Source organism: Choristoneura fumiferana, chromosome 17, assembly GCF_025370935.1.
Source record: "Choristoneura fumiferana chromosome 17, NRCan_CFum_1, whole genome shotgun sequence".
NCBI lineage: Eukaryota > Metazoa > Arthropoda > Insecta > Lepidoptera > Tortricidae > Choristoneura > Choristoneura fumiferana.
Genome location: NC_133488.1, coordinates 9,567,983 through 9,712,161, shown reverse-complemented (window position 1 = coordinate 9,712,161; position 144,179 = coordinate 9,567,983). Strand labels below are relative to the sequence as shown.

At 37.4% G+C, this 144,179-nt stretch overlaps 4 protein-coding genes across 4 annotated transcripts; 1 reads left to right on the top strand and 3 right to left on the bottom strand.

Moving 5' to 3' along the window:
• Positions 1–15,699: 15,699 nt before the first annotated feature.
• Positions 15,700–18,565, bottom strand: LOC141436913 (uncharacterized). Its single transcript, XM_074100033.1, has one exon. It carries the CDS (start codon positions 18,446–18,448, stop codon positions 16,421–16,423), a length of 2,028 nt encoding a protein of 675 aa, XP_073956134.1. The 5' UTR covers positions 18,449–18,565; the 3' UTR covers positions 15,700–16,420.
• A 3,021-nt stretch (positions 18,566–21,586) lies between these two features.
• LOC141437265 (uncharacterized) lies at positions 21,587–22,831 on the bottom strand. Its single transcript, XM_074100528.1, has one exon. The coding sequence runs from the start codon at positions 22,722–22,724 to the stop codon at positions 22,311–22,313; it is 414 nt and encodes a 137-aa protein (XP_073956629.1). The 5' UTR covers positions 22,725–22,831; the 3' UTR covers positions 21,587–22,310.
• A 3,989-nt stretch (positions 22,832–26,820) lies between these two features.
• swi2 (Protein singed wings 2) lies at positions 26,821–130,181 on the bottom strand. The gene is made up of 9 exons (XM_074100571.1): positions 130,019–130,181; positions 101,893–102,088; positions 89,783–89,942; positions 83,451–83,613; positions 65,212–65,369; positions 54,871–55,044; positions 47,758–47,916; positions 39,947–40,147; positions 26,821–33,392 (listed from the first exon to the last, which is right to left on the bottom strand). The coding sequence occupies exons 1-9, from the start codon at positions 130,023–130,025 to the stop codon at positions 33,210–33,212; spliced, it is 1,401 nt and encodes a 466-aa protein (XP_073956672.1). The 5' UTR covers positions 130,026–130,181; the 3' UTR covers positions 26,821–33,209.
• Positions 74,323–79,835, top strand: LOC141437140 (uncharacterized). Its single transcript, XM_074100402.1, is given in 4 exon segments — positions 74,323–74,768; positions 75,307–75,725; positions 75,727–76,218; positions 78,024–79,835. Coding segments are annotated over 4 exon segments (2,085 nt in total). The 5' UTR covers positions 74,323–74,605; the 3' UTR covers positions 79,035–79,835.
• Positions 130,182–144,179: the final 13,998 nt, after the last annotated feature.

Below are 144,179 nucleotides of genomic sequence, written 5' to 3'. Positions count from 1 at the left end.
TTGATAATCCCTGAGCAAAGCCGCGGACGGACGGACAGACAGACAGACAGACAGACATGACGAAACTATAGGGTTCCGTTTTTGCCATTTTGGCTCCGGAACCCTAAAAAGCAGCTGGTCTAAGTAGAGACTGGTCTAAGTGGCAAATGGCTTAAGAAGCAACTGGTCTAAGTAGAAAGTGGTCTTAAAAGCTTGAAAAAACATAGGTAGGTTAAGGTAGCGTAGGTAAGGTAGCGTTAAGGTGCGAAGCGCCTCAGCCACGCAGAATAGGAGGTCCGCGAAGCGGAGCTCCGTCGACTTTGAGTCAAAGAATACGACCACTTGATACTTATACAAGTTGCTACTTAGACCAGTTGCGTCTTAGACCACTTGCTACTTAGACCAATTGCTAATTTGCTACGTAGACCAGCTGCTTTTTAGACGACCATGCCATTTCAATATGAGTATCATTTGGTACATCTCTAAGTAAACTTGCTTCCAAGCAGCGTTCCTCGTCAACTCTATGCAAACTGCTCTGAGATTCGTACAGGATAAGATAAAACATCGTTTTACTTGTCCATTTTAATGAAAACTACACAAAAACAATTTAATAGGCACCGCTTTATTGACAGACAATTTCATTTGAATTTTGATACAAAAAATACCTCAGAAAAAGACTGACAGAAGTTATTAATCATCATTGTAAATACTTCAAATCTAGTGGCTACCACTTAAATGGAAAAGGTTAGGCCTAATTTTTCAACCGACTGCCCCAAGGAGGGTTATTCGCGAATATTTCCGAACCGGTAGCACCTATTTTCTATTCAGTTCTGAACCTATATTCTGAGGAAGGAGTAGGCATGTTTTTAAAAACGTCCCTACTCCTTCCTCATAGAGCCAAAGGGCCGGCAAAGCAACCGCAAATTCTATTATGTTATTGGTGTCCCTGGGCGGCGGTGATAGCTTTCCATCAGATCACAGTTCGTATACACGTTATCTTATAAAAAATATCAACTATTTAGTTCTTATTTAATACGAATTTTATTGTCATGCATTTGATAATTCCGTTTAAGATTCCGCATTCAAATTCAATTCAATTTCTTCCTTAATTCATTTCCGTGAATTTAATTCATTTAGCGAAACTCTTTCGGAGTGTTTTTAAACTAATTAAACCTTTTCCATTTTTTTATGTTTCCGTGCAGATTTTAATAACACGGAACTTTCTTCTTTTATTGCTGCTAAGCTCAGTTTCAACACCCCTTTTCCCGGAACTTTTTATTATTAAAGCTTTGTTTCACCTTTAGTACCTACCTTTTTTAAATTAGAAAAATCTTGACCTAGTATCACGTCACTGTACGAAAATATTCTGCATTTTTTCAACAAAAGAATCAAAACTACGTTCTCTTCATAAAGGTATTGTTTTCATTGTCTCTCGTCATTTGAAAACGTCAAGTCATTAAGCAACCACATCTACCTTATCTAAAATAACTGCATGATCTCAGTAATTTCCGAAATACCTGCTAGCTGCCTCTTGTTAAAAAACTTGTTGGTTAATTTTAAATTTTAGCATTACTTCTTATCTACGACATTACGATACTTTTACTAGCATTTCCTTTCCCTTAGCTTTCCCTTCACCTATAATATAAAAAATCCAACCAGATTCTGTATCGCGTAGCACCCAAAAAACCGAGCGCAAATTTTACTATCAGGCTTATGAGTTATCTCTACATGTCATACGCGTTCGGTGGTAGTCGGGATTATGGCCTGTAAGCCCATTGGGCTGTTAGGCCTGATAGGACCAGCCTGTCGGCGGTAGTTTAGCGCTTAAGTACCCACGTCTTTCTGAGGCTCCTGATAGGGCTGATTCGGCAGAAAATGGAAAAACACAAGTATGATGCCGGGTTTTTAAAAAAAGGAAAGTAACTTGGAGGAAATTGGAAATGTGATACTTTCTTCTTAAAGTCAAAGGAAGAATTTATCGTTTGATTTATTGGCCTTATTATTATTGTATGTTTTATTTAGCAGTTCAATTAAAATTACGGAATTTTGTATATCCAATAGGCGTCCCCAAGAATTACACCGTAGTTTTCCTTTACATTTTGTATGCAACTAAAACTAACAATTGAGATTTCGCGTTTTCATCATACTACAAACTACAGGGAAAAAAGGAATTCTTTGATCAAGATTATTCATAGTCTCAGGAATATTGTTTAAATCAAAGTAATTATTTTCTTTAAGTTAGATAATAGTTTTAACCCAAGACAATATTGGTCGTAATCCAATACAATATGGCGTCCGGCTACATATACACACGAAATATTATTGTCTTGACCAAGGGTATATTGTCTTAGTCTAAGACATCTTTTTTTTCGTGTAACTATATAGTAGTCTTGGAATAGATTAAAATACTGCAAAGTACTCGTAGTTTGTCAGTTTAATTAAAATTATTCTATAGATTGTTATTATTTGCCGGTGTAGTTTATCTTAGATTTCTTTTACATACACTAAATATCAATATAGGTTTCTACGAGTATGAGTTTCCTGTAAGGTTTCCGTTTTTTAACATTTGAGGTACAGAAACGTAACCCATAAAATAAACTAACTACTACTACTGTCTGCTAAGATCTTATTTATCGTTATCCCATAATAGGAGTTATCCAATTTTCTTCTCAAATTCAGATTATAAACTTCGCTGTACCTTACCTATGTACAGCACATACCTATGCACACACATCGATAAGGTATGATCAACAATTTATTTACAACAAACACTTCACCTTGCTGTACCCAATACTCTGAATTACTCTTCCAACTGAAAATACTAACCATGCGCAAAATGTCGTTGCAGAATAATTATTGGAACAGAAATTCTCAGCCCGACTTTAAGGGAGGGGCAGTTTCTCGAAGCTACCAAGGTAAGTGTACACTGAACAGAAGCAGGCACTCCAGACTAACTGCATACGTGTAAGCCGATACAGGCAATGCATCCGATATGACCTCTCGGAGGCTTTAAGGGTTACTCGCGTTTCCTATAAACGCTTTAAGTCTAGCTTGGCGTATATAAAAGTAAAATGGAATTATTCAAAACGGAGGTTTGAAGAATTAAAGTGATAAGTTAAGTAGTTGTACACGATTACTGTAGGTACTGGCGTTACTTTACTTTAGTCTCTATCAATATTTAAATTGAATCTCCTTGCTTCTCCTCTCGTTTGAAGATGAATAGATAACATACTTATTTTGCATACATGCTGCTGTCTTCCATACAGAAATGCCAAATTAGCAAGGTATTTAACGAGATAGTTTTTGAACGCTTCTCAAGACGGTAAATTTTAATACGAGCGATTTTTGACACCATATCACTCGAAAATACCATTCTAATGTGGCAAATAAAATAACTACAGCCACAACTGACATAAACTTTGGATTTATTGAATTAGAGTTAAGTATAAACTTCTTTTAAATACTCTACTTACCTCTTTTTCAAAACCGGATCAATATTAAATTTCTTTACTTTTGAATAATTTTCTCCAACACAGTTCTCGAATGACGGTGATTTTTTTTACGGAATAGAGGGCAAACAAGCAAACGGATCGCCTGACGGTAAGCGATTACCGTCGCCCCATGGACACCTGCAACACCAGAAGAGCCACAAGTGCGTTGCCGGCCTTTTAGGTAGGAGTACGTTCTTTCAAAAATCGATTCTCAGTGGATAGTTAAGTGATGGCGTTGCTGCATGCACATTTTTAGCGGCATATCATAAAAAGCTGACAAAACAGTCTCGCAAAAGACTTTACACCATCGCATATATATCCGTTGCAAAAGTAAACATGCTAACATTGCGTAATGGAGCTATTATTACTCGCTGAATGCGTCGATATCGGCATCACGTTCCACGAAGTACGGATTCGAAAAATGCTTCATCAATTTATCCGTTCCCGCTCGCTGCGTTGATCGATGACAGCGGACTGATATTTGTCAACGGCACGACAAGTAAAATACGGTGAAGTATTCCTGTTTGAGTTTCATGCGATACGAATAAACACCGAACACAAAATTATGTAGCAATACTGATAGATATGTATGAGTAGCTTGCTTGCAAGCGTGAAGTACATCATGCTACACTACGATTATTACCACTTTGACAATTAGGATGTCTCGGCTTAAATCGTAAAGGTTAATTACACACAAATTACGTAAAATTACTATTTGTTTTGTTTTTTACTATCAAGCTTTTTACCTTGTCTAATGTATAAAGCTGGATTAAACGCTGTAGCGGCCATGGCCAAATCTTGATTTCAATCATTGTAAAATTGCCGAGTGTCAAAGTGGAGCAATAATCGTACTGTACTATAGCAGCTATAAGTCTATAACCAATTTGAAATCAGCCGTCAAATCAAAAGAAACCAAGGACTATTTTGACATCGATCGGTTATATATAGGTGTATACCTCGATAAATTAGTTTACTTTGTTCGAAACTTGAAACAAAAGATCGGGTTTCTTTTCTTTCTCCTTTTAATCTTCAGCAACATTATTAACGTTTTAGTTTTACTTTGTAGTAACTTGGTGCAACTAACGCTAAATCAATCGAATCTAGAATTTGTTTACAATACTGCTTCAATAATACTTCCTTAAAAGTATTTACAGCGATATGTTGTTTTTGAGATATAGACTGTATGACCAGTGTTTTTGGCAGCTCAAAATTATCGTGTAATATCTACAATAACCTCTTCCTTCGGCTCCTTTATATCTTTCTGAGCGATTCAGCTACTTAGCTGAAGGCAGCCAACATCGTTTGCGGTCAAGTGCCAATCTCCTTCTAGCATCTCCTTCTACCTCATCCAAGATCTACTCCAAATATTTTTCTGTGCATGCGGCTAGGTTGTGGATCCGGTTGCGGATCACCGTCCGACAATCTTCCTCCGTATACTCGTTCAGGGAGACATTGAAGATTTGGTTCACACTATAGTTCCTTGATTATTTAGTAAGTAATTATCCTTTATACTTGTGTCATTTATGTATTGTATGTAAATGTGTGTATTTATGTATTTTATTTTATATTTAGATATAGATATATTAATGTGTTATATATTTATTATATATATTTAGGTATTTGAGGTTTACATATGCATTTATATTTATTCAAATGTTTTGCTCTAATTGTCGATCCTTGTTTTTGATTGCTCCTCTACCACTCAAATGTTGACTGGCAGAGATCCCTGCAGGGATAAGTCCGCCTTTGTACTTAACACTTTACTTTTATTTATGTAACCTTTTTGTTTTTCCTTTTTGTACAATAAAGAGTATAAACAAATAAACAAACAATAACCTTCACACATCTACATGACATCCACTCAAAAAATTTCCCTGGTCAGGCCGCCTGCATGTAGTTTCTTCAAAATATCGGAAGTTCAATAAAAGTAATAGGTCTACATCCCGAAGAAAAGAATATCTTATTCAAACAACTGACTGTTATTTTAAACTGTTTTCGTCATTTCTCTTATCATATAACATTATTATTAGTTGTGATGACTGTATAGCCGTCTTGTAGTTGAAGCTTAGTTAAAGTGAGAAAAGTTTTTCTATGTCAAAGTCCTTATTTGGCCTGTGTAAAACGCTTTTCACTACATGTATACCTGAATGAAACGTCAATTTTTGAGATATCAAGTATATTTGCAGGGAAAACGATTCTAAAAAAAGAAGAGCAGACTAACGTACGCAAATTTGTAACACAGAAGTACCTACACGAGTCGAATATTGCAAATTGTAGTTAACTTTGTTTCAAAGTTCCTAACTATAACTTCAATTTCCTCTGCGGGGCACAATAGCACGAATTATCGTAGCCAACTGATTTAATGCAGACAAACTGAATTTATACAACAAGCTACATAGTTTTCATCTATAAAGCGCGTGTTATAATTAAACTAATCTATTGGACGCGTGTACCAACCCTCCAATGTAACTTCATCCCTAAGTATCCTCATCTTTGAAGCAAATAAGGTGCATTTAAGACAGTGGCGCAGGTCTTCGTACGTTGGATATGTGTAGTTGCTTGTCTGATCTCGTAGAAACGCCTTCTTGTGATGGCAGGCTCCTTTAATTAATGTCTCTGAAACATTAGACGGAGCGTATCCATTATTCTAAAACACGGCGAAAATTGCATATTCAAGTTATATGAATATATCAAAGGTAACTTTGGTGATTGGCTCCTCTGGCCAGCGCTAATTGGGATCGATTTAATTCAGTCCGATGAGTCAGAGGGCAAAGTTGGACTCATTTGCGAAGTCGGGGTCAGCCATTTGACTACTGCACTGCAATCAGACAATCAGCCCGAACTTACGTTGCAAACGTGTTATGTATTTTGGGACTTGCACGTTCGAGTTTTATCACCAGTTGACTACTTACTTATTTATACTCGTTATGTTTGTCACATCGTTGAAATTATTAGATATAATGTATACTATAACAAACGCTTATTAAATGGACCTTAAAGTAACACAACTGTCGGCTCGTGGCTCTGAGAAAAAAAAATGTTTGTTTACAAATTATAATGCACAACGTACAAACAATTGGAAGTATAAACTATTAAAAGTGCAAGCACTTTACCGCCTTTAGTCGCTCTTTATTACACCCACGGGAAGAGATGGGTCCATCCTAGTTTAAAACCAGACATTGCACGTATAGGCCTATAATGTGTAAGAAAAATGCTACGAGCATCATCCGATCGATTACTGAAGTCTGGTAGCATGATGAACGGCTATGTTGCTATAAAAATTAGCTCTGGTTGAGTTCGAACCGCGACAATGTAGTGCGGTGGTGGTGATACATGAGTTTGTGTGTATTCGTACATTGTAAAGGTGGAGGAACTGCATAAACACACAATTTTCTTGCATAAACGTACTTATTATAAGGTCGTGGGTGAGTAAAATAATTGTTTTAGTTCATTGATACGTATGTACCTCAACAAAGTAACGCCTGATTAAATAAATCACGCGATCTAATACATACTAATATTCTAAAACTACGTTTGCAACTTACAAGTATGTAGAGTAGAGGCATACACAATACATTAAACTTTTAGTAAATAAAGCATTATAACTCTTTATAAGACAAAATTAAAACGAAATTAAAACGCACGCTTGTACATAAGACGGACTTGCGCGTTGCTCGGGGATAAATGTCGCTTACACGTGCTACTTTTGCGCTAATAAGCATCGTGTATGGGGTTTCTGATTAGAAATTTGGATGAGAGGACACAATCAAAAACTATCTGCTAAGCTAAATAAATAAACAATAACATTGCTTTAACCTTGATCGCAGCTTCCCGAAACTTGGGATTATAATATTTAACAAAATTACAGCCCCTGTTCGTCGGCCGGTCATAAATCTGTCATTGCCAAGGACAATCCTGATTGATGGCTGATACGACATTACCTGTGTCCTGCTACACTATCAATCATCCAATGCCTCAAGAAAATAAGTAAAAATATACTGAGAGTATACCAGAAAATCGAAATTTTCATAGTTATTTGCTGACAGTATTATGAACTTTGTAGTTTATAGTTCATAACAAAATAGAACATCTATCAGTTGTTCAATAACCTTATTCTGGTTTTTCTGGATGTATAAATGGATGTGTCTATTATGGACTACTTATGGTGTTATGGCATACATTCTTAGTAGACAAGTGGTATCTAAGTAACTAAATATATATGATAGCTAGCATTGTGCGCAACAAGCTCTTTATTTTGGTAATACAGTCTGGTACAAATCAATACAGTTTTAACCATAATTAATATCAAACGTGGCACAAATGGCATCGAGCAACATTCATATATCTTAAGTGAGTTATAACTATCGCTCAAGATATCTACATTATTTAATTATACAACCATTACCTAAAGTGTAAAACGTCCGGAGATTTCATCAAGCTTTCTAGACCTCGTGGTTAATAAAGTTACAACTGAACCACTTCTTAAATCAATCTCAAATATTTTACATCTCATAGGTACGTGATAGCAGAGTTTATGACAGGTCTTCATTATACTATACCTCAGCAGAAGCACGTCCGCTACCGAAACGAACCTCGAAAAACTTACTACCATCACGTAGAATAGGTGTTTGAACAAAGAACTCCGTGAAAACTTCTCCATATTTCTAAAGTTAACTGAAAGTGCATTATAACTTCCACCTGAGCGCTTGAAGGAAGGCTTAAATAAAGACACACCTGAAAGCTTTTCAATCTCTTTAAAATGTATATCTATGTAAATTTAAAAAAGGACAAATGAAAACGTCTGCCAAAGTTGCCACAAACAAAAGATCAGTAGGTAACTTACAGAAACTATATTATTATAATCATGCCATGACCACAGAATAGACAATAGTACAAGTAAGTACTGTCACGATGCACACAGGCGATCGCTGACATCTTAGTTAGCTTAGTGTAAGCTAGATGGCGCTTTCCTCAATTAGGGATCTCTGAGCGGAATGATGGACGAACTCTAGAGGTCGCCACCGTAGTTTTCCCTTGACTCATTTATTTACGTAATAATATGTATTTAATATTTATTTATTATTTACTTATTTATTTTATAAAAGTAGGCATTTTATTACACTCATTTACTACACGAGTTTGTACGACTAAATATATCTATAACCAACTCACCCTTGACCGTTTTTGTCGGCCAAGGGGGGTGTTGTCGATCAGCTGTGACCGGGGGAATTCTAACTGTAATATTCTCACCCTTAAAAGCTGAAGCACAGCTGTAAAATACACATTCAACAGCTCACCCTACACTAAACAGCTCTCTCGAAAGCTCCATACGCCCAAGACTTGGGCAGCTCCGTACGGCTACAACCTTCAAAGATCCATACGGCTACAGCTTTCAAAGCTCCGTTCGGCTACAACTCTCACGGCTCAGGCGGCTCCTTTACGCCCTAACCTGACACTAAGCCCTGACGGCCTTAACTTCCGGAGCTCTGCATATCCTTCCTGGCTCGTCCAAGACCCTGATCGTTCCGGCGTGGAACACTGTCCAGGCTGCTCGTCCTGCCGCCCTAAGGCCCCTTTTGATCTCGGCACCGCCGACCACTCAGCTGGACCAGGCCCCCCTGCTGTGGCCAGCCCTCTTCGCTCCGGGTTCTTCTCTCTGACTCCAGGGAAGTGTAGGCCAGGTAGACCGAATAATCAGAACCGACATCTCAATAAAATCGCTTAAACTTACGACCTGAGATTCTCGTAATACTTTTACTTTTAATTTTGTCAAACTAGGCCTGTTATTTTTTGTGTTCAATTTTTTAATTAAAAAATTGTTAAAACGTCTTATTGTTTTACTCAAAGAGTAACCTATTAGGCCTCCCTTAAGGTCAAACCTCCCCTCAAGAGGTCTGCCCTTGACAGTACCTACAAAAGAGCAAACCTGATAAAGAAGTTAAAAGGAGTAACTTTAAATTTTGGTTTGCCAACAATGATAACTGTGACGATGGTCGTAGACAAACTGTAGCAGTAAAATATTTCGCTTTTAATTTTATATTCTGATAGATATCGCTGTAGGTACTGAAAATAAAACGATGCTGAATAAAGCTAGGTTTTTCCATGCCGGTATTAAAATAATTTGTTGAATTTGATTCAATGGAGAATGTCAATTTTTGATTTAATAAAATATTCATCCGAGATTGGTATCAGATACATTATATTAGTGCCATGATCGGGTCTTTCGAGTTGAGTTTGTGCTTAACCGTGCTTTGAATGTGAATCGAGGCGCGGTTCCTTGAAGGAACTTGGTTAATGTAGGTACGAGTATCTAATGCCAATCTGGGATTTATATTTTATTACCTAAATCAAACCAGAGGCCGTTTTTGTATGCGAAATCTGTCATTTGATTGCGATCGCGAGCTTCAGAAACGTTATGCAATACGGCCTCAGTATTTTGTGACAAACAATCGTGTTCTCTACTTCTAAATATGGGTTGCACTCTATGCTGTAAAACGCAAAGGCGATAGCGTAATTGGAAATTTGTGCGACACGCAGTCATATCGTTTTCTTATTTTAGTCGTCTAGTAAGTATATAAGTTTTTTTAGGGTCCGTAGCCAAATGGCAAAAAACGGAACCCTTATGGATTCGTCATGTCTGTCTGTCCGTCCGTATGTCACACCCACTTTTTTCCGAAACTAAACGAACTATACTGTTGAAACTTAGTAAGTATTAAGATTTTCACACATAAATAGAAAAAAAAACAATACATTTTGGGGGTTCCCCATACTTAGAACTGAAACTCGATTTTTTTTTTGCGTCAAACCCATACGTGTGGGGTATCTATGGATAGGTCTTTAAAAATTATATTGAGGTTTCTAATAACATTTTTTTCTAAACTGAATAGTTTGCGACTTCCAAAGTGGTAAAATGTGTCCCCCCCCCCCTCTGTAACTTCTAAAATAAGAGAATGATAAAACTAAAAAAAATATAATTATGATGTACATTACCATGCAAACTTCCACCGAAAATTGGTTTGAACGAGATCTAGTAAGTAGTTTTTTTTAACACGTCATAAATCGTAAAGTAAAGGAAACTTTTATATTATGGTACTTGCTGCTACGGAACGAAAAAATACACGTGTGTTGCACTGGCATGTCTTGCACGTCTGTCCGCAGAAAGGAAAGATAACTGAGTTCTAGTTCATTGACCGCATACTGTCTATAATATACTTATGTTATCCATCTATATTATAGAGGTCGACTGATCAGTTACCTACGCATAAGGTGGGGGACCTGATATAATTCCATTATGATGGCACGGCTATCAGATTAGATGAATTATTGGGATTGGTCGCAAATCGATACTATTAGCGTTCGTGAACATTATTAACTGAAACATTGATTGATTGTAATGGTTACTGGCGTAATAGTTTGAACATTCATTTAGCCTAGTTTATGGAGAACGATGATGTAACCTCGTTTGCCTTCCTCTCATAACATAATAAAAAATGTTGGTGAAAACATACGAGTATGAATTTTAATACAGTTTATTCTTCGCTTAGTGCAATTACATAAAAACCGGCGTAGTGTTTAGCAGACCTCACACAGTTCAATGATAAGTTTCGATCGATGTTTGGATGTTCTCTTCTAAATTTGTAATTTATTATACAACTAAGTTACAGGGTTTTTTTATGTGTCCAAAACAAAACAACCTCTGCCCCTGAATAATTTGCGCTGATAAATGTCCATAAATAGGAAACTTAGTTCTTGTAAAGCTTTCACCAGAACACAAGACAAGAGGGCAATATTTTTCGCAGATAACTTCTTGGGAATAATTAAATTTAATGTCACCATTACTAGGGGTCTAGGGTCGATCCCAGATTATTATCCTTCGGGCTGTCTTTCCTTTGTTAGACGGAGGTAACCTCGCCCTTGTCGGTTTCACTAAGAAAAATTACACCCTTTTATGCGGGCCTGTTTTCAAGATAAGTGCTTTAAAAGCTGCTTTATACAAACAATAAATAAAATTGCGCGCGGCTTCTTGAATCTCACTTTAAGGTGTTGGGTTGTGTATTTTTCATTTGCAATGCTTTCGTTAGCTTCTTGCGTAGGTAATTTCAGAAAAGCGCGTGTTTAAGATTCAATAAGCAGTGTGGAAATCGTCGTGTGAGTTAGGTTTTGCATTACATTGCTATGGTCTATGAATAGACTGTTAATACAATAGCTCTTTGGTACTGCAATGTAGTTCAACTCGCCCTCGTCCTATGAATAACCACTAGGAATTTGCCAGACGTTGTTGGGGTACACAGAGTACTTTATAATATGTTGGGGTACGAGTTGTGGCGCATGTCACTTCTCATACCCTGACAGCATTTCGATAGCATGGACACTATCATATTGGTAGCTACACTATGGACACCATTGGAACCATTGGAATTGTACATTGGGTAATGAAATATAGTGAAAATTTCCTGTACAAACTGACCGTAACCTCGTAACAACAACAAACGTGATTTTTTCCCCGTTTTTTCGTCGATACCTATTAATAACGGCAACAGATAGACGCTTGAAATATTCATTGAATATTTAGTCATATAGGTATTTACTTTAAAAATACATAAATAAATTTAAATAAAATAAATATTTAAGGGCTAATATCTAATGTTATATCGATAATGGTGCGGAACATGCGCGATTCCGACTGGCGCTTGGCCGATTTTTTACTCCTCGGCAGCGAAGCTTACGCCTAGAACAAAGAGCTAATAATAATAAAAAAAGATTTTGCATCATCATCATCCCAGCCTATATACGTCCCACTGCTGGGCACAGGCCTCCTCTCAGAACAAGAGGGCTTGGGCCATAGTTCCCACGCGGGCCCAGTGCGGATTGGGAACTTCGCACGCACCATTGAATCGCTTCGCAGGTTTGTGCAGGTTTCCTCACGATGTTTTCCTTCACCGCAAAGCTCGTGGTAAATTTCAAATGTAATTCCGCACATAAATTTCGAAAAACTCAGAGGTGCGAGCCGGGGTTCGAACCCACGACCCTCTGCTTGAGAGGCGATAGGTCAAACCACTAGGCGACCAACCCAACTAGGTTGCTTGTAGCTTCTAACATAGCGCAAATTAAAAAAGCAGCCGTCAAGCTGCCATCGTCCTATTTCCATTAGCAGGCAGACAGTGAGCACAATGGTAAGCAAGCTGTTAGGGCATAATGAAGGCATTGTGCTGCCGCCGCAGTACAGGCGGACACAGCAGCTCTGTCTAGACAAACAAGGATCCTTTTTGTTTCTATTTTCTGTTAAACACGTAAATTAGGAAGACCCCTGCTTCCTCTTGTTTTTGCCAATAATATGTCGTCACCCTATACAGAAATAAAATCTTTTTTCTGACTGTACTTGCATTGTCACCCAAACTACATTTGCATACTAAATTTCAAGTCGATGCCATTAACCGTTGCAGAGTTTCGTCCTGCGGAGACGATCCTGGCCGGACTACCAGGATGTCACTACCAGATTATTGTATTGTCACACAATTCCAATTAAGTATGCCAAATTTCAAGTCAGTCGGACTACTGTAAGTTGCAAGATTTGACTGCAGACAACGGGACAGGTGCAACTAAATAAAAGCTTGTAAAAATAAGACACGTACTCGTAATGACGCCAAATATAAAGATCAAGCCTTCTTAGAGAGTGTTAAAAAGGCGCTTGGCTTCATTTTTTAAATGCGCTAAGAAATTAAATCCGCTCTCATCGTATTTTGTTTCAGATAAAGTATAATAAGTTATAAGTAAAATTAGTAGGTAGGTACGAGTATAAAAATCTAGTACCTGGGCGACCGAGCTTTGCTCGGGGTAAAACTCGATAATAAGCGTTTTCCCAGAGATAAGACCAAGCTAGATCGATTTGTCATCCCCGAAAACCCTTACATAACAAATTTCATCGAAATCGTTGGAGTCGTTATAAGAGTTGCTCGTTGTATTACATTCAGGTTCAAAGAGAATTAGACTGTTGCTGAACCAGTGAACTAAATATATCTTCGGACCCATCTGCACTTACCACAAGACAAAAGGCCTTATTGTCGAATGCATTCGGAATCACATCGTCTTCACTACTTCTTTCTGTTACAAGGTATATTAGGTATACTATGAGGGTAGAAGGAGATGATGAATGCGTGCACGAGTGCTCGGGTATTAGACAACGGCCACAGGTGAGATAGATCTGAAGACAATCGCAGTTCAGGTTTAAACAAAAGGAATGGTAGTATAGAATTGGTTGCACATTCGTAGGTACACACGAGTAGCATAACTGGCTAAATTTCTGGCGGCAGTTGAGTAAAAAGCAGTGTTGCTTCCGACTTTCCAAAAAAAATATTTTATCAGTTTCTAATCTGATATGTTGGCAGCCAACCTACTGTTCTCTCGTCCGCGCCACCGTCGTCGGTCGTAGATTGACGTCATTATCTGCAACCTCTCGCCGACTCAGCCGCGGCCCTGTCGCTCGCTGATATATCGCTTAGAGCACCCGATTTATTGGCTCTGCGTGCTCGATTGTAATCGCATCGACTTAAATTTCGATTAGTCAGTGCGGATATGAAAGAATTCTGTCGGTCTCAGCCATCGATGGATTAAGGTAAATGTGGAACGGATGCCTGCGTGTAGGCTTTTGTTTTATTGTGAAAGTCATGCCTTGCTTCCTGTGAATAAATTGGGATTGTTGAAAATCTATGGTGTTTTTTTTTAAGGTTCCGTACCTCAGATAGCAAAAACGGGAACCCTTATAGGCACTTTGTTCAAGACCCTTTTTGTCAGGAACGCGGGAAGGTATCAAGTTGAAATTAATAATAATATCACTACTCAAGTCTGCTACCTCTTGAGGGAGTGAAAAAAATAAATTTCTAAGTCAACACAATCAAAAGATACAGTCATTATAAAAAGTGTTTCCAAACAAATTGCAGCTTGCTAGCACAACATTTACTTACTCAAAATACGATATTTGACAACTTCTGAATTTGCCATATCATATATATTATTCTGAATATATAGGTAAGTATACAGAGTGTTTAGCGAAGAGAAAACTTAAATTGGATGTAAATTGGATTTATAGTGATTTTTTGAAAAATCGATATACCTGTATCTTTCTCACTCTTTTCTCTATGCAGCAAGTATGGCACTACTTGCATGTGACGTCACATGCAAGTATATCTTTCTCTGTCCAATCTTGAATTTCAAACGTTTATAACTTTGTTATTTGTAAAGGTAGCTTAAAATTGTTTCTCTAATTGATAACAGGCAAAGTGAATTAAATTTATAATTATAATACATATTAAAATAGTCAAATACCCGACCCGACCAAATAAAATACCTATAGTTTTCGTAGAAACTAGAAGCACAACCAATAAGAAAAGTAACTACTTAGGTAAGTACCTGATAAAATATGGTGGTTCCCCCATGCCTTCCACGCCGCAGTGCTGGAGTGCAGAGTTCGTAGTTGACAATAGAGAGCGCCACTGCTTACTCTCACATTAGGCTCCTAAGTTACCTTTTACGACACCAACGGGAAGAAAAGGAGCCTATTCAAAACCACACATGGCACGGACGCTTCAGATACTAGTTATAGCTCATGATATCATTGGCGTCTGATGTCATGGAGGAAACAAGTAACAAACCGGCGGGAATGGAGTTGTGCGGCACTATGTCACTGATAGATACTCAAGCACAAAATCTCGAGCCTTCGATTCACACGTACTTCATGAAATTCATGCTAACAGTACCTTCCTAGCGCCCATACTGCTGAGACGTTGGCATGGCCGCATAAATCACCAGCAGTACAATTTATAGGATCTCTAGCTTATTCAATTACAATCGAGTGTTTGTGATTTAAACCTTGTTTCGTATGACTAATAATTGATGGTTGATCAATCAAGGATTGACTCTTGCTTCCTAATGTCTTTGTAAACGTAAAACAAACTTTCTTAGTAAAATCAAACAAAATTCTTATCAGGATCATGTAGTTATGGTCAGTTGCAAAGAAAATTCCAAAGGTGTGGTAACTGCCGCTACAAGGGAGTCGATACTATTTACCTACAGGAAAACCTAAGTCCTCTATATTTAATCTTAAGTAACACATCATCATCATTACAGCTGAAGATAGTTGTACCCAAACGTCTCAGTTATCGGTTCTACGCCGCCATTATTTATCGGTCTCATGCATCTTGCATCAGGTCGTCATCAGAGCCCAGATCGTCCCATGCGACGAATAAAGTCACTTCTGCAAAATTGCTACTTTTCACTACGGGCATTTGAATTTTCTCTTAGTTTAATTTGATTATAACTTTGTAAGTAAAAGAAGTACGTCAATGCTATTTAGTATAGTTCTTACTAGAGTAGTGAAGATTACTTTTGAGTAGCAATCTATTTTAAATGTTAAGGCTTTCAAGGAATTCTGGGTCTTAATGTAATATGTAACTATTTACTTGGGAACGCACAGTTAAAAATTCGGTGTTATGAGAATATAGAACTATGTTTATCGAAGTTTGACTTTGAGAGCCGAGGTCTATAGGCATATGAAACTTTATTCCTCGGATATTTTGATATTTTTTTCTACAACATGTGACCAAAGGACTCTTACCACGCGTGGTTAGAGAGGGTCATTTTTTGTTGTGGCAATGAACCTTAACATTCTAAGGCGGCTTAATAGTAAATAAGGTACGTGATTATTCGCAGCGACGAAATAAAAAATATTAATGCTTAAATATTAGTGTGAGATCTTTATTAAAAAGTATATCTATCAAAGTTATAAAAAAACAACAACATCAAAGGCCTGCACCGAAGCCAGTAGCAATACTTACATAAATAAATAAAAAACGTCTCTTCACAAATTAAAAATCACAACATGCTCATGCAACGAAATAATTATAAAAATAACATACTTTTATCAAAAATAAACTCAATCATACAAATAAATCAAATTACTCAGTCTCAGTAATAGTCCCGTTTCGGTAACAATGAGGAATATTCTTGAAATAGTCATGATGTGCTCTAGGAATAATATCTGAGTCGCATAAAGACATAAGGTCTTTATACTTATCGAAAGGAATCTGTAAAGGATCATTGTAACATTTTTTCAAATTGGCATTGTTATTAGAGTTTCTCGTGGTGCTTCCTACTGCAATAGTGTCATAGTGCTCTGCACTTAAATCATATTTGTAGCAAAGCTTGTTTGGATCAGTGGCGGCAACATGCACTTCTTTGATTGAATTCCACTTAACTTTTTGACCCCTAATATTCTTGCTCCACAATTTATCAGACACTCTGTCCTTGAAATCATAAAAGTCATCCTTCGTCATGTCCCTGACTTCATAAGGACATTCGGTACTATTTTTTGCCCATCTGACCAAAAGCTGCCACTCCTTTGGAGTGTAAATTTTTTTTGTTCTCGCAGCATTTTCTATTGCTGAATGCACGCTGTCGCCCTCGTTTTGCGTGTGCCCCTTTTCCATGAATCTATGTGTAATCGAAACATGGAATTGATTAGCTGCATGAACGTATGACGAGTATACAAAGCGGTTACGGTTCTGCCCTGGGCAATTATCTGACCAAAACAAAAAAAATCTAACACCGTCTCGAGCATTAGCCTCTATAAAGTCGAGCAAGCAACTGCTGACCTCATTTGCCCCCCGTTTCGCAACTGTCTCATCCCACATGTAACATACAGCACGTTTCCGACCCATATCAAACAGAGTAAAATTAAAGCAGGACAATTTCTTCTTATAATAAAAAATACTAACCTGTCCAAAAGGACAAGTCAACACTTTTTCGAAATCGAAAACAGCACTAACAGTAGCACCATCTGACTCCTGAGACGTTATTTTGTCATTCTTCTTCAAGTCTCTAGCTAATTTTTTCCTAGCCTGATGTTGCTCAAACGCATCTATCTGTTCTTGAGAAGGGTTTGCGATATTACGGTACGTATGACACTGATCACACTGATCCTTTTTTGGGCAAAAGAAGCCCAAGTTAAAATTCTCATTTACGATGTCGCGGTATTGTCTCTCAGTTTTAGCCTGAATAGGATATTTTTCGCTATCAACCCAATCTTTGTACATTGTGAACATACGAGAAATACTAAGACTCCCATCTAAATACAGCTTTGTAGTCTTTTCTCTGAGATAATGTGACTCAATAGGTTCGAAAGCTTTCACGTGATCACATACACTCGTTTTCATCTCGTCAACAATAATTCTCTTGTGCTTTTGATGCCGACCTCTTTGATCCTCCGCCATAACAGCACCACCATCATATTTTTCCCATGCAGTTTTGATTATTTTACCACTCATTCCAATAGTATTTAAAAACATGGTCTTGCATACTTTAATTTTATCAGTAGATCCGACATTATCTGACAATATCAGCGGTAAGAAATATGTTATAGTAAATTGCCTGTTATTAGGCCCTTCTCGATTAAGGCAACGCGTTTTTTTCTGTTTCGTGGAATTGTTGACTACAAATAACCACTGTTTTTCTTTACTCGATATAGCCCAAAACTTTGAAAAAATTTGCTGTCTATTTGCTGGTGTCAATTTTTCGAAACATTTGTAGCGACAAATGCAAGGTGGCCCCAGTACCTTCTGCTCGACGACGTTACCGGCCCTGTTGATGAAAGCTTTACCCTTATTTTTGAGTACTTTTCGTTTTACATCAGACCAATTTGACACATTCCTTTTGCGTTTCTTTGATTGTCGTGGTTTACTGGAAGCCTCATCAACAGTGTTCTGCCATATCTCATGTGCCACGCAGAATGCATCGTTACATTTCTGATCTGAATGCTTATTTAGAGGTGAAGGCATGGGTGTGAGTACATTTACATTTAAACAATTTATCACGTCGTTAGTAGACATGGATGGCATTGGTGAATTTTCAAAACTGGCAGTAATCTCTACATTAAAAGGCGACGGCTCCATTATAGATAGCGGTTCATTTATAGGCGTCAGTTCCATTATAGATAGCGGGTCAATTATAGGCGTCTGTTCCTTTGTAGGCGATGCTTCTAATATTGGTGATGTGCCTACAGAAAAAGTGACGGGTTGAACGGCGACACTACTTTCTCTACCCAGATTTTCCGTCGCATCTCGCTCTAGGTCAATAGGCGATGATTCCATGCTGTGCGATGGATGTATATTTGCAGAAGATGTGACTGGGTTAACGACACTACTTGCCTTAATTTCATCTTCCGTCACTACTCGGTCTTGAAGTACGTCTCGTAAGTCTTGATATACTTGTTCAGCTCCTTCTGGCAATGGAGAAGAAAATAAATCATCCCGTTTCTCTGAAATAACAAAGTTAAATTTATTAGAATAATGGAACCAGAAATACTCCACTATATATACATTATATTATACATAAGACAGAATGAATGAAAAAAAGTTGTGTAAGCAAATTTACAAGGAAAGTGTGCTAGGGCAAGTTTGTCGGTCTAGGGCGTCCTCGAAATACGTAAACCGACCTAAACCATTGAGCATGTATGAGGAAAGTGATGAATGTGGATGAAGCGAGAGAAGTTTGTCAGAATAGAAGCGTATGGCGCTCTATTATCTCTGGCTGTCTTGCATGGAATAAGGCGTGACGTATTGTATGTATGTATGTTATTTTATTCCATAAAAATAAATAGAAAAGAAAATATGAGACGTAAATGGTATTAACTTAAATGATTTCCGTAGAAAAAGGTGACATATGAACAAGTGAACTAAACAACGCGTGTCTGTTCCGGCGTAAATGGTTGCAAGTGCTCTTACAACTCTGAAATTCTTTCTAGTTTCCATCGATTAATGGTACACAACTATATAAGTCGTGCCTATTAAAACTTTTTCTAAGTATGAAATCTATATAAAACTTGTATTGCTAAGATCGTAATAACGTTACGAATACATTTTTCCGATTTATATTGATTTACTATAAAAAAAGTTCTAAGAGGCAATATGCAACTTTTTACTTGGGAGTCTAATGGTAGAAGCACTTGAATCATAAAAACATAAAAAAAACACTCTATTATTTTATAAATAGAAGAAAAAGGTACTTACGTGTCTGTGAATCATGATAAATATCCTCTGTTGGACCATTTGCAATGCTATCATTAATTTCACTTGTACTTTGTTGGTTCAGTGCTAAGTTTATAAGTCGCCTAGAGCGACGATTCATTTTTATTAGGGGTTAGATTCGTGCGCTATAAAATTAACTTAAAATTATAAAGAAGCTCACACCAAAGCAAAACAGAAAACGTGCCAAAATAACATAAAAATAACAAAGCGTGCCGTCTCCCGCGAAGACCGGTGACGACTGACTATAGAACGGCACGCGCGCCCCTCCGCGGGGGGAGGCGTCCGGCGTGTAAAGTTCTATCGAGATGTACAACTTTATACGTCGAGTTCATATCACATGTAACTTTTTTAGGGGTTGAAATCTCAAAAAGTACTTGGATTTGAGAAATAATTTATATACAGAAATGAAGCTGGAGAATAGCTTAATAAAACAAAACAATAAAATCAATTTAGTCATTTGTTATCATACGACCTTTTTCGTCGCATGGGACGAGATCATTTTCACGGCATTTTTTATTAGTGACTTCTCACTTATAGACTCTACCTAAATGATATCTGTAATAATATTATCGTAAAAAAAATGCAATATCTTTTATAATAAGGACACTAATGGAACACTTATTAGCACTACTACAGACTATGAATATGAAATTGAATTATTAAATTAGAAATTGTTAACTATTCATTGTTTTCATTGAATAATACATATTTTATTTTTTTATCTATTTTACATTTTCTGATCTAAATTTAATTGGAAAATATCACTCTTTAACGATAAAACGGTCTATTGTTGACCTCTACTTTTAATCTTTTTGAACATGTTGTGTATTGAATGTCGGAAGTCGATAAGTGAGAAGTCACTATGACAGATCGAAAATTGCGCGAAAATTCCGGGCTCTGGTCATCAGTCTACCACATGAGGAATTTAACCACTCTGAATCTTCAGGTACGTACGAGCACGTTCGGCATCAGAAGTAGCTATACACTTTTGTACTTTGTTGCTTTAGGCTGTGTTCAGACACGGCGAAAATCACGCGGTTTTAGCGCATCGTCTCTTTTCAGAGTATTGCCTGAGAAAGAGACGGTGAACGCAGTCTTACAGCCACGTACGTAACGCCATGCAATTGTGACAAATGTTTTAATGCGACAGAGTAAAAAAAATATCCGCTACTTTGATGCTGACTGTACGTAGCTGCCACATCACAGCACATCATAAAACAAAGAGTGTTAATGTAATCGGCTTTTTCAACATTAGCCGGACACACTGTTGCATGTCTTGATCAGAATTGTGGTGCAAACAGAAACCAACAATGGCTACAAGGCATCATGCTGAGTTAGGACCATTTTGTGTTAACCTGTTTGTTTCTGTGTTTATCTTTATTACACTTACAAATGTCACCAGTATTTTTTCCCTTTTTTCCTTTCCTTTATAAAAAAGCTTCAAAGGCGACCAATTACGTTGTAATTATAAGAAACTCAATATCGAATCGGAACGCTTGCGGATTGGTTGAAATACACAAGGCAGTCCCATTAACATACTCTATTAAAGCAAACAGAATGTAGAATAATATGTGGAAATATATGGCTTTATTTACTGTAACCTCGGAGTCAGCACTCGTCGAGCGGCTGCCACCCACGGAGATTTATTAGCTGGGACATATATCTCTACTTAATTGGGTTAATCTATTTCAACCCCGCTCACCTTCAAACGATATCTAATCAAAACTAGGCCTCCACCACCTTTAATGCAATCCAGGGGATTCTTCAGTAAGTCATTAATTAATTAAATGCAGAGATAATGTGGAAAAACAAGAGATTGTCATTGGTGTACGTCTTTGTAGAGATAAAGAAAGATAAAGAAAAGCGATAAAATAAGTAGATAAATAACGTGCTAATAAATTAAGTACCTATACATACTTTAAACTTTAAAGTTTAAAGGACGTAGTTTTAAAAATATTGCTAATTAGCACTTTATACAACAAAAAAAATGTATAAGTACAGTAAAACAATAACAAAGCATGAAAAAAAATTTTTACTGCGTTCTAAATATAAATTCAACATTCATTCACTCTAAATATAAATAATTATTTCGAATTACTTCGTAATTTTTGAGGCATTAATTTATTCCAAGTGCAGTGATATGGCACAAAAGTCAAATCAATGGACTGAAATATTACAAAAATTTTCACAAAATACCATACGAAAGTGTTAAAAACTGTGTACCTATTGTATTTTGACAAATTAATGATGGCAGTAATTTTCTAATTCTACTCTTATTTAAAATTTAGCACAATTTTTGGCCACTTTCAAATGGCATTTTCGAGTGATATGTATTGTATACGATGGACTGGACGATGATAATTTTTCAAAACTATATTACATTCTCAATTAAAAAAAACATTAGGTACAATAAAACTCTCAATAACAACCGAAAAGTTAACTACCGGCAACTACAGACACATTGCTTGTAGAAAAGCTATAATTTGATACATTTCATAAGACTCGGCATAAAATGGACAATGTAGCTGTTCACATAAATTCGGTCCGTATCGGATGTTCGGATGTAGGAAATGACTGGACTCAAATGACGGAAACGGGTTCAGCTTATTTTGTTCCCGGTCCGGATACTCTTTAGAGATATCCGCAACCAACTACACTTAAAATTTATTTACTATCGTAGATGTATTTCATGTCAACGAATTTGGCATTTATTGGATAAAAGGTACACTAGGTTTGCGTGATCAGTATTTTGTACCAACTAGGACTAGGGTACTTTGGTGGATGGAGTAGCTGATACAACATGCGGTGGTAGATTTTGCATAATTTTCTCGTACATTTTCTGGTATCTACCAATGTCTATATTAAAGGATTTCATTGTTGATTCAACTTTGTCTACGAATTTATTTGTCGTGATCTCGAGGGCTTTAGCTTGCTCCACAGCGTTCACTAGCTGAGTGAACTGCAAGTTGCTCTTATCGTCCGCTCGTTCAAATTCCGCGCGCATATCTTCAATTTTCTTCCTTAGCGTTTGTTTAGCTATATCTTTTACGATTTCACTGCAGCGAGGATGAAGCTTCATTGTTTCTGTGTAAACTGAGGCTTCTTTTGGTAGTTTTCTTCTTTGGAAAACTACGTTTAGCGTTTTGTCGATTACTGGTTTATCGGACTTGTTAGCCATGTTTGTTCCGTTGATATTTGTTCAAAATGTTTGAATTTGCATGTCTTGGAAAACAATTATTTAGAAAAGGAAAGTTTTTGACGACATATATTTGCGGTAGGTGTGGATTGACGTCGAAACTTCATTGAATTTTTCTTAAGTCCATAGAGTAATTAAGTAATTAATCATTTAGCCTCTTTTCCTATACTAAAAGGATAGAAAGATATTAGTGCTCATAAAGAAGAAATTAGTGCTCAGCAAAATTTTGTTTGGTTTTGTTTTCATTTTCTAATATTTCAATGAACTGCTACCTTGATTCATACCTTGCTAGATTGTTCAGAAATTTTAGTGATTCATATTTTCAACGCCATCTATAATACAAGGGGTGAACTTTCATCTTTGTGCGTTCAAATCGTGTTCCTTTATAGAATCTCACTCGTATTCGTACGCAGGGGGTGTATTTAGTTTGAATAAATAAAGACAGATGGCGTTAGCACCTAAGTTCTACTTAGTGGTTGATAGATGTAGCTAGCAACCACTCGATTTTCATCTGATTTTATTTTCCAACTAGCCTGTTGCCCGCGACTCCATCCGCATAGAATTCGTTTATCGCTATCCCGCGGGAACCATGCAATATTCCGGGATAAGAACTATCCTATGTCTTTCCCCGGAACTCTTAACTTCTAACTATCTGTACCTATACCGGATTTAATCTAAATCGGTTTTGCGGCTTGGACGCGATGAGGTAACAAACAAAGAAACAGACTTAGAATTAGGACTTAGATTAAGGTAAAATAAAAAAGGTTTATTATTTTTTTGTTTTCAACTTTTTTGGTGGTTAATTTTTTTTGTTAATAAGTTTTTTTTCCCACCCTTAGGGTAGGATTTTTTTTCCATATGGGATCAACTTCAAGGTAAACCCTTTCCAATAAAGAAATAATTATGAAAATCGGACTACTCCGTAAAAAGTTATGCGTGGTAATACATAAAATATATATATATAATAGCCTTTAAAAATCTCCCCGATACAAGCTCTTTTGTTATTGTTCAACACCATCCCATTAAAAGTTGTAAACTCTTTAATGGCGCCGCTTGATGATAATGAAACATGTTTATTTATATACTAGCTCTTGCTTTCCGATTTGTCTGGCAGTGTTGCTATCAAGGTTTCGTACCCTAATGGCATGGCTCTCTTACTAGAAAATACTAGATTTAAAAGATCAGCCTATTTTAAGCTGTGTTTCCACCAGAGACATGTAAGACGTTAACGTGTTGTGAGAAATGTGTGTTTCATGAACCAATAGAAACGCTTCATTGATCTATCCTCGCTCCACTCAACTATTTCCACTAGAACTGTGCTATGCGAGGATAGGTAAATGAAGCTTTTCTATTGGTTCATGAAAAAAATAATCCTCCCACATCTCTGATGGAAACGCAGCCTGTAGCTTGACAGGTATATACATTTAATCCCCTCGCCAGAAACATATTGTTCATAACATAAACAAATAATTTAAACAGTCATCTCATCTCATTCATCTTTTTCTATTTTTTTTCTCCAAAAATGTAGGTATAATTTTTAGACACCATTCAAAAGATATACTACTGGAATATTTATTTCAACAATCGAGGCCCGTGTGGAATCGAATTCCTATTAGAGAGACAGAATAACTTTTCTCATCTGTGTGGAGTTGATGTATTTTAGTTTGTTTGTGACCTCAGAACTCCTTTGAACCGATTTGAAAATATTTTTGTTTCGTTGGAATGGGAATACTTCCAATTAGGTCTTATTGTGACCAAGTCAGGATCTAATTAATGGATCATAGGGATATTGACCAATCTGGATTCACTACACGAAAAAGCAAGACTGAAAATATTTACCTGCAGCTAAAATTAAACAATTTAACCGACTCTAAAAAAAACATGAAAATAATTTTCTATCAGTTTGAAGTCGGTGACACAGCACGAGCCCATCATCTTCGTAGTCCCCTACCCATCTACACACTACTCTATCTATTCGGCTTCTATCATTCCTACTGAAGCATCGACTTCATTCATGTTTTCTGAGTTAATCAACTTTTTATTTATTACTAGCTTGCCCGCGGCTTCGCCCAAGTGGAATTCAGTTATTGCGCGCTGTTCCCTCGGGAACTGTGCATTTTTCGGGATAAAAAGTAGCCTAAACTATCTTTATGCCAATAATCAAGTCGATCCGTCGCTCCGTTACTTACAAACACACATTTTCGCATTTATGATATTAGTTTGGATTAACGACACAGTTTGTATAGTCAACCAATTTGATTCCTAGACCACCACAGAACTTTGTCGTACCTAATGACATTATAAGTCATTCGCTAAACAGTGTTACAGAGAATTGAAATTATTTACTATGATAAGGTTCCATCGTCGCCCAAGAATTAAATCGGTTGACGGTACCAACTTTAGTAAGTTGAAGCAGCAGTATCAAGCCACATCGCTCGTAGAACGGATAACACTTGGGGGAGAAAAAATCTCGACTAGTGACCTCGAACTGGAAGACACAGTATTTACTGGTAAGCCTCCCATTAGGTGGATCGACGACATTACGAAAGTTGCGGGCAGCCGGTGGATGTGAGAGGCAAGTTGTCGTTAATAGTGGCATACTAAAGCAGAGGTTATACAGTATTCGTCATTGTGACTGATGATGAAATTTTGGTTAATCCTTTGATAACTTGGGTAAACTTCCCACGGCATTTTAATCAAAAAATAATAAACGTATCTGGCACAGTCTGGTTGGATAAGCCTAAGAAGCTTACATCAAACGTTAATAGCTTATTGCATGCGATCAAGTGGAAATGACAAGCGTGTGGCAACCCAGAAAATTGGGAGTTGTCTTCATTCAATTTTCGGCCTGACTAGAACCACTAACCACTTTATCTAACATCGTCCCACGATATTGTGTTCGCCACTTGGTGGTTAGGTAGTACAAATACCTACACTAGCTGTTATCCGCATCTTCTTCTGCATCTGCGTTGGGGGGTAACTAGTATATGCGACCGAATCCAAAACCGAAAATTTATTTAAGAGGAGTTCTAATGTAAATTTTATTACGAGCTTTTATTTATCTTGCAATGTAGGTAAGTATGTATGGAAATCTTGCAAGTAATATTTGGCGCACTTCCAGTGGTTGGATTGACTTGAAATTTGGTATGTACCTATACTTATGTAAACCTGATGAGATGACAATACAATAATCTGAGGCTGTATTGCCTAACGTTTCCGGCGCTCGCGATCGCAATCAAATGACAGTATGTATGTATGTAAACTCTTTATTGTACAAAAAAATAAACAAAACAAAATCAATCAAAAATGCAAAATCTGTCATTTGATTGCGATTGCGAGCGTCAGAAACTTTAGGCATGATACGGCCTCGGTGGTCTGGCGGAATCGTTTCAGCAAGACGGTTTATGGCATCAACTTGAAATTTGGTACGGAAATAAGTACATAGTTTGGAAGACAATGCAAGTACAGTCGACAAGAAGTTCAATCAGCAAAAAAAGCTTGTATTAAAAATGAAATTTTAACTCTCGATAATAATTAATTGATAGGCAACCCTGAGGGCGAGCGGGTGTCTCGTCTTGCTAAGAGCTAAAAGCATCGCTTTATTGAAGCCTGTATAGGTAGAGCTTGGAAGCAACTACGTTAGTGCTACTTAACATAATGCAAGGTCAATGAAACTGAATCACGTACCAGTGTGCTACTACTTTCATGTTGATATCCCATACATCTGCCTAAGAAATCATAGTGACATTGGTTATGAAAAGGTTCTACCCTGGTACGTGATTCAGTTTCCTTGACTGTACTTAACTTTATCTTAAGTCAGTCTGATTCTCAGTTGGCTATAATTTGCCATAAGGTGTACAGTGCTATATAATTTTCCTTCATTTTTATTTAAGGTAATGAGTCAGCTGTTAAATGTAAAAATATAAGCAGTTTTTTGTACTTACCTACTGGATTTGAGTTATCTATAGCCACATTTTCGAGCAGTGCCGTGAAAAAAGTTATTTCACACAAACACCGAAATTCCAGTTTGGGTTAATGCGTTCTTGGGTAACATGAGGTTCTGATAAGAAAAACACAATTGGTTTTTATAAGATTTATATTTACCAAATTCCATACCAAAACTTGATCGAAATTTCGAAATCAGGAAAAAATCTTATATTTTCAAAATGTTCTTGGGCAAAAGGAAATTCCGGAAAATTCAATTTCATTACGAATGGAAAGCGTAAAAATTTGACTGCTCGTTATCTTCCGTTAAAAATATTTTCATGAGACGTTTGCCTGGAATATTATTAAAGTCTACCTAAATAGTGCTGAGTCATTTGACGCACAGCAGCATAGTAAACATAGTAGGTATAGTTTTCTTCAAATTGCATCAACCAATAATGAAGATATGAAAAATACTTTATGTTTGGAAAATTTATCATATTCTTCCAAGGTTTTGTAGTGACCAATCGAAGAACATTCTTACTGGGTCTTGTATTGTCTTCTATAGTGCTGGTCTCCGATCACGGGCCTTTGGAGACCCGGTCATTCGAAAGGCACTCATGAGTGAGGCCGAAGCCAACATGAAGAGGCCTTTGGTACCACATAATTATATATGTGATATGAGTGCAGCTACGGAGAATTATCCCCTAATATTACTATTGAAGAACTCAAGAGTTGCCAAACTATTGCCAAATAGAAAGCGATATAGACTGGGCTCTGAGGTTGGGATGCTGATAAATTACCTGGCTATAGGGTAAAATAACGAACACCTAATGTTTACTATTTAAATATCTCGAAAAATCTTCTAAGTAGGTGATAACTCACCGTCCACTGAATCAAACCTCACCCAAGCCGCCCCAAACCAAACCGTCAAACCGTTGCCCAGGTGTATACGGTTAATGGTAGAAAATATAATAAATAAATAAATAATAATAAATATCACGGGACAATTCACACCAATTGACCTAGTCCTAAAGTAAGCTTAGCAAAGCTTGTGTTATGGGTACTAAGCAACTGATAAATATAATGGAACGGATAAATGTATAATACATACTCAATACATATTAAACACCCAAGACCCGAGAGCAAACATTTTTATTTTTCATACAAATATCAGCCCCGACAAAGGGAATCGAAACCGGGACCTCAGGTTCTCTAACCTCTAGACCATCTGGTCGTCTAAAAAAAGTGTTCATGGACTGCCAAGTTGCTTAACTAACCGCCGCCTAACTTTGCCTAAAAGTTCATTGCCACGACTTGTACCACAAAAACTATAAAGGTATAATTCCAATAATTGAATAGGCACTAGCGTTAAGCTATTCGAACACAATCCGAAAGTAACGTAAAGGCGTCGCATAAAAAATTTATCTCAAAAATGCGTCAAAACTGAGTATTAAGTAATGAACTTTTAGGCAGATTTATATGGCGCGTGGTATATACTTACGGCAACGGTGTTCCCTTCTTTCACAGACAGAAATTTCATAGAATTTCGTTTCGCAGAAAATGTTTCTTATAATATTTATTAGTCTTTGTATTTTTACTTCGAATATTATGGTTTCAATTACTATTTACTTGAATGAAATATATTTAATAGAAAAATCATTATTAACAATTTAATTTTTTTATATTTTTTGTTCGGTGTATTTATTCGCGATATTTTTTTCAACGAAAATGTAAAAATAAACGTTTTGTTGTCCATAATTTAATAAAAATTAACACATTTTAATATAGTAATTTTACGCAGGTTAGATTTGGTTAGATTAGAGCTGACCCCACCAGAAAGCGAATCGCTACCAGAAAAGTAGGTTAGGTTAGGTTAGAACTGTGACCCCACCAGAAAGCAAATCGCTACCGGAAAAGTAGGTTACCCCGTGACACTGGCGCCCCACGTTGGTGGTGTCCGGGGAAGTTGTTCGGATGAAGGAAGAAGACAGGAATAGGGCAGACAGTGATATTTATTTACGATAATAATAAAAGGGCACGTTTCCGTGCCCAGTTCTTTATTTATATAAATCAATGGCACTGAAGTCCAGTAGTATTATTATCTAATGATCGTATGAAACTTCACAAATGCACAGTACAATTATAAAACTTCGTATAGGAGTAGTAAATTATGAGCTTTTTATGGAGCTTTAAGAGATTTATAGGATCTAGGATATAGAAAGGTAAGTGTTCAGCTCGGAGGCTCTGAATAGAATGGCTACTTGACGTAAATTGAACAGGTGTGGAATTTAGAAAAGGAAATTTGAATTTAAATGTTATTTTTTCGAATATGTGTTAAACCAGACAGTACAAAGAGTTAGGATGAAACGAGCTGTATGACACCTCGTTACAAGGTTAGGTAAGAACTGTGACCCCACCAGAAAGTGAATCGCTACCAGAAATACTTTTCAAACCTAATCTACTGGTCAGGTTAAGTTAGAACTGTGACCCCACCAGAAAACGAATCTCTAACAGAAAAGTAGGTTAGGTTAGGTTAGAACAGTGACCTCACCATAAAGCGAATCGCTACCATAAAAGTAGGCTAGGTTAAAAAACTGGCCCCACCAGAAAGTGAATCGCTACCGTTATAGGAGGGTATGCATTTTGTCACAGGTATGAATTAAAACGTTTAGAAACTACCACCATATGAAATGTTTCCTTAAGAATATTTGATTTGTTATTCTTTGAAATGAATACCTAAATAATGAGTTTTATTTGTAACAAAAATCAATGATACAGTTTCTTCAAAGTAAGTGTTCCATGTATTGATTATTCTATGAAACAATAATATGAGAAAAAAAATTGTTAAACGAAATTCTATTAAAATGTTATCTGCGAAACAACGTACAACCTTACGGCAACACATCCATTATTCCAGCATCTCTTTCGTTCCACTCTATGTAGGCGGCTAACTAACGGGGTGGGTGTGTAGCTGTGTGTGAGTGTGTGTAAGAGCGGATATGTATGTGAACCCCCAGAGTTCTCAGGTTCGTAGTGCCACTGCGTACGGTCAAAGACTTTAATTCATGAGCCACCATGGAACCTTTTCAAAGGAAAAGTCATAACGATTTTCCTTGTTAATTAATGCGTTATCACTATGACGTTTACTGTGAAATGTTTCCATTTTGGCTCATTAATTAAGGTCCTTGACCGTACCAACAGCTCGCCACGAGCCGTCCTGAAATGTAATGACTGGCTGGACTGGTGACACCGCACAACACCAGCGGGCGATGAGGTTGTAACTCCCTCATCATCCCAGCACATAATGGTACATCTAACTGCTGGGCACAGGCCTCCTCTCAGAATGAGAGGGCTTGGGCTGCAGTTCCCACGCGAGCCCAGTGCGGATTGTTCCGAATGTATATTTCAAATGTAATTTCGCACATGCGTTTCGAAAAACTCAGGGGTGCGAGCCGGGGTTTGAACCCACGATCCTCTGCTTGAGAAGCCATAGGTCAAACCACTAGGCCACCACAGCCTGTTACATCCCTATGCCTATTTATTATTATTCTGGAAGGTTCTTGCTTAATCATCAATCATCTATTCCATTCAATAGCTTCCTAGGCACTTTGCAAAACCTTGCCGTAATACAGAAATTTTGGTAATACCGAAGCAAATAACAACTAATTGGAAAGTTCGGGAGGCGTACACGTTTTCGCTTGGCAGCGCAGCCCCGGGTCTGTTTCCGACATTATATTGGACGAGCCCGTTTACAAATAATAGTTGCATAAACAAAACTAGTTCTTTGAAGAAGTTCCGGTGTTTTAATTATTCGATATAATTACAAAATTACGATTATATCCTCACACATTTCGTGACGTTTTCCTCACGTCAATAAATTTGTATGTTTTATGATCTCGTCCTTAGTGTTAATAATTTCTTGATAAACTGATTTCTTGTCAGTTTCATAGCCGGACAACTTTTTGAGAAATACTCATTTTGTCAACAAATTTTCGTAAGTAGGTATTCAATACCGATGGGGTCAAAAGATTCTCGAATGGCGTCCGCGGACCGGGAGACGAGCTGTCGGTAGGCCTCCAACAAGATGGAGCGACGACCTGGTTAAGATCGCGGGATCGCGGTGGATGCGAAAAGCACAAGACCGGTCTGAGTGGAGAGCCTTGGGGGAGGCCTATGTCCAGCAGTGGACGTCTTTCGGCTGACATGATGATGATGATGATGAGGTATTCAATACAAGTTAACGAAGAAGAAAAGCTTGGGTGGAATAAAATAATAATATAATTAACTTTATTGAATGGTTCATCGGTATTATGTTGTCCGTTTAAATGAATAATTACGTTTACTTAAAGAAGTTATGTAATTTGCTTTAACACTGCCGGTCACGCCGAATGTTCGCAAATACAAGTAAACGTGATCATGCGAAATACAATTTGAGTGGAATTACCACCCAGACCATTCGGTGTACTCGACAGTACGGGAGGTAACGTAATATTTTTTTAGAATTTTACTAACACCAGCTTTCCAAAAATTTTCACAAAATTTCATTTCATTTCATGAAAAACGTTTCAACTAAATAATATTTTTGGATGTATGACCTACAGCGAGGTTTTGCGAGATTTACTAAAATTATCTTATACCTTTAAACGAGCAATTCTTGTACATAATTTATATTTTTTATTTATTATTTATATAATTTATATTATCACGGAAACGTCTCCAACGATTTCGATCAAATTTGGTATGTGGGGGTTTTCGGGGATGACAAATCGATCTAGCTCGGTCTTATCTCTGGGAAATCGCTTATTATCGAGTTTTTGCCCGAGCGAACCCCGGTCGTCCAGGTACTAATTTATAAACATTCAGACACGTTCAATTGTATTTCAATTATTCAAAATGGGTATGATTTTATTGATCACCTAATAAATGCGTTTTCGGCGACCTAATAAATAATATTTGTTCCTAAAATAGTAGATCTGTCACCTAAATTGAATCACCAAATAATATTAAAACGGTTACCTAAATATTATTTAAAAATTACTCGGAAATAATATTGATCATAGGTATATTGGGTTCCAAAATAATAAATGTGTCACTAAAACTGAATCACCAAACAATATAGAAATGGCTTTCTAAAAATTAATTATAATCACTGGAAAATAATATTGATCATCAAATAATTGAACTGAAATTTGTCAATAATGATATACAATGAATGAAATAATAATAATAATATCTTCTCACAAATTACACCAATTGACCCAGCCCCAAACTATGCAAAGTTTGTTTTATGAGTGCTAAACAACGGGTAGACATACATACATATTATACTTAAATACATACAAACATCCAAGACATAAGTGACAGAAAATAGTTTCCATTCAAAATTACGTTACGTTACAAATTTACAAAAATAAAACTTTGTGAAAGTTTGACCCCAAAACATTTTAACCCCTGACGCAAAAAGAGGGGTGTTATAAGTTTGACCGCTATGTGTGTCTGTGTCTGTCTGTGGCACCGTAGCTCTTAAAGGGGTGGACCGATTTGAATGCGTTTTTTTTTATTTGAAAGCTTGTTTTCTAGCGATGGTTCTTAGACATGTTTTATCAAAATCGGTTCAGTTGTTTCAAGATCATCAGCTCTTCTGTTCGCTGCGGTAGGAATTTTAGACGCATAATGGGTATTTATTTACTTTACTTTTTTTTAAACATATTATTTGGGACCTAAAATTTTAAACACCCATGTATGCTATATAAAGGTAAAGCTATGTAACGGTTTAAAAAATACAACATGTGTACTTTAGTTTCCTCTTAATCTTAGCGGTCCCCTGACACCGACGGCGCTTAGATAAAAAAAATACTACTAGGTACTTATACTAAATTAACTTAGGCTCATTTTGCGGAAAATCAGCGTAGTCCCCACGGGATAGGGATAAACGAATTCTTCGCAGATGAAGTCGCGGGCAACAGCTAGGTAGTGCATAATTATTTTTTTACTTTTTAGTTGTCTTTTTTGGCGGCGTTTTTTTGTCGGCGTTTTTTTTCGGGAGTTTTTTTATTTTTGCTGGAGTTTTTTTTAATCACTGAGTGCCTGACAATAATCAATATTAAGTCTGTATAATGTGCGAAATAAACCCGTCCACACTTACAATTTTTTTCTAAACTTATTTCAATTACATTTTATACCTTTAAACGAGCAATATATATCCCCGAAATATATATATTTCGGGGATCTCGGAAACGGCTCCAACGATTTCGATGAAATTTGGTATGTGGGGGTTTTCGGGGATGACAAATCCATCTAGCTTGGTCTTATCTCTGGGAAAACGCTTATTATATAGTTTAGCTCGGTCGCCCAGGTACTGATGTTTCTAACTGTCAACTTATAAAAATTAAGACAAACATACAAACATCTAAAACCCATTGAAATTGTTCTTTTGCAAAATCGTACAATTTTATTTTCCGCTGATATTCGAAAATTCGTCGAAGCTCACATTCACAAACTATAGCGTATAATGTTCAATTAACCTAATTAACATCATTCTCAAGGCAATATAGAGGATATCCAAGGTAGTTTCCCCGTGTTCTTGAAACTGTGCCAGTCGTATAGAAATCTGCCTATGACTAGAAAGAGTATTGTAGCTAGAGTTAGGTTAACAATGTTAATGGGGCTTATTGGCATCTCAACGCCGCTTGTGCAAACGTTCCCCAGCGGCAGCGTACTGATCTGAAACAAATGAACACAGTTGAGTGAGAACAACACAGCTTAATTAATACGAGAAGCCCGATTCACGTATTCATTCACTCATAATATATGTAAGATAGTAAAATTGTCTTGGATAACCGATATTATCAGCTACAAGTTTAAAAGCTGTACTACGAGCGCACACTGTGATTACTAAATTGCCGACTTACAATCAGTTACTGACAAAACGTGGATTTAGAGCTCCCTTACCAAGGACCAGATCCGCTTTCGCAAAGCGATTCCCTGCCTACATAATCGTTTAAATAGCATAGTGCACTCGAAGGCCCCAAGATACAGGCTCTGCCTAGTTTGGGGTCTGACAGATATTACTTTGTATGGTGCTGATGTGTATGATTTTTTGGAAATAAATTATTATTATTATTATTTATTATTATAAGTCGGGCTCGCAATTATCCAATATACTAATATGTCTATCATCCTGTATCTTTCATTAATTATATTATAACTGAGTCTAATGAATGGTAGACTTTTACTTTTAAAAAGCTTGTTTAAAAATAATGGATCTATCCTATTCATAGTCATATATATTATTTACTGGCGTTTACCCGCGGCTTCGCATGCCTTAATTATTAGATACAGTATAGTTTGATTGAAATTCCGGGATTTTATTATCTTATTCTCGTGGGAATTCCCTGAAATTACATCGTGGTTTTCATTGACGTTAAATTAAAACACCCAGCCAAATTTCATGACTCTAAACCCAGTGGTAATATCGGGATAAAAAGTAGCCTATGTATGATATTTTTGAGCAGTGTCGTGAAAAATTTGTTTGTTTGCTTATACAACAAGCTTTCCCCACATTCCGTTGCTTATGTTCACGTAATTATCCTAAATGAGGAGGTAAATGTGGTATTTAAATTAAATATAACAAGCTCGTACCTTTATATAAATGTCATAAATACAGCAAGAAAACCGGGATAATTCGATCAATCACGTTTAAAAAATAAATTTATTCTGTATAAAATTTCAAAAGCGTGGACGTACTCGTACCTAGGTACCCGTAGGTAGGTAAGTACTCGTATTTTTAACTTTCCCCCTACGGTATTTTTAGGACATGGCCAAACATTTTGCTAAAGCCGGTTTTTTTCAATCACCAAATTTATAATATAAAGACGTCTTCGCTGAAGTCAAATTTGTTAATTCTATGTAAAATATCAGAAAAAAATACAAAATTCTAAATACCTACGTGTCTACTTACTAAGCTGTCTATTGACACTAAATATCGATTTCTTCAACAATAAACGTCTTCACAAAAGAATCTCAGACACGACAGGTGCTTTATTTACGCATAGCGTTCAGCGTCAATGGAAGTAGCTTTTCAAACATTTATCTTTTATATTTTCTTATTACCATGAGATTTTCTTATAATAGAATTTACTTTGATAAAATATGAGGGAGTTCAGTTTTAATTAAGAGAACTATTCGATTTGATATTCGCGCCTCATTTTACTATTCGTCGAATCATGAATAAAACTGTGTCATTTTTAAGGTTCCGTAGCCAAAATGACAAAAAAGGAACCCTTATAGTTTCGCCATGTCTGTCTGTCCGTCCGCGGCTTTGCTCAGAGACTATTAGTGCTAGAAAGCTGTAATTTGACACGGATATATGAAACAACTATGCCGACAATATACCTAGTAAAAATCCCTAAATAACTTTTTTTTTGTTTTAATGTCTTTTTTGTTTTTATTTTTGTAAGTATAATTTGAATTTTACAGCGCATTGGTTTTACTGTAACGCTATATTTTTTATTGACAAATAAATAAATAAATAGTAGGAAAAAAAAATTGACAGTCTCGAGGTGAAAACTCTATTTTTCACTTCGATTGCGAGAAAATTTATTTTAATCGTTTATGATTTACGCTCTACAACAATTTCAAAGTTTTCTCGGTAAGTATTTTTTTCCAACCGGACAGATGGATATAACAAAATCGCATCGGCAAAATGATCCATACACAAACTGGAATAAATAGAATGGTGCCACCGTCTATGCGGAAAACGCATAGAACTAAGACCACGTAAACTAAGCAAGTACTGGCTGTTTGAGTTTATCTAAGTCACTCGAAGTAAATTAAAAAATTAATTACTTTTACTCCCTAGGGACTAAAGTACTCACTTAACTCGCGCCTCGTAAGGCTATATTGACCTACTTTTAGAGCATGAAAAGTGAAAATATATTTAAAAAATATTTATTAGGCAAACTCTATGCGATATACTCGTATTTAGAAACACACTCTCCTTGATATAAAATAGTTTTTATTTGGTAAATAGTTGTGTGAAGGTCGTTCTAAGGTGGGATCTTACTACGAAGTGCAAAACTCGAACTTCGTATCTTGCCGTCCCGCTGATGCTAGTATTATTTCATACAAGAGTGAGAGGGACGGTACTACGATACTTCGAATTTCGTAGAAGCCCCCTGTTGTGGTGCGTCTTTATATAAGCAACACTGATATCACACTTGCGCTCACTCCTAAAGTCTACCTTTTAAGTAACTTGCGGCATTAACTCAAGCGAATACTGTTTTCTCCTTGGGAATCCTAACAGAGTTTGTATCCAAAAATATTGTGTAGGTAAGCTACGAGGAAATTTCACGCAAGGCTTAAAGGGATGAGGAAGAATATTAGGATTAAATCTTCATTTTGACGTTAGTCAGAATAAGAAAATCTCATTGCTTACACGTTAATTATACATTAAAGGACGTTTTTGCACCCTTCTCGTTTTATATTGTTACGAATTAAAAGCGCGGAGGTACGAGTATATACATATTAAGTTTATGGTATATATATACACATCGCAAACTATAAGTGCAACATAACTTCGTATCGAAAGTAAATAAAATATTGATAAATTTGGTTTTGCGATGTAAAAATATAATGCAATGAGTTTAAAAAAATTAAATAATTAGTTTCCTAAGACTTTTTTACAACCCCGAATTAACTCGCATAGGCTCACACAAGGTTTACAATTAAACTCTAAATAATTACCCCTAAGAGAAAAGAATGAAGCCTTTCAGACGGGCTCAAACAAATTTTGCCTGAAATCTAACCGTACACCACCTTAGTCTTTAATTTTTTTAGTACAATGTTACAAAGAACTTTAAGCAGAGACTCGAGTCTTCTAAATAGTATAGTTAGCAGCAGAAATGCGTGAGCAATTGAGGTCCTCATAATGATATACAAATTCTCTGATCACTACAGAAATAAAGTCCTCCACTTATATTGCTGATTTTTCCAGCCTATCAAAACAAAACAAAAACAACCAAAGTTATTTAAAAAACTTCCTTTTATTCATGTTAAACCACAATTCGCACATATAATTTAAAGGTCTAAGTTCATTTCATGTATTTTTTGCGGTAATACTTAAGTACCTAAGTTTATATGGAATAACTGACAGTTTCAGTCCTACTCTCATCAGCTCATCACGGTCTAACAGCAAGTCTTTTTTATGCTTATTAAGACAAGTATTGTCCCCTTAAAACAATTGAACATTTTTTTCGTTACGGCTACAAGATATATCTCCGTACTGAACTTCCTATATTAAATCGTTTCGGTAGTGATTTTATACCTACAAGAAAGAAAATCTCCCACGGAAATTGCTTGGAGTTCATCTACGTGATCAAATTAGAAATGAGGAAATTCGTAAGGGAACCAATGTCACTAAAAAATAAGGTTACGTATCCACTACAGCAGCGTACAAGCCGCGGCAAATAAGTGTTGACCGTTGATTTTTACAAATGTGTGTTACAGTCGCGCACGCCAATAGGCGCTTACGATCGCTAACTCAGCCCGCCCTGCTCATCGCTCAGTCCCCTGCGGTACCTTATGTTGTATTTCTGCGTAATACGCCATTAATCCTTTCGGCGTGCGTGATGCCCTGTGCCACGTGGTATTGTAGGCTTTCGCGCTTGCACGATGTTCATGATACTCATTTGCTACATTACAAAAATCTATGAAAACAATAGTTATTTGTGTCACAGGGGAGCAAAATGGTGTATTTACTGCGAGGGCGTACATTGAATCCAGAATGTAGCGAAGGATTCTACAAAAGAATCCTGAGCGCAGCCGGGATTCTAAAGTAGAATCCTGAGCGTAATAAGGGGTTTCAAGTGTTAACGCCCAAGACGAAAATAATTTTGCTCCCGAGTGGCTAATACAACTTTTCACACCGAGCTTTTCACACCGTATCTTAATACTTGAAAAAAAAAACTAAATATTATTAAAGAACAACCAGCATAGAAAATGGCGTGGTTTTAGAATTATCGACTTCAAAAAATGGTATTTACAATAAAACACTTAGAAAAGCCTTGAACAGAAAAGTTGCACTTTGCTCCCTCTCGTCAAGGAGGAAAAGTTACTTTTCTGAAAGAGAGGTGTGAAATTGAATTATTATTAAAAGTATTTTGTTTAATACAGTCACCGCTAGACTTGCGTGCTGCGGGCTATAAGGTGGCGAAGCGGTGCAAAGATACGTAGTAAGCTGTGAAACTCTGGACGTTTACGCGTTTCGATCAAAGACTGCAACGATACTGAAGGCAAGGTTGCTCAAGACGACAGGTGCAAGGATGCACAGTGACACTGCGTAGATGCATTTATGCGATGATGCATGGTGAAACTATGCAGATGAACTATGCGATAATGCATAGCGAACTATTTTCAATAAGAAAAGGTACGCTATGGCGACAAAAGATGGAGGAAAAGCACCCATACACGCATCCCTGTAACGTTTTACTCGCTTTTTAAGGCCTGTCTGTGGGTGGTTACCGTGGTTACACTGTTTGTTAAGTTTCTGTTGTTTTATGCGACATAATTAGTAATTTCGTCTGTATTTATTTTGTTCCATTAAACAGAGATCTTAGGCCTCATCGTTAAGTTGCTGGGCGGTGGTGATCTCTTACCATGACCCACTTGCTTGTTTGCCATCCAGTCGTATAAAAAAACTCTTACAGTTCCATTAAACAGAGATGGCATCTTAAGTCTGTCATGTAAGATAAGAAAACTTTACAGAGAATGGTGAAACAAGGGATTACGGTACAAAAGCCTTACGGCGCTAAGCCTATCGCTTAGCTACTGCGCACTGTGCTCAGGATACGCAACCTTATTCCTAAGGCAGCAGATTGATATGGAAATGAACTGTGAGAAAAACGGTATTTAAACCAACTGTAGCTTGTTCGCAGAAAATTGATAAAAAAATATAAAAATCAGGAGTTCTTAACTCATTACAAATACGCCCCGTTAGTTAAAAATCACATAAAACAGAAAACAATATGTGAACATACACCCAACCGACACATTTCAAGCCCAATCTAAAACGAAATGGAATATGGCCGCCGCGTCCGCTCACTGAACGCGGCAGCGCGTTTGACGAGAACTGAATGCTTGGTACCACGAAACTCAGTTCACCCGGTTATAAGGGACACACGTCTGTGTGACGTAAGTAATCTTTCTTTAAATTTTCATTACGCCTTCAAAATTACTAATAGGTATTGTAATTAAATAATTTATTGAATCAGGCGTTACTTTGCGGAGGTCCATATCAATGAACTAAAAGAATTTCATTGCTCACCCGCGACCATGATAGCTATTATGCAAAATAGGCGTGCTCATGCAGTTCTTGCACCTCCACACTGTAAGAACACACGCAAATCACACAAACCCATCTATCACCACCATCACACTGCACTGACGCGTTTCGAACTCAACCAGAGCTCATCTTCAGAGGAACACAACCGTACACCATCTGGTAGCGTGGTGTACGGTTGTGTTGCTCTGAAGATGAGCTCTGGTTGAGTTCGAAACGCATCAGTGTAGTGTAGTGGTGATAGATGGGTTTATGTGATTTGTCTGTGTTCTTACAGTGTGGAGGAGGAGGAACTGCATGAACACGCACACACACACACAAACATCAGGCCTGTATTCCCAATGGGGCAGGCAGAGCACACGAAATGTTAACTACCGCTTCGGAGCCACTTTTAGCAATTTTAGGTTTTTAGTTTGACAAAAACGGTACAACAGTGACAGGTTGCTAGCCTGTCGCCTACGGTATACCTTAACCTATATCCTCAGTCGCCTCTTGCAAGAAGAAATGGAGGAGTTGTTATTCTAACCCGACACCACACGGGTAACACGCATATTTTGCATAAACATTACTATCATAAGGTCGCAGTGAGCAAAGAAATTATTTTAATTATACTTTGGGACTGATTTTGGGGGGAAATTTACAAAATAATCGCCAAAAACGGGAAAACCCCATGGGGTATCCCATCTTAGGCCTCTAGGTTGGCAACGCATCTGCAATACCCCTGGTGTTGCAGATGTTTATTGGCGGTGGTGATCTTTTACCATCAGGAAACCCACTTGCTCGTTTGCCATCCAGTCGAATAAAAAAAAAATCTTCGATAATCTTCGAGAGTCATCGAGAGGGTAAGTTTGTACGGAATAGATGCGCGAGTCCGGCTCGTACTTGACCGGTTTTTTCACAAAACTTATTTACCTAACTAGTATTACAGTGTAATGGTTACCTGCACCAGTGATATGGTTTTGTCTTGGGACTTGGAGCAGCGTATATCTGTCAGGTCTCGTATGACGCGCTTGTACTTCAACAGCAGCGCCTGGAAGCGTGGTATGAAGTGGCAGTCGCAACGCCACGGATTGTGCCCCAGGAACACATGCATTATGTTGTTGTTGCTCTGGAAGGCTTTGTCGAACGCGTACACTGGGATCTGTAATAGTACATTGTGTCTTAAGGGCGGTAAATAAGGAATTACGAACGAGAGTCTATTAGAAGCCCGAATTCGAAGACTGAGGGCTTTAATGAGTCGATGTTCGTAATTCTAGTACCGCCCGTGCGACATACAATGTTTTTCATCACATTTGCGAGTAAAATTTTATATTTCTAAAAGAAAAAATATAATTGTTCCAAATATTGGCGATACCTTAGGCTGCGCTCTTGGTGCTCCCGCAGCATGCGCCGCAACGTGCGTGTGCGTGTGGTCCTACAGCAGCGCGCGCAGCAGTATCAGTACGCACATTGACTCATTTACCGACCTTGGGCTTCATGACAAGAAAATTTGTACGCGCAATGACTCATTTACCGACCACGGGTTTCATGACAAGCACATTAAGGTCGAGGGTTTTATTTGGGGGGTTGCAAGCAAGGTAGCCTGCATGTTTAGATACTGTTTACGAGCAAGTGTGATGAAAAAAATATGGGGGGGAATAGTTAAAATACTGTAAAGCTTGATGTTCCATACCACAGTGTAAGTACAGTCGTCATCATAAACATAAGAACGGTGTAGGGGCGCATAAACATCTAAAACGACCATATTTTCAGTCTCGTCAATGCTCGTTCTGTTTGTTTGACCACCTAGTTCGGACATAACGAAGAATACCACATTAGTTCACAAACCCAAATTCTACTGAACTTCATTTTTTCGTGCGACGTCGCGTGGGATGGGGAGGGACTAGCATCTATCAACCAGCGAAAGAGGATATTTTTTTTTTAAATGTTGGTTTTGAACATGAAACTACCGTGAGACTCACTCATATTAAATGATATTGACCCGGATAACTCACGTCTTAACTCGAGTGTAGCTCGACTGTTTCGGGCTAATCCGTAGCCCTTTTTCTTAGTGTCAAGTGAGTGCGCAAGTTGCAGCTGCCGCAGAGTCGCGTTGCTCCTAAGAAGAAGGGCTACAGATTAGCCTTAAACATGTAGAGCTAAACTCGATTTAAGTTGCAAGTTATCCGGGTCAATCAAAGTCAAAGTCAAAATATCTTTATTCAATTTAGGCTATAACAAGCACTTATGAATGTCAAAAAAAATCTACCACCGGTTCGGAAAAACCTCTGTTGAGAAGAATCCGGCAGGAAACTCAACGAGTTCTCTGTCTGCCTTTTGTTTGACATTGTCAATACTAAAACTCCAAGCTCTTCAAAGAGTTATCTTGGTCGGGGGATTCGATTTATAGCATTCGAACTTGGCGGATGTAGACAATATCTAATTTTGCTATTTCTGTTTCTTTGGCTAGTTGAAGTATAATTTTGATAGTGTTTTATGCGGCGATTAACCTTTACAGTGAACAGTGATCACAAAATTCTATATTTTTCTCGTGTCTGACATTTTTTAATGCGCAAGTGGTCTCCACGTGGTTTCTGGAATTTTACTATCAAGTTGCAAAAACTACAACCACCGTACAACGTGCCTCTCAAAGAGAGTTTACTTTGACACTGGCGAAATTGTCCTATTAATTAGGACATAAAAGCCATATTTTAAAAGAGAAGAAGAAGAACTTGGTCGGGGCAGAGAAGGCTCTGTGACGTAAGGCCCTCTCGTGCGGTTGTATTGGCAATGCCTTCTCATGGGTCGACCGCGTTTAGGGGAAGTTTTAGATATTCAGCCACAAAGTGTTGGAATAATATACCTCCGCCGCTTCGTGAACTCAAGTCATAAAAATCTTTTAAAACAAAATATCGCTTGCATTTATTAAATTAACAAAAGAGTCAACAGCCTTAAAATGTTCCCTTACTTATTAATCGCTGGCCTGTTGCCTGCGACTCCGTCTGCGCGGAAGTCGTTTATCGATATCCCGCGGGTGTTGTGGAGTTTTCTAGGATAAAAACTATCTTATCCTTCCCCGGGACTCAAAATATCTGTATACCGAATTTCATCTAAACCGGTTCAGTGGTTTGGACGTGATGCCGTAATAAACAAACTGACTTACAAACTTTCGCATTTATTTTTGGGATTATACAATTAAATTTCATTGCAGTAAGTGCATTGTTAATTCAGTACTTTATTTGTTAGTTTTTGATCTATTTTTTTATTCACTTTATCTATTTTTTGGAAGCTTTTATACTTTGGCATATAAACCATTTCTACAGATCTCTCGCTAAGGTTCTGGCAGAATACCAGGGCTGCGGTCACTCGCAGTTTTATGCTGAGTCAGCGCCTTTTTTTCCATAGCACATGGTATCCACTAAAGCACATGTTTTAAGATTTTTGTTTTATTTTGTTTTTTAGTTTTAGCTAACCCTATTAGGTTAGTCTTAACTTTATTAATACCTATCTATGTATAGTTCGATATTGTGTTTTTTGTGTTATGGTGAAAATAAAGTTTTAATCAATCAATCAACGAGGTATATTTTTTTAAACAGATTTACAATATTATTAAATGATATCTATACATCACAAGTATTTAACACAACTTTATTTTTAACACAGTAGGTTCGCTATTTGAAGGGATCGCTAATGCGGATCGGAATTACTTACAAATATCCCTGTCCATGATATAATCATTAACTTATAATACGCCTTAGATATTGTATATATTTGACGGATATTTTTATGTTCTTATGTATGTATGTAAACACTTTATTGTACAGAAAACACAAAATAATACAAAAAGAAAACAACAAAACCAAAAGAGTACAAAGGCGAACTTATCCTTAAAAGGGATATTTTCAAGCTAACCTAAATGTTCTTCATTTACAACCCTTAAGCTTTATTCTTCATTCCTGGAAGCCTTTTCTTTAATAAGGATTATAAGTTTTATTCTGTATCCTTTTTAGCGTACGAAGCTATTTACCGCTTTGCGCATTTTCTCTCAAAATATACAAAAATAATGTTAAGGTAAATTTAAAGCAGAATTACCTTATGCCCCTTAGCTGTAAATAGATTAAGGGGATTCAGAGTCCCAAAAGTACTTAGTATCGGCTTCAAAAATTATTATAAGTGAATGATGGACCCACTGGACTCGCGCTTTTAAGAGAAATTAACGAAGATACCCTTATATTGTGAGATTCATTGCAGAATTAATACAAGCTTGTAAATTATATTTTGGTTTTATTCAAATTGCCTTTAAATATCTATTAATAAATGCCTTTAAATTTTAATACTCCTCGTAAACAGGCAACCAACATGATTAGATAAGGCAAGTTTTAATATGTATTGAAAGTGTAATACCTAATAAAACTTTGGCTTATCTCCTAAATTTATCAGGCTGCCTTTGTAATCACAATCACTAATCAATTTGAAACTTAAGGAACAATGTCTGACGTAATTGTTATTTCATTAGCTGAGGAGTAGATACAGTTTCTTCCTTGGACAAAATAAATATTTCCTACTATCTATGAGTCCCTCTAGTAGCATTATAGCGTAGGATGACCTATAACGTCTCAAGCAGAGGATCGTGGGTTCGTGCCTCCGAGTTTTTCGGATATAATGATTTATCATGATCATTACTATGAACGAAATCATCATGAAAAAACTTACGCACACCTACAAAGAAATGCAAAACCCGCACCACACCGGGCCCACGTGTGAACTACGGCCATGCCATGCCCTTCCATTCTGAGAAGAGGCCTATACCCTATAGCGGGACGTATATGGGCCGAGATGATCTACTTCTTTTGATATATGCACAATGCATATGGGTGTAATCGTTAAGTGTAGCCAGCGATTATTCTGCAAATATAATAGAATGATACAATGTAGTGATATCGATCTATTTTTTTTTTTAATTTTCGCTATTTTGGACATCGACAATGACGCCTCTTCAATGTTTCTAATTGAACTTTTCTTAGAATTTGAATATAATTGATTGATATGGATAAGTGGATAAAATATTAAATGCCATAACAGAGTACATGTTGGCTAACAGCGACTTGCGAGCCAGAAAAGTAGATTAGGTTAACTCTGAGACCCCAACAGTGACGAACCGGTACCAGAAAAGTAAGTTAGGTTACGTTAGAACTGCGACTCCTACAGAAACGAACCGCAGTCAGAAAAGTAGGTTAGGTTAGGTTAGAACTGCGACCCCTACAGAAACGAACCGCAGCTAGAAAAGTAGGTTAGGTTAGAATTGCGACCCCTACAAAAACGAACAGCAGTCAGAAAAATATTTTATTTAGAATTATTCATAAAAATTGAGTTTACGGTGAGAGAAAACATCGTGAGGAAACCTGCACATACCTGCGAAGAAATTCAACGGTGTGCGTGAAGTTCCCAAACCAGTTTAGTACAAAAGTGATTATGTTATTGCTACATTGCGTCAAATTCAACCACAACTAAATAGAAACGTCACTGTGAATACGTCACATTATAATATTTTAAGCTTTGTCCCTATTTTAGGTTGAACTACTAAACACCGTTGTTATACTAGATACCCCGCGTATTTTCAGCCGTGGCACGATAATAGAAATTCAAGTTTACCACAGGCCCTTTTAGTTGGATTATGCCCGGGATTACGTTCGGGAGCAAAGGTGTAAACTATTATCCCAGAATTTAATGAGCGAATAACGGACATAGTGCTGGTAATGGCATGATGTGGGCGTATATAGTTTCGTCGCGGCCAAAAGAGGGACTAACCGATTATTAGAAAATTCTAATTATGTACACGCAGATAGAAGGACTAACCCAACAGATGTATGGATGAAAATAAAAATTAATGATAGATATCCTGAAACGACCAGAAAAAAAATATATGGAACAACCGTGCCTTTGCTTTGCTCGACTTGGCGGGGTACTACCGTCCCCCATATATGCTTGTCCGAATTGATAAAAAAATATTAATTAGTTTTGTTGGAATATTGTTCCTGCTGTTGTTGAATTGAACTAATTCCGAATTATAATTCCAGAAATGGTTTTCCCTTGAGAAGTATTCGACTAATGTTTTGATTTCAGAATTGGATAGGTATTAGTGCGTATCGAGGCATCTAGTCCCTTCCAATCTGCTGAACAGAATTAACTTAAGGCAGTTTCTGGGCGACCGAACTTTGTATATTTTTCTAAGGATTTCGTATTTTATACGGAATCTTCCAAGTTTAGGTATATTTTATACCTTAGGCTGCTATTTAAGAGTAAAACTACTAATAGTTCTCAAGCAAACTTAGCCCTTAGAGTTTTCCTTGAAAGTTTGATATACTTACTACCATCCTGATTTTTTTTAAAATTTTCCACCTACCGGTTTAGATTTTAGAGGGGGGGGCACTCGATTTTAATGAAAATTTGCACTTTAACGTTGAATATTTCGCAAAAAGATCAATGAATCGAAAATCGTCCTAGCATACCCCTAATGGTTTTAAAATACCTATCCAACGATACCCCACACTATAGGGTTGGATGAGAAAAAAAAATCACCCCCACTTTACGTCTATGGGAGGTAAAATAAAAAAAATATTTTTTAGTTTTTTATTGTACCATTTTGTCGGCATAGTTTACATATTATCCGTGCAAAATTACAGCTTTCTAGCTTTGCTAGTCCCTGAGCAAAGCCGCGGACGGACGGACAGACAGACAGACAGACATGGCGAAACTATAAGGGTTCCGTTTTTGCCATTTTGGCTCCGGAACCCTAAAAAAACACAGATTTCGTTCCTCACACGACAACCGAGCACATTGAAAATGAATCTACGTAATTCAAAATAATATTGTCGCTGAGCGACGAGAAAATCATGATAAGGAAAAGGTTACAAAATAAAACTACAACGTTGAATGATAATATTTTTCACTTCTACAGAACTCGAAGTGGTCCGCGAAGCCATCAACAACGAATTGGCAAAACGACGCGCCAGTCAAGTAGCGGTCGCAACCGTTCATTCATTTATTTTTACCGTACTACGAATATTACCTTCAAACAGTTGGTGATCAAAATAAATGGATCATTCCTAACTAAAAGGTTAAGAACCGCTGGTCTAAAACCAAGGCAATCATCAGGTGTAAACAGCCACAAACAAAGAAGTTTCTACATAATTTTTAATTTATTTAAAACTAAAAAATCAATCATATCAATCAAAATAGACCAATAAAACTAAAAAATTATAATTATCATAGTAATGTGTGAACAATAAAAGGTACATAGTAAGTGAACAATTTTATTGTTTCCACTGTTGCTATTTCATGTCCTAGCCATCGAAGTGAAAAGCAGAGTGTAAAAGTCGAGTATTAAACCCATTTTCCCCTCGACTTAAGTATCTATCGGCTATATGAACGTCTCGGGATTTATGCTCTTGTTGTACAATCTACTATTATTCTTAGATTAACATAAGTATCCTCGACATAACGCCTGTGAACAAACAAATTGCAAAACTTACACACACGTATCGAAGTTTGAGTGGCGTATAAGTATACATATTTCATTTTTTCAAAAAGGTTAGGCTACAGGGCATACCCTTAACCCGATCGTCTTTGTTTTAAGCTCAAATTGTAGCTGGCTAAATAGTCCAGAGAAGTTTTTCGCGAGCGCCTAAATCAAAAATTCGGAAAAAAATATTTTTTTTTCCACTATATCGGCCATTACTTTTTTCGTTTGTGACTTTCTCGAAAAAATATTTTGGCACCTTACAGCTCTCGTGAATACGCGTCTTTTGAGCCTTTTAAAGGTTCCGTAGCCAAAATGGCAAAAACGGAACCCTTATAGTTTCGCCATGTCTGTCTGTCTGTCCGTCGGCGACTTTGCTCAGAGGCTAAGGCTGAACCTAACCTATCCAAGTCGCTTCTGCCCAGTCTCTCGCCGCCACATAATTTAACATCACTCATAATATGTGTGTGTGTGTATGTGTGTGTGTGTGTGTGTGTGTGTGTGTGTGTGTGTGTGTGTGTGTGTAATATGTGTAAACATATTATGAGTGATATATTATTATAATGTACTTATGTTATGTTATACAAAAAAAATGACCATATAAATCTTATAGAGAATGATGTTACATAAAAAGGGTATAATTTTATCGATCACCTAATAAATGCATTTTTGGTCACCTACAAAATAATATTCGTTCCTAAAAGAGTAGATCTGTCACCTAAATTGAATCACCAAATAAGTAATATTAAAACGGTTGCCTAAATATTAATTAAAAATTACTTTGAAATAATATCGATCATCAAATAATTATATTGGGTTTCAAAATAATGTGTCATTAAAACTAAATCACCAAACAATATAAAAATGTTTGCCTAAAAAGTAATTTTTAATCACTGCAAAATAAAAGTCATGAAGTTGTCCCTTTCTCTGGCCTTACGTTTCGTATTAGTATGATGTTGATGATGATCATTGATGGTGATGATGATTACGATGGTGATGATTATGATGGTGATGGTGATTGATGATTATGAGGTTAATGCTGATGATGATGGTGATGATTCTACCATAAGGTGATGACTGATGGTTATGGTGATTGATGATGATGAGGTTAAATTAAAAATAACGAATATTAGCAAAAATGCTCTGTTCTGGCAGTCTAGTGTCTCGATCGGCAGTCAGGCGTAACTACAATTCCCTCCTGCTTAATGCCTAAAGTTTTTCTTTAAGATTACTAGTAATAAAATTAGCATTACCTGTTTAAGCATGTTCCCTCTTAAACTGAGGACCCTGAACGTGTTGAACCATTCGGATCCCTCCAACTCTTTCACGGTCGAAATGCTGTTGTTGTCCAAATGGAGATCAGCCAGCTTCTTATAGTGAGGGTTTTGTATCATCATTCTTATTGAGTCAATCTGCACAGAACAAAATAATGGTAATTACGATGCAGTGAAATTTACGATTTAGTGATTTAAGCCGTGGTGGCCTAGTGATTTGACTTATCGCCTCTCAAGCAGAAGGTCGTGGGCACAACTTCAAACCCCGGCTCGCACCTCTGAGTTTTTCAAAGTTCATGTGCGGAATTACATTTGAAATTTACCACGAGCTTTGCGGAAACCTGCACAAACCTGCGAAGCAATTCAATGGTGCGTGTGAAGTTCCCAATCCGCACTGGGCCCGCGTGGGAACTATGGCTTGATCTTGTTCTGAGAGGAGGCCTGTGCCCAGCAGTGGGACATATATAGGCTGGGATGGGGGATGGGAAATTTACGAACAGAAGCCGTATTGTCTAACGAGCGGACGTTCGCTATCACATTTATTATCTCTTACTATCCTCATCCTACACAGTTAGATAGAAAAAAGAAAGCAGTGAAAGTGATTCTGATTCCAAGTTAGAAACGTTAGACAATATGGACACACATTTCCATCGAATACAAATAAACTGGCAACCCGTCGACTTCGCACACTCACGGCCAAAATAAAAATAAAACCGGCCAAGTGCGAGTCGGACTTCCGTACCTATACAACATTTTTGCTAATGTCTACATTGTCGTACGGGAGCCCCCCTTAAATATTTATTCTATTTCAATTTAATTGATTATTTTTGAAGTGAATTAAAATACAAATTAATATTCTGTGAATATTTCAAGCAACTAACTACCATCTTAATTGCAAGATTTTTCAAAAATGGCATTGTTCATATTTTACTAATGTACCCTGATTCGAAAACCTTTTCGAGGGATAGGGTTCCTGAACAATTTTGTCCTATTCTGATCCAAAAATACTTAAGAGTTACGAATATATAGGCAAAAATATGTTTGACCTTAGTTTGGCCTTCGTATTTTCATTAAGGGATGAATCCCTTTACCTGAAAAGTAAATCCATAAGTATCTAGGTTTATCTAATCTATGGTATCTGTCTTGCAGGGTCCGTTTTACGAAGTGAAAAATTCGAACTTCATAACTTGCCGTCTCGCTGACGTTTATATTATTTAATACGAGAGTGAGAGGGACGGAACGACACGAACATCGATTTTCGAATTTTGTAGTAGCCCCGCAGGCCGCGGGCAGACATTGATGTCAGTCAGTTGTCCCATTAGCCAAAGAGTATGTATAAAAAACAGAATGTACTGTAGCAATTTTCTGCCTAATAAGTAATTAATTGGAAAAAAAAAACTTTAAAACATAATATTATACCTATTCAATAAATGAAAGAGATGTCATTATGATATGAACCGGAAGAGATTAAGTCCCTACTCGCGCCTATTACAACTACCGACGTAGAAAGATCGTTTAGTTCGTTGAAATGCATGTTTAATGAAAGACGCTGTAGCTTAACTGTTCCAAATATACATGAGTTAAAATAAAATTGATGTGACACGGACAGTTAGCATGTATTTGACATTGACAACTAGCTCGTTTTTTTTTAAATATTATGTTACTTGGCCTTTCACTTGGTTTCAGCCGCCATGTGTAATTTACGAGACATCGTATCAGATATTTTCAAAAAATTATTTAAATTTAACTATGCCATTTTATGCCAAGATATTCAAATTAGTATCTTGAAATTATCTAAATTTTAAGAAAATAAGATAAAAAAGAGTAGTAAAAAAAAGTGATCAATGCCAATTCCCACGTGATAAAAAATTAAGAGTAATTACTTAACAATAGGTAATTAGAAAAGGATTTCTCAAAGTTCCAGTGGGGTAGGTAAGGTATAAAAAGAGTTGTGTTTGTACATATCTGATATAGGAATCACATACTTCTTATAGGATTATTGAGGTAGGTCCCGTAAAACAGAGGTGGACGTTATTTCACGTAACCGTATACAGTAACTGGTGACGTGCTGAATAACCAAATCACTGGTTTCACGTCAAGCGACAAGTAATGATTTTCGTAACGAGCTATTTTTGTGGTGATGCGATTTTCGCCTCAACCTTACAGACGTCACGAGTAGCACAGAGTAAAAATTATAACCTTAACTTTATACAACGTCAAAGAAACGATTCTTGTATTATGAAGTTATTGACATTACACCGAAAAACGATGCTTGTGATAAATACGTCATAGCTCAATAGCCTGTAACAAATTACGTTAAATACTAGATTCATTTCTAATTCAGTTACAGTGACCGTCACAGAACGCGTCACTGCAGGCAGTGAAAGAAACTGGTTACTAAAATCACTGGTTTTAGTAACCAGTGACATTATTCTTGTCACCAGTTTCGTTTCGTTTCGCTCAAATCACGTAACGACCCACACCTACTGTAAAAATATTTGGAATTCACGCGAACGAAGTTCACGAGCAAATGCTTTGTTTAATAAGGTGTATTATTTACCATGCACAGTAAAACTCCACTTTTGTTTGGTATTTATAATTCGGTATTTTTTCGTATAACTCTTCTTTTCGGTATTTATAAGCACGATTCGAAAATTACTACATTACAAACAATACAATTAAGAACTAATAATAAAGCTCCTTGTCATCTCTCAATAAACAAAACCTCATTCATTGTTAAGCTAACAGCTTAGCTTAAGCTCGATAAGGCCCTTCTTTATTTTCTCCTGATGCGCTATCACCTGGTTTCTCAAAATTGGGCATCGTGTACGATGGTATTCACGACACAGATACCTCTCTTTAGCAATTAATAACTTAAGCGGCAATGGTAGCTCATCTGGACGTTGTGGTACGCATTGCTCTGTTTGGAGAGGTGCTGTTGACGACGTTGAAGCACAAATATTCGACCTGTCGTCAATTTTAACCACACATTCCTTGGATGCTGTAGAATTCTGCGTAGCCATGTCACGGCGTGGTTGGCTTGGTCCAGGCTCAGATGGCAATGGCAATACTGAAGATGCGGATGTACTGAAATCTTCGGCGAGTTCAAATTCATCCTCTGATTTCACAGGACTGGGTGCACTGTTACGTTGCTGGCTTGAACTGGATACGATATCGAACGTTTCTGACGATGAGCATGTGCTGAAGTCATCAGCAAGACAAAACACGTCCTCTGTGGATCCCATTGGAAAGTTTTGTTTCAGTTTTCAACGTGATTAACTCCGGTTGATAATGTATACTTAACAGCGTTACGATTATTTGTGTAGCGATTGATATTTCTTACGAAAATTAACACTCACTGTTTCACTAAAGTATTTTCTTTACTGACTAAAGGCAGGATTGTGATAGTTTTACTGTATTGTATTATATTATATTGTATTGTAAAACTCTTTATTGTACGTAAAACACATGAAAATAACAGAACACAGGATAGTAAGATGTACTGTTTAAGTTAACTAACAAAATGCAAGCTCTTTACTTTACTTCGACACAAATACGAATGCAGTTTGACTTGCTCTCACCCTTAATCAGCCAAAGGGACAGCTGACAAAAAACGCACCCAACAATGAACCATTAAAATCCATTTTATTTTGTAACTTCAATCCATGCGCGTAAAGTTGTGATCACAACGCAAAATGAATGTCGAAGTTGATATCTGTAAAATAGATACCTAACTGTATTTGCTTAGTGGTGAGAATTCAAAAGAGCGTCGTTTTTTCTATCTTTGTTTAACATAGTTCTCTGTCCCTGTTCAACGCCTGTACCACTACCATTAGTTTACAGTGACCGTACTCGATAGCGGCGGCGTAAATTATTTGTATGGAGAATTGTACAGCGCCTCTAGCGGTCACTTATGGAAGTAAAGATCACTAGTATAAGTACAACGGTAAATTACCTATCGAAAACCAAGCGCTAGCGACTAAGGTTTTGTAGGTAGCTTAGCTGTCGCCATAGAACATCGGTACCATGAGTCACAAATTTGACAGACGTGATCAAAAAATACCGTATCGACTGTAGTTAACTCTCACCAGCAAATTGTAGGGTGAAACTTATCGGAGCCATTGTTTAATAAATTATTTCAATTATTAGTTATCCAAATTATCGACTACGCATTATTTAGCGTGGAATATGTTAGCGAAGGCTGCATAATGAAGACGAACGACGAGAACAGGGAAAATTTCAAACTGATAAACTGATAGAGTTTATGCGACTCATGGTACGAGTTTGGTTGAAAACGATTCGTTTACTCGCTATCCACTGTAGTACAGTAATGTAAGTTTTCGATAGCAACTCATGGTAGTGGTACTGTTACTGATTACCTGAGCTGCTATTGTATAAATCGCGGGCGCTCGAAAACGGAGTCTTTGCTACAGCTAGCCCGGACTAAACTGTTTAGTCGATGCTATAGTTGTATTTATTTATGCAATCGGAGCCCATCGACAATAAAAGCTCTAAATATAAAATTTTACTTGCAAATGTGATGAAAAACATTGTATGTCGCACGGGCGGTACTAGAATTACGAACATCGACTCATTAAATCCCTCAGTCTTCGACTTCGGGCTTCTAATAGACTCTCGTTCGTAATTCCTTATTTACCGCCCTTAAGACACAATGTACTATTATGTCTCGATGCTTTGTATAGATACAGTGGCGACAAAGTGGTGATAAGCGTAAAAGATTACTAAGTTTAAAATTCCCTTTGTTGAGCAGTCCGTGTCTGGCGGCTTTTCCCTCTCTCCGTAGCTTATCAGATAGGTACTAATATGTAGTAACAATCCGTTTAAAAAAAGATGTGTATGTTGTTGCTCTTTTGGTTGGTGGAGGTAACAAAGAAGTTGGAACTTGAGTTTAAGGAAAACCATCCATAGTAAAAGAATTCCTATCAAAGAGTGAATGTAGATACAATAAATATTGAATAATTGAATACAATTTCTTTATTTAAGTTAAGCTTCAACTCGACTCCCCATCGTTTCAATTGTTTGTCTGTAGCCAAAACTCTCTTTATTCTAAGTTTTGTAAACCTGACAACTGTAATGCTTATAATTTAAATTATTACTATTGTTATTGTTCAAAATTGTATCTTATTATTGTAAAATTGACGTGTAATACCTAAATATAATTATGACTGTGGATAATTCACTGTGTACATAAATGTTAAATTCGCGCGCCGGTTTCCGGTAGAAGATGCTAGATACTAAGTACTGTTATATTATATTCCAAATCAAAATCAAATCATTTATTTTTGCTAAAACATATATACAATACGCCACCACCACCTGTTCCACCATTCCACTTGTTGTAACCATATTCATCGAATAAATTATTATCATTCATTCATTCAAGTAATAAGCGTGGACATAAAAATGTAAGTTATGGACACTAATGACAAAAATGAAAAAAATAGAAAATGAGAAAATAAAAAAATATTTATTGTTGTTAATTAAGACATCTTAGAAGAACAAGGGTCATCGACATAAGCCAAGCGAATTAGCTCGTTAAAGTGGCAATGGGCGGGCCATATAGCACGGAGAGCGGATGGCCGTTGGGGCCGAAAAGTTCTCGAGTGGAGACCGCTTATCGGCAAGCGCAGCGTAGTAGGACGTCCACCTACAAGATGGACGGATGACCCGGTTAAAGCTGCGGGTTCACGGTGGATGCAGGCCGCTGCCAACCGAAGCAACTGGAGGTCTGTGGGGGAGGCCTATGTCCAACAGTGGACGTCCTACGGCTGAGATGATAATGATGATGAAGACATCTTATGTACTAACATGTGAGATCTCCTATTAAATTTACAAAGAAACCTGTGCCAGGAGATCCCGCTCCTCCCCAGTCAGACCTTTTAATTTTTATTTATTATGGAATACATAATTTAAGTTGTTAATAAGTTAATATATTACTTTTATAATGACAATTTAACGATAAATAAAACATTATTTATATTAAATCTGCTATTTAGTTACTCTAACTATTCCAAGAATTGTCAAAAACGGTCATAAAATTATTAGTTTACGATTTGATCTGTTTTTATAACAGGTCAAGAATGCGTAGCTGCTTAAAGCTTATGTCCGGGTATTCAAAGTATAACAAGCTTGGCTATGGCGTCGTACGATATCATAACATTTATCATATTTTTTTAACAAGTGGCATGACAGTAAAAAGCCCTTATTGCAAGTTCGTAACGTGTTTCGCGCGATAGACTCTGGCCAGCGAAAGCTGTCCACGCATTTTTTACGAAACTTTAATTTGGTATCGTTCTTGAGACTGTCAAAATTATCATATTGTCATTCTAGCCCGGCTTAGATAACTTTGATACTTCTGCTATAAGAAATTAATAAATTATTTTCTGTTTAGTTCAACCTCCTACCATCCTCAAAATGCAAATGTTAAGTAAATATAAAATTGTTATAATTTTAATTCTAATGTTATATGTTAGATAGAAGATACATTCAATGCCAATCTGGTCAGAAAGGTCCAAATTTTTTTGCGTCTGGACTGTTACGTAAATGGGCACTGACAAAGGTCATAAAATTTACCAAGGGACTCCTAAAGTCCATCATCAACTTTCACACTTTACTACCTACATGAATTTTGATGCAGCTTGAAGAGTCCCGAGTATAATATTTAATATCTGGAAATTTTAAATAATATCTAAGTATCAACATCGTTTAATCAGTGTACAGCAAGTGTTGTCAGCCTCAATTTTTTAAATTTGCCGCGGTTTCTCGTGGACAGCTTTCGCTGGCCAGAGTCAAACAGCGGATGCCCTGCATTACTAGAACGATTACGCCGCGCTGCAACCGGCTTATAATATGAGACTTTGAATTACGCGACCATCGCGAGTTTGTCGCAAGACTGGCGCTGCTAAAGTCACCTAAATGAAATTAAAAAGAATGAGTTCACGCTCAAACATGCGGTTCGTTACTAACTAAAGTAAGCAGTAATATGATGGAAATGTAGAATAAAATCAAGTCTGAGAAACTACGATTGTTGTTTTAATAACTGTCAACATCAGAAACATCGTACCGTGTTACCTTGTTGCCCTCAAGCCTGACGGTGGTGGTGCTCGGCGGAAGCGTCTCCGGTGGTGCAATGAGGCTTCGCGCGGCGCAGTCGGCGGTGATGAGTGGGATGAGCGCGCCTTGCGGGTCCGATACCACGTGTGTCATTGCGCATGAGCACGGCTCTGGGCAGGTGTGACGCACCGTCTAGACACAATAACATAACACATGAGTGCGGTGCAGGCAGTTGGCGGTGATGAGCGGGATGAGCGCGCCTTGCGGGTCCGATACCACGTGTCATTGCGCATGAGCACGGCTCTGGGCAGGTGTGACGCACCGTCTAGACACAATAACATAACACATGAGTTCGGTGCAGGCAGTTGGCGGTGATAAGTGGGATGAGCACGCCTTGCGGGTCCGATACCACGTGTCATTGCGCATGAGCACGGCTCTGGGCAGGTGTGACGCACCGTCTAGACACAATAACATAACAGCATGCAGGCAGGTTGGCGGTGATGAGTGGGATGAGCGCGCCGTCATCACCCTTTGTTCCTCACAGATAACCAAGTTAGCTAACCAGTAGCATAGAAGAAAAATAAAAAAAAAATTTAACAAAAAAGTAAAACCGACTCAAAAAAAATTAAAAAATAACAAAAAATGGAACCGACTACAAAACCCTTGAAAATATTTTTCTAGGTAAGTAGGTACGTACTAGCTCGAAGTCGGTGCCTCAGCACGAGCCAGCAGGAGTGGGACAATTCACAATAGTCGTCTACTTCACCTACATACTATGGGTTTCAATCCCTCCTGCTGGGTCGTGCTGAGTCACCGACTTCGAGCTAGTACGTACCTACTTACCTAGAAAAATATTTTCAAGGGTTTTGTAGTCGGTTCCATTTTTTGTTATTTTTTAATTTTTTTTGAGTCGGTTTTACTTTTTTGTTAATTTTTTTTTTATTTCTCACTTTTTAGTGATTCGTAGCCAAAGAACATCTCACAACTATTCCATTAAGCCCAAACACGACTTAGTTACGTTGTTTTATAACAGAGTTCCGTCGCCTGCCTTCTGGCTTCAGCATCAGATCAGTTCGAAAGAATCATTAACTTAAAGCTTCTTCTTAGTCGCTTATCTAGGTAAGTATATTAATCATGATAATTTAAATTTAACCCGTGAAATACTTGTTATTGATAGTAGTAGTTCCGTTGGTCAAATCTGGTCTTCATCCTCAGTTCCACTTCACCAAATTATGATTTGCAAGAGCAAATGCACGAGTTACTGCTAAATATATCCAAATTACCATAGGTGTCCCTACAATATTTGAAGAGTTCCCTCGATTTCCTTAAGATCCGATCATCAGATCCTAATTTGCTGCTTATGGGACCTAATTGAAAGCATTCCAAGACGAACTCAAAAAAAATTTTGAAATCGGTTCATAAATGACGGAGTTCTGAGGTAACAAACATTAAAAAAAAAAAAAAAAAAAATACAACCGAATTGATAACCTCCTCCTTTTTTTGAAGTCGGTTAAAAAACAGATAACTGGTTATTTAACAGGAAGGATTTGTTCCTGTTACAAAACCAGCTCAGATGCGGTTGTTTACGAAGAATAAATATTTCTTCCCAGATAACTTTTTAACAGGGAACATTTCTTTTTAACAGGATGATAACAAAGGCTTTGCAGGTGGTAAGACCTTGTACAAGGTCCGCCCGGATTGCTACCACCATCTTGCTCGCTAATCCTGCCGTAAATCAGCAGTGCTTGCACTGTTGTGTTTCGGCGTGGAGAGTAAGACAGCTGGTGAAATTACTGGCACTTGAGGTATCCCATCTTAGGCCTCTAGGTTGGCAACGCATCTGCAATACCCCTGGTGTTGCAGATGTTTATGGGCAGTGGTGATCTCTTACCATCAGGAGACCCACTTGCTCGTTTGCCATCCAGTCGAATAAAAAAGTAAATAATAATAATAAAGGTTTTATACCAGGAAGATTTTCTTCTTCGCGCACGAGAACAGCTTTGAACAGGTGTAATAAATTGTCTAGACACAACAATGTAGCACATGATTGGAACGCAGCACAGCTTGAGATAGGTGTGACGCCCCGTCTGGACACAACCGTCTACTTACAATTACAGTCAAGTCAAGGGCATAAATATCTATACAGCCATAGTGTCAAAAATATGTACGTATGTAAAAATATGTATGTATGTATGTGTAGACAGCTGTGAGAGCGTTCGACAGTAGGTTAGAAATCAAATGGTTCGAAATGTACACCGTGGAGCTGCCACTATTTCGATGCAGTTGCGTTCATCATGCATTATCGATCACGGATAGACAATTAAAGGTAGATTAAACACTATATCTTACATCTCATAACAAAGATATCTAGACATCATAAAAACCACATTTACTCCACAATACCTTAAGCGATAAAGATAAAGGATACAGATTATTCTCGTACATGGGAATAAGAAAGATATATAATATATAATACATGGGAATAAGAAGGATAATAAGAATTTTGACGACCAGATGGCCTAGTGGTTAGAGAACCTGACTACGAAGCTTGAGGTCCCGGGTTCGATTCCCGTGTCGGGGCAGATATTTGTATGAAAAATACGAATGTTTGTTCTCGGGTCTTGGGTGTTTAATATGTATTTAAGTATGTATCTATCCATATAATTATATTTATCCGTTGCTTAGTACCCATAACACAAGCTTTGCTAAGCTTACTTTGGGACTAGGTCAATTGGTGTGAATTGTCTCGTGATATTTATTTATTTATTTATTTATTAAGAATAAATACCTGTATAAAAATATGATCAAAGTAAGGGCAAGATTAGCTTTGTACGAGTATTTAGTAAAGCCTTAGCGGGAAATGAGTTACGGATGACATTAAGCATGATATTACATAGTATAAATAAATAAATAGCTCGAGAAATGTATTGAACTTTGCCCTTTTTACAATCAAAAGGCGAGACTCCGACATTTTAGTTAGCGGGTTTCTGCCTTCATCACAAATCTCATATTTTATAGCACTGGCCCGTGAGTGGGTAGAGCAAGAGAAGGGGTCACTCTAGGCGCTAGATGCCAAGGGGCGCCATTTTTCTTATTCCAGTGCAAAATAAAATTGTGATGGAGCCTTTTGAGAGGAAGAGATGTAGACAATCTTGTTCTACCTTGATCAAGGGCTAGAACTGGCGCTGATCTCATGGTAACTATCAAATATGGAAAATGGTTTTGTATATAAGTATGGAAAATTAGCTTTCGGCAATACAGTTTGACATGCAGACACTAATTAGTATAAGATTGTTCGAAAGTAGTGTCATCTCCTAGATAGTCTTAAATTATCTAAGCGTCACCTATCCCATTTATTTAAAAATGCTTTTTTATGCTCTAGTGCATAAAATACAATCTTCGTCTAAGACCAAGGTAATCAGGTGTCAACAGCCACAAACAAAAAAGTTTCTATATATTTTTTAATAATTTTTACTTCAGGTATATAAAAACTATAAAAACCCCCGACACAACAAAAAAACGCCAGCAAAAACGTAAAAAACGCCAGAAAAAAACGCCGCCGAAAAGACAACTAATAAGTAAAAAAATAATTATGCACTACCTAGCTGTTGCCCGTGACTTCTGCTAAGTTCGTCTGCGAAGAATTCGTTTATCCCTATCCCGCGGGGACTATGCCGATTTCCCGCAAAATTAGCCTAAGTTGATTTAGTATAAGTACCTAGTAATATTTTTTTTATCTAAGCATCGTCGGTGTCGGAGGACCGCTAAGGTTAACAGGAAACTAAAGTACATACTCGTATGTTGTATTTTTTAAAGTATTAACCTTAGCAGTCCCCCGACACCACCGATGCTTAGATAAAAAAAAGAAAATAAAGAAAACACCCATAATGCGTCTAAGATTCATACCGCAGCGAACAAAAGAGCTGATGATCTTGAAACGGCTGAACCGATTTTGATAAAACATGTCTAAGAACCATCGCTAGAAAAACTGCTTTCAAATAAAAAAACCACATTGAAATCGGTATTCCCGTTTAAGAGCTACGGTGCCACAGACAGACACACAAACACACAGACATACAGACACACACAGACATACAAACTTATAACACCCCTCTTTTTGCGTCGGGGGTTAAAAAATAATCAAATCAATCAAAATAAATGAATAAAACTAAAAATGTATAAATGTATAATGTGTAAATGTATAATAATATAGCAATGCATAAAAAATAAAGTTACCTACCTAGTAAGTGAACAATTTTTTCCACTGCTGCTATTTAATTTCCTCTCAATCAAAATGAAAAGCAGAGTATAAAGCTCGAGCATCAGGCAGTTGCCTAAAACCCATTTTCCCCTCGACGTGACTAACCATCCTCGCCGTACCGACTCGGGTGGCTATATAAACGCCTCGGGTAAAATGGTTCGTTTTATGCTCTTGTAACAATCTACTATTTATGCTCTAGTCTGCATAAACTAAAATCTTCGTCTAAGACGAAGGTAATCAGGTGTCAACAGCCACATACAAAAAAGTTTCTATATATTAATTTCTTTGATAATTTTTATTTTATGTTTAAGTGAAAATCAATCAAAATAAATCAATAAAACTGAGAAAATATAATTATATAGCAATGGATGAAAAATAAAAGGTAGGTACCTAGTAAGTGCACAATTGTTTCCACTGTTGCTATTTAATTTTCTCTCAATCGAAGTGAAAAGCAGAGTGTAAAACTCGAGCATTAAACCTATTTTCCCCTCGACGTGTCTATCCTCTCTCGCCGTACCGGCTCGGATGGCTATATGAATGCCTCGGGTACAATGGCTCGTTTTATGCTCTTAGCTGCCACATAGACGTTTGCCTACACTACACACACAAAATATATTAATTGTTGGTTAGTAACTTTTGATGGAAAAGGGGGTAATCTATTTATTTTATGTGATCTATTAAAATATTCAAATAGGGTGTATGTTTCACACATTAAAATGTAATAACTAGATCTGAATACAAACAGAAACACGAAAACACTGTCTATATTTCAATGCACTTTTATAAAATAGGTACTTCATTTCAAACCGGCTTAGTCTTTTTATCTGGAATTAAATAATTTATAGATAACTTCGTTTTCAGTTGCGTATTTTTGAAAGTATGTAGGTACCATCAACCAAATATGTGGTCTACCATCCTAAAGTTGATAATCGTTTGCATGTCATAAAACAATAATGCCAAAATAGACGTGTCTGTCAACTTGAAAGTTCGACTTTAGCGACATATTCATTTGATAGGAACTTGACTAAAAATTGATAGACCACTTATTTGGCTGATGGTACCTATCTCGTAGAAATTATATTCCTGTTTTATCAGCTAGAAATATCAGAAAGAATTTGCCACGACCGATTCCAGGATAAATTCAACCACTCATGAGATCATACGCAAATATAGTAATCTTTGTTGTTTTTTCATATCAATGAAGTGCCTAAAAATAGTACGATACATTGAAGAAACCGCCTCGGAAAACATAGACTTTGAAGGTGTAGAGACATTTACTTAGTAAATAACTACATAGTAAATAACTACTTAGTAAATAAAGTAGAATTCGTAAATTTAAAAATTACTCGTAGATCAGGCTTGCTTTAAATTATTTTTTCTTAAGTTTTACATATTTTTGTATTTCAGTACATACATTTTTGTACACAAAGAATATTATATTTTACTAGGTAGCATCAGCCAAATATGTGGTCTACCACCCTAAAGCTGATAATCGTTTGCATGTCATAAAACAATAATGCCAATAGACGTGTCTGTCAACTTGTAAGTTCGACTTTAGCGACATATTCATTTGATACGAACTTGTTGAAAAATTGGTAGATCACTTATTTGGCTGATGGTACCTAGGTATGTTTAGTTCTTAATTGAGCAATTTCCATTCATTTCAAGTGTTGTTTGAAATAAAAGTACCTATTAAAAGTGATCGTGCCGTGCCACTTGCAAGTTAAGGTGAATAAATAAAAACTGGCCAAGTGCGAGTCGGACTCGCGCACCGAGGGTTCCGTATAAATATTTTTATTATATGATGTAACTTAAAATTTACGGTTTTCGCTATTTTTCCTTTATCTGTGCTATAAGACGTTGCTTCGTACCAAATTTCAAGATTCTGAGTTCACGGGAAGTACCCTGTAGGTTTTGATTCCCTTGCGAGTTTCAAAAATTTACGGAAATTTGCAACATAAACGGCTGTATCTTTTGATTACGTTTGCTTAGAAGTTTGATTTTTTCACAGCTCCAAGGGAGAATAGACCTGAGTATTTGATATAAATTTTTCACGCCACGCGTTCCTGAGAAAAAGGGTCTTGACAGACGGACGGACGGACGGACAACAAAGTGATCCTATAAGGGTTCCTTCTTTTCCTTTCGAGGTACGGAACCCTAAAAACTAACCATAAACGAAATATTATGTTAAATTTAATTCTCGGAATTAGCGGCAAACGTAATTCGCTTCATTCATACTTCATTTCATACCGTGTTGAATCTGTCAGATGTGTGTAGAAATGGAAGTCTTTAGCCTGATAATGATGATTTAAAAGTAGCCATAGACAAATTATTGTATACAACGTTGCATAACTTGGTCTTAAAAGGCTCGTGGCGTCTTTCATAGTTCCTACGCTAAAATACTCGTCAATTCTACCGTATTTCTAAACCTATGTATATAGCGATTAAAAGATAAAACGAGCGTGGTGTTTACATTGAGTAGGTACACAAGTCAATAGACAAAGTCGACAGTACATTAACACCACACCTATTAAAAAGATTATGGCTATTTAAGTTCATTACAGCCATTCTGAAAATGACCAGTTAGAGACTCATTAAACGCAAAGACGTTTAAAAGGCAATTCTTATTTCACAATTATCATAAATAGTTCTAGCCTCGTGAGTCCTCGTAATTTACAAAGAACAAATTAACACTAAAAATAACGGTTGAATGTCCTTTAAAAAATACAAGGCATGAATAAAGGATTTTTAAAAATGTTGAAATAATATCAAAAAGAACAAAGCCGGTGACCCACGTCTAGGTCTCAGGTTAGAACTCACGACGCTAGCTGGAACTGAGTGGAGTGTAAACTTTAGTTTTAATTGCTTTCCGTTTAGCGACAACGAAAAGTACAAGAAGAAGCCAGTTCCCAATTTTCTAGAAAATTTATTCCTAGACAGCAATTTGTTTGAAAACCAACTCAAAGGAGAAAAACGTTAAAGAGGTTTCCTGGGAGGAAGCTTTTTTATGTTTTCAGTACAGCGTGTTTTACTGTTCTTACTAATATTACAAATTCAGAAGAGAGGATGTAAAAGATGTTTTCTCCATAACCGCACTATATACCCAGCACCAGGCGGGACTTTTCTGCTCTAGAGCAGAAATAATGTATGAAAATCATTTATTGCAATTGTTTAAGATTTTTTTTTAATTGCACCACCAAAGAGGTAACACAAATATTTTTGCTATAAAATTAGCCTGCATAGTGTAAAAAAATCTAGTGTTAGGTTGGTCAACCTGACGGTCTTATGAAATTAGACAGATTGCATAAAAAAAATTGTTGCTACCAAATCCTATCAAAAATAGTAAGTAGAAGTTTTTACAAACAAAAACTTTGTGTTTTTGGTTGGCTAACCTGGCGCCCATCTGACAGATCGCGGGTAAAAATATCTGCTACTAACACTGCCATAAACAAACCTTGCGATTTTCAAAATATAGTAAAAGATTGCAATTAAAAGAAGATCTCCGAAATGAATGTTTATTTTCGCTTTTTCACAAGAGAATTGTTTTTTTTTTTTAAACGCCGCCGCTGTCATCTGTCACGCGTTCAGAAAGCAACTTCACTCAACATTTTTCAACTTTATAAAACTTATTTTGAATTAATATTCTAATATCTAACAATAGCAATCAAAATATAGGTACCAACAGTTATTAAAAAAAGGTGTTTCCATACAAATTGCCAAAATGTCCGCACACTCCGCAAGGTACCATCAGCCAAATAAGTGGTCTATCAATTATTAAACAAATTCCTATCAAATGAATACCTATGTCGCTAAAGTCGAACTTTTAAGTTGACAGACACGACTATTGGCATTATTGCTTTATGACATGCAAACGATTATCAACTTTAGGGTGGAAGACCACATATTTGGCTGATGGTACATTTTGCTTAGGATAGGGCTCTACTAACAATGGATATTCATACTCATAGATATTAATAACAACTCATATTAGAACCCTCGATATGCAAGTCCGGGTCGCACTTGACCGTTTTTTTTTAAGTATACACTAGTCGCTATTATAAGAAGCAGAAATGTAGAGTCAGTTTAGTTGACAATCACTTTCTGCTAACTTGCACTGTTCAAAATGCTAACAAAGTAGAATGTAACAATTAGGTCATGTTATTCATTGCTTGTTGATTAAATTTGCAAGCCAGCCCACTCATTCTGTCTTATATTTCCTGGAAGGTCTGATAAGGACCACTATATATATTAAAATGACTCGTGTGTTTTGCAGTGTCATCTTACAGTATTAGATTAGGTATTATGCTAACAATAGTGGAATATGATCTGGACAAAAATAACGTCATTAGAGACTAGGTTACTAAGCAAACCTGCTTATACATTATATGTCAACATTTCGCTAACATGGATAAAATGCAAAGCACGTGCCCTCATGTATGGTTTTAAAACAGAAGTTTGCTAGTAATTGTAATTAGATTTTCAAAACGATATATCTAAATAAAACATTGATATTAGGGCAGTTACAGTCAAGCTATTAGTTTGCGCGCAGAAGCTCGTTTTTGGAAGCGCGTGAAGCGCATTATAAGCTCGTACTCGTATGTGTCAGCGCGAGCGAGAACATGTCCTTTAAACCAAACACGAGAGCAAAGACGCAGGAATGAGTGCGTATGTGCACGCGTGCTCGATTTAATGTAGCGCGCGTGCAAGCACGTATGCCAAAAATGCTAGTCTGAAACCGCTCTTAGGTCAGTTTCAGACTACCTTTTAGCTTGCGCGCACAAGCTCGTTTTTGAAAGCGCGTGTACGCGCGTTCAGGTGCGGTTTTTAATTCGTAAAAGAATTGTTCAACTAAATAATATCGTCTTATTTTTTACCACGATATATCTCTAAGTTAAACCGTTCATTGATTTTTAGGGTTCCGGAGCCAAAATGGCAAAAACGGAACCCTTATAGTTTCGTCAAGTCCGTCTGCCTGTTTGTCTGTCTGTCTGTCTGTCCGTCCGTCCGTATGTCACAGGCATTTTACTCGAAAACTACAAGATTTATATCAATGAAATTTGGAGTACAGATGTCTTGTCAAAGCCGCTATCTAGTTTCGTAGTTAAATTACAAATATGAATATTTATAGGGGAGACTCCATACACGTACTTAACAGAAATTGAAAAAAAAATTTTTTTAACTCGCATCAACGTGTGGCACATAGTTCGACAGCTCTTTTGAAAAGATAGTAAGGTTTCTCAAAAACTTTTTTGATTAAGTGAAGATTTCCGGAAATAATCGCACCCAAAGTAGCAAAAATTGTGTCCCTCCCCCCTCTATCTTGTAAACCGTTTGTCCAAAAAATATGCAAAAAAATATGGAAAGGAAACGCTTAATAAAATAAATACTTTCAACGAAAATTGGTTTCATCATGATCGGATATACCGTCTTTAGTTATTGCCGAAAAACTGCGCTTCTCAACAAAAGGACGTAAGTACCGTGAAGATACGCTCTTTTTCTGGTAATAGATTTTAAGACTTTAGGAAGTGTTTTAATGAGGGCTATCGCGTATGAATTCGCCGCTAGAGGCGCTAGTGTAGCGTGAGGTCTCCGAAATGTCAAATCTCATAATTTTTGGGTGAGCTACGCGGGTTTATTTATAATTAGAATAATTTTGTGAATATTTTGCAATATCTGAAATTAATTATGGCAAATATGCGTTCCGGGGCAATGAATGTCTGTCTTTTGAGACAGTTTTGTCTTTCGGAAACCTTTGTCCTCCCTTTTTACCGAACAAAAGGGGACTATGCAACACCGTGGCATGCTCGATATTTTTATGGTACGGTTTTAAGGTGTATTAAATATGATTTTAATCTCAACTTTGTTTTCACACCCGTAATAACAGACTTTGAAAACCATACTTAAAAACCTCACGCAACAGTGCGCCATCTAGTGAGACAAAAAACGATAGCCCTCATTGTGTTATAACGCACATAATATAACTTGATTTTTTTCGTAATGGCTACGGAACCCTATCTTGGGCGTGTCCGACACGCTCTTGGCCGGTTTTTTATTTGTATGTGTTATCTTATCATTGTATGTTGGTATGTTATACTTACCCTAATTATGTCCATTACTTTATGCAGCGGCTTTCCTCTATACAGTTGCTGGTGACACACGAGCTTGTAGTAATCTACTATCCTTCTCTTCATCGTACCGTTGTCTCTTTCCATCGCCAGCCAGTCGAGACCACCATCGCTACAGTCCCATTTGTTATCTGCAACAATTGTTTTTTAGTTATTAGTTACTTAGGGCTTAACACTGCAGTTGTGAATAAAAAATTAATAACTACTAAGCTATGCGGGTAGCCTAGGTAACATTGAAACTGGAGTTTTAGGTTTCGAATATTTATATTCATCATAAAAATGTTTGTATCCATAATTACAAACACTTCTATGGTGAATATAAATATTTGTGCCCGAGTCATGGATTTATGTATTTATAGATATTTATGAACGTTAATACGTTGTCTAGTATATAGATACCTTAGGCTCTGCTTAGTTTAGGCCAATAACGATTGGTGTACTTAATGTTTGTTAATTTAGTGTATTAATATCTTACACCGTTTTATTATTTTTTATGTTTTATACATATAATATAGTAGTTCTTTTATTCGGCTTATTTTTTTAATTGTATTTATAGGAAAGAGGCATTATTTTCCTTTCTCCTTCGCTAAGGAGAAAGGAAAATAATACCTCTTTCCTATAAATACAATTAAAAAAACCTACCTACCCTTAGGTACCTATGTACATTACTAGAAACAAAGATAAATCTAATAAGTATGTCTTTTTAATGCTGCTACATTCATGGACTAAAAAATTACAAGTTACCTACTAGGAGATCTATTAAGAATATCCACACAAGAAATATATTATAATTGGCTCACGAACACTGCAAAGTACAAAACATTGTTTTTTGAGACAATTTAATTCAGAAAACCGGCCAATAGCGTGTCGGACATGCCCAAAATAGAGTTCCGTAGCCATTACGAAAAAATTAAGTAATATTTTTCGAAGGATTTCGTATTTTATACGGAATCTTCCAAGTTTAGGTATATCTCATCCCAATAACCTGATATGTATGCATAGGAAAAATGCGTGTCTAGATTCTTGTCCAGCAGTGATGTAGGGGTTATAGCACGCAGCACGGATTGCTGAGGACCTGGGTTCGATTCCTAGTGCTGGCCCCTTTTTCTGGTTTTTCTGTGCATCCATGCCTCAGTTTGTATTTTCGATATAAGGGTTCCGTTTTTGCCATTTTGGCTCCGGAAATGTCAAATTAAATGTCAAATACTCGTTCCTCGTATACTCTCGCTTACGTAAACGAGTTATTTCATTATCTTACAATGATTATTATTATTATAAACAATATTATATATTAGCATTATTCATTAGAAACTATTTGAATAATCAACAATTAAATTACTATTATTCCTCTTCTCGCTTAATTATTTCGAAAACGGTGAAACTTTTAGACCCTCAAATAGAATGTTTATATTCAGCCTATTTCTACTTTAGATAAACGTTAGCTCGCACCCGCGGTCTACTTACGGAACTCCTTATCCCGAAGTAATAACGTATAAAATATATCCATATTCCTTAGCTAGCAAAAAATTCTGTAGAGTAGTTACTAATCAGATCTCGTGGCACTAAGTTCTCCCTAAATCAGTTTGTGGATCCAAACTTGCTTTAAGGGATATTATTTAGATATTCTATTGTTATCGCAAATACATTATTCTAAGGACAAAGATTCAAGACGACAGTGTTATCTTTGTAAACAATTCTACATCGTTTTGGAATTTCAGATGGAATTTCAGAGCCTATTCGACATCAATAGTTTTTGTATTTGCGTTTGACAACCAAGCTAAAGATTTTTTATGTAGATATTTTTATATTTGAATACCTATGCTCGGTAAATATAGTCAATCTTTTGAAGAATGATTAAAACTTCCGGCGGTCTTAATTTTTATATTTAGAGCGGTTTCACACTACATCCAATCCGAATCCAAACCAAACCCGTGAAAATACGTTCCGAAGTAGGCGTAGAACTATTTGTATAGTTCCGTCAACCATACAAAATAGTTCTACGACTACTCCGGTCCGTATTTTCATTGACTCGGATCGGATTCCGATTGGACGTAGTGCAAACTGCCCATAAGATAAAATTGACAACTGTGTGAAGAGAAGAGGTGCCTCTGAATGAATGTTCGCAGACGCAACTTCAGCTTTTATACGCTACATTGTACGTGTCGTTTCCTTAGGTACCTACTCACAACTTCTACTAATTGGCGTAACCATTTCAAGAACACGTAAACTATAAATGTCGTCGTAAAAATATTAAGTTATAGCAGTTACGTGATCCGTGAATGGGCCCATTCTTGGCTTGAGATTAGTCAAATGAGGTGGTACTAATTATAAAATGATTCAGAGTAAACAATATTGCGACAGATTAGGGTTCCTTAGCTATTATAGGTTCCGACAAAACATCACCGCTGTGGCAGCAATGCCGCAGCAAATGCTGATTTGCCGCCTTTTCCGATTGGACTCGGGCAATTGAATGTATTTGTAGTGTTTGTTTCTCTCTAATTTTTGTGTCATGCTTCTCGAATATAATAGATTCATACATTGTTATTTTTCTTATAACTTATTAGAATTGTCTAGTTTTATTACAAGAGTGTTCGTGGCAGTTGGCACCTGATTGTCTTGGTCTTACACGAAAATTTACCTTTATGCACCAGAGCACAAAAAGTCATATCGTGCATAAATAACAAAGTTAACGAGCAGGAGAAGTAAAATGTTTTAACTATTTATCCTTACAGTTTGGATATAAAAACTCGCTTGAATACCGCCACTACATCATTTAGTAGGCGTCAAATAATAGAGTAGTTTCTCAGTTCAAAAGCGGGAGCGAAATAGTAGCATCATGTTAGAGTGAAATTTAAGTGGTGTGAATGAGTACTCTACACAACACATCAAATTACTAAAAGCGTGTGTCACGTGTGTATAGAGGAAAGCCACTGCATAAAGCTATAAATTATAATTACACACAAGTAGGGCGAGAATACCTTTAACATACCTAACCTAAATAAAATAATAAGTGTCTGTAAATTCATTTTTAATACAAGCTTTTTTTGGTCACTGTACTTTTTGTTAGCTGTACTTGCATTGTCATCCAAACTGCATTTCCGTAACACATTTCAAGTCGATACCATTAACCGTTGATAAGTTCCGTTCTGCGAAGACACGGATCCTGGCCGAACTACCAAGATGTTACTAAGAGATTATTATATAGTCACCAGATTTATTTATTGCCAAATTTCAGGTCATTAGACTACATGAAGTGGGTCAAATTTAGCTTCCAAGATTTGACCCAAACAAATAAATAATTAAACAGGCCAAGTTAAATAAAAGCTTGTTATAAAAATCTTTCATTCAGATCACAAAGAATCCATAGTTTAAAACACTACAACCTAAACACTGTGTCTAAAAAGTTATACGCAATATTTCTGCTGATAATTTCACTAAACACCTCTCTAAATGTTATTCAGGATTTTTAATTTGGATTGTCTAAAAAACATTTTATTTTTTTGTTTTTGGGTAGAAAAGTCAATTACTTATTTCAGTTAAACAGTTGATTTCGGATTAATATTAATAATTATAATTTGTATTTATATTTGTAAGACACCTAGTATCCAAAAACAACTTCGTACTTACATAAAGACAGAAATGTATCTTTTTAAGAGTAAATCGGTCTTGTCAGCTAGATCAGCGAGCCACAAGAATTTCGTTTCTCAATTTTAACAAATTGAACCATTTGCGCTCGATCTCATTAATCAGCCCCAAACCACAGAATAAATAATAGTACTACGTCCCGAGCCCTAAGGAATCAATGATTGGATTCACCTAAGGCTTAGGTAAATAACAGGTAAATGTTATGGAATCAGTACCTATTTTACTAAAGCTAGCTTTTACACCATGTGGGAGTAAATAGCAGCAGAGATTAAAATGTTAGGCTTATTTATTATATATGTACAATATATACATGTGTATAATTATTTCCCGGTATATGAACATATACGGGCTTGCTTGTACGCAAAATGCCTTCGGCAAAATTCACAATACGTGAAAGTAATAGTTTTACACAACTATTAATCAACTAATAATTCCTCGCAATTATCTAAATCCGCAGTAAATCAATATTAGTAGACCGGTAAATTTCGATCTACCAATGGCTAAGTCGAATCATCATCATCATCAGCCTACAGCAGTCCACTGCTGGACATAGGCCTCTTCCATGGCGCGCCACAACACTCTCCCCTCGCATCCATCCGCCGCCAGCGATCCTCATAAGGTCAACCGTCCACCGTGCCTCAGGACACCGAGGAGGAAGACGGAGGTCGTGGCTAAGTCGCATAGGTGTGCTAAAATATGGCGATATTATTGGTCAATCGATTTCGCGGCAAAATCAAATTAGGCCTTCCATCCTCACCCTGGTGCCATCTAACCCTACGAGTTTCTTCTAGGTACTTCAGTTGACGCTTGGATTTCACGTGGAACGTACGTTACTTTTAGTCCTAAACTTCACATCGTGGCATATAAAAATAGTTTTACAGAAAATCGTATGATGACTTCGTTAAAACAAGGACGACCTTTAAACACCTTATTATTAATACCAATTAGACTACGTATACAAATAGTCAACAATCCAAAAACAAGTCCATTTCGATTTTGATATCTAAATTCTGTAGAAACAGAAAAGAAGTTAAACAATATATGTTTTGCGGATAGGTTCCTGATTGCATAACTACGTCCAATTGGTCGTCATTATCCTCAATTGATTCAATTAAGAGTAATGCAGATGACGATATGCACTAACTGATCGAATGAATTCTACATCTTTATTAATATTGTAAGTATTTTTTTTATTAATAAATCATTTTTCTTTATTCTGTTCTGTCGCATGAAGCAGAAGCAGTATCATGGCTCTCGATTTAGTGGATGTGAATATAGAACTGAGTGAACCCCGATCTCATAGGTATTATGAACATCGGAATGGAGTGATAAAAGACTAACAGCCTTATTCATAAAAAGTTAGAGCCTCCTTGAAGGCTCCTTGAAGGCCCGATGCTAAAAAACATGATTCATAAACGTCTGTTAGCGCTAATCAGTCGATCAAGGCTCTGCTAAAGTTAGAGGACCGTAGACCCTCCTTTATCTCCCTGCTAAGTCACAAAATGGCCGCCACAAGTTTGAACAGCTGACTTTGACAAGAGCAAAAAACCATACCGAAGATATTTATAGTGAAGACAGGGCTACGCAAAGATTAAAAAAAAAAACTGGCAAATTTATTTTCAGGAATTTGTATTTAAAAATCCTCTAAATTAGCAACAATAAATTAACAATAAATATGAAAAAAAAATAGGATGATTAACATAATTATGGCTTTTTACACAACATAAACATGCGGATCGGAAATGGCGGGAAAACAAACATCTCGTTTTTTATTTTTTTCCTGCTAATTTGCTGTCACTGCTGTCAATTTTTTTTTTAAATTATCGATTAGGCCATTTTTTGTCTTTGATTTGTCAAGGTGGCCAACATAACGCGTCTAATCCGTCTATCAGCAGCTCAACAACTAGCAGACTGCTAGCAAGTGTTTATGAATCATACTTCTTGACAACCGTCTATTAAGCTTAATCAGTCTGCTAAGTAACAGACCGATCAAACCTCAATTAAGGTTTTTTTATGAATAAGGCTGTAAGTAGTTATTTGTCGTTCCAGAGATCCAGTTATCTACATTTTGCATGCCAAATTACATTTAAATCTGTCCAGCAATTATAAGGTGAAAGTGTAACAAACACACACCCCTTAACTCACAATCTTTCACATTTGTAATAAATAGGATATCATTATTTTTATTACGAATGTTATACTCGCATTGCATAGAGCGGTGAGACCTGTGGGTGAGAGTTAGGCAATGTAGTTAATTGCGAAAGTTTTTCTATTGCCATCGCCCATCAGTCGCCTCCTATTTGCTGTTTGCTATTGTTTTGTTGTACACTTTGTATGGCAATTTGCTGGCAATTTGGCAAAATTAGACCGATCCACTAATTAAATTAATAAAGAAGTTGACTTTGTTGTTTTGTGTGTTTGCACATAAGAAAAATTCTTTTAACTACTGAACTGGTTTATACAAAAAAAAATACGATTTAAAAAAAACAAGTTGACCTGAAAAGTTGATGTAAATATTTTACAGGATGATTGGGAAGGTCTAAAAAATTTACATAACCTATACAATATCTGCATGAACCAACTGGTAGGTATGTGTACATATTTAGCAATGTAAAAATTTCGCTTTTATTCCATAAGCAGGCCTGCCTATCTTCAGGCCACCCTCTAGAAACTCCGTTTTCATTCCATAAGCATTCATTCATGACTAGCATAAGCATTCATGAAGGTTATAGAAATAAATAATCTGAATCAGCTGGGCTACCACGAAACTCGAAGTTCCTGTCGTGCGGTCCCTCTGACACTTATACTATTTAATACGAGAGTGAGAGGGACAGCACGATAAGAACTTCTAGTTTCGTACTGCTGAATCTAGCCAAAACTGGGATTAAAAAAATCTTACAAAGCAAATATCGCTACTGATAAGCAAATCTTACCCAAACAGTTTCAGTCTGTTGTATCTTAAATATATGGATTATTCGACGCTCATGCCATTATTGTTTCTTCCTAGTCGCGATTCTGCACAATATGGATTCCACACATTTGCTTTTGATCACATTCCTTATTCTTCGCAGTCATTAGTTTTATACAATCCGGTTTCTTCCTAGTCGCGATTCTGCACAATATGGATTCCACACAGTTGCTTTTGATCACATTCCTTATTCTTCGCAGGTAGTAGTTTGATGTACCTCGACGAAAATCAGTTAAAAAGCTATCAATTTATTTCCCATGTAGGTACATTGTACAGTCAGCGTCAGAGATATGTGCCCCCCCCCTACATAGATTGGTTGTATGCAGGGGGGGGTCACATATCTCTAACGCTGACTGTACAATGTACCTACATGGGAAATAAATTGATAGCTTTTTAACTGATTTTCGTCGAGGTACATCAAACTACTACCTGCGAAGAATAAGGAATGTGATCAAAAGCAACTGTGTGGAATCCATATTGTGCAGAATCGCGACTAGGAAGAAACCGGATTGTATAAAACTAATGACTGCGAAGAATAAGGAATGTGATCAAAAGCAAATGTGTGGAATCCATATTGTGCAGAATCGCGACTAGGAAGAAACAATAATGGCATGAGCGTCGAATAATCCAAATATATATGCAAAACAACTGACGTCATTTTAAAACGAGCTTATTTATTAAGCCAACAAAGAGACTTTTGTGGCCGACAAGACAGTTCCACCTCATAACAGTCATAATTGCAACAATTAATACAGGATGTCCCATTTAGTAACTAAGAGTAAGTAAGTAATTATCTTTTGGACGAGGTATTCTTTTTATAATTTCATTACCTACATTTAATTACGTTGTTAGTGCTTTTTGTTTTTAAATGTTTTTTTTTAATTATAAAGTGTTATTTTGTAAATAAAGGAAAAAAAACGGATACATCTTATTGCCACAAACCCGATCCACTGAGCAACAAAAATAATAGTAACACTTCGATTTTAAAGGCAAACTAACGCAAAATAGCTTTATTTTTAAAAAATTAAAGCCTGATAGCAGCAAAACAATCAAATTCATATTTGATGCTGCAAGCGCTTGATTTCCATTTTATATTTTTAGGGTTAATTTGACAAACAGAATCAAACTGCTCTAATTAATTATTGTTTCATGGGACATCCTTTAGATTGCCAAAGTACCTAATCTATTTTATTTATGAGTCTCAAGTTCAAGAATCCTTCGTATCGCTTGCGACACTAAAGAATGTAAGCATTCGTGTTTCTGAGAATGTATCAGTTAAGTATCAACTTATATTGACACATAAGTTTTGAAGTGCATTCGAGATGCCGTTTCAAGTTTCTGGCACTCAGGCGGACACTTAACCCTTATTCTTTCTAAAAATGCTACGTAAGTATTACGTATAAAGAACCCTTGAGAAGAAATATGATACGCAATACAGTCAGCAGCTCAAGTATAGTTGACCAAGAAATTTTTTTACCACCCTAAGGTTTAATGTCATTTGTAGCGCTTAAAACGTCAAAGCTTAGCCTTATTGTTTTATTTCTGAAATAGGAACTGTCATTAAAATTGGTAAATCACTTTCTTGGTCGACTATACATAGGTACATAAATAATCAAGAGCTTTAAAAGACCTAACACCGTTTTATTACCTACAATCCAATTCAAATCAGCCCAATAATTTTGTGGAGTCAAAATGCAGGGTAGACAATAAGCGATCTTATCGCTTAAAGGCGATCTCTTCCAGACAAACATTTCCTACCATTTCATTTGCCTACTTTGGTAGTAGCATCGCGTGTAGGTACGTAATGGTTTCAATTCCTGTGTTTCAATCCTCGAATCTGAGGCACGTCAGTATCCCCGCCAAGTCAAACGCAATGGAAACTGCCATACCAGTTTTCGAACCATTTCGGCGTATTTTCACGTCTCTGTCTTGTAGTACTGGGATATAGTAGAAGGCTGCAATGCAATTCTGGTCATTTAATAATCTAACGGTATTTTTGAGAACCTCAAATTACAAGACGATAGCTTCATTCATTTAGAAGTTACGCTGGTTTGATGCTGACTGACTGCAATGACTAAAAGAGTGCTTCTACAACATCTTGACAGCTGAAATTTGGTACAGGGGGTAGCGTTTAGTATCCATATAAAAAAAAGGAAAGTCAATTTTATATTTTTTAACTCGTAAGAAAAGTATTGTAAGTAAACTATCATTAGTTAAATAATAAACGGATTAGAAACCACGTAATAGTATTTTATGCAACAGTTGTATAACAGGATTCAAAAAAGGTGAGTGGCGTGAGTTACGATGTGAGCTTTAGCGTACATCGTAAGAAAAAGACGCCACGAGCTTTTTTTGTCTTACTTATACAACGTTGCATACAATACTTTTTCTTCGACTTGGGTACTTATTAATTAAAATACAAAATTAGAGAAAAAGTGAACTTGAAATGTTTTCATACTTTAGTAATTTTACTTCGCACTTCGTCCTTCAAGATTAGAACCTGAAAAGCTGTAATTATATTATGTAGTTACACGCAAGTGACACCACTCAGCACTAATAGTTGAGAAATATACTTTTTTTTTTTTTTTTTTTTTTAACTTCCTCTCTGGTATCCCCGTGACGGCCCATCTCTAGCGCTGTCATTCACGTTTTTAGTGCCAAACCACCACGCAATTTTCTCAATAATTTATAAGTTTTTAACAATTAAAACAAAACAGGCGTAGCTATACTTTCGACTTTTAGTTACTTAAAACAATGCCGAAACGTAAATGGAAAAACGAATGGGAAAAACTAAACCATAAACTGAAAAAACTGGAACGGGAACTAAAACGCGTGCGACGCAATAGTAATGGCGATGACGACGCCGTTTCCGAAGAAAAACAAGAGGAGTCTGGGGATCGGCTGGAAACAGGCTTGTGTGAGTAATAAACAATCCTTTTGTACAAGTTATGTTAAATAACTCAAGCTTATCTAAGATAATGGCGCACGCGCCAATGAATAGTCAGAACGGCTTGAGGGGCCGGTTCGCCCATTTAGACGCGTTTACCACATGAATCGGGTAGACTTACCTATTAATCATTATCAGAGCAGTTTTTGGGACTGTTTCGCAATGATAAAATAGGTAATTAGCATTGCTTTGTCAGGACAGTCAGTAGGACTGATCCGCAAAAGTGATTTATATCTCAGGACAGTTTTTGGGACTGATCCGCATAAAATGATCAACATCTCAGGACAGTTTTTGGGACTGATCCAACAGTAAATTAATTTCTCAGGACAGCTTATGGGGCTGATCTGTCATATACTGACCTTGTCAAATAAGTTTGACGTAATCGCGTGCTCGGTGTAACAAACTAGCTTTTATAAGCTCAGTTGATTTCTAAAACTCAAAACGTGGGCTCAGCCTGTGGTAACATGAGCCAAGGACCGTCATTAAACGAAAATATTGTTAATTACAGTTGGAGATGAGCTAGAAGACTCATTGTTTGAAGACCAGGTTTACCAGGTAGAAGATGAAGGTTTGAACAAAGATGCTATGACTGGTGCTGAGATAACAATGGAAAACAAAGAAGAAGAAATTCCCCCAGAACTGGATGGCTCTATAGCAGAAATATTAGGCGCTGACCCGACTGCAATAACACAGTTCAGTGACGATATACATAAAGACCTGGCATGTAGGCTAGAGCATATCGCTACCAAGGGCCTCTCAAAAGAGACAAGGAAAGAACTTGTAGACAAGTTTTTAATGCCAGCCAACTGCACAAAAATTAATTCACCTAGTATGAATCCGGAAATAAAGGCAGCAGTCACTGAAACCGTAATAAAGCGGGACAAAGGAATTGAAATGCGACAAAAACAACTCGGAGGCGCAATAGCGGGGGCTGGCCGGCGTAATAAGCAAGGAGCTACTAGCCAAAGATAAAAACAGTGAGCGGGTAAAACAGCTCATGGACGTCTGCCGCATTTTATGCGATATTCAACATGCGGAATCCGTAATTAGGCGAAATTTCGCAATTTTCTCGATCAAAAAAGACCTGAAAGAGCATTTGGTGAATACCAAAATCGACAAATTTCTTTTCGGAGAGGACCTAGCAGAGGCCCTTAGAACAGCAAAAGCCTTGACAAAGTCTGGCACAGAATTAAAAGTAAGAAGTCAAGTTAAACCAGTCAAACCACCTAACAGCCATCATTTAAACTACAAAGCCCCGGCCCCAGCTCGCAGGCAGCAGGGACCACCGAGGAGCCGAGAGCCTGCAAATCAAATGACTTCAGCGGGGGCCTCATCAACGCTACAACCGAGCACCGACGCACGCGCACTCGTCGAAGCCATTGCAGCATCCAGCAAAGCAAACGCGCCGCCGCTAAGACTGGTAAAGTACGCTGGTCAGCTTTCATTATTTTACAAGCAGTGGTCACTATTGTCAAAGGATGTCACTGTCTTGTCATGGGTCAAAGGGTACAAATTAAAATTTACAAAGCATGTTATACAAAATCAAACCCCTAGTGCCCCCACATACTCTGGTACTGAGAAATGTCATTTTAATGAGGCAATCCAAAACCTTATTACTATAGGTGCAATTTCGAAGTGTGTCCCGTGCAGAGATCAGTTCATCTCGAGCATTTTCTTGCGACCCAAACCAAATGGTAAAATGCGCTTCATTTTAAACTTAAAAAGCCTTAACCGATTTATCAGTACTGACCATTTCAAACTTGAAGATCTTAGAACAGCAGTTAAACTGGTATCAAGAGATTGTTGGATGGCCACATTAGATTTAAAAGATGCTTATCACTTAATAAAAATTCACAAAGACTCTAGAAAATACCTTAGGTTCATGTTTGAAAATGACATTTATGAGTTCAATGTTTTACCCTTCGGATTAAACGTAGCACCTTACATCTTCACCAAAATAATGAAACCTGTGGTCAAGTTATTAAGGAATTGTGGTTTTTTATCAACCATATATCTGGATGACCTACTCTTAATAGGTCAGTCGCAGAAAGATTGTATAGAAAATGTTAATCTTTCAATCAAATTAATAAAAAGCCTTGGCTTTATTGTAAATGAGGAGAAAAGTACCCTGTCACCTTCAACATCTTGCAAGTTTTTAGGTTTTATTATAGACTCCAAAAAGTTTCAGATATCACTTCCAAAAGAAAAAAGAATTAGCATATATTTACAATTGATAAAAATGATGAACCTCAAACGCTGTAAGATTAGGAAATTTGCCCAATTAGTAGGAACTTTAATATCAGCATGTCCGGCTATTGAATATGGCATGCTATACACTAAAGAGTTTGAGAGAATTAAATATCTTAATTTAAAGAGTGATGATGATTATGACAAATATATGACACTCCCTGATAGTTTGTTGTTCGATTTTAAATGGTGGCTACATGCCATCAAGAACTCTGTACAAAAAATCAGAAATGATGATTACCACACTGAAATTTTCACTGACGCCTCAACTACTGGGTGGGGGGCAGCTTGTGGAGACAGGTCAGCTAGTGGGCTATGGTCATGCGATGAAAGGAGTATGCATATCAATGGCCTCGAGTTATTGGCAGCATTTTTTGGCCTAAAAATTTTTGCCAAACACCTGACTCATTGCAATATTCTTTTACGTATAGACAACTCAACGGCCATTGCATATATAAACCGTATGGGTGGAATTCAATTTCCACACCTGACAAAAATAGCAAAGGACATATGGCAATGGTGCGAATCTCGAAAAATTCACATCTTCGCATCGTATATCAAATCAGCAGATAACGAAATTGCCGACGCTGAATCGCGCCGTGTACACCCTGATATAGAGTGGGAGCTGGCTGATGACGCTTTCCAGCTCATTACCAATAAATTTGGATTCCCAGAAATGGACTTATTTGCGAGTCGGATCAATGCCAAATGTGAAAAATACATATCATGGCATAAAGACCCTGATGCATTTGCTATCAATGCGTTCACAGTTCCTTGGTCAAACCTTTACTTCTACGCATTTCCGCCCTTTGCTATAATATTAAAAACCTTAAGGAAAATAGTTTCCGACAAAGCCACGGGAGTTATGGTTGTGCCAAATTGGCAAGCACAACCATGGTACCCGTTATTCAAACGCCTTCTTATCTCAGATATCATTACTTTGAAACCTAACCAAAACTTTCTCATATCACATTCCAGCAACCAGAACATACAAGCAAACCTCACCCTGATTGTAGGAGTATTGTGCGGTCAGCATTACTGCGACGGAGCGTACCACCTGCATCAATAGACATCATGCTGGCATCTCTGTCTAATAATTCATGGAAGCAGTATAGTGGGGCACTGAGGAAATGGCAAGTTTTTTGTAATATTAATAATGTTAACTTTTACGAAGCTTCAACTCCCTCTGTAATGCTGTTCCTCACTGAAGCTTTTTACAGTGGATGCCAGTATGGTACGTTAAATTGTTACCGTTCAGCCCTTAGTCTCATACTCGGGCCTCGCATATCCAGTGACGATCGAGTATCAAGGTTTTTCAAGGGCATTGCTAGGCTCCGACCATCCTTACCAAAGTATGACGTAACCTGGGACCCATCAATTGTACTAAATTTCTTAGGCACCCAATACCCAAATGAAAAATTAAAATTAGAAGAACTGACCAAAAAATGCGTGACACTGCTCGCTCTAGCGACAGCGCACAGGGTCCAAACTCTTGCAAAAATTAATATCCACAATATTGAACATTTTTCATCTCATTTAGCTATAAAAATACCTGACCAAATTAAAACTTCCAGGCCCGGTTCCAAACAACCGATTCTCATATTACCCTTTTTTACTAGCAAACCAGAAATATGCCCTTCTAAAACCTTGATTACATACTTAAAAATAACGAAATCCATTCGAAAGGACAATAACAATCTATTCATAAGTTACCAAAAGCCACATAATACTGTAACATCACAATCCCTTAGTCGGTGGATTAAAATGGTTTTAAAAACCAGTGGTATTGACACGTCAATATTCAGTGCCCATAGTACAAGGCATGCTTCCACATCTAAAGCTTTAAAATGTGGTGTTACTATTGAACAAATTCATAAAACAGCTAGCTGGAGTGATAGCTCATGTGTCTTTGGAAAATTTTACAATAGGGTCATTATACAGGGTAACGATGGATCACTAGCAAAGGCAGTATTTGAGGATGTCAATTAATGGTCTTATTTTAAGTACTCTAGGTATAAATAAAGATACTCTAATTAAGAGTTTATTATTATTGGTTGTCACAATAAACCATTGTGTGATTAAATTAAAGACTGAAGTTAGTCTATTTAAGTTAACTCTTGACAATATGATTACATTAAGACTGAAGTTAGTCTAATTAAGTTAACTCTTGACAGTATGATTATATTAAGACTGAAGTTAGTCTAATTATGTTAATTCTACATAAGTAAATGTGGACTATATTTTTGTTAATTACTAATAATTGTTTATTCCCTTGTTAGACACAAGTAAAATGTCTATGTTATATTGATACTAGACAAATAAAGGGCTGGAAATCACCTAATTTGTCTTTATTTAAGATTGAATTTGCCTTAGTAAACTCTCAATATCTACATAATATAATTACAGCTTTTCAGGTTCTAATCTTGAAGGACGAAGTGCGAAGTAAAATTAGTGATTAAACGAACTTACCTGTAAGTGAAGTTCTATCATAATTTTACGAAGCACTTCGTCCGAAAGATTAGAAACACCCACCCATCCCGCTGAAAGGCCCACATGCATACTAAGGCAAATATCAAATTAACAGGTCAACTCTAAACTTAATGACAGCGCTAGAGATGGGCCGTCACGGGGATACCAGAGAGGAAGTTAAAAAAAAAAAAAAAAAAAAAAAAGTATATTTCTCAACTATTAGTGCTGAGTGGTGTCACTTGCGTGTAACTACATAATATAATTACAGCTTTTCAGGTTCTAATCTTTCGGACGAAGTGCTTCGTAAAATTATGATAGAACTTCACTTACAGGTAAGTTCGTTTAATCACTAAAAATTATCGCAACCGCAAAGAGAAGGTAAACAACAATAAACAAGTGAGAAACATGAAAACGTCAAAATATGTCAAAAAAACAAATGTCATTCTTCTGTCAAAAAGTATTAGTCTTTCGGCTTCAGACTTGAATCTCTGAATGTGCTCGCTCTCCTGTTTCCGTGTTATTTTGGTCATTATCGTTGATTTTATTGTAATTTCCTTGTTAGTTTTTGTTTTTTGTCACGTTTTTGTATTGTTTCGCAAAACAAGATGGAACCACAACCAGACCCAATAATACATCTCGACTCGAGTAGCATAAGGTCTGATCTGTGATTTCAACTTTTCAGGAGAGCAGAAATAAAATTGATAAATAGTTTTGCTTATAACTACCGAATTATATCACGATTTGTTTGCATCTTTGGCAGATTACTTATAAGTACCATTTAAGTAAAAATAGGCAAGGATTAAAAGTTACATATTGTTGTAATAAAAGTTCCTTTTTTTCCACCTTTACTATTTTGTCTTTAAATGTCCCGGTCTGCGTCCCCACACTTATGGCAATCCTAGCCTAATCATAATATTAGTCGTTGATGCTGGAGAAAACGCGAAGTTTCGGCGCAAAAAGGCCGATCTCGCAACTCTTAGTACCACGAACTTCGAATTGGTTTAGGGCATAAAGTTCCCTTTGCACTCGTATTATTCTCAAAAATTATTACAGGCATAAGAACGGCTATAAAATATTTGCCGAATTATGATCGTATCTAGTGATGCGTACCTCTATGCTGTATCAACATTTGCGAAGCAGAAGGTCTAAAGTGACATAACACCAGTCATGAAGGAATACAAAATTTGAAACACCTTTAAGTAAAAATACGCTAGCCGAAAAACTTTATAAAGTCTAAGCATAAAGGTGTAAGTTAAAATTAGTCCTGATGCGCCTCTGTAATTTGGGAAAGACGTCAGATCCGACCTTATGCATTTCAATATATCCTCAACGGAAAGAGATAGAAATATAAGGGTCAGTGTGGTAGACAGAGAAATACCACGTTATAACCGTAGTGTAAATAAGTCAACTTCGTCGGATATTCACATCCGACCTTATGCGACTCGAGTCGGGATGCTACTTTTTTACTCGATATTCTCACGGGATCGAGATAAAATCTCGAAATCTCATCAGTTGGTTATGGACTCATGAAATTTGGTACTGTTGTTTATTATGCAATGTCAGTGAAGACCACGATGTAATTCCCACGGGAATTTTGTAAAATTCCGGAATTTCAATTCAACTGCTGTAAATACATTGAAAATATGATTTACGCGTGCGAAGCCGTGGGGGTAAAGTCTAGTAATACAGAAATTTAAAATTAAAAAATGTTCGTTATCTCTGAAACATCAAAATTTGACGTTTTTTGATTCCACGGAATTAAAAAACCGAGTTTAGAAAGATTATCGGTTGGCGCGTAAAACCTTCTGAGGTGCAGGCTCAAATCCTGTTCCAGGAATCCGAGAATCTTTTTTCGTTTTTACTTAAAACCCTTTACTTAGTTCCACGAAAATAACAAATTTATGGCAGATATGACCAACTGGATCCCATTACTTAACCTTATAATTATGTCTTTTGCCCGCAGCTTCACCCGCGTGGAATTCGGTTATCGCCCGCTGTTCCCTCGGGAACTGTGCATTTTTCCGGAATAAAAAGTAGCCTATGCCACTCTCTGGCCCATAAACTATCTCTATGGCAAAAATCACGTCGATGCGTCGCTCCGTTTCGACGTGAAAGACGGACAAACATGCAAACATACAAACACACACACACACACTTTCGCATATTTATAATATTTGTATGTATGGATTTAGGAAACTAGACATAATTCGAACATTTAAGGAATGAGAAGGGGTCAATCTCGGAATGAGAGATAATAAGCTGGAAACTCGTATACAACTTCATTTTGTTGTCTCAAAAGTCACATTTAGGGGCTGTTTCACCATCCATTGATTAGCGATAACAGACGGTTAAATGTGATGCCGACTCCGTCTATTCGCACAAAACAAATAAAGACGGCATCACACCTAACCGCCAGTTAACACTAATCAATGGATGGTGAAACAGCCCCTTAAACTCGTGTCCGCGTCGTAAGTTATTCAAGGTCAAATGTCAAAAAAGTCAGTTTTTCGGTGAAGAGTACTTGCGAAGACAAATCAAATGAGCCCAAACTCGACGGGGCTAAATCGTTTTGTTACTGAGATGCCGTGCCCACCTTCCGACTCCATCATCAGATCAGCTTGATGGTGCCATAATCTTGCATTGTCACCAAATATACATAATTGTACCAAATTTAAGCTGAATCGGAGACCAGGAAGTGCTTGAAAAATGGTTTGCAAACTTTGGAACATCACTTACGTATTTTCTGGCATATTTACATACGTACCTACATAAGAACATTGCAAGGTAATTAAAAAATCAAATAAATAATTTATTATTAATGATATTTCAATGACTTAAAACTTTATACAAGGTTTTATTCACTGAGATTCACGGTTGACCTTGTATCAGTCAGTATGGCTGAGCGCTGCGGGCTCTCTGCCCTCTATCTCAAAAACGGTTGGACGTACAAAAAAAATTTAACACAATATTCGTTCCAAATTTTATGCTCTACAATTTTGTAATAAATATTAACATCATTGGAGCTATAGAAACCGAGATAATAGCGAAAAACTTACTTTTTGACATTTGACCTTGAATAACTTACGACGAGGACACGAGATTAAGTGTGACTTTTGAGACAACATTTAGGACATCAAAATGAAGCTGTATACTAGTTTCCAGCTTATTATCTCTCATTCCGAAGTGAATCTCCTTATATAACCGTGTTAATCCGGTTCGAAATATATATTCAATGTTTTGTTCGCTCTTTTGACGGTTAACAAGAAGCTCTCGTCAAAAAATCTTTTTCATCTAAAAAAAACTTAAATAAAATAAAACCTTAAACTAAATTAAATTACTTAAAGAGTACCCCTTATGTCGAATAATCCGTAAAGTGAGCATATTGTGGTTGCCTGTTCCCGGAAATGTATACGCTTACACGAGCATTGCCGTATCGTAATGGTCATAAATATTACGATTGGAATTTATTTTGCTACCTATCGGTACTTTAGCATATTCACGAACCTACATGGACTGCGGTTCACTGAATCAGAAGATGTTATTACATAGGTACAGTCAAGGAAACTGAATCACGTACCAGGGTGGAACCTTTGTGCTACTAATGTCATATTAACATCCCACACATTTGCCAAAGTAACCGTAGCGAAATTAGTACGAAAAAGTACCACCCTCATAGGTAATTAACATTGCAGTATAAAAAAATTACATTATAAGTACATAAATAAGAAATTATACGTTCAATTGAACAACGCACATTCCTTTGCCTATCTACTTCTATTAAATCTCTATTCATATATCTTCGTATTTTATTATACGTTCTTAGGAACCTGTTGTCTTATATTATGGCACTTCTTTACAAAATCTGCTAATCGTTTTTCGGAAGGTGTACCATTTTAGTTTTAGGGCGTAAGTGGTCGCATATAATACACAACTTACCACTAAGATATACACGTTCCAGCACTGGTGGTCCCTTGAGAAGTCGAGCCTTCATATGTCTTAGTACATTTTGTCGAAGATCCAATTCCACGAGAACTTGCATTTGGGCTAGAACTTCGGGCGGGATCTCATACAACGATGTGAGGCCGCGCATCACAATTTTCTGTAAGAATAAGCATAAGTTAATGTATGTTACCTACAAAGCTAAAGTATATTGCCGAACTGTTTTTTTAATAAACTTTAGGTGCCTAACCATCAATCCCTAAAATTTACTTCATAACGGACTATAGGTACGCTTAAATAATCTGTAGAATAATGAAGATTTATATAAAATATCAATATACTCGTAGTACGTGTATACCTTGGTGATGTACTAGACCGGTATACTCAAAATTAAAAAAAATCACCATGTTGCTCCAAGCCGATTGATTTCAGACCAATATATATTTGTACGGAAAGAGATGTCACATCAGTGTAAAAAGAATGGTGGGTGTCGCTGACTCACAACCGTCGTTGACCTAGAGACGTCTTGTGTTTTGCGAATTTATTCCTCTTCATGCCATTAACAACATACGTTAATCACAAAAGAAACGGACCAGTAGTTTTCAAGATATTTAGAAAAGTAAAAAAAACTTTCAAGTGACATTGCAAGGAAACTGTCAATAATTATGAGATAAAACTTGGCAGATTAATAACTAGCATTATTACCAATACATAGGATATATTCATTGGCTAATAACGTCAGGGGCATATTTTGTTCCCTTGCACGGGTATAGCCTTTGGCAGGAGCGTCTTACAGCACAAGTAAAGGAAAAAATCTCTTATTTGTTGCTCCATAACTAAAATCTTTTTTTTTATTACAAACGTATTTTATTCGAAACCGATGGTTTATTTCGACACTGCGTAGATCAAGGTGGCATAGTGGTACACGTGTGTAGTGGTGCAAGAAGCCCCGAATTCAAATTCTAGAATAGTAATAATATTTTTGTTTTTGTTTTCGTTTATTTATTTTCTTCTTCCATTGTGTTAAATATTTAATATTGTAGAGAAAAAAAACAATTGGATAAAACGGGAAAAGTCCTCGAGACTCCATTAACGATCTATTTACATACAAACTTGTACGAAACCCTCGGTGCGCGAGTCCGAGGAGTGGACAGGTAGCCTAAAACAGTTTTTTTTTCGCCATGCGAGCAGGCCCTAAACTATAAGTGCAAAATTCGAACCTCGTATCTTGCCGTCCCGCTGACGCTGATATTATTTAATACGAGAGTGAGAGGGGCGGTATGATACGAACTTCGATTTTCGAATTACGCAGTAGTCCCCCTAATCCCTCGGCTAACTCCAACTGTCACCGGTGTCGTCAGTATACCGCCCTGGGACACAGATACAGAGATCCATGTCTGAATTATATTAAAACGCCTCCTATTCCAATGGGGGATGAAAATGAATATTTAACAGGCAGTAGTAGACAAATTTAATAAAGACCACGCCTTATCAAAGCAGTGTTTTTCCAACTTTTTCAGGACGAGCCCCCTTTGGTTTGAAAAATATTTGGCGAGCCCCTACTTACCTTCACATACAGTCATTTTTATTAACTTACGTTAATAATACAAACATTGAATAATCATACACAATAACGGTGAGAGTATTTTATAGTACATTGTGTCTTAAGGGCGTAATAAGGAATTACGAACGAGAGTCTATTAGAAGCCCGAAGTCGAAGACTGAGGGCTTTAATGAGTCGATGTTCGTAATTCTAGTACCGCCCGTGCGACATACAATGTTTTTCATCACATTTGCAAGTAAAAATTTATATTTGTAAAAGAAAAAATATAATTCTTCCAAATATTGGCGATACCTTAGGCTGTGCTCTTGGCAACGTCGCCCTCTACCTCCCTCGGCATGCGCCGCAACGTGCGTGTACATGTGGTGGTCCATGTAGTCCTGCAGCAGCGCGCGAAGTGCCATCAGTAGGTACGGGCACCGACTCATTTACCGACCTTGGGCTTCATGGCAAGAAAATTTGTACGCGCAATGACTCATTTACCGACCTTGGGCTTCATGACAAGCACATTAAGGTCGAGGGTTTTATTTGGGGGGTTGCAACTAAGGTAGCCTGCATGTTACGACACTGTTTACGAGCAAGTGTGATGAAAAAGATATTGCGACCCTCCTGGGGGGGTCGCGACCCAAAGTTTGAAAGACACTGCCTTAAAGGATAGCCAGTAGCTATAAATGGTTCTGGGCGAGGGGCTACAGATCTTGAATTTCAGGAAACCCGTAGCTCTCGAACGTCGACTGGAACTTGTTGGAGCTTATTTAAAGCGCGTCGAATTGATTGATGGAGTAACGTTATATTATACCACAGGTTATACGATGATTTTATGTTTAAATAAAATTAACTTTTTAAGTGTAAATAAAATAAATTAATAAGTTTAAACAAAATTAATTTGCAGTATCGGACGGGGGGAGGCCTTTGCTCAGCAGTGGGACAGAATAGGCTAACAATAATAATAATAATTAACTGATTTTTATGTACTGGCAAATTCACAATATCGCTTTGCTACTCTTATTTCAGACGGAGAATAGAATGAATAGCTCCTTTTAGTTGGCCCTTAAGCGCTCAGTTGTTTTATGCGATAAACACACATCAATTTTGTATCAAATACCTAGTGCATTCTCCTTCTTTTACGTTTGCCATTAATCTTCCTTAAGTAACTAACGGTGACAGTGCTTTACGACCGATAGGCTCGTAATAAAGAGAGCAATGAAACAACTGCAAGAGACTAAACTTCGACCTAAATGTGTTTTATATTACAAGTAATGTTATATTTTAAATACCCAACCAAAATCTTCCCAAAACTATTAGAGGCGAAACGAAGGAAAATCATTCAATAAATTATTAAAGGCGTTACCTCGTTGAAACACCTCACCACTGCAAATGGCAATTTTTTTCCCCATAATAAGTATACTAATTAAGAGTATATATTTGTAAACTATCCTATCATTGTGTAATTATTATTTAATTATAAAAATAGCTTTAAGTCTAGAACTTGTGTAATTTCCAGAACAATACAGGTCCAACTATAAAATAGGTATATTATGTACAATAAAATTAAATAAACTAAAATTATATTAAATCTAAAAATGGACCCTGCGGCATGGTACCAAAGATGCTGGCAGCATTTCCCCGCTGGATCGCAAGACTGATGCGTTGAGCGAGGAAACTGCCAGCTCTTCGGTCTCCTGTGGTATCTCTGAGTCTCTTTGATAGATCTTTGAAGAGACTCAGAGCGCCAGGGCCCCACGGACCAAGGGTCTCGACGCCGAAAGGTACAAAATCATATTCAGCACCGAGACCACTGTATTTTCCTGCTTTGGCAGTTTCCGCCATTTCTGCTGCTGCTGCTGCCCTTATTGATGTTCGGTGGAGATGAGACGGGGCCAGAGTGTCAACACAAGTTGCATCCCATACTAGCACACGTCCCATACTCCACGGAATCAGCGACATTCCGTCCGGTCTCTTGCCGTCATTTCTAGAAATGCCTGTTGGCTCTAAAATAGCCGGCACATTGACCGTAGCAAGAGACCGACGGATAATATCATTAAGGGCAGCATGTCTTGAGAAACGACCCGCACTTCTCTGGCAGGAAAGACCGTGATGCCCAAGCCGGTCCACGTCGTTTCCGCAGGGACACCGATGTGGGGCGCAGACCGGGACCCCGAGGCGTAGGCATACCGACAGTCGCAGGGTATTGGGTTCTAGGAAGGTGCCCAAGTTTCGTGAGGGGAGCGCGTGGAGCCAGTAACCAGCTTCTCTCGTGCCTGCAGCTAATAATCTGGCTCGTCCAGCAGTGCAGGATTCGCGGAGTAGAGATTCTTGGGACAATTTAGATATAGTGTCGTCCCAGCTCCGTTGCGATTTTGGATTTTCCGGAAAATTTTGACTGGGGCAAGCAATTGACCAAGCGTTTTTGGCGTCTTCCAAGTCCGAGATCTCATAGTTTGTGCGTAGGATTTTGCCTATGAGACTGATCGAGCTATGGACTGACGACAAAAAGGCTGGTAACGCGACATCCGAAATTTTGCGGATCCCTAAACCACCGTACCGAATGGGGAGGGATCCTTGGGTCCACGACTGCTCGCTAAGTTGACAATTAAAGATAGCTTCCAAATTAGTTTTGAGCAGATTATCCATTTGTGATAAGAGATTTTGATATTTCCAGAGAGGGGAGCAGCGTAGCACGTAAGTTAATTTAGGAACGAAAAGGCAAAATTTAATGACAGACAATGCGTAATGTGGGCTAATTTCAAGAAGGCGATGAGAAAGATTTTCGAATTTAGATTTGCAATTTTGAATATATCCGGGAAAGCTGTCTTCAAAAATGGGGGATCCTAGGAGGCAAAGCGTATTCTTATCAAGTATTTTAATGTTTGGTGCAAGTTGGTTGAATTTTAGTTTCAGGTTGTCGACATTTGTGTTGGAATTTGGAATATATAGTTCACATTTGTTGAAATTAAGTTCAAGACCAATAGATTTGAATTTGTCAATTATTAAAGAAAGGTCGGATAGTACAGAGTCTGCATCACCTCCTAAGGTCCGTCATCCAAATACCATACATTAAATTTTGATGTCAAATTTTGAATTATTGGATTTATTGCCAAGCTGAAAATTGCAGGCCCCAGGGGATCACCTTGCTGACAGCCGACTTCGGATGACAACTCGTTTGAACGGTACATCAACTTCGTTGGATCTGCATAGCAGTGAAGGAGATAATTGTAAATTTCGGGAATGTTCGATTTAATTTCGGAGAGCAAGGCGTCCCTATTTACCGAATTGAAGGCGTTTTTCACATCAATTTTGAGCAACACTTCACACTGGCCGTCACTAAGGTAGGTCCGAAGGGCATGTACAGCGGCCTCGCAGCCTCCTTGGACTCCGAATCCTAACTGAACCGGTTCAAACAGTTTTTGTAATTTTGGTAAGACGTATCGAACTGCAATTTTAGAGGCCAGTCGACGAAGTGTTGCGCCCACAGCGATAGGCCTTACTCCTCCGTCTTTCTTCGTTAATGCGATTAGATTTGCGCCATATAACACGGGTATGATATCTGGGTGGATGTTGCCCAAGTACATGAAATTTATTAAGTTGGTGATACAGGAAATGAGTCGTTCACCTGCGTCTCCCACGGACGGGGACGTCAGGTCTTTTAAATGTTGAGGAGTAAGGCCATCTAACCCCGCTGCAGAGCCTGTTTTAAATGAATGAATAGCGCTTACAACATCGGTGTTTTTGATCTGTAGGCACGACTGGGTTGCTGTAGGTGGGTCCAAAAAGTAGGGAGTTGCTGGGCCGGGTGGGTGCTTGGTTTGTAGGGCCGAAAGGGTGTCAGGGTTATCTGGCGATAGCACGTCACTAGAAAAAAGAAGGCGGGCGGCGCCTTTTAGATCTCCGTCACCAATTTTGTTTTCAATGGATTTGATGCGATTGTGGGTTGATGTCTGCCGAGCATGTGTAATCGGAGGGATGGAACTGAGTGAGCAGTTATTCTTAATTTTTTGCGTTAAAGATAGGTTCTGATCATCGTTTTTAGCGTGAAGGATAACGAAAGGAAAAAAGAAGAGATTATGCCAGTCTTTTGGCGAGTTGGATTCATAGCATTTTTGTATAAGGTCGGCGAGGTGGGTTGCGACGGAGATTCTGGCCCCGCGGGGAATTCGTTTTACAACCTTTAATTCGCTTTAAGTTATGTTGAAGTGCCCTACTACAGGATTTTATGTTCGGGAAACATTTTATTTTAGTTTAAGATTCTATGTAACCATGAAGAATGATAAATATAAATATGTAGGGGTCAGAAATGGCTCCGAATGATGATTGGTTTTTTGGAGTCTTTTTTTTATTTTTTATTCCAACTCCAAATTTGTTACTTTTACGGGTATCCCGTGAAACCACGAAAATACAAACTGAGACATGGATGCACAGAAAAACCAGAAAAAAAGCAACCTGAGATATGTATGCATAGGAAAAATTCATGTCTAGATTCCTGTCCAGCGGTGGTGTAGGGGTTATAGCACGCAGCACGGATTGCTGAGGACCTGGGTTTGATTCCCAGCGCTGGTCTCTTTTTCTGGTTTTTCTGTGCATCCATGTCTCAGTTTGTATTTTCGATATGGCTCCAAATGGTTCGTGTAACACACGGCTGCTGCGCCGCCAGTTCTCTACTTAAAAGAACTTGGTTTGTTTGTCACGCTGCCGCGTACATGCGTGTCTAAATTTATAGTTATGAGTCTCGATTATACTTAGGTAGATATCGATAGATAGATTTACTGACCTCTATTTTACTATTCGTATCAAAGTGGCCCTTGAAATTTTGCAAGGCAGTGCAGTTAATAAGCTCCAGCTCCCGCAACGCCGGAAAGTGTTGCTGGAGTCTACCGACGTTGAAACACTGGCCCGGCCAGTCTTGTAGCCTCAGGTACAATATGTCGTGCCTGTTAACAGAATAATAAGTTGAAGTCCCTGTTATTTCAAATTTAATAGTACATTTATTGTGCATTAAGAGGCGAAAGAACTCGAGTCATTAAAAACCCTCCGCCTCCGGCGTCGGGCTTCTAGACTCTCGTTAGTAATCCCCTTACGGCCCGTGATACACACAATGATTTTCATCACGTTGCGAGGAAAAAAATGCAAAAATGAAATTATTTTGTGTCTAAACACGTCACAGCTTGGCAAAAGAAAGACGCTGAGAAAACAACTGAATAAAATAATGGCTACCCGCCAATACAGGGGGCTACATAAAAATTCGAAAATCGAAGATCGTACCGTACATTCACCAGCACCAATATCTAACACAACAAGCGTGCATAAATATCTGATACGACTCTATTTCTAGGGCCGGAAGGACGTGTCAGATATTTTTGCACGCTCCGCTGTGGCAGATATTAATGCTGGTGACTGTACCATCCCTTTCACTCTCGTACCTATTAAATAATATTTGCGTCAGCAAAATGATTCCAACATCTATTTTCGAATTGCGTAGTACCTGGCCCTGATTGTCGTCTACAATAGATAATGCTAAGCTAATATTCCAAAATGCTATTAGATTATTTACTAAAATTATTGCAAAACAATTTGATATAAATTTAAAATATAAAAATAACGAAGTTTCATGAAGCGTGGAATTTTTTATGGTGTAAAATTAGGTTAGAGCTAAGTTTTAAAAATGTAAATAAAACATTGGCCGAAATGACGTACCTACTTACTTTTTAAAACTAAAGTCATACAACGCATATATTGATATCTTTGATATTGATATGATATTTCAAATCTCTGGTGGAAACGCAACTTTAGCTCACAGCTGCGATATGCCAACCCTTTCGTTCTAAATAACTTTGGTCACTTTTTAAGTGTGGCAATGATAGAAGCGAGACATTGTGATATCCCAATTTTACTCGTAGTACTAAAGGATTGTTGAAATATTAACTTTAAAGGTTTTATGTAGCATACTCTATGAACGCAGGTTCAAGTTTTAATATTTGGCCGCAGATGGCGCCACTCTTTCTTCTAAGAAAATATTCCGTTTTTGTAACACAGCTTCCTTAGCGATTTATTTTAATAAACTAATAAGAAGTCTTACTCGATATTTTAATTGCCTGGCTTAATAGGTTATGGCCCAGGATACGTGAAATATTAGTATTCACTGCGTAAAAAGAGTAAAGAGCAGAGTTTTTTCAAAGTTATTCACGAGACCGGCAGCCGTCCGGCGAAATTAAAAATGGAGGTTGCAAACTCGATGAAAATTGAAAAATTTGATGGTCGTAACTTCAAGCAGTGGAAGTTTCAGGTTAAGTGTGCTTTACGAGCGAAAGGCATAGATATAAATGAATTAAAACCTGAAAATGCCGACCAGTTACTATCATGGAATAAGAAAGATGGGTTGGCTATGTTTATTTTAACCTCATCGATGGATCTCAATCAGATTTCTCTGATAGAAAATTGTGAAACAGCGAAAGAAGTAATGACCAAATTAGAAGCAATTTATGAACACAAGTCGGAATTTAACAAGATGATGGTGCACGAAAAATTCTATCAATATTGTTATAGTTCAAGTGACACGATGGCACAACATGTCTCGAAAGTGGAAAGCTTAGCAAAACAATTACGAGAATCTGGTGAAGAACTTAGTGACACTGCAATAATAACGAAAATATTGAGTACATTGCCATCATCATATCGTTCGCTTCGACAGGCTTGGTTGTCACTTAACCCAGCCAGTCAGACTATTCAGAACTTGACGTCAAGGTTGATTGATGAGGAGGCGAGTCTTGTTAAAGATACAAGCAGTGAGATGGCTCTTGTGACTAGTAAAAGCAATGTGAAACATGTGAAAGCTAAAGGAAATACAAATCAAGTCAACTCAAGTCATCGCTTTATATGTTACAATTGTAATAAAAGGGGTCACTTTGCAAGAGACTGCAAAGCACCAAAGAAATCTGTTCGCAAGAACCAAGAGCAGCCAGACATGTTAGCATTTAGTGCTGAGAATAGTTCTTCTCCATCGCATGGAGAGAATGTATGGATATTGGATAGCGGAGCCTCAATGCATATGACATACAAGCGAGAATTTTTCTGCGAGCTCATTGAGTATCAAAGTGGAGATGCAAATAGAACTGTCAAATTGGGAAATAAACAAGATGTTCAAGTATGTGGCAAAGGTTCTATTTTAATAAGCAAACTGGTTAAGGGACAGTGGGAGCAAAGTATATTAAAAGATGTACTTTATGTGCCTGATCTGAGAAGAAATCTATTTTCTGAAGGAGCAGCTACCAGAAGAGGGTACATAATAGTGAAGAATAATCAAAGTGCAGTTTTAATGAAAGACAATTTAGTTGTGATGTGCGCGCAGTTAAAAGAGAACAATCTGTATGAGTTGGACATTAAAATTGTGAAGCAAGAAAGTTGTAATGTAGTGCATTCAAACATTAAAGTGTGGCATGAGAGACTAGGTCATGTGAATATAAAAGAAATTCAAAACATGAGTAAGAATGGTGCTATTCCTGTGGTAGTGACTGGAAGTGATACTTTTGTTTGTGAAGCCTGTCAATATGGCAAGCAAGCAAGGCTACCGTTCAAGACATCCCATAGGGGCCCATCTCAGCCTGGAGATATTGTTTATAGTGATGTCTGTGGCCCTATAGAGGAACTGTCTGTGTCAGGAATGAGATATTTTGTTCTTTTCAAAGATGGAGCAACAAGTTATCGCCATATTTACTTCATGAAACAGAAAAGTGAAGTGCTTGATTGTTTCATAAAATATAATGCAATTGTAAACAACAAGTTCTTGCATGACGTGCGCACTCTTCACACAGATAATGGTCGTGAGTATGTGAATAATGAATTTAAGAAATATCTGGATGATCGAGGAATAAAGCATGAGTGTACAGCCCCTTACACACCCCAACAGAATGGCCGGGCCGAGAGAGAATTAAGGACCATAATGGAAAGTGCCAGGTCTATGCTCTATGCTAAAGATGTTGCCTTGAATTTGTGGGCAGAAGCTGTACACTGCGCAGTGTACCTATTAAATAGAACATCATCCAGCCAGACACCTGATGTTTCTCCATATGAGCTCTGGTATGGAGAAAAACCAAGTCTACAGCATGTGAGAATTTTTGGCTCTGTGGGCTATGTACACATCGCAAAAGAAAAAAGAAAGAAGTTAGATAAGAAAAGTGTGAAGATGTTGTTGGTCGGATATGACCAAGAAAACTATAGAATGTATGATCAAACTACAAGAAAAATAACTATATCCAGAGATGTAAAGTTTGATGAAAATTGTATCCTAGAACGAAGAGAAAATTTTGCACAGATAAAAGTAAATGATGATGAAATAAAGGTAAACGAAAATGAACAAGAACAAGGAATATTATCTGTATCGCAAAATGACACTTCACAAACAGACAATGCGCAAGAAACATCATCTGATGACAGTATGCAGAGTGTTGTCAATGATATTGATGAAACATATCACCCTACTAGATATTTTTCACTTGAAGATGAGCTCAGAAGCAATATGACGCTTCGACCCAGGCATAATAGAAATTTGGAAGCAAATTTTATTGAAATCGAGATACCAAAAACATATGAAGACGCAATTACTGGTACAAATTGTCGGAATGGAAGAAAGCCATTGAAGATGAGCTTCAGTCTCATGAGAATAATAATACCTGGACAATAACTGATAGAACAGAAAAGAAGCCTATTACATGTAAATGGGTGTTTTGTGTGAAAGAGAGTAAAGAAGTACAAAGGTACAAAGCAAGATTATGTGCTCGAGGATTCACACAAGTAAAGGACATTGATTACACAGAAACATTCTCTCCTACTTGTCGGTATGATTCTATCAGATTATTATTAAGTGTAGCAGCTAAAAATGACCTCCAGATGCAGCAGTTTGATGTGAAGACCGCTTTCCTGTATGGCGAGCTGTCAGAGGAGATCTACATGGAGGTACCAGAAGGTGTTCAGGTTGAGTCATCTAAAGTATGTAAGTTGAACAAATCATTATATGGGCTTAAACAGAGTTCTAGATGCTGGAATAAAAGTTTTGTTTTTTTTTAACTACATATGGGTTCAAACCATGCCAATCTGACAATTGTGTATTTGTAGGATATTTTGATAATATCAAAGTATTGCTAATTATCTATGTTGATGATGGATTATTAATCTCAAAGAGTAGAAATATTTTATCCATCATTTTAAATGACTTAAGACAGAAATTTGAAATAAAAGTGTTAGATTGTAATTGTTTTATTGGCATGGAGATAAGTCAAAAGCAAGGATGTGTGACTATCAGTCAAAAGCGGTACATAGAGAGCATAATTAAGAAATTTAATATGACAGATGCTAAGGTTGTACTACACCTGCAGATGTTAGTGTACAGTTGAAAAAAAATGAAATTGTTGAGTGTAATAAGTTCCCATATAGGGAGGCAGTGGGAGCCTTATTGTTTTTGTCATCTGTATCTAGGCCTGATATATCTTATGCAGTTAACCTTGTGAGTAGGTATGTCAACAACCCTGGTGTTGCACATGTCAATGCTCTAAAGCGAATTATAAGGTATTTAATTAATACAAAAGAAAAGTCAATTCGGTACTATGGTGATAGTGAGCTGGTAGGGTATTCAGATTCTGATTTTGCCGGAGATGTGGACACCAGAAGGTCGAATACTGGATACATATTTCTTATGAATGGTGGACCTGTTACATGGTGTAGTAGAAAGCAGAACACCGTGGCACTGTCCACTACAGAGTCAGAATATATGGCTGCTGGCGATGCAGCTAAGGAAATATTGTGGCTTAGGCAATTTTTGCTAGACATTAATGAGCCTCAAATATCTGTAACTTTAAATATTGATAATCAGAGTGCAATTAAATTGATTCATAATCCAGTTTTTCACAAGAGAAGTAAGCACATTGATGTCAGATACAATTTCATAAGAGAAAAAGTTGAAAGTAATATAATAAGTATTAAATATGTTGAAAGTTCATCTCAATTGGCAGATTTTCTTACTAAGGCTCTGCCTGTTTGTAAATTTAGGCAGATTATAGACAGAGTGCTGTTTTAAGTTTTGTCAGTATGTCATAAGTAAGTTGGATTGAACTATATACATAGGGATAAGTTAGCCTTTGTATTGGTGTCTCAATGGTTTTAAGTTGATCTTTTTAGTTTTTGTACAGTGAGGGTGTACGTAGATTACATATAACCTTGTAAAATTAAGTGGGAGTGTTGAAATATTAACTTTAAAGGTTTTATGTAGCATACTCTATGAACGCAGGTTCAAGTTTTAATATTTGGCCGCAGATGGCGCCACTCTTTCTTCTAAGAAAATATTCCGTTTTTGTAACACAGCTTCCTTAGCGATTTATTTTAATAAACTAATAAGAAGTCTTACTCGATATTTTAATTGCCTGGCTTAATAAGGATTATGAATAAAAAGGTTGACGTAGCCGTCGCGGTTGATACTAAGCTTTCTGGGAATCACACAAAAACCTTTTCCATATAACGCTCATTTGAATAATCTATGTTTCAATAAAATTATTGGCTCAGGATGACTTCGTCCACAGTCCCATTTCGTCACCTTCTTAAATCGTCGTCATTCGCATGTAGTCTACTGTTCTGATTCGCCAACAACCCTACATCGTCACTTTCCTATCTTGTCCGCTTTCTTACGTGGGCCACAGTACCGGATCGTCAACAGTCTCATTTCGACTACAGTGCTAACACGTCAACATCAACATTCCAATTTAGACCACGGTGCCAACTCGTCAACATTATTGCATAGTTCATTATCTAGACTAATACAAAATAAATGCTCTATAAAATGATCATTGAAAAAGGGTTTTTTTTGCAACTTTGCTCTCGGGATATTTTGCTATTTACAACCCTTAAATTGACCATCTCTGTGAGACAACGTCTGGTAAACGTGGACGAGTGGGCACTGCTGACCAAGTAGTACTGTGATCTTAAAAGAAAATGGACGAGTTGACACTGTGGTCGAAATAGTAATTTAGATAAAATGGGGTATGGTCGATATCAGAAAATGGATGGAAGTTAAGAAGATGGCGATTTAGGAATTGTAGGCTGACGACATGGCATCGTAGACGATTTAAAAAGATGACGAAATGAGACTGTGGACGAAGTCATCCTGAGCCAAATTATTTTGTGAGAGTTGCCTTGCATAAGTTTTAGATAAAAGTTTTATTTTTAATACAAACTTTTTTGCTGATTGTACGTTTTGTTATCTGTACTTCCATTCTCAATAAAATTATTTTCATGGTTTTTTGTAGTTGGTTAAATTTTTTGTTATATTTTTTTTTCACGCTTTATAGTGTAAATAATCTATGATGATGAATAGTTTAATGTCGACTGCTCGCCAACTTTTGCGAAAGACGAGCAAAAATTGCTTAGCAACTGTGTTAAAGTAATTGAAATTCAGCGCGTGAAATACTTGTTATTGAGTAGGTCCTGTGGTCAACTGTGGTCTTCATCATCAGTTCCACTTCACCAAATGATGATTTTCAAGTGCAAATGCAATAGTTACTACTAAATATATCCAAATTACCATAGGTGTCCCTACAATATTTCAAAAGTTCCCTCGATTTCCTTGGGATCCAATCTAATCTAATTGAAGGTATTCCTATACAAACGAAAAAAAAATTTGAAATCTGTTCGTCATTTAAGTTCTGAGGTAACAAACATAAAAAAACGATAAAAAAAATACAACCGAATTGATAACCTCCTACTTTTTTTGAAGTCGGTTAAAACTACATTTCCGTACCAAATTTCAAGTCGATGCCATTTAATCGTTGAAGAGTATCTGTCATACGGAGACGATCCTGGCAAGACCATTCGAAATTTATTACCTTAAATAAAATCATAAACAAAAAAAGGAGAAGGAAGCCGTCATGTCGAATAAGGAGGTTATGGAGATAGCTCTGACTAGAGAAAAGTGGAGGAGCATTCATCGGCTACACCGATAAGTGTTACACTTAAATAAGAAGAGAAATAAAAGCATGTAAAAAAAACTCTCAGCCCCGAAAAGTTAAGGCAGTTTTTGAACAAACTTTAGTAAATATATTTTTTTTTGTTATACCGTACCCTATTTAGAACTTAAAGAAACGGAAAAGGTAAGCTGGGACCGGGAATCAAACCCACGCGTGTCACCATATACACCACAACCTCAGTGCCAGCTAATTAAAGACAAGACAGAGAGGTATTTTAAATCATTCTTTGTGGGAAAACCAAAAGGAGAAAGTTAAACATTTTCGAGTTTAACGCATTCACTGTCACCGACGCATATATGCGTTTTCGTAACTTCGCCCAGTGCCGCTGTCATAACTATTCATACATTTTGAACGCACATGTGCGTCGGTGGAACCTGTGGAAGTCAGGTGGCAGTAAATGCGTTAATATTATCTAAATATTGGGTACGGTCAAGGACTTTAATTCATGAGCTACCATAGAACCTTTTCAAAGGAAATTACATTACGATTTTCCTTGTACATGCGATGTCACTATAACGTTTGCTGTGAAATGGTTCCTTGGGGGCTTATGAATTAAAATCCTTGACCGTACATAGCATAAAAAAATCTATCCTTTTGTATACGACTTTTAACACGCATGCATGTTAGCATAAAATAGGTTAGCTAAATAAATAAAAGGTATAAAACATTAATAAACTTGGGAGATTCCGTATACATTACGAAACCCTTAGAAAATTATTGCTTGATGTTTTTCGTAATGGCTATGGAACCCTATTCTGGGCGTGTCCAACACGCTCTTGGCTGGTTTTTTTATTTAGTTTGCTTTAGACCTTCAACTCCTTTATTAATTCCCTAAGTAGATTTACAACAATACGACAAATTACAGTCGTAAAAGCTAAATAAGAATAAGTAAAAGGTCTGAGCTCTTGATAGTTGTCTGTTCCAGTAACTTCCTAATCTAATTCCTGTATTTATAATATAATCGCGAAGCCTCTTTAATTAAATTCAAATCATTTATTTAATTTATCAAAGACACATAATATATAATTTTTTTTTTGACGTGTGTTTAATTTTATTTGACATTTTGTTTTATTTAGTTAGGATTTATCTTTAGTTGTAATGTGTAAGTTATAAAATTGTAAATTTCCCAATTAATAAATGAGTTTATACATAATATATTAGTAAATAAACTTAAGAAGGGGTTAGTAAGTCAATTTTAGCTACCACTGTATTGACCTGGCAGGGGAATGTAGTCCCGCACAGTGTAGCATTATAGGACAGTCACTTGGGGTTTGTCTGATATCATTTTTATACACTATTTGTTCTAACATGATTCAAATGACACATGGTGATTATGTAACTTCGTGAGGCGGTAACTATTTTTTTATTTTTTCCAACAGATATAATACTTGACAAAATGAAATTACATTAAAACTGCTGATTGTTCGAATATTTGAACTCAAATTTTCTAAAAAATTGTTGTTACTGCGTAGTGCGCAGTAACTGTTTTATATAAACTAACTTTTTCTAATGAACGCCTTTACAATGTTGTTTCAATAGGTCTTCATTGCTAGAGGTGAGAGTTATCGGTAAAAATAAAAGCGGCAAAATGAACGAACTTATTATTAAATTTGAAAGATTGTTCGTCAGAGTCGGATTGTGACACTCCAAGTTTACATTAAATTATATTTTAAAATTAAAATAAAACTTTCAGTTTGACAGCGTAACGTAAAAGGTACAGCAAAAGTATCGATAGTGTGCGTAACAATAGGAGGGACTCTAGTTACGTCAGTTTGGCATCTGTCATTTGAATCATGTTAGAAAATATAGAATATAGAATATAGGATGGTGTTGGGATTTTCCCGCACCCGGCGCATCAAAGACGCAGCGCTCCCGCGTATTATCGCCTGGAAACAATCGACGCGCGCCTCCGCAAACATCCCCGACGCGCTACAGAAGCGAGGCAGTCCCACCATCACCTGGAACGCGTTGTTATGCCACAGAATAACTAATAGTACTACCGTACAGAATGGACTCTCTCGAACAAAAGTCAAGTTTAGGTATAAATTGTTGCCTACTCTTACGACTTGCACGCGAAATTGAAACTTATCATGTTACACGAGCGTTCATATTCCGTTGGGCACCGTTGACTCGAAACCGGTTTGGCGCCAAGAGCACAGGGTTCCCATTCGCCGATGAATAAAGATAACAGTGGGTACTAATATGAATTCAATAAGCTACCTTTAATAAATAAGTGAATAAACTTTAATGGCTAAAGCTACAAAACAACAATATTTTATCAGCAACAGCAACCATTTGGTAGTAGGTACCTCTTTGTTCAATCTTTAGTGATATTTTTGTTTAGTTTGTTTTAAGTTGGCTTGACAAAGTGCCTACTTACTTACAAACAAACATTTGAGCAAACTTAGTTACTTAGGCTATTGTAATTTGTTTTAAAATGGGTCTAAAGTGTTTAATTTTAGGTGAATTAAACGGTATTCAGTCAATAAGGAATCGACTTTGATTGTAAACAATACGAAAATCTACTAAATAAGTACCTACCTGTCGCATAACTATATTCCTTTAGATGCCCTAAAATCCTTGTTATACCTAACAATCTTGTTCTCATTATGCACCTACTACTCTTACAGAGTATTTAACTAATGATGGTTTAAATTAAATGCAAGAAAATGGGTTCTTACCTTTCAATACCTATCTTCCGAAAGGTTGAAAAATGATAATTTCGATTATTTTATCTTCTTTTTATTTATACGGCCGTAAACAATTTCGAAGTCATAGTTTGCAAAAAAAAATAAGTTGGTAGGTACCTACACAAATCACGCGAGCCGCGTCCAGCATGCGAGCTAAGCGGCAACCCACTGCTTTGCACCCAATGGTTAGGTGCGCCGGCCGAACGTACCTAAACTGCGGAGTGTCCAACCCCTGGTTATACTGGACTCGGAGGGCCCTATATGCCCGCTGCGAACACCGAACCCAAAGGCTACAGGTACAGGGAAGGGCAGAAAGCTCTAAATAGAGTAATCCTTACCCCCCCCCCCTGGAGCATCCTGAAAACCTCCGCACTATCATATTCGCACCGACAAGGCCCTCCGTTCCCGTTCAATGTCCATGTCATCCTTGAGGTTGGCTGCCACAACATGACCTCATTTACCCTTTCCATCCGGCTAAGATTAAGATAGATTGCAGGAAGCTCTAAAGCCTAGTTGCGGTCGTTACCAATGACTACATACTGACTCTTTTTCTGGTAATATATCAGACCGTGACTTTAGGGGGGTCGCAAAGCCCCTATTAGTTGCTGGGAAAACTACTTCAATAAAAAAGAAGTTTAAAATATTAATAAGAAAATGGTAACTAATAATATTTTTTGTCATGAAATAAAATCCATGAAAAAAACGGGTAGGCGAGTCGCCAAATATTTCTTTATACTGTTTCTGTGTCTGAATTAAATATATATGTATACATTTTCACGGAAATAAATTGTGGAAGTACTACATATCTTACGGTTAGTAGGTAGGTACTTTGTCAATGCGGGGAGAAGCGTGTCTTTACGTGCGCGATTATCTACTTATTCTATTTCTCTAGAAAGTCTAGAAAGAGAGACATATTCAGTATCGGCATGCATGCAACTAAAGAAAGCAGTAGAATTAAAATACAGTAAATGCTCGGAAATACAAGCTTCTGACAATAAGTTTTTGTTTTCCTTTTGAATTCATCATTAACTTGTTATACTACTATCGTAATTTATTTCATATTTTCAAGCAGAGCAAAAAAAGCTACACCCTTTTACGGTGAGGGGGGCCACTTGACTCTAACGAAAATTAGAACTTTACTATTCTGCAAACAGATGTCTAAATCGAAAAATTATCTCAGCAAACTTATAATGGTTTGAAATACCTTTCCAATGATAACAACGATAGCTCACGCTATGAGCTTAAACAGAGAAAAAAACTCATCTTGTTTTACACTGTATTGGGAGGAACACTAATATATTTTTTTTTTTTACAACTTTTTCCACGTGATTAATATACAGGGTGGAAAAAATGATGGGCCCTGGAAAGAAACTGCCTTTAACCCTTTATTTGGCTCATTTTATTTAAAGGAAACATTCTTTTATTTAAAAAAAAACATGACTGCATTCAAAAAAGGTCAAAAATTAAATAAAATTGTCTTCCATGCTTATGTGTTCTTCGTATAAAAGTTGATGATAAAATAAGATTTGACGTTTTATTTTATTTCAAAGACCAAATGTTTATTAAATAAAATCTTATCTTGCACAATAATCCTACCGATTAGTATAATAATAACAAAAAAAGCGAGTCTTTATTTTTTAATGTTTTTTGCTTCGATTTCCGGGAGAGACAAGCGAACTTTGACAAAAATAAATTAACAATAAGTGAGAGCAGTCACCCTCACAGCCGTTACCTACGACTCCGTTCGCGTAGAATACGTTTATCGCTATCCCGCGCGAACTTTGCAAGTTTTCCGGGATAAAATCTATCCTATGCTTCTCCGTGACAAACTATCTGAATACTAAATTTCATCTGAATCTGTTCAATTGTTTAGTTTAGATGTAATGAAGTAACAAACAAACAGACTTACAAACTTTCGCATTTATAAATTAGCGGGATAAGCTGTTGCTCGCGACTTCTGCAAGGAATTCACTTATCACGCACACAAAGGAACTATACAATTTTCCAGGATAAAAACTATCCTATGTCCTTCTCGGAGTCTCTAAGGGGCTTGTGGAGTTAGTGCATGTAGAATTAGAAACTTAGGTCAACATAGCACCTGATAACTTTTGACAGTGCGAGCCATATGGCCTTGGCAACATTTTACATGAAAATATTTTTGGTGGTGGTGGGTATTTAGTACTCACTGTATTCCCTTCATCCATTGGTTGGAGATGCCGGCTCTGCACCGTAGCCGGTAATGCGTTTGTTCACACTCTGCTTTTGAGGTGAACTCGATCAGCGAACACGGCCTGTTCAGGGTCCACTCTGTCTCATTCCTTCTGTACGGCCCAGGGGTAACTGACGTAGTTAGACTGATCAGTAGTATTGTGTGCGAGAGTACTGAAAAAAATAAAACAATCATGTTTATTATGGCCTTATAAACTCGTAATTCTGTATATCATTGTGTTTATCATGTTATAAAACCATCGAAGTTCACACATAAAAAAATGTTTTTGTATGTGTAGGAATGTTAGCAGCTCTATAGGACCCCCACAAACCAAGACTTAGGGGCTGTTTCACCATCCTTTGATTAGTGTTAACTGGCGGTTAGGTGTGATGCCGTCTCTATTTTTTTTGTTCGAATAGACGGAGACGGAATCACATTTAACAGTCGGTTAACGGTAATCAATGGTTGGTGAAACAGCCCCTAAGATATAAATCACAGACACAGAATATATAATAGTACTAATCTCTAGTCTTAGCAGTTATAATAGACGATGCTCAAGAATAACTTTTTTTAAACTAAATACATCCTTCCATTGTTCTAATCCCGCACTTACAGGCGTTTTGAACGCTTGCTACAACATCATTAGCATTCCATGACACTAGGGCACACCGAAATGATCGGGAATCGGGTACTTTAGAGTAAGTTAGAATAAAACCTTTTTAATTACGTATGTCAGTACATACGTAGTGCATTGTAAGTGTACAAACGTAATGACGTTTTCTGAATTAAAAAAGTAAAATAAAATACAGTTTACGTGTGCCCTACTAATAGTATTTGTACTCCCGATGTGCTGTATTGCTGAACCTAGTTACAATATATACACATTAAATTTATATAATTCCATCATTGTTTATTGAATCAGGCGATACTTTGCGGAGATCCATATTAATGAAGTAAAACTTTGCTCACCCGCGACCTTATAGTTCCTCCACCTCCACACTGTTACAACACACATAAATCACATAAACCTATCTATCACCACCACCACACTACAGTGACGCGTTCAGAGCAAACGACCATACACCATTATGCTACCAGATGTTAGACTCAAGTTTTCAAATTTGAATTTTAATTTCAGCGTTGCGAATCGCATAATCAAAAATCAAATTGATATTTACAATTACTTGAAACAAGCGTCCTGAACAAACAAATATTGAAATTGTTTACACAATCCCCTGATTTTGGGTAGGTAGGTACCTATTACTTATAGACTTTCTGCATAACGTAACATTTTGATGATAGTTTCGAGTAGCTCGTATTTGAACCCAAAACGCCTACCTGTCTTTTCTGTATTGAAAACTATCTGTCAGATATAGTTACACTTGCTGTTTTTTTATAAAAGTATCATATGTTTTAATCCAGGTATAAACTATCTATGTAATAGACTCTTGTTTATTAATTATTTTAATTATTTACTTATTATGTAATTATACATCGGCACCGCCGCCGGAAAGTGTCCAATTTTAGCAATTACCTATCTGACTTCCGCCGATACCGATGACAGTTTAAGTCGACGGTGGCGCCGTGGCGGCCGTTGATACTCTCATTGTTTGCAAATCCGTGGCGTCGTCCGGTGAGCTTTCGGGTATAGACTTGTACCAAGAACCATATATACCTAGTATATATAGTATATGGTCCTTGCTTGTACTATTACTTATTCTGTGGTATAGCTAACACCTTTGTAATTTAGTTCTGTTACAATTGTCAACGTTGCTTTAAAATAAATATACCTAAGTATCTGTAAAAGATGTTTGATTCCAACATACCTAAGTATGTGCCAAAAAGTTTTAGCAAAAAAGTAAAACCGACTCCATTAAAATAAAAAAATAGCAAAAAATGGAACCGACTACAAAACCCTTGAAAATATTTTTCTTTTTTTGAGACGGATCGTTTATTCCTCAATATCCTACTAATACTACCTATTATATATTCTACCTAGTGCCTGTTTCGCCATTCATTGATCATTTTTTAGGGTTCCGTACCCAAAGGGTGCCAACGGGACCCTATTACTGAGACTCCGCTGTCTGTCTGTCTGTCTGTCCGTCCGTCTGTCACAGGGCTCTATCTCTGAAGCCGTAAAAGTTAGACACTTGAAATTTTCACAGATTATGTATTACTGTGGCCGCTATAACAACAAATACTAAAAATAAAATAAAGTTACAAATGAAAGGTTTTCGTCATACAAGAAACGTGTTAAAACCTTCGAACCTCGAACCTCAGGCCTGCAGCCTGCAGGTGGTAGGACCTTGTGCAAGATCCGCCCGGATTGCTACCACCATCTTGCTCGTTAATCCTGCCGTGAAGCAGCAGTGCTTGCACTGTTGTGTTTCGGCGTGGAGAGTAAGACAGCCGGTGAAATTACTGGCACTTGAGGTATCCCATCTTAGGCCTCTAGGGTGGCAACGCATCTGCAATCCCCCTGGTGTTGCAGGTGTCTATGGGCGGTGGTGATCTCTTACCATCAGGAGACCTACTTGCTCGTTTGCCATCCAATCGAATAAAAAAAAAAAAAAAAAAAAAAACCTCGACCTTCGAAGTAATTCTATGGTGTGTGTGAAGTTACCAATCTGCACTGGGCCCACGTGGTAACTACAGCTCACGCCCTCTCATTCTGAGAAGAGGCCTGTGCCCAGCAGTGGGACGTACATAGGATGGGATGACCCGCAGCCTCGCTCGGGCAAAACAATCTGGCAATTGAATTGAAATTTCGATATTTAACTAACTTCCTACCTACCCTGTTCCTACTAAGAGTTCCCACATCGTGGTCTTGATCTACATACTTCATACGAAGAGCACCCATACAAAATTGAATATCTCCTGACTGAGGGTTGGATCCTGTGGGAATAGGAATAAAAAGTAGCTTATGTGTTATTTCAGAGGTTTTCATTCAAAATTCATCCGCTTTAGCATGAAGCTGTAACAATACATGCACGGACGCACGCACATACACAGACTTTTGTTTTGCATTTATAATATTAGTAAGATGTGTTTGTTTCTATGTTCGTGTATCTCTGGAACTTTTTAATCAACCGATTTTTAAGTGTTACAAATGGAAGCTGCACTATCCCAGATTAACGTAATTTACTTTTTATCGCAGAAAAAATAAGTTTCCCACGTACCACAGACTACAAGTTGCGAACAATATCAAGTGTGATATAATTTCTTAGAATCCCCTAAAAATATTGGTAGGGTTTCACATTATTTTGCAGTAGATTGAATTCGAGCAATAATTCCGGGCTTTTCTTGAAACAATTGGAGCAAAATATTCTCGGTTATATTGATAAAAGGTTTATCACTGGCTCTGACAACAAACAACCGTTTGAAGCTTTCGCTAGTAACTAAACCCCTCAGCTAAACCCGAGGCGATTCATTAATAAATTCGTACTGGCCAATGCTACAAAGTTGAAATTTCGAATTTGGTATCGTGCGATAGTAGAAAGTAGCAGAGTACGAGGTCGTGGGCAATAGATAGTATTTATCGACTGCAAAAAAGGAGATGTTATGTTCAATTTGTAATGTTTTTTTTTAAGTATCTTCACCGATTACTCCGTCAATTGTGAACATTTTCATATTTTTTATTGTTCTAAATGATCATACTTCTGAGGTGTCACCTAACGATGAGAGACACCTATAGCAATTTTGGCATTTTTTAAACAATTTATTTACAAATCTTATGCCCATGGCAATAGTTATTCCATACTTAGATTTTCACGTTTATCAACTTTCTTATTAAATTTGACACGAAAAGCGACACTTGGCGGAAAATATTTGTCATAATTACTTAATTTATTTCATTTTTAAGGGACTTCATTATTGTCATAATTTTTGTGCCCTTTGAAGACGTCTTTTGATTTAAGTACCTATATTATTTGACTACGAAGAAATGGAAATCAACCGAGCAAATAGAAAATACTGCCGCGGGCAAAAAATACGCAATATTTATCAAAATATTGTGGCCTCCAATTTTAGAAATACATATTGTGAATATTTTCAACACAAGTTACCTACCTTAACTACTCAAAGAGCGTTCGGTTAGCAGCGCGAATTGCTAATAAACAAATTAGTTCGTTTTAAATATTATTGATTACAATATGTATGTTAGCCTGTATTGTATGGGCCAAGTTGCCCGAAATAAATGGATTTATTATTAACTAGCTGTTGCCCGCGGCTTCGCCCCCGTTGTAATTTCTATAAATTTTATCCCATAAAAACCTTCTCTTGACAATAACGAACACAACAAAAAAATAATTAGTGAAATCAGTCCAGCCGTTCCCGAGTTTTGCGTTTAGCAACATATTTTTCGATTTATATATTATATATATATCTATAGAAGATAGAAATATTATGAAAATTTTGAACATGAAACTACCGTGAGACTCATATTAAACGATATTATAACGAATAACTCACGTCTTCAGGGGTCTTCTTCTTTCTTCCTGAGAAGAAGGGCTACAAAATAGTCCGAAACATGTCGAGCTAAACTCGGTTTAAGACGTGAGTTATCCGTTACAATATCATTTAACATTATGAAAAGTTTCATAATTACGTATTCAGTATAATTTTTTCAACTGTTCCTTCTTTCCATTGCTGACTGTACAAATAATCAATAGTTAATTTAAATGCAAAAATCGTATTTCTTCTTCACGAAATTTTAATTGTTTTGCTTGCGGCAGTTTATTTGATCTGGAAATCTGTTATTTCGATATTGATTTTATCTCATCGTACAGTTTTAAAGAAAGAAAGAAAGAAAGAAAGAAGAAGACGCAAATATAAGCCAAATTAAATTGTTTTTCTATTGACTTCTTTTCCGGTAAACAACGATAGCAAAACAGTTAACTAAAGTATATAAATTCTGATACCTGCAGCCGCCTTAGCCTGATAAATCCCCACATGGCCCTTGTTATAACGCGTTATTGTCTTTTTGTTCCCAAATTCATGTATTTTCTCCGCTGCTGCCCTTTTTGGCAACATGAATCAAAATTAAAACCTTTGGATGATCTAATTCGTAAAACCCTTTCGGAAATTCTAAATTGCTCTTTTGATGAACGGGGCTGGACTCAAGCCACCCTCCCGATCCGTTTTGGTGGCCTAGGAGTAAGAAGCATTTCCAGTGTTGCTCTACCGGCCTTTCTGTCCTCTGGCTACAGTACACGTGACCTTTTTGGAAAAATCATTAACCCGTCACTTGGTGATGTTGAGGTCACGCACTTAGCCGAGGCCAGGGTGGCATGGTCCAATACTTCTCCCAATGGAGTTATTCCTTGCCCCCTCTCTCATAAAATACAAAGAGCCTGGGACGAGCCGATTTTCAGCAGCAAACAAAAACAGCTTTTAGAGACCTCACCGAACAGTACAGACCGCACTCGTCTTTTGGCAGCCGGCGAACCTGAGTCAGGGTACTGGCTGCAAGCACTTCCCTCGATGAACATTGGGACAGTTTTAGATCACACAACCCTTTGTCTGGCCGTTTGTCTTAGTCTCGGCCTTAAAACGAACGAGTCGCACCAATGCAAATGTGGTGTCAGGGTCAATCAGTATGGCCATCATGGCCTTTCTTGCCAGCGCAGTGCTGGCCGCTTCTCCCGCCATGCCAGTATCAATGACATTATCCGTCGGGCGCTCGTTACAGTCAACGTTCCGGCCATACTTGAACCAACGGGTATGTCTCGTGACGACGGCAAGTGACCTGACGGAATGACCCTCATTCCGTGGAGTCGTGGCAGACCGCTAATTTGGGATGCCACGTGTGTCGACACGTTGGCACCCTCTCATATCCCTGCGACATCTGGCCAGGCGAGTGCAGCGGCGGCCTCCGCTGAGAGCAACAAACGGCGTAAATACGCAGCCCTTGGTAAGGCTTGTATATTTACGCCTTTTGGTGTAGAAACTGTGGGGCCTTGGGGGCCAGAGGCAAAACAGTTCTTCCGCCAGCTATCTTCTCGGCTGGTAGATACCTCAAGGGATCGGCGGGCTGTTGCTTACCTTGCACAACGCATCAGCCTAGCTATCCAGAGAGGTAATCAGCCTTGAATACATTTTCTATTTAGTATAAGTTTTGTAAATAGTAAGTAGATAGTAGTTGTATTTTTTTTTAATTTTGTATTATGTGTTATAACTCTGTGCTTTTCTGTTAATAAATCAATCCATATAAATTAAAAAATATATATTTTAGATGAACATCGGCAGGCGGCAGAAACAGGAAGAAAAACAATTACTACGCTCGTTCCACTACAAGACGCTTAATAAAAATGTATTTTTAGGCCACTACCACGAAGACAGTGGACAGCGGCGCGGGAAGCGTGTTCTCTGTTCATTGCGCGACCGAAACGCTCGCACAGTGGTTACCAGCAGGGCTACTACAAAACTCGAAACTCAAAGTTCGTGTCGTGCGGTCCCTCTCGCTCTCGTATTATATAGTATGTGTCAGAGGGACCGCACGGCACGTATTTCGAGTTACGGCGTAAGTAATTACTAATTACACCTACAATGCTGTTTCAATTGCTAGTAATCATTTTTGCTAAAAATGCTTCATCTTTTTTCGCGCTTATAGCCATCGAAATAGTAAGTAAGTACTACCATGTACTACGTACAATAATAATTTATACTAAGTATGTACGTAGTATATACTTACTATTTCGATGATAATAGCTCAATTCAACCCGCTGACAGGCGTCTGACACATCACTCACTCACTTCTTAATTTCAAACACTAAGTACCTACATAACTCTCTTACAGTTTACATGGATATCTTCGATTCAGTAAGTTTTAGTAGGATAGATAAAACTTGTTATTTGACAGTCCAACTTTACGCGTGCAAAATTTCATATCATAGACAAGTTTCCTTTGTTACTCTGAAGCTTCCTTAACTCTTAACAATCAAATTGGAGAACCAAGTTTAATTTGTAAATAACCATGTAATTCTACTAAACATTGGACTGAAACATCTGGATCTACCTTAATTTTGTTTATTTTCACCTCTATAAAATAGTTACTTCTGATAGAAGCGTGGAAAGTAGGCAAGAGCATCAGAGTAGTAGGTACTTATTATAGTCATATCGTCCAGGTTTAATTTTGTTTTCATCTCGTAAAACGGCTGAAACTACTTAATAAGGCCCTAGATCTATTGCTTTAACTAGAAGCAATTAACAGATCTAACAAGCCTGTAAGCCGTGGATCTAATGGTTATGTTGTAACGTAGGCATTAAGTTACTAATACGTTTCACGTATGTAGATACCAACCTAACCTAACGAGTAGCAAATCGAAATGTCAGATCCCAATCTGAACATTAAACGTGAAATTGGATGTTAGGCATAATAAGGGTCCATCCAAAAAGTACGTCACACTAATTTAGACTATTTTTTGGAATTTATCAAATAATCAAAAAATGTACCAAATTCAAATTGTGTATCAAATGATGTACGCGTGTGAAGCCACGGGCAAACACTAAATACGAGAGTGAGAGGGACGGTACGATACGACCTTGGATTTTTGAATTTTGTAGTATCCCCCCTGGCAGCTCACGCAATGAACAGAGAAAACGCTTGCCGCCCCGCTGATCGCTGGCATCCAGTTCGCGGCCTTACTTGTAGTTTCCTTAGCAGACACCCTAATTCTAACGAAGTAAAATTTGAAAGGAGCAGTCTTCAAGCAAGTAAATAACTTACAGTACTTAATGCTTGCAGAATCGTATGAAAAATATTAAAAAGGAAATAGTTAAGTATTCCAAACAGACCACAAAGAAAGATCAAATTTAACAGAATAGATGTCGTCGACGCATATATATGTGTCGGTCTCGATACTAATAATAAATCTAATAATACGTACATTTTGAAGAATCCGACACATCATAACTAGGTATATCGTCGGTGAGATTGCCAATTTTGTTGTGTATTTTTTCATAATACTGATTTTGGCACATATTAAAAAGTCTTAATAAAACATGATTTGGTAACCAATTCCCGTACTTTTATTAAATATTCGTAAATATTGTTTATCTACTAACAGATATGAGTTTGATTTTTATAATAAAACAAGAACGCTTTTTAAATTAGATCAACTTTATTATGAGCACCGTTTTTGCACACATTTTACTCGGGATAACTCAAGATGGATAATTTAAAAGAGTGTTATCATCATCCCAGCCTATACACGTCCCACTACTGGGCCTCCTCGCAATATGAGACTTGTAGCGTAGTTCCCATACGGGCCCAGTGCGTATTGGAAACTATACACACACTATTCAATTGCTTCGCAGGCTGTGCAGGTTTCCTCATGATGTTTTTCTTCACCGCAAGGCTCCGGTGTGAGCCCGGGTTTGAACCAACTATCCTCTGCTTGAGATCCTTAGGTGAAACCACTAGGCCACTAGCTTTTTTCAAAGAAGTATTTGTTTTTGCAAAGTATATAAGCTTAAAGGTCAAAGCTCATTACAGCCACCCGGCAGCCGACCAGCACCGCCTCGCCTCGAGCGGTTAGTATTCTTCATATGGATTGCTCACTGCATCAACTCTGTAGCGTCACCGGATCGCCTCACTCGCGAGGTTGCTACGCGCCGACGGCGAATGGACCACTCGGTGATAGCTCGCTGCTCGTACGCTCGCCTCGCATGAATCGCGCGCGGTCGGCGCGGCGCTCTCCGCCCTCATTTCATAATAGACTACTCGGAAATTCGTGGGCCACGCGACGTCCACTCGTTGACCACGCGACGTTCACTCGTTGGCCACGCGAGGTCCACTCGTTGTCAACGCGGCGTCCACCCGTGGACCAACTGTCGACATTAACGAGTGGACGCCTTTGAGTATTTATCTAGATAAATACTCAAAGGTGGACGCCGAACGACGAGGCGGTGCTAGTCGGGTGCCGGGTGGGTCTAATGAGCTGTGACCTTTAAACTGCTAAATTTGATATATTGTACAAGCAAAACGGCTATCCTATAGATAGAAATCCTATAGTTGAAATTAACCAGTAGTAATACTAGATCAAAGTTTAATACTCAGATCAAATAAAAAGAAAATATTTGATCTGAGGTTTAATAGACTTGAATATTTGGCGGAACTCTTTACTGCTCGGCTCGTGGCCCGATACGCACTTGACCAGTTTTCCAACACTACTTTGACAAATACGAGTAACTTAAGATTTAGTCTGGTCAGTTAATTCTTAACTATTTATTTTGTGTCTCCTGAAAAGTTGCCAAGTAAATTATGATAAACTAAAGTGTTGCTTTGTTTGCGAATCAAAGTGCAAATTAGAATACTGATAGAAGTGCCGCGTCGTGTGTAATCAAATACTGTTGGTTAGTAAAATAATTATTAATAAAAACAAGAGAATTTAAAACGGATGCTTTTGAAATCTGATCGCGAAACGTACGCAAAAAAATTGCTTCTTTTGCAGTGGATATGTCGGTACAAGTATTTCGCAATTTCTATTGTTTCGCAACAGAAGTTTCGCAAATATCTTATAACAATACCTGTACTGTACAGATAGGTATATGTATACATATAATATGAGACTACAGTCCGTAAATCCAACTGAAATAGTATGAAAATCCCTTTCCACTCTACATCCTCTGCCTTAGAGACAATCATACACTTATGTAAGCATATTACAGGGTGCCTCAGACATTACATGCAAGGTTCAACTGGACTCACATTTAGGAACAACATAAAGGCAACCAAATGAGAGTCGGACGTGCGCACCGAAGGTTCCGTAGAGTCAAGGGCGTACGTACTCGTACTCGCGCGCTAGATGGCCTCGACCACGACTTTTAAATATAATAAAAAAAGTACAATACGATAACTCTTTATTGAACACCAACGCATAGTAAGCAGTACAGAAAACTCAGGTATATAGCGATTTTCCAAGGTAAGCAATAGGCGGCCTTATCGGTTCAAAACGATCTCAAAAATACCGATATAAAATTCCCAAATTTCAACCTCTAGGATTACAGACATGAAATTTGACGCAGACATTTATTGTGCATGTTAATGAAATCCATAATGTAATTTTTGAGAATTCCCCACAGGGACGTTTGCGAAATCCCGGAATTTCAATTAAACTGCTAGACCTAACACGGTAATTGGGCGTTTTAAAAAAAAAGTGTACCCTTTCTTTGTTTGAAATTTTATTTTATACCTTAGGCTGCTATTTACTCATAAACTACTAATAATTCTCAAGCAAACTTAGCCGTTATAATTTTCCTTGAAAGTTTGATATACTTACTACCATTCTGAATTTTTTCAAATTTTTCCACCCACCGGTTTAGATTTTATTTTATATTTTAGCGCTCGTTTTTAATGAAAATTTGCACTTTACAGTTGAATATTTCGCAAACAAATCACTGAATCGAAAAATCGTCTTATCAAACCCTTAATGATTTTTAAAGACCAATCCAACGCTATAGGGTTGGATGAGAAAAAAAATCACCCCCAATTTACGTCAGTGCTCCCATTTTTTTTTTATTGTATCATTTTGTCGGCTTAGTTTACATATGTATCCATGCAAAATAACAGCTTTCTAGCATTGATAGTCCCAGAGCAAAGCCGCGGACGGACGGACAGACAGACAGACAGACAGACATGGCGAAACTATAAGGGTTCCGTTTTGCCATTTTGGCTCCGGAACCCTAAAAACGTCGCAAAACTGTAATTTTTGGGGACATTTTTAAACCGTCGGAATCGATTGTGCTCTTGATTCTGAGTAGGAAACCCCTATTTTTTCCAACATAAAAAAAAGAAACGTTACACGTGCAAAGCGCAGTATATAGGTAGGTAATTAAATTGGTTAACTCTGCATATTTTTATAGCAACGCCGACTTCATTTTCAATGTCGGAAAAATATAAAATTTGGCTTCCCTGATTCCTGTCCACGAAATTGAATCAACTTACTAGAATTACCAGTATCGACTGGCGGGAATTACATTTATTTTCCTAGCCATGGTTGCAGTCTCCCAATGTTGGAAATTAGAGCAAATAATGAAAAACCGCAATTACATTTACGGCTGTCTACCTTGTTTGCACCCAATGGAATTATCTCCTTAATAACCCACACGACGCCTACGCGTTTCACGGTATTTGCTTACCTACAATAGGATTTCGAGCAAAATACTAAGGTACAAAATTTGGTTTTTTAAACTTCATTGTGTCGTAGGACTTGTAGGTTGCAAGACCATATGCCAATATTTGTACTAGTCTTTACCCCGATTTCGCTCACGTTAACCCTTAAATATGGCAATTGAATTGAAATCCCGGAGAATCCCGGAAAAATGTGTTTGTGTTATAAATTCATTGACTACGTACATAAGAAAATACACGTGTCAAAATGTATCTCTCTATCATACATAACGTTGTAGATTTCGGGATTTTTTCTCGATTCCATGGAAGTATCAGGATATAATTTAAACAACGACATCTATGTATATACTGCATGTTTCTTACATCAAAACGGCGCACAAAATTTGTTAACAGCGTGGATTTGTGAACCTTTCACTATAGTTTATTGACGTCCGTGACAGGGTGATACAAGTTTAGAAAAAAACAAATAGACTATTGGCTTTATTCAATAATAAAATAGGGCATGGTAAAGAAACATAGTTGTTGATAGAATGACATAGCGACAGACAATGTCAGACACCATGGACAGTAAGATATTTACAAGTCTTCTTATAAAGACGCAAGGAGGCTATTATCACACAGTGTTACATTGACAGATTATTGATGATTGATGTGCTGCGCTTTTTTTTCTAAACGGCCAGTGTAGTGCCGTAAGGTAGCAAAGAGGAAGGAGAGACAATAGAGAGAAGGAAGCTAAATGTCAAGCGTACCCGATTATTACTATTATTACCTTTTGTGTATAAACAGCCCACAGGCAAAAGAAATTGACCAATGGGCAGAGGTTCATTTGGCGCCTATTCGCTCGCAAGTTTAGAATGAACTGACACAATTCGAAATAGTCATATTTCCAAAATAAACTCTGTTCTGAACAGAATCTGGTTGAGTTTTAAATGAGAATATTTCGAGTTGTGTCAGTTTTATTCTAGGTTCATCAAATAAACCTCTGCTCATTGGCCGATTTCCGTGGCTAATATACCAGTCATTTTCAAAAGGCATCTGTCTTTAAAGCAGCTATTCAAATAGAATGTTAATTAATTTAGTCGGGTACTAGTTTGTTGTCACTTGTTGTTAAAAAGCACTACCATCGGTCAGAGTTTTCCAGGATTTCTCTTTGTTTTGATTTTTGGTAAAACTGTGTAATAAGTAGTGATGCCATGCTGTGTGTACTTTGTGAGTGCAAGTCTCGCATCGGAAACAAGGAAAATGGACAAAATATAAGCTTTCACAGGTCAGTGGTATTTTTCGTGGAATTTTATTGATTTTCGATCTGAAAGCGTTCGTTCTGCTAATTATTTACAAATATAAGTTAGGTTACTGTTATATATATGATTAAAGAGTGCTAAGTACGTTATATTACATGTTATTTATTCGTTTTCATTATTTCTTCTCATAGGTTAGAATAGTGCGTCAAAATTGATATCGATAAACTGTCGATATTACATAAATTATATTGTTTCAGATTTCCAGAAGTGGGTGGTCCGGTTTGGCAAAAACGGGTGGAGTTTGTTGTTCGCGGTCTCAAAGATCGCAACTGGATGCCATGGTCTCGCCGGACGACCAGCGCCGACTCCACCCGAGAAGTCTGCATTTATGCCCAGGCGGGACCATTTCGGGCACACCACATAGTTTGTCATTTTGTATTAAGTATACCCCTTTTTATATTTTGTTATTGTTTTATTTTACCGATTGTTTGTTTGTTTGTCTCTAATAATTTTTTTCATTTTTATTTTCATCACCCGAGAGGGGCGTTGGATCACCGCGCTCTCGCATCAGAGCATGCGGTAATGTAAAAACTCGGATCTGTCATCGCTAAAATAAATCGCGGTATTATTCTAGCACTTTTCTGCGCACGGCCGTCTAAGTGTGAACATGTCGTCGTAGCTCCGCTGTAATTCCGATGCAGCATGTGTCTCCGCTATCTGAAGCACGACGACGAACTTACCCCTAGACTGAAGATGAAGAATTACTGCATCGACTTGCGAAAAGGCAGTAAAATTGGCCCTGTATATACTACGAAGCGCAAAATTCGCACTTCGTCTCTTGTCGTCCCGCTGACGCTAATACATAAATTTAAAATTTAAAAAACCCCCGACTTAAAAAACGCCAGCATAAATAAAAATAAAAACGCCCGAAAAAAACGCTGCTTGAAAAGACAATTAAAAAGTAAAAAATAATTATGCGCTACCTAGCTGTTGCCCGCGACTTCATCTGCGAAGAATTCGTTTATCTCTATCCCGCGGGGACTATGCTGATTGCCCGCAAAATTAGCCTAAGTTAATTTAGTATAAAGTATCTAGTAATATTTTTTTATCTAAGCGTTGTCGGTGTCGGGGGACCGCTAAGGTTAACATGAAACTAAATATTATGTGTATTTTTTAAAGTATTAACCTTAGCGGTCCCCCGACACCGACAACGCTTAGATAAAAAAATATTACTAGATACTTTATACTAAATTAACTAAGGCTAATTTTGCGGGCAATCAGCATAGTCCCCGCGGGATAGAGATAAACGAATTCTTCGCAGATGAAGTCGCGGGCAACAGCTAGGTAGCGCATAATTATTTTTTACTTTTTAATTGTCTTTTCAAGCAGCGTTTTTTTCGGGCGTTTTTATTTTTATTTTTGCTGGCGTTTTTTAAGTCGGGGGTTTTTTAAATTTTAAATTTAAGTTTTTATTTCATGTTTTTTAAACTTTGATATAAGTATATCTTTTTAAACTGTACTAGTGTGTTGGTTATCCTGGCTGCAGCATCAGTCATCTTGTTGCCACCATTGCATTGTATGTAGAATCAAATACTGATCAAAAGGAATCAAATACGACATATCTGCTATTATTTTTTCAAGAGTATACTGGTGTGCTGGATATCCTGGCTGTAACATCAGCTCGTCGTATTGCCACCACTGCATTGTATGTAGAATCAATTACTGATCAAAACGAATCCAAACACGACATATCTGCTATTATTTTTTCAAGAGTATACTGGTGTGCTGGATATCCTGGCTGTAGCATCAGCACGTCGTGTTGCCACCACTGCATTGTATGTAGAATCAATTACTGATCAAAACGAATCCAAACACGACATATCTGCTATTATTTTTTCAAGAGTATACTGGTGTGCTGGATATCCTGGCTGTAGTATCAGCTCGTCGTGTTGCCACCACTGAATTGTATGTAGAATCAATTACTGATCAAAACGATTCCAAACACGACATATGTGCTATTATTTTTTATAGAGTGTACTAGTGTGCTGGATATCCTGGCTGCAGCATCAGCTCATCGTGTTGCCACCATTGCATTGTATGTAGAATCAAATACTGATCAAAAGGAATTAAACACGACATATCTGCTATTATTTTTTCAAGAGTATACTGGTGTGCTGAATATCCTGGCTGCAGCATCAGCTCGTCGTGTTGCCACCACTGCATTGTATGTAGAATCAATTACTGATAAAAACTAATCCAAACACGACATATGTGCTATTATTTTTTATAGAGTGTACTATTGTGCTGGATATCCTGGCTGCAGCATCAGCTCATCCTGTTGCCACCATTGAATTGTTTGTAGAATTAAATACTGATCAAAACGAACCCAAACACGATATATCTGCTATAGTTTTATTAAGAGTGTACCTACTAGTGTTCTGGATATCCTGGCTGCAGCATCAGGCCGAGATTCCATAATCTTGCGTAGCTATATAGCATACATGGGTGTTTCAAATTTTAGGTCCCAAATATGTTTGAAAGTAAAGTAAATATCCATTATGCGTCTAAGATTCCTACCGCAGCGAACAAAAGATCTGATGATCTTGAAACGGCTGAACCGATTTTGATAAATCATGTCTAAGATCCATCGCTAGAAAACCAGCTTTCAAATAAAAAAAACCGCATTCAAATCGGTCCACCCGTTTAAGAGCTACGGTGCCACAGACAGACACACAGACACACAGACACACAGACACACAGACACACAGACACACAGACACACATAGCGGTCAAACTTATAACACCCCTCTTTTTCGTCGGGGGTTAAAAAGTGAGAGGGACAGTACGATACGAACTTTGTCTTTCGAATTTCTTAATAGCCCCCCTGTTCTTCTCAGAGCATTCTATTTTGTGGTCACGTCTCTTTACGCTACCATACATTTCTCCTTAAACGACGTTAATCACATACAAAACTAATGTTATTATAGGTTAAAAACTTAAGCAAATGACCTGTTTGTATGTACTTACCCGTATTAACAAATTGACGTTCCTGATTCAAATACAAATAATTTATTTGTGAAACATAGGTTAAAATGGTTGGTAAAATAGTGTCTTGTAGGTAGGCACATTCAGCCATGCAGTAAACTAAATAGTCTAAAAAGTTGCCAAACTATCACGCATATTTAAAAAATGACTTAAGCTCTATATTAATTCTGTGCACTACTACATACTACAGGTCATTTGCTTAAGTTTTTCACCTATATTTGGGCTTTTTTTGGTGCTAGTAGAATAGGTTTTCTTAATATGCGAAATACAGCAGACATGATTCCAAATGCATTTTTTACTGTTCGTCTGGTTCTGCACAACGATAATTGAGTTCGTGGATAAATTTATCGACAAAGTAAGCTGTACATCACTATTAGCACACGTACAAAACTGACGTTTGACATTTGACCAAAAAACGTTACTTTCTTGAAATCGGATGTCGCTTTTGCAGTATAGTTGACTTTTTTAAATAAATGGCATTAGTTACATGATCGAGGAGTACAACTATATACGGTTGACTTCAGTCATATTTTGAGCTAATTTAGTGGAATAATATATCTTTGTAAGGTATAGATGTCAATGAATTTAACCTATGGGATATTTATCTATATCCTGATATTCCATGATTTAGTTATTTGTGCCTAAATTGATTCAAATTCAAATTCAAATTAACACAGACTCACAAACTTTCGCATTTATAAAATTAGTAATAAATATTATAGATTCCCACACAAAACAGTAGAAAACGGATGAAAGGGGGACTAAATATTGCCAAAGAAAATTGTTGCAAGTTTTATAGGTACTAATACTCTTTGGACCTTGCTTTGGGAATTTTACGTCAAGTGCCACTTACGTACAGAAGTGTTGCCCTCATTCAATTTCAATTCTTTGAAAGTGCAGACTGTGAGCTAACCCGTTTAAACGTAACGCCGAGTCAGCTCTAAGTGCATTTGCACTTAAATATGAGCTAATGTAGCAGTATAGACTCCTATGTCTTGATCGGGATGGATGCATGTTAATGTTAGGTGGTGCTATGACTAATAAGTCTCCTGATCTTGATGGTTTATTTAAATTCACTTACAACGAAGAAGGAACGATGGAAAGCTTGTCATCACTCCGGCGGGCAGACAAGAGAGAGCCTACCTTAGTTAGTGTTGCGGGACGGGTACCTAATAATTGCTAGCGGTATTTCTAGATTCTCACATCATTTACCTACCTTAACTTGGGTAAGGGTAGTGTGTCCATTGCGCGAAAAGCGCACGACACAGCGGTTACGCGGTTACCTGGCAGCGCACGCTATATACAGAGAAAAAGATCGCCAGTCGCGCGTATTCACAATCGGGCCATAGCATAGTTTAATAATACCGCTGTCACTTTAATTCCAACATATATGCTTCACAAAACTCTTTCGGTGTTAACTATACAGCATGTTTTAAAAAAAAACCATTTGACGGATAAGTTAATTAACATATTTAAATAACGCTTTTAACGAGGAAATCAAAATTAACCCAAAATTTTTAGAAGGTATTACGAAGTTAATGGAACTTTATAACCTGTATAATAAAGTCAAAATACCACGCACAGGACTTATCACAGTAACACGTCGGCCACTGTAATGTTGCCAAAACGTCAAGGTAAATATTACTCGTGTGTGTTACCGTAATAAGTCCTGTGCGTGGTATTTTGACTATGAGTGAAAATCACGAAAGTTTAAGACACCGTATAACAAAGTTGAAAAACATTAAACTTTCTAAAAGTCCCTTAGTTAACCATATCTTCAGGCCTAATACTAACTGGAATTGAGTCGATGAAAGATGAACAAATTTTAAAGTTACCTAACAAGAACTCCTATGTCGCATCAGAAAGCCTAACACTGAAACCACTATATGATATTACGGATATTACGGAATTACCAAGGAGGAACGGGATAACTTTGGAATACTTCCCAACTTTCCATACATCGCTCCACATATTTACTGGATTATTATTATCTATATATAATATCCTCCTGAGTCCCGACTTCTCCTAACTTGTTAAAGTGCTAAAGTCTTACATGTCATATAAGTCTTAAGTTATGTAATTTTGGAAATACCTCCAAACATTAAGTTCTTTATTCATTTGTAGGTACATACTTTATATTTGGCAGTTATTCTCACATCATTTGTACTTTATAAAGTAAGCTAGGATTCAAAAGATAACTATATTATAATGTATAAATTTAAACAGGATTTTTCAATTTTGGACTTATATTGTTCGCGCACATAAACCTATTTAGATTATGTGCAGTGCAGGGGTGCTCGCTGCTACATAGGTACTTATACTCTTTGTCGCTGGCACAAGAAGAAAACTAAGTTGTCATGTCATATGTCATTCGTGTTTCGTGTTACGTGCAAAAACCGCATCGCTTAACCCACCGCAAAGCAATAGGTACTTTAATAATTATATCTACTGAAGACTTGCAACCGCACGCAAAATCCTCGCTCATCATCATCGGCCCGAGCCATCAACCAGGTGAGTGCTTCTGCACTGTTTCAAAATCCCTTTGACCTTCGCGCTGTCATCGTTCATCCACCATTACCTCTCATATTTCGTTTTCTAGATTTTTTTACCGTACAACGGCAAAACCCACACACACTACACACTATAGACACTGTGGCAAAATAGTCCTCCAATGAACAGAGCCGTATTAAAAAAAAACTCTTTGGAATTAGCGGGCTCTCGGCTTTCCGCCACCCCAAAAAATTGGCTATTTAGGTACAGTCAGCAACAAATATATGAATACAACCAAAGTGCAAAAAATAAGTATACACGACCTTAATGTTCAGGCAATAAATAAATAAATAAATAAAGTCCTGTATTCATATTTTTGTGGCTGACTGTACAGTATACACGCCATACCATATATGTTAAACTAGCTTATCGCCGCGACTTCGCCCCCGCGGAAGAACAATATAGGCTAGTTCCACAAAGTTACAGAGAAATTTTGAAAAGTTATTATTTAGTCATAGAATCAACATGTCTGTCATAATCATATTTAATTCACGTCTCTAGCTCCAGTAGTTTAGGTTGTAAGTTTTCTGTCATTAAATCAGTCACCATAACCTCCATGGCCTCTAGCTAGATTTCGGAATAAGCCGGGAGAAGGAATAAACGACTCAACCTGTATTTTATAGATACAATCGTTCAGGCCCGTAAATAATACCAGGAAAATACAAACAAGCAATAATCTGCTCTCAGGAGACTTATGTTATGTACGTGACAGACCAATTTACAACAAATCGCCTCGCGCGACCTTCGTTTGTTCATATATGTTTATCGTGAACACACTAAATGACACTAATAGTGTTTTACATAAACGGAATATAAATAGGATTTGTGTTACAGTTCGATGTGAGTGAATAGTAAATATGATATATTCTCCATATCTATTAATATTATAAATGCGAAATCTCTCTGTTTATATATCTGTCTGCATTTCTGTCTGCCTGGTACCTCTTCACGCTTCAAAACGCTGAACCAACTTAGGTATATGAAATTTCGTATAGATATAATTAATCTATGATCTTCAAGAAATATGTCTGCCAAATTTCAAGTCTGTAGCTGGTATAGTGGATTCTCAGCTGGGCGACGATGAATTGATGAAATAGGACATGTTACGGGGTTAACGCTAGCCTTTCGAAGCTGCAAGCTTGAATACGTGTACTCATATACTAGGTACTTACTTAGTAGTGCAATGATTCGAACAATATATAAAAATCAGACCCAGCAGTTAGTTTGCGAGTTGTTTTACATATGTGACCGACATACAAATATGTATCTCAGTTTACATTCGTCCCGTATTTACCAACATTCATACCTTTCACTCTACCTTACCATGACTTAATTATCACTTATACCGAACAGTATCAAGTTCATGTTATATGTTCTCTACGTAAATACGCAGAGCTATAGGCTTCTGACGAACTAAGCCAGCTTAATCTAACTAGATTACTTACTTCATAAATTATTCATAAGTAAATTTCATTTAACACCGGCCGAGACTCTCTCTTGCTTACTTCCTGTTACTTTCAGATTTTTATTTACCATTTCAGGAAATTAAAATGAGTTAGAAACTTAAATTAAATTACAAGGTGCGGAAATTAGGTGGATGTATTTGTTTTATTTTTTTATTTGACTGGATGGCAAACGAGTAAGTGGGTATAAGAGATCACCACCGCTCATAAACATCTGCAATACCAGGGGTATTGCAGATGCGTTGCCAACCTAGAGGCCTAAGATGGGATACCTCAAGTGCCAGTTATTTCACCGGCTGTCTTACTCTCCACCCCGAAACACAAAAGTGCAAGCACTGCGGTGCTTTACGGCAGGATTAGCGAGGAAGATGGAGTTAGCAATCCGGGCGGACCTTGCACAAGGTCCTACCACCTGCATTACAAGGTGCGGAAATTAGGTGGCTGTATTTGTCTGAGAAACCAATTCTTATCGCTTCTGTGATAAACCAGTACCCTAAGGATAATCTTTTATTTTTAGAGTAATACTTTCTCGTACTTAACTAGATAAAACTGATCTGGCTACTGTATCTCTTATTTATATATGTATTTATTTATTTATTACGGGAACCTCGGAAAAGTCTTAACGATTTCAACGAAATTTTTCTATATGGGGGTTTCCGGGGCTAATAATTGACTTAACTTGGTTTTAACCGACTTCAAAATAGGTGGAGGTTCTACGTTCCACTGTTTGTATTTTTTTATGTATGTCCAACGATTATTCAGTCAATTGTTGACCGATTTTCAAAATTATTTTTTTATTCGAAAGAGTATTCTTCTGATGTGGTCTCATTGTCACCAAGTCAAGATCTGATTATGGGATGCTAGAAAATCGACGGCAACCCTCAAATTTTATAGGCACACCTATGGCAATTTTGGCATTTTTAGCATAATAAAAGCATTTACATTCAGAAAGTATCATTTGGTGAACTATACCTGATGAAGAAGACCGTAGATGGCCAATGGAACTCGTCAAAGTTAAGTAATGCTCGCGCGTCTATAAATGATCATGATTAATATAGGTATATAAGCGATTAAGAAGAAGCTTTAAGTTAATTCTTTCGAACTGATCTGATGCTGAAACCGGAAGGTAAACAACGGAACTCTGTTATAAAACAACGTAACTAAGCCGTGTTTGAGCTTAATGTAATCATTGTGAGATGTACCTACTTTGGCTACGAATCACAAAAAAACGTGAAATAAAGAATTTTTTAACAAAAAAGTCGTCAATTTTTTTTTACAAAAAATATAACTGACTACAAAAACCTTGAAAATAATTTTCTAGGTAAGTACCTACACTAGCTTGAAGTCGATGTCTCAGCACGAGCCAGCAGGAGTGGAAAAATAATCGTATCTACCTCACCTACATACCTACTGTATTTCCGCGTATTTTTCATTAGAGCTTATGCACGTGTTTTAGAAACGCGCGTTGACAGTGCGGATTTCTTTCGATAAAGAGAGTATCGCGTTTATATCGATACAAACGCGCGGCCTACGAATAAATATTTATTCGTAGCTCGCGGCATACCCTTAAGAGACCCTGTCCAGGCGGAGCATTTTACGCGCAAGGGCACTCGCGCGTAGAAGCTCGCGCGTTCCCGAGGTGCTAGAGCTACATACACCCCACCCAGGTACTCTCACGCGCTTAACAAAAAAAACACCAAGTTATTTTTCTAATTTGTTATTATCTATTTAAGTATTCGGCATAACAAATTAAACATACACTTAAGAAAGAATATATTACCAAATCGCACTCGAAGTCGAGATTAAAAACCTACCTACTTGAAACGTTTCAAACGTTTTAAAAGTACTATCCCGAATAGAAAGAGTTGTAAAGATTAGATAAGAGAAAGAGTAAGAAGGGATATCTGCAGATAATGCATTTTTCAGCAATGGACATCTGTCGATTATTTAATCCATGTTTTCCTGCTGTTCTGTAGATTACGTTTGATACATGTGACAAAATCTCCCACTGATATTCACCATGATAACAGATTAGATTAAATTCGAATGTATTGTTAATAATAACGGATTAATGTCTAAAACTTCCATCTCTCTAAGGTTTGTAAAAGCTATTGTTCAATAACGCCTCTTGTACCATATATTTCAAGCGAAATAAAGTTATTTTTGTATTTAATGAAACAGCAGCAGTGTTCGGCATAGACTAAACTTTATTTTTTTTTTATAGACTAACTACAAACAAACTAGAGTGTTATTTTGCTACAGATTCAACACCCCCACTTAACAAAATAATACTGTAATACCTAGTTCCTATCAAATAAACCAAACATCTTTAAAAAATTGTTGTGTTTATTTTTACACAGTCCCTTAGTTAATAAGTCTGCGGGCATTTCTGAAGTAGGCAAATATTTAATTTTGACAATTCCATTTGCCACTTTCTCTCTACAGAAATGATATCGTACGTCTATGTGTTTAGACCTTTTGTGGTACACAGGATTAGCAGAGAGTTTATGGGCTGACTGGTTGTCATTATAGATCGGTATTGAGTACAACTGATTAGTAATTTCAAACACTAGATTTCTTAGGTACACAGCCTCTTTGCAACATTCCGATATGCCCATATACTCGGCTTCTGTGCTGGATAAAGCTACAGTAGTCTGTTTCTTGGTCTCCCATGAGATAGCACAATTTGACAGCTTAAAAAAATATCCAGTATAAGATCTGCGGTCAATGGTGTTACTGGCCCAGTCTGCATCTACAAATGCTTCAAGCTGACTATTTCCATTTGCACAAAACTTTAAACAAAATGATTTTGTCTTCTTTAAATACTTCAAAACTCTCTTAGCATAGGCCCAGTGTTCATCATTGAAGCAGTTGTTAAACTGGCTCAAATAATTTACAGAAAAAACTATATCAGGTCTTGTGAGCACAGCTAAGTACATAAGACAACCGATTAGTTGCTGATAGGGTAATCTACTATCACATATCTCACTTTTTGACAAATTAATTTTAGACTCAATTGGTGTATCAGCAAATTTACATTCTGGAATATTGAATTTTAACAATAGTTCTTTTATATAAGACTCCTGATCTATAGTAATAGAACCCTCCTTTTTATTAACAATTACTCTCATTCCCAAGCAATTTTTTATACAACCTAAGTCTTTAAGTTTAAACTTTAATGACAAACTATTCTTTAATTTAATAGTTTCCTCTTCATTATTCGAAAAAACAAAGAAATCATCCACATACAGTGCTATTATGATTTTTACATCTTTGTTTATCTTTGTAAATAAACACGGTTCTAGTTGTGATTTTTTATATCCCAAAGATTGCAACAATTCATCGACTCGTTGATACCATGCTCTTGATGACTGTTTCAAGCCATAAATAGCACGTTTCAACTGCAAAACCTTGTTTACTGCATTATTACTACACTGAAAACCTGGTGGTTTTGTCATGTAAACAGTTTCATTAAGGAATCCATTTAAGAATGCAGTATTAACATCTAAGTGACAAATATCTAACTTGAGCTGAACTGCCAATGCGAATAACAATCGTAGTGTAGAATGTCTAAGAACAGGAGAGAATGTTTCATCAAAGTCAATACCAGGCCTCTGAGTGAAGCCTTTAGCTACTAACCTGGCTCGGTATCTGACTTTGTTCTCACTATCTAATTTCTTTTTAAAAACCCACTTACTTTGAACAATTGTACCAGTGGATGGAGCATCAACTAAGTCCCAAGCGCTATTGTCCTCGAAAGATTTAAGTTCACTTTGCATGGCTTGTTTCCACTGTTCACTTTCAGGTCCATTCAACGCTTCTTCAAGAGATATTTCACTGACATTTGATTCACTTGTTACACAAACATTGCTAAAACCATATCTATCGGGTTTCTTGCGGATACGTTTTGATACCTGGTTCGGAACACCTGCAGGCCCTGATGCAGACTCGCCATCCAGCACAGGTTCAGTCTCCGTCCCTGGATCAATCTCTATCCCTGGCTCCATGTCTGTCCCTGGCTCAGTCTTCAGCACTGGCTCAGCAACAGTCAAATCCGAAGAATCCCGAAACTCCTCTTCATCAGAGCTTGTACTTTGTCCTGCTGTACATGGAACTTCTACATTCTGCTCCTGATTTGCTGATCTATTCAGATCCCCCACTTCTTGGGTATTTTGATTTAATTTGTTCTCTTCTTTCATAGGGAAAAAATTACTCAAGTCACTCATATTGTCTTTAATTTCAACATATATTATATCTTGTTTCTGTTCAATCCCCTCCTCAATCACAACAATATCTCTTGCAATTGTTACACTGTTATTGTTGGGATTGTACACACGGTACCCCTTTACATTGTCCGAGTAGCCAACAAGAATACATTGTATGGCCTTTTTATCCCATTTCAGCCTTTTCTCTTTAGGGACGTGCACCATTGCCTTGCTGCCAAATATCTTTAAATGGCTGACGTCAGGTTTCACACCTGTCCAGATCTCAAAAGGTGTTTTGTTGTCTAATCCTGATGCTACTGACCTGTTTCTCAGATAGGCTGCAGTGTTTACTGCCTCTGCCCAAAAACGTTTTGGCAGTTGTCCATCATATAACAAACATCTGGCTTTTTCTACCAATGAGCGGTTAAGCCTTTCACAAAGACCGTTCTGTTCTGGTGTGTATGCACAAGTTTTTTGATGAATAATTCCTGAATGCTGTAAGTACAACTCAAATTCCTTACTGCAGAATTCCATTCCATTATCTGTTCTAAGTACTTTTAGCTTCCTGCCTGTCTGATTTTCCGCTAATATTTTAAAAGATTTAAAATGGGAAAATGCTTCAGATTTGGCTTTCAAGAAATAAACAAATGCCATCCTGCTAAAATCATCTACGAAGAGCAAGAAGTATGTCTTTCCTGCAATCGATTTAGCCTCCATCGGTCCACAAATATCTGCATGAACTATATCAAGTAGCTCCTTGCCCCTGTTACCAGTATGAGTGAATGGTAACCTGGCCTGTTTGCCCTCACAGCACACAATGCAATTTGTTTTACTGACCTGAGCTTTGTCTGTAAATGATATACCATTAACAGCGCCATCCCTCATCACATTAAGGGCTTTGCTGTTAATATGGCCAAATCGTCTATGCCACACCACTCCGAGGCTGAAGTCAACAAACAATCAACTTGTTTGATTCTTAGTTTGTAGACACCTCCAACTAAATCTGCAGTGGCCACGAGTTCACTTTTCCGGTTGTAAATATAACAGTGATTGTCTTCAAATGTCACTTTGTTACCTTTTTGCATTAATTGACTAACAGATAGTAAGTTTGTTGCCAAGTTTGGCACATACAACACTCCCGTAACTGGAATCTCATACTCAGTATCTTCAACAAGTGTAGTTATTTGAACATTTCCGCAGCCTTCGACGGGAATTCTGGATTTATCAGCTATCACAATCTCGTCCACTTGATGTTGTTTCGTTTCGCTCAACAACCAGTCCTTTTTGGAAGTCAAGTGGCAGCTCGCTCCGCTGTCAACATACCAATCTGTTTGTTTGAAGTTTCCGCTGAGAAATACTGCACTAAATGCGTTTGATTCCTTCTTTTTCGGAGCATGTTCACATTTATTCATAAAATGTCCTATCTGTTTACATTTATAACACCTGACAGTTGGTTTGACGTTTGACGTTGACATTTGTGAATTTTTCTTTTTCTGTTGCCAACCTTTTGTTGCGAATGCGTTATGTGTAGAACCGGAACCGGAACTTTCATCTTCCATATTTAACAATTTGGATTTAATGGCGTCGGCTGTTAATTCAATGCCTGAATGTTCGACCGCCATGATCATCGGTTCAAATTTTTCAGGCAATCCAGCCAGCAACAAAGAGCCAACCCACTCGTCACTGATCTTGAATCCTGTGCTATTCAATCTTTGACTCGTTTCTAATAATGTGGTCACATATTGAGACATCGATTCACAATTATCTCGACTGATAGATATGAGGTTGCGAAGCAATCCGATGCGCCGTGTGAAGCCATTATTGTCATATAGCTTCTTCAATTTTGTCCACAATCCCATTGTGGTTTTTTCTTCTTTAATGTGCACAAATAAACTGGGATCGATGGTCAATATTATTTTCGCTTTGGCTTTGCTGTCATTGCTATCGCCCTCCTTGACGATGCATTGTTCCATTCCCTCCAAAATCATAAAATTTTCTACCGCAAACGCCCAATCTTCATAATTTTCTCTTCCTTTCAATTTAGGAATACTCGCGAGAACAGAAGTCATTTTTATCACTGTTATTTTCAACAAAAACTCGAATTAAAACTGCGCCCGGCACATAACCTAATGAAACAGCAGCAGTGTTCGGCATAGACTAAACTTTATTTTTTTTTTTATAGACTAACTACAAACAAACTAGAGTGTTATTTTGCTACAGATTCAACAGTATTTCCATTTGTATTATCAGTTCTAAAAAGTGTTAACTGCTTGTAATAACGCTATACCGCGCCTTCTCCAGTATGTGTTCAATACAATACAATACAATACAATACAATAACTCTTTATTGCACACCAATACAGTAAACAGTACAGAAAACACATGTATATATATTGAGATTTTCTAAGGTAAGCAATAGGCGGCCTTATCGCTTCAGAGCGATCTCTTCCAGGCAACCTTTACAATGTTCCTTATAAGCCTAAAGCCAAGATTAGACTTGTGAGAAAAATCATGCAAATTGCATTACATTACGACGCCGTAAAGTAAACTAAAATCGAGTGCCGCAAGCTAATGCAATTTGCATGATTTTTCTTGCAGGTCTACACTGTACTTACTATATTCTGTGACTGCACTTAAAACTCCATGGACAAATTTGGCACCTACCTACGTTTCTTGATAAAAATGTGGCTTAAACTAAAAAATAGAACAAAAAATTCGAACGAAGCGGACCTCCTATTTCTGCATTGCTTGGGCGCTTCGCGCCTGGATATCATTCTAACCTAACCTAACCTAATATTTTGTTTTTCATTTATATCAAAAATAATAATCAATAGCCCAAACAATAATCTGCATAATGTGTATTAGTCTAATACAAATTAGTCCAACCGAAATTATTCTAATAGATTAATATGCCAAAAAAGTAATAGGCCAAAGTATTACTATGCGACAGTACTATTATGCCAATACAAATTATGCCAAATCAATAATGCGAAACAATAATAGTAAAAAAAAAAATGCTATTGAAGGGGACCTTCACGAAGTATTTTTTGCGTAAGTAGAAGGCAAAATGACACAAATGTATCCACCTATTTAGTCAAAATCTTCACGTTTTATTAGGGAAAATTCCTACGCACATTCTTTTAAGAGGTTGGCTGTTACGTGACGTTGGAACCGAAATAAAGCATAAGTATGAAATATATACACTCTATTCAAATTATATTCTTCATTTTCTAAGACTGCTAACTTAAAGAACTATCTAAATCAAACCCTTACTTACGCTCATCCTGATAATTTGCTTCTCACTTTTTTGATCTTTTTTTTAAACTTTCTAAATAGATTTTGGAAAATGTGAAAACTCAACTAATTCAGTTCATTTACACTAAAATTATTATACTTATAGTTAGACAGCAAATCTTACAATTACCCCCTGAGTGAGTCCGACGGGGATTTAGCTTCCCGTTGGACTCAGGATGTTTAATGTAAGATTTGCTGTCTGACTTGTCATAATGAACTGATTTAGTTGAGTGAGGGACGCGTCATTTTTAATTAGACAAGCTCTAAGATAAATACGTGAACTTGTGCCTAATTCTGCATTATAAACGAGTTCCCATCTCTATGGATTCAGAAACCTTTCAGTTAACAAAAGTTAAACAAGTTAACATAATAATAAAGCTAACGCCTCCTTTGGGCTTTCAATTGAACGTGAAAACAAAGCTATTGTGAGTAATAAACGAATTTCAATCTTGTTTTGGTTAGTTTGGATTTACCACTTGAACATATTTGTTTGTTGTTACTTAGGCAACGTAAATGTTAGAGCATTCGATAAAAATTTTCGTTATCCTATTATCGTACTACTAACTAGTACCGAACTACTTCAAAGCGTAGCTTTCTCTTAATTTAATTATGACTGTATTTGCTGTTTCGTTAAAGTTAAGGAATTTGATTTTTTTTTTTTCTAAAAAAATATTCCTGAAGACGAACTGGCGAGTATATTTAGCCTTTGACTATGAATGTGGATTTCAAAACATCTACATCCTAATTTTCGAATGTACTCGTAAATCAAAATTGAAATAAAGCATAAATATAATTACAAAGGTTCAGGGATTTCTTACTTTACTAACTTACTATATGGCTATCAGGGTGAGTTCGAGTTATTTTAAGAAAAATTGAAACCCTGTTAACAAGTTTATAAAAACTTAGCTACGAAGACAATTCGAGATTTCCTTTTTGTATTTCCTGTTGGCCCCTGAGGAAGTTTTATGTTTCATTGTGAATGGCCACAGATGCCAATATAGAAATCCAATCGCCACAAAATTATAGTCAGTACATAAAAAAATGCCTTTCGCTTTTTGTTTGATTTACCGTTTAAATCATTTTTTGCACGACTACCCGAAAAAAACAGTGTTTCATACCTACCTTACATAAAATTGAATAGAATCCCTATATAAGTATTTCTAACTTGACTCACCATTCATTTTAAAGCTGGTAAGCAAGTAGCTCTTCTATCCCAGAATAGTTCATTAAGATTCGTCCTATAAGTCAAACCACATTTTACGCAACCATGTTACGACAAAATTCACGTAAATCAGTAGAAGTTTCTCGAACTTTCCTCCGAGGCGGCGTGAGGCGCGCTCGGGAAACGGAACTCGACTGAAAACGAAGCCTGAAAACTGAAAATGAGAATGGTAAATGTTTACGTACTTGTACTGCGAGCCGCGAGATAAAGTAGACGAAAAGAGTAAACTGTACGTGGTTTCGGCATGTTAATTACATGTGATAATAATCAAAACAACACATCAATTTTGCAAGATGCTGAATGTAATGCTCAATGTAAGAAAAATCGTGCAAGTTACGCTACATTGTGAGGCCGTAAAGCAAACGAATGCATCTTGCACGACTTTTCCTGTAGCTTTAAACTGACCTTAGTTCGGTGCTTTATTTTTCTAAATATCAAAAATCAAACTCAAGACTAAATCAATGGCTACTGGGACATCTCAACAGGTGTACCAAAATTAAGTGCAATCTTGCCCGGTTCGATGACGATTGCAAGTAGTCAGGAGTAGACGAAGAGATGTAGCTAAACTTCTTTCCTGCGAAGTTGGGACTAAGTTTGTCATATTGTGTTTAATTAAAATGTACAGGGGACCATAAGAAATAACAAAAAAGTAAAACCGACTCCAAAAAAATAAAAACATAACAAAAAATAGAACCGACTACAAAACCCTTGAAAATATTTTTCTAGGTACGTACTAGCTCGAAGTCGGTGCCTCAGCACGAGCCAGCAGGAGTGGGACAATAGTTGTCTACCTCACCTACATACGAGTACTATGAGTTTCAATTTTGAACATGAAACTACCGTGAGACTCACTCATATTAAATATAATGACCCGGATAACTCACGTCTTAAATCGAGTTTAGCTCGACATGTTTCGGGCTAATCCGTAGCCCTTCGTCTTCGGAGCAACGCGACTCAGCGGCTGCTGCAACACGCGCACTGCGCGCCGCCGCTCTGCTCGCGCGACTACCCGACGAAACTGACACCGGCACACAACTACCCGCGTTTTCATCATCATTACAACTGTCAAATGTAGGGTAGCACACAACACTAACAATATCGCTCTGTAAAGGTACGTTCACACACACCGATGACGCAGCACGAGTATTTAACACCGTTTTCCAACTCGGAGGTACCGTCCAACCACTATCCCGGTTGAAATTCGGCCGACGACTAATCTCGATGGCTTCACGCACTTTCCGCGGAATGAAAAATTTCTCTCTCGCAAGAACAGATACCTTATCAAATCTGATATAGTGCGTCGAATCCGAGTTCATTGAGTGCTCGGCCACAGCAGACCCCTTGTCGTCCTGTTTCCTCATACTGCGTATGTGCTCCGATACCCTTGTGGAAACGTTTCGTCCAGTCTCTCCAATATAGCTCTTGCCACAGGCACAGGGAATCATATATACCCGGGGCCACTCAGGGGCTCCTTATCCTTCGGCGAACGTACCAACTGTCTGAGCTGCATATGAGGACAGAAAATCGACTTGATGCTATATCTTCGGCGTAACAAGTGTCCGATTTTATCCGTCACCCCTTTTATAAACGGTAAATATACCGGACCCTCTCAGCTCCCACCGGCCTATGACGAGTCGACACGTTCACCACACGGTTGCACTGCCTCCAGTTGTACCATTGCTTTCCAAAACCCGTCTCACGTGACTCAGTTCACGATCCACAAATTTTGGATCACAAATATTCAAGGCTCGATTTATCAACGTTCTAGGCAAAGAAGACAAATGACAAGGATGGTGGTGTGAATCTGCCCTCAAGTATCGATCCGTATGAGTTGGCTTACGATAAACTGTAGTTTCCAATTTACCACAGGGTCCCCGCATAACCAAAACATCTAAAAACGGCAACTGCCCATCATTCTCAATCTCCACCGTGAACTTAACCTTATCGTGCAAAGTGTTAAGGTAGTCCGAAAACTGCGACAAACTATCCCTGGACACAATCGCAAAAACGTCATCCACGTACCGCCACCAATATCTGGGAACAACGGGAGCGTTGTTTAAAGCTCTTCCCTCCAACCACTCCATAAAAATATTGGCGGTGACCGGAGCAATCGGTGAACCCATGGCCACTCCATCAACTTGCAAAAAGTAATCACCGCGCCAAACCAAATAGCCGCTCTTCAAACACAACTCAATTCCCTCCATATACGCGGTAGGTAAATCAGTGACACATAATAGGTCAGATATAATCTTTAAAGTCTCGTCTACCGGCACATTGGTGAAAAGAGAAGTAACGTCAAAGCTAACCATCAGTTCATCCTCACGCATATGGACATCATTCAACAAGGCAACGAAGTGTTTTGAATCTCTAATAAAACTCGACGACTTCCCCGTAAACCCCAATAGCACAGACGACAGGTAACGGGCTAGCTTATACGTCGGCGAATCAATTTGACTCACTATGGGTATGGGTATGGGTATGAGTTTTATTAGAGATTCAAAACACTTCGTTGCCTTGTTGAATGATGTCCATATGCGTGAGGATGAACTGATGGTTAGCTTTGACGTTACTTCTCTTTTCACCAATGTGCCGGTAGACGAGACTTTAAAGATTATATCTGACCTATTATGTGTCACTGATTTACCTACCGCGTATATGGAGGGAATTGAGTTGTGTTTGAAGAGCGGCTATTTGGTTTGGCGCGGTGATTACTTTTTGCAAGTTGATGGAGTGGCCATGGGTTCACCGATTGCTCCGGTCACCGCCAATATTTTTATGGAGTGGTTGGAGGGAAGAGCTTTAAACAACGCTCCCGTTGTTCCCAGATATTGGTGGCGGTACGTGGATGACGTTTTTGCGATTGTGTCCAGGGATAGTTTGTCGCAGTTTTCGGACTACCTTAACACTTTGCACGATAAGGTTAAGTTCACGGTGGAGATTGAGAATGATGGGCAGTTGCCGTTTTTAGATGTTTTGGTTATGCGGGGACCCTGTGGTAAATTGGAAACTACAGTTTATCGTAAGCCAACTCATACGGATCGATACTTGAGGGCAGATTCACACCACCATCCTTGTCATTTGTCTTCTTTGCCTAGAACGTTGATAAATCGAGCCTTGAATATTTGTGATCCAAAATTTGTGGATCGTGAACTGAGTCACGTGAGACGGGTTTTGGAAAGCAATGGGTACAACTGGAGGCAGTGCAACCGTGTGGTGAACGTGTCGACTCGTCATAGGCCGGTGGGAGCTGAGAGGGTTCCGGTATATTTACCGTTTATAAAAGGGGTGACGGATAAAATCGGACACTTGTTACGCCGAAGATATAGCATCAAGTCGATTTTCTGTCCTCATATGCAGCTCAGACAGTTGGTACGTTCGCCGAAGGATAAGGAGCCCCTGAGTGGCCCGGGGTATATATGATTCCCTGTGCCTGTGGCAAGAGCTATATTGGAGAGACTGGACGAAACGTTTCCACAAGGGTATCGGAGCACATACGCAGTATGAGGAAACAGGACGACAAGGGTCTGCTGTGGCCGAGCACTCAATGAACTCGGATTCGACGCACTATATCAGATTTGATAAGGTATCTGTTCTTGCGAGAGAGAAATTTTTCATTCCGCGGAAAGTGCGTGAAGCCATCGAGATTAGTCGTCGGCCGAATTTCAACCGGGATAGTGGTTGGACGGTACCTCCGAGTTGGAAAACGGTGTTAAATACTCGTGCTGCGTCATCGGTGTGTGTGAACGTACCTTTACAGAGCGATATTGTTAGTGTTGTGTGCTACCCTACATTTGACAGTTGTAATGATGATGAAAACGCGGGTAGTTGTGTGCCGGTGTCAGTTTCGTCGGGTAGTCGCGCGAGCAGAGCGGCGGCGCGCAGTGCGCGTGTTGCAGCAGCCGCTGAGTCGCGTTGCTCCGAAGACGAAGGGCTACGGATTAGCCCGAAACATGTCGAGCTAAACTCGATTTAAGACGTGAGTTATCCGGGTCATTATATTTAATACTATGAGTTTCAATCCCTCCTGTAATGTATATATATTTATGTTGTGTATATATATATATATATATATATAATCACAACGATTCCATTAAGCCCAAACACGACTTAGTTGCTTTATTTTATAACAGAGTTCCGTTGCCCACCTTCTGATCCATCAAATCAGTTCGGAAGAATCATTAACTTAAAGCTTCTTCTTAGTCGCTTATCTAGGTATATTAATCATGATCGTTTATAGACGAGCGAGCATTACTTAGCTTTGATGAGTTCCATTGGTCATCTACGGTCTTCTTCATCAGGTCCAGGTTACCAAATGATACTTCCTAAATGTAAATGTTCATCTTAAGGCTCAAAATGCTAAAATCGCCATATGTGTGCCTATCAAATTTGAGGTTTGCCCTCGATTTCCCTTGGATCCCATCACCAGATCATGTCTTGATGACAATAGGACCACCTCAGAAGAATATTCTTTCGAATAAAAAAGAATTTTGAAAATCGGTCCACAATTGACTGAGTAATCGGCGAACATACATAAAAAAAAAACATTGGAACATAGAACCTCCTCCTTTTTACATATTACTTAATTTTTTCGTAATGGCTACGGAACTCTATTTTGGGCGTGGCCGACACGCTCTTGGCCGGTTTTTGATGCGAGTTTGAATTCCATGCGACACCATGTCGTCACCGCCAGGAAGTATGACACTCGGTGTCGGCTTCATTGCTAATTAATCACATAAAGTTAAGGATGGCAACTATTGGGACTGTAACTACCACACTGCATAGTCAACATTCATACGAATTAGAGCTCTACTTTTCGACTACCTAAAGTGAACGTACCTACCTACCTACACTATAGGTAGTCGAAATGATGAAATCTGCAATGTTTTTATCCGGAATACACACATGGTTAGATTACCTTGACTGAAAAAACCTATAAATAACGGGTTTTCAATGGAATTTTTGATTTAAAATATTTTATAGTCACGCCTTTGAACATCGACTAATTAAAATATTCATAGTAAATTGCATCACAAAGGAGCAACATTGCATTTTTACGATGAGGGCGCTATTTTGAATCTAGAGTGCAGCGAACGATTTGAGAGTGGTGAGCATAGGGAGGGATTTTAAACACAGACTTTCTAAAAATATTACTTAAATATGCTTATCAGTTGTTACGCTTTAAAAATTAAACATTATGTACTAAATATTGAACCCTACTTATTGTAAATGCAAAAATTTGTGAGTACCTAAGTGGTATATGTGTGTTTTTGTTGCTTTTTTGAGGTTCCGTACCTCAAAAGGAAAAAACGGAACCCTTATAGGATCACTATCTGTCTGTCAAGACGCTTTTTCTCGGGAACCCTTGGAGGTATCAAGCTGAAATTTATATCAAATACTGAGGTCTACTGTTCCTTGGAGCTGTGAAAAAATCAAACTTCTAAGCCAACGCATTCAAAAGATGCAGCCGTTTATGCTGCAAATTTCAGCAAATTTTCGAAACTCGCAAGGGAATCAAAACTTACAGGGTACTTCCCGTGAACTCAGAATCATGAAATTTGGTATGAAGGTAGCTATTATAACACAAACAACTATAAAAGTCTGATAATCTTGATTTTTTGTGTCTGTCTGTAAATATCAATTACCAATATAATCTAACCCCACACTGCGTACATTTTGCTTAAGAGTAGGGCTCTGCATACACTGGATGATTAAATCACTCGGGAAAAAGCGAGAAATATCTTCAAGACACGATTCCCGTTGGCGTTTACTTACATTACATACCTATAAATGTGTACGGAACCCTCGGTGCGCGAGTCCAACTCGCACTTGCCCCGTTTTTCGTGCTAAAATGACTGGACGGATTTGGGCACAAAGCGATTGTATTATTTCTGTATTTAGATGAATTTTAGTATCCATGCAGATAGATACCATTTTGCGAATAACACAAAGGTGACTTTTACTCCCATAGCCTAAGAGACGCGAAATTTTACACGGATCTTATAATGCTTAAATGAAAACCACTTTGTAATTTTCAAGAATTACCTAATATGTATGTAGGTACGTGGATTCAACTATTTCTATGATCTAATTTTACTAAGAATTTTACACGTGAGCAAAGCCTCATGTAAATGATAGTGTTTACATATTTCATAGTAATGAGGAGATTTTAATTTAATTTAAGCTTAATAGCTAATTATTCTACTAGCTATTAAGCTTGTAACTTAAATTATAATTGAATTTCTTGGCCAATTAATGTTGCGAAAGATTTAATAATTGGCCAACTTGAGATCAATCAACTTCGTAAATTAACATTCTACGAATAAGTCGATCATAAGACGAGAGGGAAGCAATATTACATCAAATTATTAAAATGCGTGAGTCGCGCAAAATGTCGAAAATCGCAATATTTTTCTTTTTTCTTTTCTTTATAATCATTATCATTGCTGGGCGCAAGTCTCCTTCCAGAATAAGATTGGGCTGTGGTTAATTCCACGCGAGCTTAATGCTGATTGGGAACTTCAGGCGCAACATTCATTGTTTTAAGTCGTACACGGAAGTTTATATCCATACTAATATTATAAATGTGAAAGTGTGTGTGTTTGTCCGTCTTTCACGTCGAAACGGAGCGACGGATCGACGTGATATTTTGGCATAGAGAGAGTTTATGGACCAGAGAGTGGCAGCCTATGCCATCCCGGAAAAATGCACAATTCCCGAGGGAACAGCGCGCGATAACCAAAATCATTATAATTTTCCTTCACCGTTAAGGTCGTCATAAATTCCAAATGTAATTTCTCACGTGAATTCTGAAAAACTCAGGAGGGATAGCCCGGATTTGAACCCACCCACTATGCTCTGCTTGAGAGGCCATAGGACACTGTTAACGTGGCTTTTACAACTGTACCATACGCATAAAAAATACGGTTATGAAATATACTGACTGGGTACTTATTAATTACAATACAAAATTAGAGAAATAGTACTTTAGTAAAAAGTATGGCAAACGCTAAGAGAAGGTAAAACAATAAGCAAGTGAGAAATATGAAAATGACAAAATTTGTCTAAGTTAAATTTTGTTTTTGATTAACGTTTTATATATTTGCCTGTGACGATGTTAAAAATACGCGTTACTTATGTTGGCAGGCTATGGATTGCGTTCGGAAAGTTTTTATTCTGTATAAACCTTAGCCTGTCCAACCGAACGTACGTATTAAGAAAAAATAGGGTTCCGTAGCCATTACGAAAAAATAAGTAATATTTTTCTAAGGATTTCGTATTTTATACGGAATCTTCAAGTTTAGGTATATTTTATACCTTAGGCAGCTATTTACTCTTAAACTACTAATAATTCTCAAGCAAACTTAACCGTTATAGTTTTCCTTGAAAGTTTGATATACTTACTGATTTTGTTAAAAAATTTCCACCCACCGGTTTAGATTTTAAAGGGGCCCACTTTACGTCTATGGGATGGGAGGTACACTAAAAAAAAAATTATTTTTATTTTTTATTGTACCATTTTATCGGCATAGTTTACATACATATTCGAGCAAAATAACAGCTTTCTAGCATTGATAGTCCCTGAGCAAAACCGCGGACGGACGGACAGACAGACAGACATGGCGAAACTATAAGGGTTCCGTTTTGCCATTTTGGCTCCGGAACCCTAAAAAGTAAGTGGTTGCAGCAGGGCTACTACGAAACTCGAAACTCGAAGTTCGTGTCGTACCGTCCTTCGCTTTCGTATTAAATAGTATAAGTGTCAGAGGGACCGCTCACACACTGACACTTATAGTAGATACCAACTATTTAATACGAGAGCGAGAGGAACGGTACGATGCGAACTTCGAATATGGGGAATAGACAATATAGACTTTTCCACGATCTTGTTATGTACATACCTATGCTGTTATATTACTGTTCGTGATTAAGTAAATCACAGATTACAGTATAGGAGTAGAAAAAAGTAGTTATCTATCTATTATAGAAAGTAGGGCTATTGAACTCCGCCTGTGCAAAAGCAGAACATTTGCAATAAAATTACAATTCGAAGGGTCCACGGAAAGAGCATGCCTAGTCACCTTTTTTTTAATTAAGATTTTAATCTCAAAATATAGAGCTTGCAAAGTACTATGACTTACCATTGAATGAAATAATCCGAAAACAATATATATTTTTTTTCACTTTTAAATAAATGGTAACCGTAGGTTATTGTTCGTAATGACTAACTTTCAAACCGGTATAACTCAAAAAGTTGTTTAGGTGACTAGACACGTTCTTTCCGTGGACCCTTGCATAAGGGTACACTTCATAAATACGAAAAACTAAATTCCGAAAGTCGGAATCACGAATTTCAAAATACCGATTTTTATAAATCCGAAAATTAAAAATATCTAAGGTTTAAAATTACGATTTTCAAAATTCCAAACTTTAAAACACCTAACAATAAGAAGTCCGACTGAATAATAATCCGAAATATCAAAAATACGAATTCCGATTATTAAAATACCGAATTTCAAAATTCCGAATATCATTACAGCGATCAATAATAATAAATCCCGACTTATTAACGTAATCTATGTAGGTTAGATTGGCCTAAAACAGTAGTAACTATGATTCATTTTCAGCAATGTGACGCAAGGTCGACGGAGCTCCGCTTCGCGGAGCTCCTATTCCGCGCAGTTAAGGCGCTTCGCGCCTTGACGCAATTCTAACCTAACCTATGCAGGTCAATTTACCTAAATTGATTGATATTAATTCGAGATTCGAGATTCAAGATTTCGATTATTAAAAACCACGAAGTTTAGTTTGCCGAATGTCATATTTCCCGAATTAACAATGTCATGTCGTAAAATTGATAATCGGAATACTGTACTTCGGGCCAATAACACTTCGTGTTTTTCGCTATTCGGAGTTATAAGAATCGGATATTTTGGAATTCGGAAATACAAATTTCGTGTTTTTAAGTAATTGGAATTATATGTCTTAGGAATTGTGAAAATAAGAGGTTTGAAAATCGGAATTGCATAAAGTAGGGTATTGTTATGTGGCAAAAGTAAAACTGTGTGAGATTCCAGAGTGAACTGACTTTATTATCGAAAGTATCCTATTTCATACTAATTGTGAATGGTGGGGAGTAAGTTAACATTTGATTGATATTTCCCAATATTCCCGTCATCATCATCATCATCATCATGTCAGCCGAAAGACGTCCACTGCTGGACATAGGCCTACCCCAAGGCTCTCCACTCAGACCGGTCTTGTGCTTTCCGCATCCACCGCGATTCCGCGATCTTAACCAAGTCGTCGCTCCATCTGGTTGGAGGCCTACCGACAGCTCGTCTCCCGGACCCCGGTCCCGGGGTATTCCCGTAAAGAATGGTAATTAGGATATAACAACTATTATAGATAATAATGACTAAACAATTTATTATTCTATGATTAGAAAATAAACAAAATTACTACAATAGTAATTACTTCTTAAAAGTACTAAGTTTATATAAACAAAAGTGCTTAACGACGGAAAAGTTACATAATATTATTAATATCTTAGTGAAGTAAGCAAGCAGAAGAAAGGAAGATGGAATTATCCATACATTTGTATTGATAATTTTCGTGTCACAACGGAAAAAATAGTAGTATTTTTTTTTTACTATCTGCGTTAAGGAGAGCAACTTTTTGGTCTTCACCAATAACAGTATGAAAGAAATAGCAATCACAAGGGCTGGTGAGTGATAAGAAGAGAGATATTATGTATTATGAGTGATAAATCGCGAGGTTTCCCACGCTAGGCGTTGTGAATGTGGCAATAGCAACATCCGATGTTTTATTTTGTGGTCAAATACAAAATGTTCTAACAAAATCTAGAAATAAACATAATGATGTTGACCGCGAACATGTCATCCCTATTGTTCTCAAACATTTTTTGTATCTTGCATGAGTCCATTTACGAGTAAGTTATCTTCGATTAAACATACCTCCCAAATCAGATATTTAAGTGCTCAAATATAATCGTCGAGTTTTTGGATTTATCAATGTTTTTTTTGTATGAGCAATAAATATAGTAAAAGAAAAAAATTAGACTTTAGCAGGCCTGGTTCTAGGTACGCGTCCGGGGTACCAGTACTCATGGGGTGCCAAATCACATGTTGCAAATTCCTAGCCTTATTTATTGCAAACTGCTATGGTTTTACGGAATTCTATTTAAGTAGACAATGGTTGTGAAATTTATGACTATACCCTGTTCTATAGAAAACTGTACATGTGGTCCGGCGTACAATAGTGAAGTATTTGGGTACCTGCTTTAGACAAAAACAGACAAAAAACTTCGTTTGTGCTCAAAAATAGACTGTTAAATACTTCATTGTAAAAGATACGCCGACATTCCTAGAACAACGGTTTCCTTTTGTTGTAAAATTGCTGGTATAGATAACCTTGTCTAAAGGTTATTAACTTATTAAGTAACTACCTACGGTTTGGTTGTAAACTGCACATGGTGTGTTAATTAGTCGGATAGGAAGACAAAGTATAAGAACTACAGTTATTCATTCTGCAATTTGTGTTGCAACAGCTTTTGTAAAAAAGAAATTGCGCATTGTACGGCTGTGAGGACAGGACTATACACATGGCATGCAGTCTTTGTAAATACGCCCTTTTTGAACAGAACATTACAGCTAGCATATAATGAAGCTGTAAGAATGTACCTACTAAAATAGCATGTTGAAGAAAGGACATGAGCAAGTTCCACAGACTGTATCGCACCGAAACATTAAAAAAAAATTTAAAGCTGAACTGTGACAGACCTTACCGATCCAGGTTTATTGTCACACACTCGCAGGCCGGCCAGAACGTTCTGATCGATGAGGCTGTAGATTGCTTGCTGAACGGACATTCTTGCCGACCAGGGTCGGTAGGTATGTGACGAATGGTACATTTCATATTGCATTCTAGCCATCAACCAATCCCCTGGCTTGTTCCCTATTTGACGCCCTCCTGATATGCTATATCATTTCTGGCGTTAGGCCCATTGTCAGTAGGTCGTTCTGCATGGTCGCCTCCAGTTAGTCGGTGGGCGACCTCTTCTCCTTTTGCCATCTTCTATGGCTGAAACGGGTCGGGTCTTCGTTTCTGCATATAACATGCCCATACCTCCACCCGCAGACAATTTTCCTGCATCTTATGCTGTATTGGTCAGCTTGCTGGGGATTTTATTAAGTTTCGTCACACCTACCGCAGTATCTTCATCACAATGACATAAATTTTTGCTCTTCACATTTTCTGATTCCCCAGCACTTGGTTCCGTATAGCATTGCGGGTCTGACCTGATGGCACGTTTGTATGATGCCTTTCGTTTCGATAGGCATATTTCTAGACGACCGGATAGCCAAGTAGTTAGAGAACCTGACTACGAAGCTTGAGGTCCCGGGTTCGATTCCAGGCTGGGGCAGATATTTTTATGAATAATTTGTTCTCGGGTCTTGGATGTTTAATATGTATTTAAATGTATGTATTTATCTATATTTAAGTATGTTTATCCGTTGCCTAGTATCCATAGTTACGATAGTAACATAATGATATCATTGCATAGTACAAGCTTTTCTTAGTTTGGGGCTGGGTCAATTGGTGTTAAGTATCCCATGACTCCCAGTGCTGGTCTTATTTTTCTGGTTTTTCTGTGCATCTATATTTCAGTTTGTATTTCAATTTAGGTTTTACGGGATGACCGTAAAAGTAAAAATTTGGAATTGAAATAAAAAAATACAAAAAGATTCCCAAAAAACAATCTTCATTTGATTGCTTAATAACGATATCTCTTGTCCGGGTGAGCGGTTAGTTCCAATGGAATGCCGAAAGTTTCTCGATGAGGGCTACGGTATAGATGTCGCTAGCGTCACTGCTAAGTGGCTAAATAAGAAACAAACAAGCTGAGATATGTGGTGCATACGGGAAATTCGTGTCTGTACCGTTGACCATCAGTGGTGTAGCGGTATAACACACGGTACGGAATACCGAGGACCTGGGTTCAATTTCCAGTGCTGGTCTTATTTTTCTGGTTTTTCTGTGCATCTATATTTCAGTTTGTATTTCAATTTAGGTTTTACGGGATGACCGTAAAAGTAAAAATTTGGAATTGAAATAAAAAATACAAAAAGATTCCAAAAAAACAATCTTATCCCATGATTATTTATTTACTTATTTTTGTCACAGAGGACCTCAGTGTTGGACCTCCACTTGAGCCCGCCCATCCTGATTCTATTATCTAGGCCTTTGTGCGTGTTTGCTTTGATGTTGTTGATCACCGATCCGAGATTGCATTCTAGGCATCCTATTTCGTTTCTTTTCTGTTCGATTCTAGGTAGAAAAGTACAGAATTGGTGGGCCTGTGGCCGACCTTAGATGCGTGGTCCGAAAAAGCCGCGGACTGGACGCCAGCATTCAGTAAAGTGGTAAGTGTTGTTCTCTATACATTGCGAAGCCGACATGTGCAGTAGGTACTTTCATAAGACCTCTCGAGATGTTATTGGAAAAATATGAGCCACACGCGGTGACTCATGGACTATAAGGTAGAACTAAAAAATGTGAACTGCTCGCTTTCAAGGCTGCGAATCAGAAACCGAAAATATTAATAGGTAAGGGCCGGAAAAATACGTATAATATTAAACGTAAAATGTAAGATTTATTAAAATCAATACGCAAACATGTCACGCTATACGCTCAAACCACACCGAAGACAGTGACAGCCGTTCTTCAAACTAATTAAGACAGCTTATGGATTATATTATTGATGGCCAGCGTTAAGTATAATCAACAAAAAAAAGAGTAGCACTCCGGTTAGCCGGCTGGGAACTCCTTAAAAAAAAGAGTGTCAGCATTTAAGTACCTCGGTCACAGAATGGGCTGTATGGTTGGGATGGTGTGGACAAATTAAGATTACTGGGTTATGGAGTGTAATAACAATATTACAATATCTCATAAATAAGTAAATTGAACTTTCGTTGGGCGTTTGCGGTGACTTGCCCTTCAGTAAATAGGCACCTCAAACTGTTTCCCCGTTGGGGATAACGAGTACAACATTTCCGCAGACTGGAGAGGTGTTCGAAGTGCCAACTCACTCGCTACTTGTGAAAACACGACCATTCTTTAAGCATTTAGCTCTTGTGTTCCACTCTAGGCATCTCACACACGAAATCTCATAAATTATACTAAGTAGGCGGTTACTTTCCGTCGACCGAATAGGTCCCTCAAACCGTCGCCGTCGCCTACTTCGAGAAACGAGGTGGCAGCTTTGGTGTGAACGGGCAAAAGAGGAAATGTGTTCCTGAACTGTCAACTGGCCACTTACGGAAACACATCCAGTCATCCATCCTTCGAGCATTTAGCACTTGTGCTCCACTTTAGGCGGCTAACTAAGGAAAACCAGGGGCTTGATGAATGTGTAACTGTATGTGAATATGCGTTTATAAGCGCTTGTACACTTACTCACACAGCTCACACTCCCGGTGGTCTCGGGTTTGTGGTGTCGCTCGCTACGCACCAACAGCTCGCCTCAAGCCGACCTGCGATGAATGACTGCACTGGTGACACCACAGGACCAGCGGGCGATGGGATTATCATTATTATTATTATATTATATATCTTCACTAAAGTCACCTACCTGCAAACGCAGGTAGATAAAGCCAGGTAGGTATCTTATCTGACAATAAGTTTTGAACTATGAGACTTTGTCGGTAAAAAATATAAGGTAGTTTAAAATACAAAAGACGTGTTTCAACAATGAGAAAGTTTCGGAGCAAGCAAAAAAAGTGATGAGGAACCGGCTAATCCTTATAACTCACCGCACATAATTTATCTCAAAAGACTGGAATGCAAGTGGGATAATAATGTTTTATTTGCGCGGAAAGTTTATTTATTTCTTTTAGTCCTCAGTTACCAAGGTTTATTTCCACAATAGGTGCCTTGTTGTAGGGCTTCGTACCGAAAGGGTGCCAACAGAGCACTAAATGCTGTTACACACTTCACTTGTCCCTCCGTCCATCTGTCCGTCTGTCACACAGCCAACCTCTCTTATTAGAGCAAATTTTCAAATTTTCGAAGTATAAGCATCTTATTAACCCAA

What these genes read in the sequence shown, in the direction of transcription:
- LOC141436913 (XM_074100033.1), bottom strand. Translation starts at nt 18,448, where the DNA reads ATGGAACTGACGCCTATAAATGAACCGCTATCTATAATGGAGCCGTCG.
- LOC141437265 (XM_074100528.1), bottom strand. Translation starts at nt 22,724, where the DNA reads ATGGCTAACAAGTCCGATAAACCAGTAATCGACAAAACGCTAAACGTA.
- swi2 (XM_074100571.1), bottom strand. An exon ending in CAATGGATGAAGGGAATACA is followed by an intron (nt 89,943 to 101,892) that starts GTGAGTACTAAA and finishes TTCTGTTAACAG; the next exon opens with GCACGACATATTGTACCTGA. An exon ending in AAACCATATCACTGGTGCAG is followed by an intron (nt 33,393 to 39,946) that starts GTAACCATTACA and finishes CATTTGTTTCAG; the next exon opens with ATCAGTACGCTGCCGCTGGG.